This window comes from Kogia breviceps, chromosome 14, assembly GCF_026419965.1.
Source record: "Kogia breviceps isolate mKogBre1 chromosome 14, mKogBre1 haplotype 1, whole genome shotgun sequence".
NCBI lineage: Eukaryota > Metazoa > Chordata > Mammalia > Artiodactyla > Physeteridae > Kogia > Kogia breviceps.
The window spans coordinates 3,248,946-3,378,585 of record NC_081323.1 but is presented as its reverse complement, the minus strand read 5'-3'; the positions used below and the strand labels follow the sequence as shown (position 1 = coordinate 3,378,585).

At 38.8% G+C, this 129,640-nt stretch overlaps 3 protein-coding genes across 3 annotated transcripts; 1 reads left to right on the top strand and 2 right to left on the bottom strand.

The window, feature by feature from the left end:
- Nucleotides 1-9,137: 9,137 nt before the first annotated feature.
- Nucleotides 9,138-75,467, bottom strand: SYCP2 (synaptonemal complex protein 2). The gene is given in 44 exon segments (XM_067011842.1): nucleotides 9,138-9,220; nucleotides 10,168-10,224; nucleotides 10,321-10,399; nucleotides 10,540-10,598; nucleotides 11,231-11,330; nucleotides 11,429-11,523; nucleotides 12,668-12,795; nucleotides 13,356-13,514; nucleotides 13,774-13,864; nucleotides 14,778-14,886; nucleotides 15,047-15,100; nucleotides 17,757-17,970; nucleotides 19,215-19,410; nucleotides 20,637-20,807; nucleotides 21,282-21,319; nucleotides 23,437-23,605; nucleotides 24,125-24,182; nucleotides 24,583-24,638; nucleotides 25,117-25,174; nucleotides 25,271-25,341; nucleotides 27,727-27,763; nucleotides 28,558-28,685; nucleotides 41,616-42,052; nucleotides 42,202-42,335; nucleotides 42,861-42,918; nucleotides 43,251-43,320; nucleotides 45,117-45,274; nucleotides 46,122-46,221; nucleotides 49,532-49,678; nucleotides 50,124-50,198; nucleotides 51,391-51,539; nucleotides 58,743-58,803; nucleotides 63,934-64,029; nucleotides 64,576-64,621; nucleotides 65,742-65,794; nucleotides 65,877-66,019; nucleotides 66,880-66,914; nucleotides 67,186-67,271; nucleotides 69,253-69,338; nucleotides 71,990-72,014; nucleotides 72,264-72,368; nucleotides 73,447-73,575; nucleotides 74,405-74,548; nucleotides 75,444-75,467. Coding segments are annotated over 44 exon segments (4,563 nt in total). The 3' UTR covers nucleotides 9,138-9,145.
- A 16,195-nt stretch (nucleotides 75,468-91,662) lies between these two features.
- PPP1R3D (protein phosphatase 1 regulatory subunit 3D) lies at nucleotides 91,663-95,224 on the bottom strand. Its single transcript, XM_059036859.2, has one exon. The coding sequence runs from the start codon at nucleotides 94,982-94,984 to the stop codon at nucleotides 94,088-94,090; it is 897 nt and encodes a 298-aa protein (XP_058892842.1). The 5' UTR covers nucleotides 94,985-95,224; the 3' UTR covers nucleotides 91,663-94,087.
- Nucleotides 95,225-95,451: 227 nt separating this feature from the next.
- FAM217B (family with sequence similarity 217 member B) lies at nucleotides 95,452-103,191 on the top strand. Its single transcript, XM_059036861.2, has 4 exons — nucleotides 95,452-95,577; nucleotides 97,179-97,290; nucleotides 97,401-97,486; nucleotides 98,882-103,191. The coding sequence occupies exon 4, from the start codon at nucleotides 98,886-98,888 to the stop codon at nucleotides 100,035-100,037; it is 1,152 nt and encodes a 383-aa protein (XP_058892844.1). The 5' UTR covers nucleotides 95,452-95,577; nucleotides 97,179-97,290; nucleotides 97,401-97,486; nucleotides 98,882-98,885; the 3' UTR covers nucleotides 100,038-103,191.
- Nucleotides 103,192-129,640: the final 26,449 nt, after the last annotated feature.

Sequence of the window (129,640 nt, the reverse complement as noted above, 5' to 3'; positions counted from 1 at the left end):
AAACTGACCTAACAGTTTGCTCCAATTTTTACATTGCTCAGACTTCTATTTTAGGTGTTTATTCATAGCACTTATGATTCTTCCATGCTTACATTTTAATTCAATATGTTAATGAACCTAGACATAAATATGAACTCACGTATGATAACTGTGACTGGGTTAATTGTTATTAGGTGGTGCTGATGGAATGGCTGAAGAAATATCTCTAGCAACTTGGAGAGCTTCACCCTAGGCCCTGAGGTCAGAGACGGCAGAATTCGTCACCCTAGACTACCAGTTTAATGAAGAATTAAATGCTAGACGAAAACCACAGTCTACTGCCCACTCAAGGATCTGCTGGGCATCTATGGTATCAGGATTGGGTGGCATTTAAGTCTCTGTAGTGATGTCTGTAGAGTTTAGTATTTAAGTTTCTGCCTGGCTATACTAATGCTGCAAAATTTTTTCTCTCTTCCGTGACCTTTCCCATGTGTTGTTCTTGGAACAGTTACCGTTTGTACAGCTCCATTTAATTGAAGTGTCGTAAACCTGCACCAACATCGTGTTAAACTGTGATCCAGGTAAGACGTATGAGTCATTAGCAACAATGCTTATTTATTTTTTAGTATGTTTGAAATAGGAAAAAATCAAGAAATGTTAGCTATATTAGTTAATTAACATAATCATTAACATCTACTAATGCAAAATTGATTTAAATCACTATAGTAAGATAAATTGAGGAATACGTTTTGTAGTAACAGAGATCTGATCTTCAAAATGTTTCTTCTAAACTAGGGGTCTTGCAGACTACAGCCCACACACCAAATCTGCCTTTTTTTTTTTTTTTAATGGTCTGCAAGTTAAGAATGGTCGTTACATTTTTAAATGGTTACATTTGACATGTTTAAACAAGTACCTACATGATATCCTCAAATTTACCTTTTTGTCCTAAAACGTTTACTGTATAGCCCTTTAAAAAAGAGCTTGCCTACTCCTGCTCTAAAAACTTTTTTTAGAGTTTAAGTAAATATATAACAGAAAATGTTGAATTACACAGAACAAATAGTTAATTTTGTTTCTAAATAAGCTTGAAATTTTAATGTCAAATCTGTTACAAATTTCAAACTCATAAGCTCACATTGACAGTAGTTATTTGATATGCGTAGAATGCACATCAAGTTAGGTAAAAATAACAAAGGCCCTATTGACATTAAAGGCAAATGACTCAGTGTGACAATGAAACACACTGCTCCAACTTCCGTTTATTTAAAATTATTGCTATCACAGCATAAACCAAAATTATATTATCTACAGTTCAAGATAGATAGTACAACATGTAGATCTCATTCAACACATTTGTATTCCTGAAAAAAATATTGAGTTATTTCCCTCTAGATGTTGTTTTAGAATATTTCCATTGGCTCTTTTGACCTAATATGTTTTTAAAAAACAAACTAACCATTACAAATACAACATCTTCTTTGGTAATGCAGCCTGTGTACCTCTGCTTTGCCTACACAATTCTTCAAAGGTGCCAATAAAATAGAAATCCATATGATTCTACATGACTGCTTTATAAACACATAGATACCATTTTTAAGTACAAGGAGAGGGTTCATTTCTTACCTCTGTATATAGAGCTGAGCACAGTACATGTCACATAATAGATGCTCATGTGGCCGGTCGACTAATACTTTATCAACTTTAATAGAAATACCAACATTATACAGGATTTGAGGATCTGAAGAGTTTTAGGAGGCACATTGGCCCTGTCTGTAGTTAGCAAATTCCTCCCTAGAAACACTACATCTGTTCACTCACTCATTCACACCGTACAAGCCTACTTTTCCAGGCGCTCTTTTTAGGTTCTGGAAATAGTGATGAACGAGGCAGACAAGGTTCCTGTCCCCATAGAATTTTTGAAGTATACTGTACAAGAAGAAAGGAGTAGGAAATAAGAGTGAAGAAGGAGGCAGAGGCTAGCTCATGTACGGCCTTTTAGGCCATGATATAAAGGTTGGGTTTTACGGGCACAGAAAACGTCTGGAGAGGTTCTTTGTTGTTTTTTAATTCAGGTGAAAAGGAGATAACATAAAACTAACTGTTAAAGAATACAGTTCAATGGCATTTAATACATTCACAAAGTCATACAGCCACCACTTCTATCTAGTTCCAGAACATTTTCATCACACCCGAAGAAGACCCCATACACTTCAGGTAGCTACTCCTCGTTCTCCCCTTACCAAACACTAATCTGCTTTCTGATTCTATGGATTTTTAATTCCTGAATATTACATGTAAATTGAATCATATGTGACCTTTTGTGTCTATTTTCTTTCACTTAGCCTAATGCTTTTGAGATTCATTCACACTGTAACATTAATCAATACTTCCTTCCTCTTACGGCTGAAAAATATTCCATTGCATAGATATACTACATGTTTGTTTATTTGATGGCCATTTGGGCTGTTTCCACCTTTTAGCTATTGTGAATAGTGCTATTGTGGACATTCTTGTACAAAAGTATTTGTTAAATATCTGTTTTCAGTCCTTTTGGGTATATAACAACTAAGTGGAATTGCTGAGTCATATGATAATTCCTTGTCTAATTTTTTTTTAATTGTACGATTTTTCTTTTTTAAAAAAATTTATTTAATTTATTTTTGGCTGCATTGGCTTCTTCGTTGCCGTGCACCGGCTTTCTCTAGTTGTGGCGAGCAGGGGCTACTCTTCGTTGCGACGCGCGGGCTTCTCATTGCAATAGCTTCTCTTGTTGCAGAGCACGGGCTCTAGGCGCGCGGGCTTCAGTAGTTGTGGCACCCGGGCTCAGTAGTCGCGGCTCGCAGGCTCTAGAGCGCAGGCTCAGTAGTTGTGGTGCATGGGCTTAGTTGCTCCATGGCATCTGGGATATTCCCAGACCAGGGATCGAACCCGTGCCCCCTGAATTGGCAGGTGGATTCTTAACCACTGCACCACCAGGGAAGCCCCCTTGCTTAACTTTTTGAGGAACCACCAAATTGTTTTCCAGAGTGGCTGCATTATTCTACATTCCCCCAGAAATGCACAAGGTTTCCAATTCCTGCGTATCCTTGCCAACACTTACTTTCTGTTTTTTGATTCTAACCATCCTAGTGGGTATAAAGTTGGGATCTCATTATGGTTTTGATTTCCATTTTCCTAATGACTAATGATGCTCAGTATATGTTCATGTGTTTGTTGGACATTGGTATGTCTTCTCTGAAGAACTGTTTATCCAGTCCTTTGCCCATATATTTTAATCAGATTGTCATTTTGTTGTTGAGCTGTATTTTTTGTATATTTTGGATACTAGACCCTAATGAGATATATGATTTGCAAATATTTTCTCCAATTCTGTAGGTTGTTCTTTTTTCCTTTTATGAAAGTATTCTTTGATGCACAAAAGTCCTTTTTAAAAAAAATATTTTGATGCAGTCCAAATTACATTTTTTTTTCTGTTGCTGGTGTTTTTGGTGTCATATCTAAGAATCCATTGCCAAGTCCAAGGTCATGAAGATTTACTATGTTTTTTTCCTAAGGGTTTTATAGTTTTAGCTCTTACTTTTAGGTTTTTGATACATTTAACGTTAATTTTTATATATGGTATAAGGTGAGGAAGTCCAATTTTTATTGTTTGGCATGCTCCAGTTGTCCCATAACCATTGGTTGAAGAGACTATTATTTCTCCACCAAATGGTCTTGGCACCCTTGATGAAACTCAACTGACCATAGATAAATAGATTTATTGCTAGATTCTCAATTCTATTTCATTGCTCTGCTATGTCTATCCTTCTGTAGGTACCGTATTGTTTTAATTTAGCTTTGTAGTAAGTATGAAACTGGGAACTGTGAGTCCTCCAACTTTATTATTCTTTTTTTTTTGTGTGTGTGTGTTACGCGGGCCTCTCACTGTTGTGGCCTCTCCCGTTGCGGGGCACAGGCTCCGGACGCGCAGGCTCAGCGGCCATGGCTCACGGGCCCAGCCGCTCCGCGGCATGTGGGATCCTCCCGTACCGGGGCACGAACCCGTATCCCCTGCATCGGCAGGCGGACTCTCAACCACTGCGCCACCAGGGAAGCCCTATTATTCTTTTATCAACATTGTTTTGCTATGTTGGGTCCCTTCCATTTCTGTGTGATTTTTAGGATGGGCTTTTTCATTTCTGCAGAAAGGGCTTGGAAGTTTTATAGGGATTGCAGTAAATGTGTAGCCGGCTTCAGAGAGCATTGCCATCTAACAGTGTTAAGTCTTGCAATCGGATGGGGTGACCATGGGATGTCTTTTCCACTTACTTAGGTCTTTCTTTCTTTCAACAATGTTTTGTAGTTTTCAGTGTTCAGATCTTTCAACTCCTTCATTAAATATACTCCTTTTAATTTGCTGCTGGATTCAGTTTGCTAGCATTTTGTTGAAGATTTTACATTTATATTCATAAGGGATATTGGTCTGTAATTTTCTTTTCTTGTGACGTCTTTATCTGACTTTAATAGCAAGGTATCGCTGGCCTCATAGAATGAGTTAGGAATGTTCCCTCTTCTGTTTTCTGGAAGCATTTGAGAAGGACTGGTATTAATTCTTCTTCAAATGTTTGGTAGAATTGTTGGGAGGTTTTTGATTACTGATTAAGTCTCTTGTTGTAAGTCTGTTCAGATTTTCTGTTTCTTCTTGAATCAGTTTTGGTAGTTAGTGTTTCTAAGAATTCATCCATTTCATACAAGCTGTCTAATTTGTTGGCATACAGTCATTCATAATTCTCTTGTAATCCTGTTTTTGTAAGGTCAGTAGTAATATTCCCAATTTTCATTTCTGATTTTAGAAAGTTTGGTCTTCTGTTGCTCTTAGGCAATCTAACTAATGGTTTATCAATTTTCTTGACCTTTTCAAAGAATCAACCTTTTTTTCCCCCATTCTAAATTTAGTTTATTTTAAAATTTGCTATTTTGTTCATCTTGGATTTTTTTGCATTGATTTTGATTTTTAAAAATATTTCATTAAGATGTTATTTATCTTGACTGATGAATTTTTTGGCACCCCCTTAAAATTCTGCCCCCAAGGCAAGTGCCTCACTTCTCCTCACCTTAGTCTTGGCCCTGGGGACCAGGGAAGCTATAGTTGGAGGGAGGGAGGGAGGTTAGATCTGGGGGAGGGGTGGATTGGGGGTGGGAGACAGAGGTGGAAGGGGGAGGCAGAGCCACCAAAAGACTTCCTTAGATTGTCTGCTTAGATGACTTCCTCAAGTCAAAGTTGGGATAACTTCCATGAGTTTGCTCATGAAGCCCCATGGCTCAGATTTGCAGTACCCCAGGAGGTGTCTTTCAGATTTTCTCCTTTTAGGGTTCCATTTCCAAGGACCTCAGACCTAGATAGGAGGGGGTTATACGCTGAGTGAACACTGACATCACGTTTCCCAAAGGACACATGGGTTTTGTGCAAACTTGGCCTTGGGCTGCCGACAGTATTGACCCCATGGTTCAGTGCTGTTCAACCAAAGGGAGGTGATGGTGGGGGAAGAGGGCAAAGGTCTAGAGAGGACCCAGTCTCAGAGCAAGTGCCTCCCTCTCCTCACCCCAGGCCTTCCTTTTCTTCTCCCTGTCCCACTCAAGTGGCCCTTGGCCAGTTCCAGCTTCCAGACAGAACTCCTGGTTGGAGCCCTGGGGGTGAGTGAAGGGAAGGCGGCCAACTCGGAGCCATACCTGTGCCTCCCACCACATGTGTGCCCCCCACCACATGTGTGCCCACGGGTTGTCACCTACTTGCTGACTGAGCAGTGGTCTGCGAGGGCAGAGAGAGAAGAGGAACAGGTAAAACCCAGGTCTTTATTAGCCGTAAGTCTGGCAGAGATGGTTCTGGGAGGGAGGAGGAGGCCTGGGCCTGGCGAAGGAAGAGTCATGATGTGTGGGATGGACATACTAGCTCAGTCTCCCTAAGGAGGCTGTGAGGAGAGAAAAGTGGGCAGGGCAGGCAGGCTCTGTGTCATCTGGGGTGTCAGTCAGGGTCCTGGCAGGAGATAAAAGACCCACTCAGCTGTCTGTGGATGCATCACTAAGACTTAATGAAGGACTTTCAAAGAATCAACTTTTGGTTTTATTTATTTTGTTTTCTATTCTTTTTTTAAAAAAATCTCTAAAGTCTAATATTTCCTTCCTTCTGACAGCTTTGGGTGTAGTTTGCTCTTTTTCTAGTTCTTTAAAGTTATAAAGTTAGGTTATTGATTTGAGATTTCTTCATTTTTAATGTATATAAGTGTACAGCTATAAATTTCTCTGAGCACTGCTTTGAATATGTTGCATTTTCATTTGTCCCCAAGTATTTTCTAATTTCCTTTGTGATTTCTTCTTTGACCCATTGGTTAAGATTGTATTTTCACTGGAGAGTTTTACATACGGAGTCAGAAGCATGGTATGATTTATGATTTAGCAAGAACATATTGGCTGCTAAGTATGAACGCTGGAAAGCAATTTAGGAGGCTGTTGAAATCGTCTATGTGAGAAATGATGTTGACACTGTCAAAGGTAGTGACAGTGGAAGTGACAGAAAGTATATGTAGAACATATTTTGGCTGTACAATCTGCAGGACTTGTTGATCGATTAACCGACCAAAAGAAATGGAGCAATCAGGAATTACTTCTAGGTTTTGGCTTGAATAGTTGGGTGGATAAAAGTGACATTTACTGACATGGAAGGACAGGTTTATTTTTTCTTTTCTCTGGTGGTGAGAGAGACTGCTGCTGACAGAGAAATCGAGTTTGGAGAATTGAGATGTTTATTAAAACTATCAATAAAGCAGTGTATATGACATTCTAATGTCCAAGTAAAGGTCAGCATGTTTCTACATTTGGAAGCCATCAATACAAAGATGAAGCTACCTAAGGAGAAGGTATAGATTGAAGCGATAGACCAGGAATGAGCCCCCTATTAAGAGGTAACAGGGAAGCCAGGAATGAGCCAAGAAAGAGTGGAAAATATGTGCCAGCCAAGGGGGTTTTTAACTGTGGAATGGCACTGAGAAGCTGCGTGAGAAGTACACAGAGATAAGATTTGGTAAAATAACTGATTTTGATAAAAGCTGTCTCAGTGAAATTGTAGGGGCAGAAGCTGGACTGAGGGGAGGTAGGTAAGGGGCAAATAAGAAGTGTGTACATGAAGATAGTAACTCGTGAAAATTCTTTTGATACGTTCTGTGTAAGGGTGAGTAGAGAATTACATAGGGAGGGCAGCAGTTAAAGAGGAACTTGTTGTCAAAGTCCTTTTTAAAATAAAAATAAAAATAAAAGTAAGTGTGGGCTATACACACCAGTAGAGAGAAGTCAGACAACAGGATTCAGAGCACTAGCAGGCAGATTAGGCTGTCCTGAAATAATGAGGCTCCTCTGCCATTGGAACATGTGAGAAATCAGAAATGCCAGTATTGATGCAGGGAACATGTTAGACTTTAGGAAGAAGAGATGAGGAAGGTATGAGGTAAGGCCATCCCCTAAAAGGTAAAGAATTAAGGAAAGAGGTACTGATATACAGTAATACTCTGGAAATGCGGTGAAGGCAGTTGAACAGGGCAGAATAAGGATTACTGAGCAATGCTGTGTAGCCACTTGAAATATGTAGTCATAAATTTTAAACCTTGATTATACTTCTCAAGTGTTGTTCAGGTTGTGGAATGAGGGGTATGAACTAGTGAGGAGAGGAGAGAGGGCAAGAGACGGTTATTTTGGACTGGGGACTCTAGAATCGGCAAGGAAAGAAGGAAGGGCAAGACGGGTAACTAACGGGCACAGCAAAAGAGTGGTGGCGTAAACAGCCTGGGGACTACTCTAGAAAGCAGGCTGGGGTGATGATGCTTGACGCTGAGACTCAGGGCACAACTATGGTCATGACAAGGTCACAGCAGAACGGTTTAAAGAGCTGGGAGGAAGTAGGAACCTGGGTAGGATTACACATACAGCACAGGATAGGAATTAGTACAATGTATTATTTAGCAGTCTTGGAAGTCTGGCCAAGGATGAGGCAAACAAGGATGTGTCACAATGGGACTGATTCTAAAGAAGTCTCACAGGGCAACATGGACTTTCAACTCCTGAGTAGTGGTTAATATTACAGCAGACCTGTCGCTGTTTCTTGACATAGAATCCCTGCTACCCTATCGATCAATCAGTAAAGCTTAGCTGATGCTAGCAATGGGATAAAGCTAAGATGTGCAGGGTTTTCCTTTGCTCATCTAGACTAAGAAGCCTTTACCCCTGTATTTAAGTACCAGTAATATCCAAATACTCTGCTACCATGAAGCAGGTAAGTGTGACAGTGAGTGAGGCTGCGTGGTGTTATATTTCAGATGTCTGATTGATTGGAGGATATTTTGCTTGATCCAGTGTTCATAAAACAGGAAAATGATTTATAAAGTAAAATAATTGTATAAAATCCCAGTGACAGCATTCATTTCAACTTTATTATACAATTAAAGCAAATAAATGTATATTCATTTTTATACATTAATCTAGCAAAATATTATTACAGTGAACACTAGGGCTTAAAAAGTACTTGTCAAAACAGCCTGCTGTGAGTTAATACCATTTTAATTCTAGATAGACATGTTAACTATTTTAGGCTAGTTAGTGCCTTCTAATACAATGGAGCCGTAACTGAACAAACATACTCTCCAACAGGGTGCTGAAAGTACTGATTTACGCTCAGGGAAGCATTTTAAATCAGACTCCTCCCCCTTCTACGCATCACTACATTTTTATTACTTGTAGTATATTCTGAACTAGTAAATTTTATTAATACGTTATTTAGTTCAAACTTTAAAAATATATTTTATATGATAAATTTTAGTTTATTAAAGAAATAACTAGTTTATGAGTAGTTAACTTTGCAATATTTGTCTCATGCAAATATTACTATAAAAACAAGCCAATTTCTTTTACTGATTGGTTTCCCAACGCTTTCTAAAAAAAGTAGTTTTGGGTCTCAAGAGTCATGTTATAGTGACTGTAGGTTCTTTCTCATCCACTAGAGGACATTTCTTTGAATTTAGAGGTTCCTACAAAGGTACTCTTGCTCGGGTGACATGTATTTTCTGTGTAGAGCTACTCTGGTATTCCTCAGTTATACACACAAAGGAATAACTGGATAAAACTTGATAACAACTAGACATCACACATCATTTCTTTCATGAGCCATGAATAATGACATCAATCCTCTGCGTACAGTAAGAAGCTGCTCTTCTTGCTATGGCCAAGAAAAAAAAAATCACACTTATAAAAATCTAATAAAATAGAAAAAAAATCACGATATTAGGTATTATGAATAAAGATATTACGTATCAGTGTTCGTTCTATCCAGTTCCCCAGGGTCTGTTCCTAGATAGCTACAGAATTATGTGCTTATTACTGATATTTTAGATATATTTAGATGAATTTAGATAATCAGTTGAGAGAAGACCTCATCTTTTAAACCCCAAATCAATGAAATTTATTTTTTACTTTCTTCCTTTAAATATTAAGTCTATAGTCTGGAGAAGAACTTCAGCAAGCATCAGTCTAGTTAGTTAGCTTATGTGCGTTAAGCTGAACTGGCTTAGCCACACGTCCTGATCGTATTAAAATTTAATAAAAGTGTATTAAAATATCCTGTATCAAAGATTAGTACTAAAATCCACATAGAAATGCCTCCATCTTTGAGAAAACACCAAAGGCGTGTTCACTTGGAGAGAAGTACCTTTAGACACCTTCCCCCCTCCCCAACCCCTGACTGCAGTTGCTGGTCTACTAGACCTTTGGAAAGCCAGCTACTTTTATCCCCAAATCTGAGGAAATGAAGTCTTGTCCAAGTAGACAATAGTTCTTTCTGGGTAGCTCTGCCCGATACAGAAGATACATCAGGACTGTTGCAGTGCATCGTGCTTAGATACATACAAAGAAATCATTCTTCTAGCTTATTTTTAAATTTCTAAATCCATCTTTTCTTCCTTAGGAGAGGGACTCATTATTTAAATCACCCCTATTTTTCTACTATACAAAAACTTAAGGAACTAAAAGAACCCCCGTGGGGCTAAAACTGGCTTCTCTCAATCCAAAAAGAAAGAAGAAAAACCCGTGGAAGAATTTCCCATTTCAATATATAAAAGCACGACTGATCATTCCATTTGAAAAACCCAAACTAGAGAGCTGATTTACCATTTCCTTAAGAAGTCTGTCTTGCAGCATTTTCATGTTTTCTTTCATCAAACATATCTGTGAATAAATAATTTCCCACATTAAATTTACTATTAAATTTTCACAGCAAAATGACAAGTTAGACTAATATTGAGATTATATATAAATTCATACCTCAGATGTAAAAACAGTTTCTTCATAATCAGTGTTGTAGAAGACATTCTTTTCCAATGAAGCTTTTAAAAGGTGAAGTCTAACAAATAATGAGTTACCTTTGTATTTTAATTAACAAATTAAATTGCTATAATATAGTATATATAATTTTAATTTTAAACTATTATAATAAAAAAATCTAATGTTATAGATCCTAATCATTAAGAATGTCATACTAACCTCTGCTGTTCGCTTTTCTGATAGGCACTGAACTTCTGAAATACCTTTTCCCAAAAGCCCTAAATTTCAAAATACAAAACAGGTTATAGTATAATTATGACTAAAAATTAAAACTTAGCAGAATTTACTATATATTATTCCTAATTTTAAAAACAACTTGGCTATATGCTAAGAATATTGCAGATGTCATATACTCTTTCAGATAAAACAAAAATTGAAAGCAAACTCTTTCAGACTTTTTCCTTTACTATCAAAGGTATTCATCAAATTTTATATGCATAGTTTACTGAAGTATAGATTTACAGTGTTTCAGATGTACAGCAAAGTGGTTCAGTTATACATACATATATATATTCTTTTTCAGATTCTTTTCTATTACAGGTTATTACAAGATATTGAATACAGTTCCCTGTGCTCTACAGTAGGTCTTTGTTGCTAATCCATTTTATGTATAGTCGTGTGTATCTGTTAATCCCAAACTCCTAATTTATCCCTCCCCCGCATCATAAACTTAAGTCTGTATTTTTAGTGTATGTATATGAAAACTAAAAATCTAAGATTAAATTATGTTCTAAAGACCAAAAACCTTTATGGTGTGGTCTAAAAGCAGAAGGTTAACAGAAGTTTTCCTGAGTGTAGCTCTTTAAAAATGAGGTTTTAAAATTATTTTTAAACTCCTAAAAGCACAAACCACAAATTCCTTCTCCAAATCTTTTAAAGACTGTGAATCTTTTTCAAAATTCTCCAGCTCCTCTATGATGATGAGTTGGAATTTGTCAAGTTTTTTGATCCTATTAAAGAAACAAAATGAGATTATTATTTTTTTAATGATAGCACTTGCTTATAGCACAGCACTTAGAATATTTCAGAAGGGATTTTTAGCACAGACCTATATTCCTGAATCTGATGGTTCATTGTTTTTATATGTTGTTGAGCCGTTTTCCAAGACTGCTTAGTAAAATAATCCATCATTTTGTGGCGGATCTGAAAAATACTCATTTTTAACTTGAAAAATCTTTACAAAATAATAATCTAACCAAGACTATATTAAGGCCAAAGCCTTTTCCATGAAATATAAATGCCTAAGAAGAACTTAGAAAAGTGAAAAATTAAAAAAAACTCGGTGATCTCAACTGAAGTGTTAATAAATAAGCTCAGCAGATCAGGGCCTAGTTCCACCAGGAAGGCTCTGACTGAGGGTTGGAATTGGTGATTATTTTCATAACTACATGACATTCTACATTTATAAAAATGCTAGTGATTATAATTCTCTTCAGGAACATAGCATAAGAGTCACACAAAGTTATTACCATTTTTCATAAAAACATATTCGCAGCTAGTCACAGATGTGTAACAGAATATATGAATCAGGGCTTCTCTGTTTAGAAGAGATTGACCTTGGATAAATCAAATCAAAACAAAAATATACAGAATCTTAAATAATTTCAGATTTTACCCATGAAGAGATGAAAAAGGCAGAGAAGAGATAGGGCTGACAACCTGTGCAGAAAAACATCTTCTCTTAACAGGAGGGCAGAAAGCACTGTCTACTCTAAATATAGGCATGTGAGAAAAAGAGATAGGTGGAGAAAACAATAATAATTAAAAATGATTTTATAGAGTAATTTTGTAAACATCACCCTCATTGGAACCTCAGTAACTGAGGATACGTAAGTACAGAACTGGTGAAACAAAGTGAAACGGATTTCTCTGACTGCGGTTGCTCACCTTCTATACTTTAATATAGTACCCTCACAAGCAGTCACTGCTATGGAGATTAAAGAATGTATTAAAAAGACTAGGCATGAAAAGAAAATCGTTCAGAAAAAAAAAATCACAGAAGACTCAAAATGTTAAACTGAAAAGGAAAAATAGGACAAAGAGGACCCATAGAAAAAGAAAGAATACAAGTAATGCACAGATTTTAGAAAAGGAACTGGGCTCCTGAGATAATAAGGCTTTTCATCTAGGAATCATCCCAATTTTTCACCAGTACGTGAGGAAAGGTGAGTTCATGAAGAAGTGTTTTGTTGCCAAAGGGTCAAACTGACAGTCTAGTAGAAAGTGTGGCATATTGTTATGCTATTGGGTGTAAATATAAATCATAATTTAAAGAATGACAACTCACATGAACTTTCCTCCTAAATTCTGTATTGAGCGCCTCACACATCGTCCCTACACCTGAAATTTCAGTGTCCCAGTTCTCCCCAGGAATAGAAAAGTCATTTGTTGATAATGGAGATATACTTTCAGACACTAAAAAACAAAGACAATCAGCCAAAATTAAGATATGCATTTTTACAAATTTAGCATTATTTGTCATGAGGCTGAGAACAAATCTATCTTATTTTTAGATTCTATATGTAATCTAAGGATTATAAAATCAAAGACTACTATATTTTTCATTTAAAATACTGACTTATTAAAAAACCTTCTAGCATGGGAATTAAGGCAGAAACAGTAACATTAAAATGGAACATACTTGGACTGATTTTTTTTTAAAGAACTAGTTCTTAACTACTACATTATTAACCCAAGTATTTAGTGACACACTCATCTATCAGTAAATTCATACTCTAGTAAAACTTGTCTGTGGTAATCAGTGACAGAATGATGAGGGAGATATATATGAGTAAAAAGACCCTTACTATAACATTATTCAGGTAAAGTGAACTTTGTGATAAAGCATTATCCTTCTTGGATTTATACAAAGTTATCTTTACAAAGGAATTTGTTTTGTGAATAGAACCACTCAAGATCTAAGAAACCATTTTCAAAAATAAATGCATTTTGACATAGGCATTTGCTCTACCTACCTTTCCAAGTGTGATGATCTGCACCTTCTCCTTTAGACAGTTTCTTGGGAAGCAAGTTTGCTCTTTCTTCTTCTTCTTCTTCTTCCAATTCTGCTTCACCAGGATTACTTAGATTGTCTTCTGTGTACATTCGTTTGCGACTAAGATGTTGTGTAGGGCCTTAGGAACAGTTAAAAAGTAATTAACAGTGCTACAATCTTAATTACAAATACCTAATATATACTTGCTTTTATAAAAAAGGCCTTTGTTTCCATTATCTGTATAGTTTTAGGTAACTGTGCATTTAATTCTATTGTACTTACTTTCATTTTAACATTAACTAAATTGACTTAAAATATATAATTTACTCAGATGAAATTTCACAGTAGTATTTTGGTGATTAACATGTCTTTTAAAAAGCAAGTCTTTGACTACAAACCTGATACATGAGTGGAGTCATAGGACATGCCACACCATATTTTCTCTCTTCCTTCACTAGACATGGACAATGGAGATGCTGAATGACTTTCCTAAAGTATGTATCAGAAATAGGAAAAAAAATTCTGTAATTACTCTTGGATTCACCTTTGACCATCTTTCTCAAACCCTAAAGACAGTAAATTGCAAATGCTATCAATTCTTTTTTTCAGATTGTTTTGTTTCTATACCTTTTTATGTCTCACACCACCATACATTTACCTAAATTCTTATGTTAACCTCAATCTTAAATTACAGCAATAGTTTTGAGCTGGCTTTTTTAAACTACTCCTACTTTTCAGTTCTTCCTTATTAGGATTTTGACTTCTTTGAGTCAGGAAATGGGAAGCCATAGAAAAGAAAAGTCTAAACTAGTTCTTTCAAGCTATATCTTTAAGCCATATCTTTGTCCTCGAACCTTATGTCTTACTGTTTCAATACACAAGTTTGTTACAGTCAAATTAGTCTTCTTCCTGTTTTATGAAAATGCATGTCCACTTCTGGTAGCCTTTCTGTACTTAGGTTACTGCTGCTTCTCCAGTCAGTCGGTATATATCAACCTATCCATTTAGGTCCAGGTCAAAACCCAGCCCACTCCAAGCTATAAAATTCTATCTTAACATTCTGTATTTTATAGGTTATTAAAATATTTTTGTTGATGGACTGGTGGACTTCTGTAGTGGAAAAATAGCTCACCCAAATTCCTGTATGATCATGAAACCAGAAAGTTCTAATTATAAATATGTCAGTGGTTTAGCAGTGATAGCCTATTTAAGACCATCTCATTTTAAAAATTTCAACTATTTTTCTATGATCAAACCATCCTACATATTTTAAACATCACATTTTCAGATAATAACCGTTGAAAAATACTAAATTATAACTATTATTAAAGGCCGGTAATCTGATTCTTATAAGAACCAACTTAGTTTAAGGAAAGCTTGATGGATACACTACCATATATACCCCTCTTTTGCTTCAAATATGATTTTCATATTTGGAGGTTCAATTTACATAAATTTTTTCTGAACTGTAAGTGCTTACATCTGAATAGCTGTCGCAATTTTTGTATTTCCTGTATAAGTACACTCCTCCCTCAGTATCTGCGGGGCGGATTCGGTTCCAGGACCCCTTACAAATATCAAAATCCACCGATGCTACCGTCCCATATATAAAATAGTGATCCACAGTTAGCTGAATCCACAGATGTGGAACCGATGGATATGGAGGCCAACTGTACCACAGAATTTATATTGTTTCTATTCACAATAGTATTATTCTTAACTGGGCTATGAATGAACAAGACACACAGAAACCCAAAGGAAGTTAGAAAACCAAAGTAAGAAAAACACAACAACATTAAACCAAACTCCTTAAATTTTGAGGGAGTAACTCATTCCCTACTAAAACTCAACACCCATTCATAACTGAAAAAATGGCACTTAAACAATTAGAACATTAATCTGATAACAAGTATCTACCAAAAACTATCGATAAGCATGCATGCTAGCATGGTATCTATTTAGCACTGCTCTACAGGTCATAGTAACCTTAAAAATGAAAAGACCATGCAGTATAAGGACTGGAAGAGAAAATGCAAAAATTACCATAAAAAACAGTTTGTGGTTATCTATATTCAAAGTACAAGAGACTCTAGGCAGGCGATTATGAGAGAATTTGCCAAGGGTGTGGGGACATATAAAAATCAACGGTGTTTCTACACAAAAGCAAAAAGTTAAAAATCCAGAAAAAAATTGTTTTAAAGTTTTTTTTTTTTTTTACATACAGTAAAGAAAAAGGCCCGTAAAACACCGCAGAAGTACAACTTTCTTTGTGGAAGATTTGACATAACTTTGTTGAGAATAAGACCAAATAGTAGAGAGAAAAATGAAATATGTCGATGAGAAATCTCAGTAACGATACTGGGAAATGGCAATTCTTCCCTTAGACAAACTAATTCTAAATTTTATCGGACAAGTATAGGGCCAAGAGAATTTAGAAGCAGAATGAGATGAGGGTGAGGATGGGGGTGGTGAAACCCCTGTAAGCATAAAACTACACTAATTGAAGCAATGTTGTATTAGCTCGAAGATAGACAGGCACTGTTCTATATTCTACTGGCCAAACAGCTGACCCATGTGGTTGCCAAGGCTGTGACCAAACTGGCATCACAAATGATGGAGAAAGGTGGGGTATCCAATGCATGATGTTGCACTAATTCACTATCCATATGCAAAGAGGAAGCCTAGGAAGATGGAAAACCTCAAAGTTAAAACTAACATTTGTACAAGAAAGGAAAATATTTTTATGACAATAACTGAGGGAAGGATTTCTTGAAGAACAAAAGATTGGTAAATTTCATTACATTATATTTTGATTTAACTAAGTGAAAAGACAACTACATACTAGAAAAAGAATGTCTGTATTGTATATAACCAATAAAGAATTTCCAGAATATAGTAAGAACTCCTACAAATTTATAGGAAAAATCAAACTATGCAATTTAAAAATTAGAAAAACAGGCAATTTACAAAGTGGCCAAAAAATATGAAAATACTCACAGATGCTGTTAATCTGAAAAATGCAAATTAAAGTCAGACACACTTTACACTCATCAGATGGGCGAAAAATGGGCACTATCACATAGCATCATTGGAGAGTGTAAGCTGGTACAACTAATTTATATAGCAAATTTCCAATACCTAATTAAGAGTCAACAATAAATGGGAAACACAATGTCTCCTGTAAATGTCCAGCCAATAAATATGTAACAATTAAAATTCCATCTAGCACAGACAGTGTCAAAGTAGGTGGGTCGGGATGACCTAGGTGTTGAGATTTGCAAGATGGGATACTAAAGGGAGAAAGGATTCAAGGAAAGGAGGGATGACAGAGCAATACTGAGAAAGGACCATGGGATGATGGTCTAGTGGGAAATGGTTTTAAATTGTGGTCTGTAGAAATTAAGAGTCTTGCAAAGGTGTTTTTTTTTTTTGGGGGGGGGGTTACCAGAGAGGGAGGGAGGTATGTGGGCCATGGTTTAGACCCATCTGCTTTAAAGAGCATAACTGCATTTTTATTTTTATGTTTGGCACACTGAAGTTTTCATATAAGATTCTGTTTGGCAATCAGTTCTGTAGCTTTATCACTACTTCGAAATTCTCCAAATTAAGCCATCTATACAGCCCAAGCCAAGGAGGTGAGGTGGGTTTTGTAAACTGGTACCAAAGTACAAACAACTTAAAAAAAAAAAAAAAAAAAGCAGAATTCAAACTACAAACTACTCCTCACAGACATTATATTTTTAGCTACACTCCCTCACTTTGACCCATAATTGATTCCTTTCTCTAATACCTTTTTAAAAGACTTTTGAGCATATGTACATATTTTATTAATAAGAAATGGTACATATAATACACGAGCAGCGGAATAAAGACTTTTTCAATATACCATTATGTTAATATTCATGCCATTTAACTACTAAAGTTCCTTTACAAATCTCTCAAGCAAATGCTGTAGTCATACTGTTTTCAACTATATTCTTTGTCAGTTTGCTTTGCCAACTTGTGATTTAGTAACTAAAAGGTTACAGACTTTGAGTTATGGTGAAACTGGAAAGAAGTGCCTGTGTCGCAGGAATAAGCCTGTTCCAATCTAGGAAATGTAGTTCTGACATGTAGACAAGTAAGTAGTACCTCTTTGGAAGTGATTGTTCCTATCACAGAATTCTTATCAGTACTCTGTACTCCTCATACCACTACATCTTTCTCCTGTATGTATCAGTCTGTTAGTTCACTGAGGCTGTTTTACTTATTGGTAGGTTCCTTGTCTCCCCCAGACCAAACTCAAAATCTTAAATAGACAAGCACTATATATTTGATTAAGATTAGAGGCAAATGATTTACTCCCTTCAGGTATATCTAATAAAGGAAAAAATATATATACGTTTTTTTCCTTACCAAAAAGAATGATCGTGGAATTGGTGAGCAACTTTCTCTTGTACATAGTAAATTCTTCTCACTTTTCTTGGGTGACTTTATTGGACTTCCAGCTCCACTGTTTAAGGATTCAGGTGATGAAGTTTTTGGATAAGGTGATACTGATTTTGTTATACAGCCATAATCCTCAGTTAAATCCCTTTCTGTTATTTTCTCTATACCTATATTGCCTCACAAAACACAAACAAAAAGAGTTGGCAGGTGTTAATCACTGACATCTTTAGAAATAGTATTATTAATTAAAATTCTAAAAAATATAGTAATTTATCAAATCCTCAAATCTTAGCTGTATTTAGAAAGGATAAATGTTCAATAAATCAAGATAAAATTAAGTGTAAAATATTTTTATAAGACTTTGAAAAATATTAATGGCTCAATTTAAAACAAAATTGTAACTCTAAGAACTTTCAAAACATTTTCAAATACAAATATCTAAAGTATGGGCTGCACTATAATGATCAACCTAATTATTATCTTGAGTATTTCGACACCAGTACTGATATATATTAAAGTCACAGAATTTTATGGTTAGAAATGGCTTGGGAAATCATCTGGTCTACATCCTTTACATATAGATGAGAAAATTAATGGCTGAAATAAGTCTTAGTATAAATGAATTCTCAGACAGACAGTTTTCAGATCAAATCAGGGCATGTGCATCTGTCTTCTGAGTGTGTGCTTATTTGAGATGACAGTGGTCCCAAGCATGATGAAAATATTCTAGAGAAGAACAAAGTAGCTACTTTAGAGGAAATCTACATTAACTGGTGTTGAATGGTCTTGAATTTTAGCTAAAATGACAGACACTTAGAAATGCTTTAAAATATCCATAAAGGGAAATGAAAAAGATATTAAAAGTAGAAACTTATTCCTATAGTTTCTATACTAGAAAAATATATATATATGCCAGAGCTCCAAAGAATAATTTTTTTCTTTCCCAATTATTTTTAAATAAAAGCAAAACTTCAATTGTTTATGAAGATAATCCACTACAGGTCCAAAGATTGACCACGATATTCCTTGGAGAATTTTGTCAATGAAATGTAAAAATGAGAAAATAGAAATCCCCATCATTATTTCCCTCTTATTAAATATATTTTGAGCTAAAAACGTAAGTGTTTAATCAAGCTTTCACATTATAATTTGTAAGTATACATTAAATATTTTCTGTATTAAAGCATTTGGTCTTTAACTTCCTAACATGTAAAACTTCAGTGTCATAGTAATATTGTTCCCAAGTCTACTTAGCAAAGACCATTACTAGCATTAACTAGTTTAAAAATGAAGTTTTGACTGAAAATCTTAAACATATCCCTCAAAATTAGTCTTCAGATTGTATTTTCACATCATTAGTTATAATAGAAAATTACTGAACATTCAACTAAAAGAAAAAAATGATACTGACATCTCATTACTTCTATAGATGATGGACTCCCAGATAAAGTTACAGGAGATAGATCAAGGCTATTATCTCTTATAGTATCTTTCAGTAGAGATGAGTTTTTCCATTCTTTTGATACATTCTCTTGTGTTTTGGCAGTGAAGGAATTCTGCTGTTTCTTTGGCAGTTTCATGGTTTTGCATCTGGAATGGATCTTCTCCTAAATGTATTGATATCTTTCAATTATACTCGAATACAAATAATTTATACTTGGACACATAAAACAATTTAATTAAATTACATTGAATTATTTATTAAATGCCTTGTATCACTACATACAGGCATAACAGGGGCCTCAACATGAGTAGTGAAAGACCTTCTAATATACAAGAAAGCATATGACAAATTCACAGGAAAATATTATAGACTATAATAAATATCCTAATAGATACAAATAAAATGCTATAACGGTTCAAAAAAAGTGATTTCCAGTTTAGGGAAACCAGAAGGAGTTCCCCGATTTCATGGTACTCAACATGCTCAGGAGTTTGCAAAAGAAGATGGCAAGGGAACATACTGAGAGTATGGAGGACGACTGATATGAGCAAAGGTAGCGAGAAGCACAGGTCTTGTTTGGCAGTCACAGGTTATTCTATTTGACTGGTACAGTTCTGTGTATATACTGGGGAAGTGAGAAAATAAGCTTGGAAAGGTATTTCGATGTTTTGAATGTCTATTTGGAGATTTTCAGGGTTTTCCTTTGAAGAAGGTTAAGATGAGAGTTGGCTTGGTAAGATTTACCTAACTATTTGCATAGTAAATTAAAGTAGGAAGCGATAAGAAAATGTAGAGGTAAGTTATGAAGTCCTTAAGTTCTTCCAGGTAAGATAACAGGGGGTGATGGAGGTTTAATGATTTAAAATGAGAACAGTGTAAATGATCAGAGACCTGCCAGACTCTTTTGAGTTCAAATCTTTTTTTTTTTTTTAACCATTTCCTAGCTGTGTGACCTTGGGTAAGAGTTCCTTCATCTCTCTAGAAGTCAGGGGTGAACAGAGGTGGGGCAGGGTATGGAAAGAACCTCAGATCCAATATTTTTGCTTTCATTCAAGAAAAAGATCTACAGCTTCCCAAGAGTCTGTAGTTTCTTGAAGCATAATTTTGGAAAGACCAAGTACTTCTCTAATTCAAAGATATTATCTTAAAGTTATAATTTTACTAGAGTCAAACATCTGTTTTGTAACAATAATGTCAATTTATTATAAATTTTAACATTATATTGCCTAAGGATCAATTTTTAGAATTGTTATATAAGTTTTCTCATATGGAAGGTTAAATCTGAAAAAGAAGTGACAAGATAAATCTGACATTCTTACAAAAATATATTCTATATTTAATATTTTAAAACACTTTTAGAAACTATTAATCTGAATTGTATCTATTTACCTTTACTAACGCTTTCTCTTTAAATGAAGGTGAAAATTCTTGTTCACTCTCTGATTCGGAATTTGAGAGATCTTTATAATTTTTTTTGGTTTCTGTGGCTCGTCGTGGAAGTCTCGTTCTCCCCTCTGGAACTGTCTCATCTACCTTTTTGGTGATGTTTTTGTTGGATGTCTTTAGGAGAAAAATTCCTGAATATATTAGATCAATATTTTGAGATACAAGCTATTTGCTACAAAATTGGCACTGTGACAAGATCTGTATATTTGTAGGAATAAAAAGATTCCTGATTAATACTTTTAAAATGACTGGATTTTATCTTTCCATTTCAAATATATCTTTATCACCTTTTAATCCTTATCATTAAAGCTCTGTGAGGCCTGATATATATTACGTAACTAAAGTAAGAGAGAGAGAAAAGAAAAGATATCAAAAATACCTACAACCACAGAATAAAATAGACTTAAAACAAGTCAACATGATTCAAGAAGACAGAAGGTAGAAGTAAGTGTGCAAAGCTTGGAACAATTATAGAAAACAAGGAACTGATAACAAGGATGAAATTATGAGGGGACAAATGACATTTTTTCATTACAAGGAGAAAAATAATTTTAAAGGGATGTTTGAACACAGACTTCCTGGTTTTACCATTTTAGATCTTGGCTGTCCCCTTTCCAAAGATGGTCCTGCAATTCAAGAAAATAAGGTTAACTTTTTCAAATAGATAAGAATTGACATTAAAAACTGTTAGAATACTTCTGCATGTAAGTTAAAATCATAAAAACAATAAGAATATACTTTTAAACTCATTCAAAAATTTAAGTTTCAAGATAAGACTAAACTGACATTGATAAACTTTTACAGTATAGTTTGGTACAACATGAATTACCAATTTCCCTTCTCCTTTATTTTATAGTATATACTTTTAAACATACAAGAGAATATGTAACATACATTATGTATGTTACCATGTAACCCATGAATCCACCATTCCACTAAGAACCAGATTATGAATGATACGGAATCTACTTTGTGTACTCCTTCTTACACTCCGTATCCCCTCTGCCAAAAGGTCATCACTATCCTGAAATCTGTTTCTTAGTCACTTGCTCTTAAAGTTTTACTTCACAGATATATATCCCTAGACAATATATGAACTTTATAAAACAGTATCACATTATATGAAATATTCTATGCTTTGCTTTATTTTTCACCCATCATTATGTTTCTAAGATTTACCCATATTATTAAGAGTTGCTTCAGTCCCTATTCCCTTTTTTGCATTTGCAGGACAATTTCCACTTTCTAAATACTCACCGAAGCCTAAGAACTGGGCTTATCCCAGCCAAGGAAATAATAATGAATTGGGATTATCCAAGGTCTTCCTGGCAATAAACCAGCTCATACATACTGGCTCACTGTCATTCAACCATAAAAACAAAACAATTCACTCAGAACTGTTCTATTTTAAGAGTATTTACTGACTTCAGTATTCTAACCTTTAATAACTTCCCATGTCATAAATGTCTTTACTTATACATCTTCCTACTAGACTATAAGGTCCCTGAGAGTATGTGAATCTTATCATGTTCCTCCTTGGCTTATAACACACTGCTTCAAAGTCCACACACTGTGACTAGACCCAGCCACATTTTTCAACATTTTCCCACAAGTCTGATCTACATTCCAACTACCCCAATACTGCACTTCCTGAGTACACTATGCTATTTCCTACTGTCTCATATATATGATAATCCTATTACTTCTCTTCCTCATGTATAAGATTGAACTCTCATCTGTTTTCAAGATTCAGCCTCATTTCTAAACACATGCCAAAGTTCATTTCCTATTTCCTCTATTTTTACTTCTTTTTAAGCCATCATTCCCTCCCCCAACTCCCACAGGTCACTAACAATTATTTTTATCCTGAAAGAAAATAAAAACTGATTCCCTTAAAACAAATATAAATTTAAAAGCTCAGAGTTATGTTACCTTCTTTTAAAAATGGAATATATAAAATCTCTGTGGTTTAGTAAACACTGAAGTTCATCTAAGCTATGAAAATGGCCATTATGTCTAGCCAAAAATGCACACCTCAAACTCTTATCCAGTTACTTCAAGAAGCAGAAGACTTATGCTGGGAAAACACTTTGTGAAAGATTTTGGCAAAAATATTTCTGCAAGGAAATTGTTTTCCTTTCAATAAATTTTTATTGCATCTATATGAATTCCTAAAAAGCAGGGAGTGGGGTGCTGTCCAAGCTTTGATTTTGTTTACAGTGTTGGGTTCATAAGTACTTAATTACATTACTCACAGTAATCAGCCAAATAACTGAATATTAGGCCATGAGTAGAGAAATGATGAGAGTGTGTCATGAACCAAAGATTATGATAAACCATATTTTGTGACCCTAAAGATTCCAATAAAAAAGAAATTTAAATATAACCATATTACCAAAAATAACAAAAGAAAAACCGCTGTAGCATTTTGGTGTATTTACTTTCATACTTCTTTTCCTATTCAAAAGAGTATGTAATTATACACACTATCTACATAACAAAAACACATTTATCAACCAACAAAGTATTTCATAGAGTTGAAATGGTAAAATCATTTACAGCATTTCTTTTTTCGGGACGTGCAGGCTCAGCCGCCATGGCTCACAGGCCTAGCCACCCCGCAGCATGTGGGATCTTCCCGGACCAGGGTACAAACCCATGTCCCCTGCATTGGCAGGCAGACTGTCAACCACTGCGCCACCAGGGAAGCTGTACAGCATTTCTCTAAAAAGTGATTTCTTACTTGATTTCCCACTTTTATGTTTCTTCACATTTTTATTTCTGCTGTAGTCTATTAGCTGTGGTTTTGATTTCGGTTTTCTTAGCCAGCTAATATCGGTCTTGCTGTCATCACATCTGTATTCTGTATCAGTATCACTGAAGAGATGTTTCTCTTTATGATTAGTTACAGTCTATAAAAACAAAAAAACAATCCTTGTAATAGATGAAGGAATCTGGCTTATTATATGTCATACAAAGGAAGTTAAACCAAAAAAATAAAAGAAAAAACCCCACCAAAAAACTCAGAAAAAGTAACTTCTCATTTTTTTTTAGCACACTAAATCATCTATCTGGCATTAAGGACCTATCCAACAAAATCACTCAGAAATCCAGATCAGAGATTGAGATTTATATTTTGCTGTCAATGTTGCTGTTAATTAAGTTAAATCAAAACAGCTTACTTCCGTAGAGACAAAACCTAATACCATTGAAGAGAGTAACTAAGGTTGTCATATTTTTTATTACTAGATGATTACAAATAGGTCAGAGACCATAGGAAAAGTCAAAATAGAAACATGGATAATCTCCAGAGTAAAAAAAAAAAGTGATCCAAATATTTTTGTTTTCCAGCTCTGGGATAATCTTTGGCATTGAAAAATTAGTAAAAGAAATACTGATTTTAATAGACACATTAGGATATTATAACTTACTCTTTTATCTTTTGTTTTGAGAGAAGGTTCAAGTTCATCATGATTCCTTAAACCTAACCTTAAACAAAAATATGCATTAATTTAAATCTTAATTACTTGTTTTTTTAAGGTAGCATGCAACTGGACAGTTAGACCTGGATTTTCTGCCTTAACTCTTTTACTAAGTCCCTGTATAAATGTAGCCAAGTCACTTATTCTCTCTGACCTCAGTTAATTATAAAGTAACAAGGTTAGATGAAAAGACTAAGTCCTTTCAGCTTACAACTAATATTAAGTGTACAGAATCTGCAAATTAATTTTAGAATAAATGCTAAAATAATAGAATAATAGTGGTTATGACAGCATTTTTATTCTCTCTTTTGATATGTTAAAATGTCAAACTGGGAGGAAATATTTAAGAAAAAGAACTGAGAAAACTATTTTAAACTGGTCCATCTAATTATAATAAAAATACCTACAATGTTATTGAACTATCCACGCAGGTTTCTCTAGCTGTAGCTTGAAATTCTTGGATCTATATTATGAATAAGCATTAAAAAAATTTCTTAGTGTTAAGGTAAACAACAATTAAAAGAAATTAACATAAAAATCTTATTTCTATAACTTCATGTAAGATGTGACAATAAAATTAATCTTACTAAAATATTTTTATATTTAAGAAGAAAGCTAATAATATAAACTATATTAAAAACAAAGTAAGATTAAATCTGTTGCATCAGTAAAGAAAGTGACTTTCTTGTTGCCCCAGTTACTCATTTTTCTCTACTTCAGTCCAAAAGATTTGAAAGAAAACCAAAAATACCTAGGTTGGTACCAAATAAATTTTGAAGAATTTAATAATATATGTTACAATATTTTAAAGCATATCTATAAGAGGATGGAAATTAGAAAACATGCTCTAATAACTGCATGGTAAATACAAAATAAATACTGAATAACAATACAAAATTTAGTATTTTGTACAAAATACAAAATTATGATTTCTAGCTTACTCCAAGTTTTATAATAGGCTCATCAGCTCCATTCAAATTAAAATTGTAAACATCATTCCTGTAAAAATGAAGAGAAGTATTAACTTCATTATACAATAAATTTATTGTCTTCAAATATGAAGAAAACTTTTAAGATTTATGAAAAAATACTTACAATGGGCATTCAGAAGTAACATTAACAAAAGTAGTCGTCAATTGTCTATAACGTTTTTTCTGAACCTTTTCCTAAATACAGAAGAAATTTACATAAAACCATTCAAACTTGTACATTACTTGTCAAACAAATAACAGATGCAACTAAATTTTCATATATTATCTAGTGTTTCTACTAATATAAATTTTATATTTGTGAGTTTCTTTATAAACGTCCACACTTTAAAAAATATTGAAGACTTAAATGTTAACTGAGAATAGGAAATATTGCAAATCAAATACCAACGATCCTTATATCTTTAATATTTATTGACATTACTGTACATAGGTAAATGACCTCACTGGTATTCTACAAGCTGAATTTAGTGATTCTAGGATCACAAAACAATCATGCTTCTACTTTTTTCCCCCAGTATCTCATTTGCTTTAAACTGTTAAATAGAAAAATTTCAGGAGAGGCTATGGTTTATGTAAAATCTCATGTGAAAGAGACAAAATTGTATCAATCAACTAGTATTATTAGGGAAAGATGTGTGTACATTTATTCCTATAGCCCACTGCTCAAAGTCTATTCAATCTGATCAAAAAGTAGGCAGAAAAGAAGTTAAATAAAATTTTAACATACTTAAGTGTATAATTATGTTATTAAAATAATTTAACTATAATTAAGTACACAAATATCACTGAATGATTGATTACTGATCAGAAATAATTAGAAATCTAATTTAATATCTGGAAGTTGGAAATATTAAAACTAAAATATTCATTTTAGTTGTGATTCATCTTCAATTTTATTATTTCTTTTGGCTGTTTTATAATAAAATAGTTTACATTATTCCAAAAAGTTTTTCCTTCAATATTTTACTCCTCTAATCACTGATCTGACTTGTCCTTTCCAAAATGATTTTTACCATTGTTTAGATACATTTGCTCAATTCATCTTTTGCATGCCAGTGTTTGCTAAGTATTACCGACGATCCCCAAATGAGCAGATATTAAAGAAGATACACACGTGAGCAAAGGTCTTACTTATATAGGATACAAAGATGATTCTAAACAGCTGCATTCTAGTAGAAGACAGAAGAGAGAAAAAAAGAACTGCAATAGTTAATAAAAAGGTACAAAGACATATTGCACAGATTCAAAATTCTTGCCCATTTGGATTTTGAGTTAGGGCACCTTAGAAAGTTTTCATAAAGAAGGTAGACTCTGAAGCAAGGCTTGCAAGGACGAATAAAGTTTAGACAAGGAGAAAAGAGGGTGAAAGAACCTGGCGACTTGCTTGGAAGTTCTTTCCAAAGGGGGAAGAAAAAGAATAAACACTTAGGAAAGACACTTCAGGGAATCTCAATTTATTATGTTTCAGCTAAATAAGACATGTCTAGGGAACTAATTTTAGGAAATAAGACAGACTTTTAAGAGGTCTAGGGTGCCAGCTTAAGTCTCCACTTAATTCAATAAGGAAGAGAGGAGATATGGGGATATATGTATATGTACAGCTGATTCACTCTGTTATAAAGCAGAAACTAACACACCACTGTAAAGCAATTATACTCCAATAAAGATGTTTAAAAAAAAAAAAGCAACAGAGACCAAAGAAGGATTCTCAATAAGAGAATGACATGATTGAAGCTGTGTGCTTTGGAAAGTAATAAAGTTAGCATTTGAATGTAATGAATGGATTGGCACAGAGAAAATACTAGAGACAAAAAGAATTACATAAAGGATATTATAATAACCCAGGGATTAGAAATTAGAACTCAAATAAATAAGAGTTGGCACAGGCAGGAGAGGGAAAACTCAAGAGGAACTTACAGAAGGTAAAGCTCAAAACTTGAAATTAACTGGAGATAATAGTGAGGAATAAATCAAAGATAACTGATATTTTAAACCTGGATGAATAATAAATGTTTTTAACAAAAATATGGACTTCAGGGGCTTCTCTGGTGGCGCAGTGGTCGAGAATCCGCCTGCTGATGCAGGGGACGCGGGTTCGTGCCCCAGTCCGGGAAGGATCCCACATGCCGCGGAGCCGCTGGGCCCGTGAGCCACAACTACTGAGCCTGCGCGTCTGGAGCCTGTGCTCCGCAACGGGAGAGGCCACGACAGTGAGAGGCCCGCGTACCACCAAAAAAAAAAAAAAAAAATGGACTTCAGAATGATCTTATTGTCAAGAGATATGGGATAAGTTAGGAAAAAAATGGTACTGAATCATGTACCAAAAAGTAAAAATATCACATATGTATATAAAAGAAGCATTTTCTTTGAAAAGCAGAACAGAAGTTTAGGGGGCTTTTCTGAGTACTTGCCACTAATCTGGTCAGTTGTTTAATCCATTTTTCAATATGCTGAAAACATTAAATCTACTTCCATCCTACTACTATTCTATTTTACTGTAAAGTCAAATATCATAGAGTTTGACTATGCATTTGGTGTAGTTAAATAGATGAAACTTACCTTACTGAGCTGTAGATCAGATTTGTTTGAAAAACCACTATAAAAAAGGTTTTGTCAAAATTAAAAAGGCAATTAAATGTCAGTAGAATGTTTTTCATAAAATCCATATTATATAAGGTAAAACATTTGGATCACTAAGTCTACATTCAATATGCTACAAATAACTGAAATGTGACAGTCCTATGCTGATATTTTTGCAACTCCACACACAGTAAACAGCAACAATAAAACTTAAGTCTAAGTTGAATCACTCATGCAGCAGGAGGTGCCAGACAATTTAAATGAATGGTTCTGCCATGAGAGTGATTTTTTTCATGCCATATAAAGTCAGAATTAACTTAAACATGAATTAACTACCTGGAAGCCTACAAAGAAACATTTTATAATAAAAGAATACCTTCAGAAAGATTGCAAACAAGGAATACATATATACAATACAAAATAACTCATTTCAGCTCATTTAAATTTCATATTTTATTAAGCAATATATGTAAATATATTTAATCTTACTCATCACTAGGCTCAATAAATAACTTTTCTAAAATGTCTATATCCTAAAGATTTATGTCTGAAATGGTATGCTGTATCAATATGGTGCTCTTGATACTTCATAAAATGTAATCAGATACTAGTATGACTAATTTCAACTGTAGTTCCCTTTCTATATAATTTAAACAGATTCTATTTATAAAAGTAAATAAGTACCTGTGTTTTCTAATGGAAAGTTACATACATTATTTGGACATATGTTTAAAACTAACCTTAAAACTAGGTAAAATAATTTAGTTGTATCTCTCAGAAAAATATTCATTTCTAAATTTAAGAACATACCTGTCAATCAAAGATTCCTTTAATTTTCTTGTAGACTTTATGCCATCCTTTGGTTTGTATCTCTTATTAATTTGGCTTATCAAAGATTCTGCTGCATCAGTAAATCCTTTCCCTTTTGACTTTTCTCTCTGAAACAATTTGTTAGCTACTTAAAAACTCTACCAAGTTAACCTTCAAAGGAAAAAAAGGCTGAAAAGAAAATTTAAGAAAAATTCTGGTTCTATAAATAACTACAAAGAGAAATAAAAGGGGTCAGAAATTATTTTTTTAAAAAAGAAATTATTTAATAAGTTTGGGCCTTGTTAGGCATTACAACTTAGGATAAGTCTTTTAACATATAGAAATGTGCAGAGTGCTTTGCAGAGATTAAAAAAAGTTTCTATCCATGGGGGAAAAACTCATAAAACTGAAGGAAACCAAAAGTTGGTTCTTTGAAAAGATCAGTAAAATTGATAAGCCTCTAGCCAAGTTCATTAAGAAAAAATACAGAAATTCCTAGTATCAGAAATGAGAGGCTATCACTATGGATCACATGGATAAGTCACAAGGATAATAAAAAATATTATGAACAACTCTATACTCATGAATTTGATAACCTAGAGTAAATGGACCAATTCCTTGAAAGATAAATTCTACTAAAACTCACATAGAGAGAAATAAATCATCTGAATAGGCCTCATCTATTAAAGAAATTGAAACAATAACTAATACCTGCCAAAACAGAAAGCAACAGGCCCAGATGGGTTCACTGTTGAGTTTTATCAAACATTTAAGGAAGAATTATACAACTTTTCACAACCTTTCAGAAGACAGAAGCAGACGGAGTACCTCCTAACTCACTGTATGAAACCAATATATCCTAATACCAAAATCAAAGGAATTACAAGAAAGGAAAGCTGTAGACTAATATTTCTTATAAACATAGATGCAAAAATCCTCAACAAAAAATTTAGCAAATTGAATACAATAATGTATAAAAAGAATTATGTACCCACAACCAAGTGGGATTAATTCCAGGTATGCAATGTTGATTCAACATCTGAAAATCAACCAATATAATCCAGGCTAAGGAAGAAAAATCATATGATCATATCAGTAGATGCATAAAATCATTTGACGAAATCCAATACCCATTCACAATAACACTTCTCAGAAAACTAGGAAAGGAGAAGAATATCCTCACCTTGATAAAGAACATCTAAAAAAGAACTACAGCTAACATTATAAATTAGTGGAGAGAAACTAGATACTCTCCCACTAATATCAGAAACAAGGAAAGGATGTCTGCTCTGACCACTCCTATTCAACATCATTCTAGAAGTCTTACTAATGCTGTTAAGACAAGAAAAGGAAATACACTACATACATATTGGGAAGGAAGAAATAAAACTGACTTTGTTTACAGATGACATCACTGTCTATATAGAAAACCTCAAAAAATCAGCAAAAATATCCTTGGAGCTAAAGAACAATTATAGCACAATTGAAGGATACAAGGTTTATATACAAAAGTCAGTTGCTTTCTTATAAACCAGTAATAAACAAGTGGAATGTGAAATTACATTCCACTTATATTAGCACCCCCCAAAATGGGATATTTAGGTATAAATCTAACAAAACATGTACAAGATCTATACGAGGAAAACATGACTGATGAAAAATCAGACTATCTAAAAAAACGGAGAGCACATATATGTATATGTAAAACTGAATCACTTTTCTGTACACCTGAAACTAACACATTGTTAATCAACTATACTCCAATATAAAATACAATTTTTTAAAAATAAATGGAGACATTCCATGTTCGTGTATTTTAAGCAGCTCAATATTGTCAAGATGTCAGTTCTTTCCAACTTGATCTATAAATTCAATGTAATCTCAATCAAAGTCCCAGGAAGATTTTTTTAAAACATCTTTATTGGAGTATAATTGCTTTACAATGGTGTGTTAGTTTCTGCTTTATAACAAAGTGAATCAGTTTTACATATACACATGTTCCCATATCTCTTCCCTCTTGCATCTCCCTCCCTCCCACCCTCCCTATCCCAACCCTCTAGGTGGTCACAAAGCACCGAGCTGATCTCCCTGTGCTATGCGGCTGCTTCCCACTAGCTATCTATCCTACATTTGGTAGTATATATATATCTCCATGCCACTCACTCACTTTGTCACAGCCTACCCTTTCTCCTCCCCACATCCTCAAGTCCATTCTCTGGTAGGTCTGCATCTCCATTCCCGTCTTACCCCTAGGTTCTTCATAACCTTTTTTTTTTTTTTTTTTTTGGTGGATTCCATATATATGTGTTAGCATACAGTATTTGTTTTTCTCTTTCTGACTTACTTCACTCTGTATAACAGACTCTAGGTCCATCCACATCACTACAAATAACTCAATTTCATTTCTTTTTATTGCTGAGTAATATTCCATTGTATATATGTGCCACATTTTCTTTATCCATTCATCTGATGATGGACACTTAGGTTGCTTCCATCTCCTGGCTACTGTAAATACAGCTGCAATGAACATTTTGGTACATGACTCTTTGTGAATTATGGTTTTCTCAGGGTATATGCCCAGTAGTGGGATTGCTGGGTCGTATGGTAGTTCTATTTTTAGGGTTTTTGTTGTTGTTGTTTTTGTGGTACACAGGCCTCTCACTGTTGTGGCCTCTCCCGTTGCAGAGCACAGGCTCCAGATGTGCAGGTTCAGAGGCCATGGTTCACGGGCCCAGCCGCTCCGCAGCATGTGGGACCTTCCCAGACCGGGGCATGAACCCGTATCCCCTGCCTCGGCAGGTGGACTCTTAACTGCTGCGCCACCAGGGAAGCCCTATTTTTAGTTTTATAAGGAGACTCCAAAGTGTCTCCATAGTGGCTGTATCAAATTACATTCCCATCAGCAGTGCAAGAGTGTTCCCTTTTCTCTACACCCTCTCCAGCATTTATTGTTTGTACATTTCTTGATGATGGCCATTCTGACCGTTGTGAGATGATATCTCATTGTAGTTTTGATTTGCATTTCTCTAATGATTAATGATATTGAGCATTCTTTCATGTGTTTATTGGCAATCTGTATATCTTCTTTGGAGAAATGTCTATTTAGGTCTTCTGCCCATTTTTGGATTGGGTTGTTTGTTCTTTTGATTTTGAGCTGCATGAGTTGGTATGTTTGAGAGAATAATCCTTTGTCAGTTACTTCGTTTGCAAATATTTTCTCCCATTCTGAGGGTTGTCTTTTCGTCTTGTTTATGGTTTCCTTTGCTGTGCAAAAGCTTTTAAGTTTCATGAGGTCCCATTTGTTTATTTTTGTTTTTATTTCCATTTCCCTAGAAGGTGGGTCAAAAAGGATATTGCTGTGATGTATGTCATAGAGTGTTCTGCCTGTGTTTTCCTCTAAGAGTTTGATAGTGCCTGGCCTTACATTTAGGTCTTTAATCCATTTTGAGTTTATTTTTGTGTGCGGTGTTAGGGAGTGTTGTAATTTCATTCTTTTACATGTAGCTGTCCAGTTTTCCCAGCACCACTTACTGAAGAGGCTGTCTTCTCTCCACTGTATATTCTTGCCTCCTTTATCAAAGATAAGGTGACCCTATGTGCGTGGGTTTATCTCTGGGCTTTCTATCCTGTTCCACTGATCTGTATTTGTTTTTGTGCCAGTACCATACTGTCTCGATTACTGTAGCTTTGTAGGATAGTCTGAAGTCTGGGAGCCTGATTCCTCCAGCTCCATTTTTCGTTCTCAAGATTGCTTTGGCTATTCGGGGTCTTTTGTGTTTCCATACAAATTGTGAAATTTTCTGTTCTAGTTCTGTGAAACATGCCAGTGGTAGTTTGATAGGGATTGCACTGAATCTGTAGATTGCTCTGGGTAGTAGAGTCATTTTCACAAGGTTGATTCCTCCAATCCAATCCAAGAGATGGTATATCTCTCCATCTATTTGTATCATCTTTAATTTCTTTCATCAGTGTCTTATAATTTTTTGCATACAGGACTTTTGTCTCCTTAGGTAGGTTTATTCCTAGATATTTTATTCTTTTTGTTGCAATGGTAAATGGGAGCATTTTCTTAATTTCACTTTCAGATTTTCATCATTAATGTATCAGAATGCAAGAGATTTCTGTGCATTAATTTTGTATCCTGCTACTTTACCAAATTCATTGATTAGCTTTAGTAGTTTTCTGGTAACATCTTCAGGATTCTCTATGTATAGTATCATGTCATCTGCAAACAGTGACAGCTTTACTACTTCTCTTCCGATTTGGATTCCTTTTATTTCTTTTTCTTCTCTGATTGCTGTGCCTAAAACTTCCAAAACTATGTTGAATAATAGTGGTGAGAGTGGGCAACCTTGTCTTCTTCCTGATCTTAGTGGAAATGGTTTCAGTTTTTCACCATTGAGGACGATGTTGGCTGTGGGTTTGTCATATATGGCCTTTATTATGTTGAGGAAAGTTCCCTCTATGCCTACTTTCTGGAGGGTTTTATTATTATAAATGGGTGTTGAATTTTGTCGGCAGCTTTCTCTGCATCCATTGAGATGATCATATGGTTTTTATTCTTCAGTTTGTTAATACGGTGTATCACGTTGATAGATTTGCCTATATTGAAGAATCCTTGCATTTCTGGGATAAACCTCACTTGATCATGGTGTATGATCCTTTTAATGTGCTGTTGGATTCTGTTTGCTAGTATTTTGTTGAGGATTTTTGCATCTGTGTTCATCAGTGATATGGGCCTATACTTTTCTTTCTTTGTGACATCTTTGTCTGGTTTTGGTATCAGAGTGATGGTGGCCTCGTAGAATGAGTTTGGGGGTGTTCCTCCCTCTGTTATATTTTGGAAGAGTTTGAGAAGGATAGGTGTTAGCTCTTCGCTAAATGTTTGATAGAATTTGCCTGTGAAGCCATCTGGTCCTGAGCTTTTGTTTGTTGGAAGATTTTTAATCACAGTCTCAATTTCAGTGCTTATGATTGATCTGTTCATATTTTCTATTTCTTCCTGGTTTGGTCTCGGAACGTTGTGCATTTCTAAGAATTTGTCCATTTCTTCCAGGTAGTCCATTTTTCTGGCATAGAGTTGCTTGTAGTAATCTCTCGTGATCCTTTGTATTTCTGCAGTGTCAGTTGTTACTTCTCCATTTTCATTTCTGATTCTATTGATTTGAGTCTTCTCCCTTTTTTTCTTGACAAGTCTGGCTAATTGTTTATCAATTTTGTTTATCTTGTCAAAGAACCAACTTTCAGTTTTATTGATCTTTGCTATCATTTCCTTCATTTCTTTTTCATTTATTTCTGATCTGATCTTTATGATTTCTTTCCTTCTGCTAACTTCGGGGTTTTTTTTTTTGTTCTTTCTCTAACTGCTTTAGTTGTAAGGTTAAGTTGTTTATTCGAGATGTTTCTTGTTTCTTAAGGTAGGATTCTATTGCTAGAAACTTCCCTCTTAGAACTGCTTTTGCTGCATCCCATAGGTTTGGGTCATTGTGTTTTCATTGTCATTTGTTTCTAGGTATTTTGTGATTTCCTCTTTTATTTCTTCAGTGATCCCTTGGTTATTAAGTAGTGTGTTGTTTACCCTCCATATGTTTGCATTTCTTACAGATTTTTTTCCTGTAATTGATATCTAGTCTCATAGCGTTGTGGTCGGAAAAGATACTTGATACGATTTCAATTTTCTTAAATTTACCAAGGCTTGATTTGTGACCCAAGATATGATATATCCTGGAGAATGTTCTATGAGCACTTGTTTTTGGATGGAATGTTCTATAAATATCAATTAAATCCATCTTGTTTAATGTATCATTTAAAGCTTGTGTTTCCTTATTTATTCTCACTTTGGATGATCTGTCCATTGGTGAAAGTGGGGTGTTGAAGTCCCCTACTATGATTGTGTTACTGTCGATTTCCCCTTTTATGGCTATTAGTAATTGCCTTATGTATTGAGGTGCTCCTATGTTGGGTGCATAAATAGTTACAACTGTTATATCTTCTTCTTGGATCGACCCCTTGATCATTATGTAGTGTCCTTTTTTGTCTCTTGTAATAGTCTTTATTTTAAAGTCGATTTTGTCTGATATGAGAATTGCTACTCCAGCTTTCTTTTGGCTTCCATTTGCATGGAATATCTTTTTCCATCCCCTCGGTTTCAGTCTGTATGTGTCCCTAGGCCTGAAGTGGGTTTCTTGTAGACAGCATATATATGGGTCTTGTTTTTGTATCCATTCAACCAATCTGTGTCTTTTGGTTGGAGCATTTAATCCATTTACATTTAAGGTATTATCGATATGTATGTTCCTATTCCCATTTTTGTAACTGTTTTGCGTTTGTTATCGTAGGTCTTTTCCTTCTCTTGTGTTTCTTGCCTAGAGAAGTTCCTTTAGCGTTTGTTGTAAAGCTGGTTGGTGGTGCTGAACTCTCTCAGCTTTTGCTTGTCTGTAAAGGTTTTAATTTCTCCATCAAATCTGAATGAGATCCTTGCTGGGTAATCTTGGTTGTAGGTTTTTCTCCTTCATCAACTTTAAATATGTCCTGCCACTCCCTTCTGAGTTGCAGAGTTCCTGCTGAAAGGTCAGCTGTTAACCATACGGGGTTTCCCTTGTGCGTTATTTGTTGTTTTTCCCTTGCTGCTTTTAATATGTTTTTTTTGTATTTAATTTTTGACAGTTTAATTAATATGTGTCTTGGCGTGTTTCTCCTTGTATTTTTCCTGTTTGGGACTCTCTTGTGCTTCCTGGACTTAACTATTTCCTTTCCCATATTTGGGAACTTTTCAACTATAATCTCTTCAAATATTTTTTCAGTCCCTTTCTTTTTCTTTTCTTCTTCTGGGACCCCTATAATTCGAATGTTGGTGCGTTTAATGTTGTCCCAGAGGTCTCCAAGACTGTCCTCAGTTCTTTTCATTCTTTTTACTTTATTCTGCTCTGCAGTAGTTATTGCCACTATTTTATCTTCCAGGTCACTTATCCGTTCTTTTGCCTCAGTTATTCTGCTATTGATCCCTTCTAGATTATTTTAAATTTCATTTATTGTGTTGCTCATCGTTGCTTGTTTCCTCTTTAGTTCTTCTAGGTCCTTGTTAAATGTTTCTTGCATTTTCTCCATTCTATTTCCAAGATTTTGGATCATCTTTACTCTCATTATTCTGAATTCTTTTTCAGGTAGACCACCTATTTCCTCTTCATTTGTTAGGTCTGGTGGGTTTTTATCCTGCTCTTCTCATCTGCTGTGTGTTTCTCTGTCTTCTTAATTTGATTAAGTTACTGTGTTTGGGGTCTCCTTTTCACAGGCTGCAGGTTCGTAGTTTCCATTGTTTTTGGTGTCTGTCCCCAGTGGTTAAGGTTGTTTCAGTGGGTTGTATAGGCTTCCTGGTGGAAGCGACTAGTGCCTGTGTTCTGGTGGATGAGGCTGGATCTTGTCTTTCTGGTGGGCAGGTCCACGTCTGGTGGTGTGTTTTGGGGTGTCTGTGGCCTTATGATTTTAGGCAGCCTCTCTGCTAATGGGTGGGGTTGTGTTTCTGTCTTGCTAGTTGTTTGGCATAGGGTGTCCTGCACTGTAGGTTGCTGGTCGTTGAGTGAAGCTGGGTGTTGGTGTTGAGATGGAGATCTCTGGGAGATTTTCGCTGTTTGATATTACGTGGAGCTGGGAGGTCTCTTGTGGACCAGTGTCCTGAAGTTGGTTCTCCCACCTCAGAGACACAGCCCTGACGCCTGGCTGGAGGACCAAGAGCCTTTCATCCACACGGCTCAGAATAAAAGGGAGAAATAGTAGAAAGAAAGAAAGAGAATAAAATAAAATAAAATAAGGTAAGATAAAGTTATTAAAATAAATTATTAAGAAAAAAATTTTTTCCAGGACAAATGGTGAAAGCAAAGCTATACAGATGAAATCTCACACAGAAGCATACACATACACACAAAAAGAGTAAAAGGGGGAAAAAATATATCTTGCTCTCAAAGTCCACCTCCTCAATTTGAGATGATTCATTGTCTATTCAGGTTTTCCCCCCATGCAGGGTACATCAAGTTGATTGTGGAGATTTAATCCGCTGCTCCTGAGGCTGCTAGGAGAGATTTCCCTTTCTCTTCTTTGTTCGCACAGCTCCTGGGGCTCAGCTTTGGATTGGGCCCCACCTCTGCGTATAGGTTGCCGGAGGGCGTGTGTTCTTCGCTCAGACAGGACGGGGTTAAAGGAGCAGCTGATTCGGGGGGTCTGGCTCACTCAGGCCGGGGGGAGGGAGGGGCACGGAGTGTGGGGCGAGCCTGCAGTGGCAGAGGCCAATGTGACGTTGTACCAGCCTGAGGCGCGCCGTGCGTTCTCCCGGGGAAGTTGTCCCTGGATCACCGGACCCTGGCAGTGGCGGGCTGCACAGGCTCCCGGGAGGGGTGGTGTGGAGAGTGATCTGTGCTCGCACACAGGCTTCTTGGTGGCAGCAGTGGCCTTAGCGTCTCATGCCCGTCTCTGGGGTCCGCGCTGACAGCCGTGGCTTGCGCCCGTCTCTGGAGCTCCTTTAAGCAGCACTCTTAATCCCCTCTCCTCGCGCACCAGGAAACAAAGAGGCCAGAAAAAGTCTCTTGCCTCTTCAGCAGGTCCAGCCTTTTTCCCGGACTCCCTCTCGGGTAGCCGTGGTGCACTAACCCCTTCAGGCTGTGTTCGCGCTGCCAATTCTCTCCCTGCGATCCAACTGAAGCCTGAACCTCAGCTCCCAACCCCCGCCCGCCCCGGCGGGTGAGCAGACAAGCCTCTCAGGCTGGTGAGTGCTGGTTGGCACCGATCCTCCGTGCGGGAATCTCTGCGCTTTGCCCTCCGCACCCCTGTTGCTGCGCTCTCCTCCGTGGCTCCGAAGTTCCCCCTCTGCCACCCGCAGTCTCCGCCCGCGAAGGGGCTTCTTGTGTGTGGAAACCTTTCCTCCTTCACAGCTCCCTCCCACTGGTACAGGTCCCGTCCCTGTTCTTTTGTCGCTGTTTATTCTTTTTTTTTTTTTTTTGCCCTACACAGGTACGTGGGGGAGTTTCTTGCCTTTTGGGAGGTCTGAGGTCTTCTGCCAGCGTTCAGTGGGTGTTTTGTAGGAGTTGTTCCACGTGTAGATGTATTTCTGATGTATCTGTTGGGAGGAAGGTGATCTCCGCGTCTTACTCTTCTGCCATCTTCCCAGCTTTCCCCCCAGCAAGATATTTTGTGGTTATCGACAAAATGATTCTTAAATTTACAAGGAGAAGCAAAAGACCCTGAGTAGCCAACACAATATCAGCGGAGAAGAACAAAGTCTGAGGACTGACCCTACTTTAAGATTTACTAAAAAGATATTGAATACAATAATCAATATAGTGTGGTATTGGTGAAGGAACAAATAGAATAATGGAAAAAACAGAGAGCCCAGAAATAGGCCCACATAAATACAATTAGCTGATCTTTGACAAAGGAATAAAAGGCAGTACAGTGGAGAAAAGTTAGTCTTTTCAACAATGGAGGAAAGTTAGTCTTTTCAACAAATGGTGCTGGAACATCACCATGCCAAAAAAAAAAGGAATCTATACACAGACTTTACACCCTTCATGAAAATTAACTCAAAATGGATAATAGACCTGAATGTAAAGTGCAAGCTATAAAACTCCTAGAAGACGACATAGGAGAAATATGAGAAAATCTAGGTGACCTTGGGTTTGGAATACCTTTTTAGGTACTACACCAAAAGCACAATCCATGAGAGAAAAAACTGATAAGTAGGACTTCATTAAAATTAAAAATTTCTGCTCTGCAAAAAACACTGTTTAGAGAATGAAAAGACAGACCACAGATTGGGAGAAAATATTTGTAAAATACATACCTGATAAAGAACTTGTATCTAAAATACACAAGGAACTGTTAAAATTAGGAAGCAACCCAATTAGGAAGCAACCCAATTAAAATTGGACAAAAGATCTGAAGAGACAAGTCACCAAAGAAGATATACAGATGGTAAATAAAAATATGAAAAGATGCCCAACATCATGTCATTACGGAATTTCAAATTAAAACAATGAGATACCACCAAGCACCTGTAAGAATGGCTAAAATCCAAAACATTGACAATATCGAATACTGGCAAGGATGTAGATCAACAGGAACTCTCTTACTCATTGCTGCTGAAATGCAAAAATGGTACAGCCATTTTTTCCACTTTTGGAAGACAGGCAGTTTCTTACAAAGCTAAACATACTCTTACCATATGACCCAGCAATCATGCTCCTTGGTATTTTCCCAACTAAGTTGAAAGTTTATGTCCACACAAAACCTGCACACGAATGTTTATAGAAGCATTATTCGTAACTGTCAAAACATGGAAGTAACCAAGATGTCCTTCAACAGGTAAATGGATAAACAAATCTTGGTATGTCCATACAATGGATTCAGCATTTAAAAAGAAAAAGAGCTATCAAACCATAAAAACACACGGAGGAACATTCAATGCATATTGCTAAGTGAAAGAAACTAATCTGAAAAGATGACATACTATATGATTCCAACTCTGGCATTCTGGAAAAGGCAAAATTATGGAGACAGTAAAAAGATCAGTGATTGCCTGGAGTTTGGCAGGGGAGGGAGGAAACAAGGGAGGGATGGAGCACAGGGGAATTTTAGGGCAGTGAAACTATTATGCATGATACTCTAAGGGTCAATATCTGTTGTTATACATCTGTCAAAAAAACATGGAATACACAACGCAAAGAGTGAACTATAATGTAAACTATGGACTTGAGTTAATAATGTTTCAATACTGGCTCATCATTTGTAACAAATCTACTAGCGTAAGATGTTAATGATAGGGGAAACTGGGGTGGAGTGAAGGGGTATATGGGACCTCTCTGTATAGCTGTATACCTGAAACTGCTCTAAAAAATTCTATTAATTTTTTAATGGAAAGACTATAAAGTAGGAATATTATCTGCATAATTTTAGATTATCTGGCTAAAAGAAAACTTGAACAACACTCTTAAAGATATGAGTTCTCTTGCTTTTAGTTTTACTGTTTTTCTGGGCATCACGCATATGGGTTTTCTAAATTATGGTAAAATATAAACATAACATGACATAAAATTTATTATTTTAACCATTTTTAAGTTCATATGTTTTTATATATAATAGATAATAAGTTATTACTTACTATTCCTTCTTGAGATTACCAGAAGACAGGGTATACCTTGCCTTGATAAAAATGTAGCAAAAACAAACCTCCCCTAAAACAGTGTATAATAATATAATATTATTAAGAACTCTGACATAATTGGAGCCAATGTGAGAAATCTGTACCACTGAACTACAGAGGTTCTAGTTCTCTGGATTTATCCAGTGAATAGAAAGACATGATCAGACAGATGACTACCTTAGAGGAGAGTCACCCATGAATGAGAGTGGCAGGAAATGCTGCACAGTAATAAAGAGAGAGATGGTATGAAAGAGCAAAGAGAACTTCTGAAAACGGCAAGTTGATTTAAAAAAAAAAAAAAAAGCACAGCTTAGAAAAGATCAAGTTTCTGTGCTCCCAGGAAAAAAATGACTGGATCAGAAAAATTCTGTGGAATGATTCTAAATTCCAAAGAAAACAGTTTAAAATTAAAATTGAAGGACAGATCAGCATTCAGACCAAAAGAAACTTACTTCCACTGGGTCTGAAGGAACTAAATAGCAGCTAAGACTAGAAAGAAGAGAGAATAGTGTACTGAGAATCAAGAAGAAAGTGACCCAAAAGGATTTGGTTAAAAAAGAAAGTAGCCAAATGAAGCAGAAAAAGGGAATTGCAGGTTAAACACAAAATAAAGAGTAGTCAAGACAAATGAAATATCTAATTATATACAACAACTGCAAAATTAGCTATTAAATATTTCACTTGCACACTAAGATGCTCCAATATATGAACATTTTACATTGACTCTAGACATTTGGCCACCCAGGTATTAGTAATACTCTGAAAGATAAATGAAGGCCTGTACAACCTGGATCTCTTAAGGCATAGTGCAAAAGCGATTGCATTACTGGAGGTGGAAATGTATTCTAATTAGAAAATTTTCTTAATCTGCATCTTGGTAGCAATGACCAAAGAAAAGGTTTATAACTTTAACTGCTACAAAAAGTAAACTTTCAGTCTCAAAGTATGGTTGGTGCAAACTAGCTAAAACTCTCCTGGAGATGTTCTACAGATGATTAATTTGAAGAAGTGGCGTCTCCAATGAGGACAAGCAACATTTACAATAGAAGATAAGTCTCCTCCACCCCATTTACATACTTTCTTGAAAAACCTCGTCAAACTTTAAGGCAATAATCCAAGAAATGTTTCAGATGCTACTATGTGCAAAACTGTGCTAGGCCATACAGGAAAACAAACGCTGAATAAAACATAGTCTTTACACTCTAATAGGTTAAAACAGGGGGAAAGACCACACAAAATAACCATTTATTAAAAAAGAAAGGTAAGCACCATAAGAGAGGCAAAGACAGTTCTATATGCATGTTCAGAAGAATCTGAGGGACAGAGTGGGAGAGACCCAACAAGAGGAGACAAGGAACTGCAGGGTTCATTCATGCTATACCTATTTACTTGCCAGCTATGTGCCAGCAGGCACATGGGTTCTATCAGGGCTGGGACTGGGGAGAGGTCAGAAAGGGGTTCAGGAGGCATGCACTCTCAGAGTCTAAGCTTGAATTAAAGAACATGGTATTACTAGTGGTTACCAGTGGGGAGAGGGAAGAGGAAAGGGGCAAGAGAGGGGTATGGGATTAAGAGATGCAAACTACTAAATATAAAATAGATAAGCAACAAGGGTAAATCACAAAGCATAGAGAAATACAGCCATTATTTTGTAATAACTTTAAATGGAGTATAATCTATAAAAATATTGAATCACTATGTTCTACACCTGAAACTAACGTAATATTGTAAATCAATGATACTTCAATTAAAAAAAAGGACAGGGTATTACAAACACTAAATTTGTAGCAATTAATCAAGCTTCTTTCACTTTATGTTATTAAGTAGGCATATTATGGGTGTGCAGAAATAAAACACACTGAAAGCTCACCATTTTTTTTTGTTTCAAATCCCAGGAATTAAATTCAGATGTCAATCTTTTCCCTGATTTTCTATGACTTTTTGCATTTTTTCTAGAAGAGCTTTTATCACAGACAGCAGTATCCACATCTTTTGACAGTATGTATTTATTCCTACAGATCACAGATTCTTCAACTGTCTTATTTAGGAGAACTGATTTAAAAGTAGTTTCAGATTCAATACTCGAATCACTCTGCTTTGTATTTTCAATATTTTTCTCCTCCAAATGTTCAGAATGATTTAGTTGTTGTTGTTTGTTTCTTTTGCACACTTCTACTTCTGCTTTATGTATTTTGTTATGCTGCATTATTTCTTTCCCATACTGCACCTTTCCCATTTCCTGAGAATTATCATCTGATATTGAAGAGGATGATTTTTGTTTAGTAAGTTTTTTGTTGATAACAATATCTAGTGGGAAAATGAGAAATTAATCCTTATTAAATATATAAACTGATCATATACAAAATTTGTTAAAACCAAAACATTTGTGAAGACATTTCAAGAAATGAGTATTTCCTTGAACAACTATTTTATATACAGAGAAAACTGTGTTTCACCTTGATTAAATGTGTCTCCTGATGAAGTACTTGCTCTTTGGTTATTACACAGATTAATATTTGTTACAGGTGTCCAACATGCGCATTTGGAGTGCATTTTATTTCCACATATGTTGTCTAAAACACCAGGTAACCTGCAAATAAATTCATTTGCTTATCACAAAACATTAGCCTATGACTGATATAAGGCCTTGATTTTATTTAGTCAATGTTTATTGACAGAAATTTAACAGTCAAGTATGAAAAGATTTTCGTAAGTCCTGATGAAAGTTTAAATTTACTATATAATTGATCAAGATTAAAGAATATTATTTTAAAAGTTCCATTATTGCTACTATTTTGGTATCTACCTAAATACATCTCACATATCTTACACGTCTTCATGTATATCTAAACTTGGTTAATTTTCTTCACATTCATACTTTGTTTTAAAAATCTCATTCATTTTAAGTCTCTCAATTTGAAAAGAGTTATGTTGGTTGAAGAAACATATAGGCTATTCCCCATTGTGCGATCATAATAATACTTGAAAGATGATAAATTCTATAACCAATACTACATTTTAAGAATATAAAGGCCTTGTCCTTTAAATTCGTTATACTCATCTAAAAGTAACATTATTATAGGCTAAATGATCTGATGGGTTTTCTCATACTTACACAGGTTTATCTATTTTTTCCACTGCCTGTGAATCAGGAACAATTTCCTGGAGTTCACCTAAATAAAACAAAAATTATGGTATTTTCATTTTTTCGTGCAGTTGGCAGGGTAAAATGAAAGCTAAAATTTGATCAAAGTTCACATATTGGGATGGAAAGATTGATTGATCTCATCTTCCCCCTCCCAGACCCAAACTTCTTGGGAACCAAGGCTGTATTATATTTCCTTGTAACCTCTAAGTTCTTTGCATAAAGCTGAATGTATTCATTATAAATCTTTTTTTCAAATAAATGAAAGTATAGAGAGAAGTGAGTATATGTGTGTGTGTGTGTGTGTGTGTGTGTGTGTGTGTATAAAGAATGACTAAAATTAAACCAAAGATTACTTACTAAAATTTTGGTTTGGGAATTCAATGTCCTTATTTTCTGTCTTTTCTATAACTTTAGCAGTTTCGATATGCTATAAACAGGGGAGAAATTTTAATATAAATTTGAATTAAGGCATCATACGAAGTCAGAGTATTAAAGTTTAAAACTTTTTTGCCTTACTATTAAAAGTTGGATAGTATTTCTATTTATTTCATAACAATTATGCCCATTCTAGAATATTGCCTATCCTAAAACACAAGAAAGTAACTTTCATTGCAGATAAGGAGGCAGAAGATCCTACAAATTTTCTGATCTCAGCCACAGCTAGAAAAATAATTCAATTTTCCTCTCTGAGAATTTCTAGCACCTCCATGGTGTATCTTCTCTTGCTATTGATCTCATAGCCTGCACCTTTTCTGTCTTTTCACTAACATACATACGAACCGGAAATTATGAAGTATTAACTTATTTTGTAAAGTTTTGGCCACTGCACAAGTAACTTCTTGACGGTAGCAAGCTTCCCTTTCCACAGCCACAGATACATACCTGCCCAGACCAAATAAAAATTTGCCATCACTATCAGAAAAATATACCCTCTAACTAAGATATTTTGCCTCATCCTGGCTGTCTTCCCTACTGGGAGAGGAGCAGTATGAAAATGTACAGGTGTGTTTTTTGTTGTCACAATGACAGAAGGGCTCTCCTGACAATAAGTAAGCACAGGCCTAGGACACTTCTCATCCTACAACATTCAGAACCACACTGCACAGCTAAACAATAACTGCCCCTATTAAGAAACACTTAGCTAGACAATTTGAACCATTATTTTGACTATTTTTTCCTAATATCTTCAACTCTTGCACCCTTTATCTTTTGGCCACATAACCGTTAAAATTTTTTTTACATCCACCATCTTTCTTTCTTTCTTTTTTTTTTTTTTTACTGTAACACCAAGGCTGCTAAGCTTTATTTGAGGAAATTATACTTACTTCTAAACTAATGCCATGATAAGCTTCATAGTCTTAAATTTGAACTGGGCCCTCAACACTGCCTAACACTTGTACTTATTCTTCCCCCTCTCCATTCTGTCTCAGTAGTTATTCCAAACCTCTGTGTGTTTCTGAGCCCTCTACTTCAAGGCTCTGTCTCCAAGAGAAGCTCACCATGCTCACACTTCAGAGAAAACAAAAGCTTTCAGGTGTTCCTCCTCATCTACAAACTTATCTGTATCTCTGATTACCTATTTCTCCAAGACACAACTTTCTCTCATCCATTCCCTGCTCTGTCCCCCCTTCCACTTCCTGGAAACAATGCCCTCCTCGATGTCCATGTGACTAATAACCTTTATTGACCCTTCAAACTCAACTCCTCTCCATCTCCTAAAAGAGCATCTCCTGATCTTCAGCTTCCCCTCCAGCTCTGGGATCAGGCACCTGCCCCTCTACTAGGTTTCTATTGCATCCTGTATGTACATCTGAGAACACATACAATATTATAATCATCTTATTAATATGTCTAATTCCCATGCTAGATTTTGAGATACTAGAAGATCGATTCCACCTGTGTCTTATATTTCTAAACCAGAACCTTCCCCATAGCAGACATTAATTTGTATAATAACCTAAAGAATGATGGCAAGTCCATTTCTCCTACTGAATGCATAAATCAGTTACACTGAATGAATATTTCTAAATTTTATTGTTAGCACAGTAAATGACTGATAAGACCTTACTTTCAAGGACAATAAATGATATCTAAAAAAATTTAAAAAGCAATACTGTAGGAAAAGTGAGACACTCACTGCTTGCAAAAGTAGTTAGCTCAATTATGTATTTCTACAATAACTTGATAAAAATTTATTTAAAAATGCTTTCAAAGTAAAGTTACTTTGTCTGTATTATCTCCTCTATTTCTTTCTTCAGATGATCTAGATCTAAGTGATACAGCATTATCCACTCCATTTTCCAATGTTTTAGAAGCACCAGGTTTTTCTGTAGAACTCGTCATTTGCAGTGGTGGTTTAATTCTTCTTCTTCGTGGTGTTGCTAAAAAGGAGGACAAAGGACTGCTATATTTGTAGGATTTTCTATGTTGTTCTCACTGAGATACTTTTTGCTGAGGAAGGTTAAAAAGGGGGATTCTAAGATGGGTCCCAGGTTTCTGATTTAGATGAGTAACTGGATATGGACTCCATATTCCAAGGTAAGAAATGGAGAAAAACTGGCAGGGAGGGTGGAAAGATGAATTTATTTTGGACCTGTTAAGTTTGAGAAGTTTGTCAAATATTAGATAATTTCCCAGTAGGCAATCAAATTTGGGGAACAGAAGGTCACTATTAAATTGTCATAAAGATTAAATAATACTGTGTTTATAGCAACTAGTACACAGTATCAGATTATTTTAAAATTTTTATTTAGCTCTTAGTATGTACCAGGCACTGTCTAAATGTTTCACATTTCTTGTTTAATGAATAATTTTTATTTAATCCTTTAAACAATTTGATGAGGTTAGACACTTTAGTCCCATTTCATAGAAAGGAAACTGGTTCTAAACTTAGCTACAAAGTACATACCCAGGAATGGGGAAACAAGCCCAAGCAGCCTGATTAATTTAATGTTTTATCCACTATGTTATGCTGGCTCCCACTTAAAGTTACAACAAATTATTAATGCTGGATATTAATATTCTGAATAATGTTTATATGGATACCCATTAAACTTCTCAGACATTTGTAATTTTTTGACAGAAGATATTTGTGGTTCATATTTTATTAATTTTTGTATCTCCAAATTATCCTCTGGATAAATTAGGTCCAGAATACTCCTGAATTTAAAAAATGCCAGCTTAAAACAATAATACTTGTTAGGAATCTTCAAAGACAATAAAACTTACATTTATTGACTAAAAGTACTGGACTTCTCACAGTGTATCTATCTGCGCCAGGAATAATCATTGATGCTTCAGACATTTTTCTTTTGCTAGGAGTAATTATCTTAAACCATGAGAAAGAAAAACCCACAGTAAATATATATTCTCTTTTGAAATTAAATATCCTATAATTTTATTCACAACATTTCACCTTGACTACACACAAAAGACATATGGTATTTTATCAACAATATGATATCCAGAAATATCTGTAGTTTAGCCTGACTTGAAGGATTTTATCCTAATGTTTGGTATTGAATAAATAGCTGAAACAAGTAAAGGATGTTGTTTTAAAGAATATTTAAAGAATATCCAGACTTAGAAGTATAGTACCTTTATATATTAGCTGAAAATATTTTATTCACTCAGTTTATCTAGTTAACCATTGGCTCACAATTTCCTATTGTATTTCATAAGGATAATGTTTGGAACATATATTTATGCAAACTTGTTTGTGAAAGTTTTCATAACATTAAGCCTTCTTCAAAACTTTCACACATTTAAAAAATTGTATTAATATTCTGTGAAGACTAAACTGTCTTTGGAGTAAAACACAGCTACAGGAGTTCAGAGACTCAGTGGCACAGAAGCTAGTGTTCCAAAAAAGTTGTGCATTTTCTAACTTTAGCCTAGAATGACTGGTAAGAGCAACAGAAGTAGATAAGCAGAGGTGGGACTACAGGGGACAGGAGTTCCAGAGGATACATACAAAGGAGTATATGATGACAAACCATAAAGAGGGAGAAGACAGCTGTTTTGAAAAAGGCACCTGCCCCTAAGACAGAGAAAAAAAATATTGATGGAGTTTTGAGTAGGTATGTATATGGGGCAATGGAGGAAAGGTGGGGGAAGGATAAGAGAAAAGTGAATTCTAAGATTAACCAGAAAATAAGCTACTGAATCAGAAGATTCTTCTTAAAGGAATTACAGTTCTACTGGTATATAATGAATGAGATCCAAAAAGTAACTTATTCATATAAATGCTTCAAACAGTTAGTCCTTATTGAAAACACAGTGGGTATTTAACAACAGTACAATGTTTTTCAAACTTTAGTGTGGTTAAGATCTTTTCCAGAGTTTGTGTTATGATTCAATAGGTTTAAGGTGGGGGGGTTCTAAGAATCTGCATTTTTAGTAAGTACTCAAGTTATGATTCTGATATAAAGACACACAAAAAAGGCTTTTATAATCTAATCATCTGAGGGAACTACAGTTGACAAAAATGATACTTTTAATTTAATGAAGGACACAGACTACAGGGAAAAATAGTAACACAATGTATGGAAGAGCCTGTGAGAGTTATAGTTGCCTAAAGGTGAGAGATTAGTAAAAACAAATAATCGGGGCTTCCGTGGTGGCGCAGTGGTTGAGAGTCCGCCTGCCGATGCAGGGGACACGGCTGGGCCCGTGTGAGCCATGGCCGCTGAGCCTGCGCGTCCGGAGCCTGTGCTCCGCAACGGGAGAGGCCACAAGAGTGAGAGGCCCGCGTACCACAAAAAAACAAACAAACATAAAAAACAAACAAATTATTGGGAAAAGCTCCATAAAGAAAATAAAAATGAACAAAGGTTTACAAATGTAAGTACACTTTAGATAAGTAGAGGTTAAAAACAGCATGAATGAAAGCACAGAGGCAAGAATGAGCATGCCGTAAAAAAAAAAAAGAGACAGTAGGGGCTTCCCTGGTGGCGCAGTGGTTGAGTCCGCCTGCCGATGCAGGGGACATTGGTTAGTGCCCCGGTCCGGGAAGATCCCACATGCCGCGGAGCAGCTGGGCCCGTGAGCCGTGGCCGCTGAGCCTGAGCGTCCGGAGCCTGTGCTTCGCACCGGGAGAGGCCACAACAGTGAGAGGCCCGCGTAACGCAAAAAAAAAAAAAAAAAAAAAAAAAAAAAAGACAGTAAAGCAACTGACCATAGTAAAGTGGAGGGTATTTTGATAAGAGTAATATTAAATTACAGAATGTCTTCAAACTAAGCAAAACTTAGATTTAATGAGATAAACACAGATGACAAGGCTTTTTGAGCAGAAGAATGCTATGAGGACACTGGTATTAAGAAAAATCAGTGGTGTACGACACAGGGTAGCTCACAAAATGGAGCAATAGTGTCAAAGACACTATGAGAAGGTTACTGTTTAACCTAGGTATGCTAAAATGAGTAATGGTGAAGGGAATAATAAGGAGGAAACGATGTGAGAGATACTATGAAAGTATAATCACTAGCACCTTGGTTCTAGGTATGGGGGGAGAAGAGTTTGGAATCAAGGATATCATCAGAAAAATGAATGGTAACATTACTGAAGTATGGAGGCAGATGCAAACTTAAGGCAAAAGATAAAGAGTTTGAGGTAGACTTTAGGAAAGGGCTTGAAGAGACACAACCAAGGGAAATATTAAGAGAGTAAGTGGAGACATAGCTATAGAACTTTGAGCAGAAGCCTGGTACATTTTAAGAGCTTAAATTATGCACAGGAAGGAAGCTCTCTAAGGGAGAAGGCATAGAGATATTCAGAAGGCTGGGTATCAATCTTTTAGAGCAAATCTACATTTAGGAGACAGTGAGAGAAAGTATCTCTGATGTAGTAACAGAAGTAAAAAGAGAATTAAAATGCTAACATAGAAGACAAAGGAGAGGACATTAAGAAAGAGAGGGCTGGGTTTCCCTGGTGGTGCAGTGGTTGAGAGTCTGCCTGCCGATGCAGGGGAAACGGGTTTGTGCCCCTGTCCAGGAAGATCCCATATGCCGCGGAGCGGCTGGGCCCGTGAGCCGTGGCCGCTGAGCCTGCGCGTCCGGAGCCTGTGCTCCGCAACGGGAGAGGCTACAATAGTGAAAGGCCCACGTACGGAAAAAAAAAAAAAAAAAAAAAAAAAAAGAGAGAGGGCTGTTAGCAATGTCAAGTGTCACAGCAAGATGTGGAGAAGGCGGCTGAGAAATGGTTCTATCACATGTGGCCTGGAGGAGATCCTCAATGGAGCAGGAGGAGGAGGAGAAAGAACCTAGTATTTTGCTTTCTTTCCTCATGCAAGTAAACAGAACATTACATTATAAATTTCTATTGGCCAGTGCAGAGACAGAACAGAAAGGATAAATGCAAAAAGTGGTAGTTACTTTCCTAGATATCTCTAATTTGAAACTTACAAGTGTATAGTATACCTTGTCCTAAATCCCTAAACCTTACATATAAACACAATCTGCTGAAACACTATTTTTTTTTTTGAAACACTAACTTTTGTTTGCATTTGTAAAAGGCAGGGGAAATACTCTGAAATGTCACTGATGAACATATGAATTCTAGATGCTTTTTTCTGTAATTATATATAGCAATGATTTGACCTATGCTATTTTATAAATGACTATTTTGATGCCATATATACCTCAGGCTGACTACTTTTTCTGTCCCCTTGATTACTGTTTTTGATATATTTTGGAGGTTTAGCAAATTCCTCTTGGGGGTTAGCTTTTTCTTTCAAACTAACAAACTCTTCTTCGACTGGTGAGATTTGACTTTCTGGGACTAGAATCTGTTGGAGAATAAGGAAAAAGTGTTTAAAACTGCAAACCAAAGGAAGTTCTCAAAAATCACTGGATGTCTTCATAAAGTGCTCATTCATCATCTCACACTCATAAAGGTCAATTCTTTTTGTCTTATATCTAGGTACTGTTATAATTTTTAGTCCTTTTTCAAATGTTAATAGACATAAAACAGGCTTTGGCGTTAGTGGAAGAACATGTACTTCTGATTTTTATTTAAAGTTACCAAAACCGGTATTAATAACAATCTACCTTCTGTACTGAAATAAATGATTATTAATATGTTTAAAAAGTATATACATCTTATTGGGGCACTATGTTGAGACAATCTATTTTTTAGATATTCACCCTCCAAGATGAACTTTATTACTGTGCTATCATTATTTAGGGTTAAACTTAGCCCAGTGGTAAAAATCAAGTAAGTTAGACACATACCTGTGATCCACTTGCATCAAAAAGAATATGCACAGATGTTTTGGCAACGGAAATGCCTTGTTTTCTGGTAAATTCCTAAAGTAAAATTAATTCAAAGGGATGTCATTTTCTCCCAGTTCTTTCTATTTTAATGCAATTATTTCCTATACCTGTTTCCTTCCAAAATTGCCAAATTATCTTAAATCATTATTATTTATACATATAAATACTCTTTTCAGAATAATTCAATGACTCCCCACTAACCACAGTCTTAGACTGCTATTTTGGTAAGGGTTCCTCACAAGCATATTATCTGCTATTCTTCACCATAAATCTTTTGCATGCTATAGACTGAATTTTTTCCCCACAATTCATATGTTGAAATGTAGTCCCCAAGGATGGTATTAGGAGTGGAGGCCTTTGGGGGTTGCTAAGGTCATGAGGGCAGAGCCCTTATGAATGGAATTAGTGCTCTTATAAAACAGAGCCCAGAGAAATCCCTCACCCCTTCCACCATGTAAGGACACCGTGAGAAGATGGCCATCGATGAACCAGGAAACGGGCCCTCACCAGACACTGAGTCTGCTGGTGCTGGCGCCCTGATCTGACTCACAGCCTCTAGAACTATGAGAAAACAATGTTTGTTGTTTAGGACGCTCAGTCTATGGTACTTTTGTCACAGTAGCCTGAACAAACTGAGACATGGACCATCCAAGCTTGTCAACTGAACATCTCCCTAAACATAACATGAATTGCCACCCTGATTCCCAGTTAAAACAATATCCGACTCATATCGTCTTCCACAGTCCTGGAAAGCATCTTATCTAAATTTCATTCATTAACTTCAAAGGCCATTTGAAGGCCCACCTCCATAGTCTTTCCTTCAAATCTGACTCTTAATGTGCATTCTTTCTTCAACATCTATACTTCATTTTCTATATGCCACTTAATTCTTCTGAGGCACATTCTGTAATTCTCACGATGTTTAATATCTTGAAAACAAGTCTTTGTCTCATTTCACTTTTTAAACACCTCGCAGAAATTCATTAAATGTGTTGAGTAGCTGCTGCTAATTCTGTCATCTGAGATTCCTTCTAATCAGTATCTGAAAGGGTATGGCTAACAATCTGATGGCCATTCCACAATACAAATTTAAAGGACTAAAAATCTACATGTTATTTTATAAAGAATTGTAGGAAAAACAAAATCAATGAAACTTATAGTCCCAAGTAACTGAAAGTTTCCAGAATCATGAAAATAAATGTTTATTAAAAAGAGTTTAACTTACCCTATACTTATCTGCACCAAAAATTTTTTGTGTCACATTAGTGATTTCTAACGATGCATCAAAATACAAAAGCAAGTCTTTCCCTTCTCTTTTATTAATTTTTACTTTATTTTTCAGAATTATAGTCAGTAGCTTCTTCGATTCTCTCACTGTACACAAATGAATCACACTGATTAGTTTACATTCATTCCTATGATACCACTCTATAGGTATACTATAAATAAGAAAAGCATGCAGCATACCAATTAAAATGAACTGAAATAAAATTAACTTTTAGGATTTAACAGTATTTAATCAATTCTGGTACTGACTACTTATGTAAACAAATCAACAATTCAGTTTATTTTTCAAAGTCTCAGTTTCCTGATGTATAAATTACAAGGTAATACAATAATTAATGAACTAAAGCCCTGAGTAACATTCTGGACACTAACAGGTTCTTAATGAATATTCTTTGAACACATCTGAGAAAACTATTTTCCTAATTTAAAACAGGCAAAAAAGAAAATAACTTTAATTCCATAACTAACTATTCCTAGGCATAAGCATCTATTCAGAATTCTATTAAATCCACAGTTACAAACGTGTTGACACTGAACGTTTGATAAAAACTTGAGTACCAGGATATTGTGAAGGAAGAAGGATACAGTGCTAATCCTCAATAAATTCACCAACCCAGTGAAAAGAAAATACTGTTAAGTGCCAGTTTATATCAAGTATTCACCTCCCTTCCTCCAAAAAGTTACAGAAAATTACCTGGCACCCAATTAATGTGCCTGTATTATGGACCGAAGGCCACTATGGTCCTGTCCTACCTCTGGTGGTGCTCCTGTTGCTGACTGAGAAGTCTCCACAGCTGCCCCCAGTGTTTGCTTTTGGGCAAGAGGAAAACATCCTGAGGGAGAAGGACCACACCAAGGACAAAACTTTGTGTCTGCATCAGGAAAAGCTCCGCTGGCCACTCCATGCTCTACCCTAAAGGACAAATGTCCCTATCGGCTATAAAACACTCTGATCCTTATGAGGCTTGCCCAAGCAGAAAATGTCTTATTTGCTTTTGCAGCTATATGGTTATGAAACTTCCTCCATGATGTCCTTTGATGGTACTAAGAAGTATTAGTTGCCTGAAGATAGTGGTAATGCAGTTTCTAATCCAAAATGCTGGTAATTTTTTTTTTTTTTGAAAGAAAAAAAGTCACAAGTCTCAACAGTAAAAGTTTTCAGGCTTTAGAGATGAAAGATCAGGTGACGTTGAAAATGATACTGTTTCAGATTTTGATGATGAAGAGTAGAACACTTATAATCTTTATGAATATTTTTGTTTATTGTTACATCCCTCTGATATGGATTTGAATTTTTTTCTGCAGCTTGCTGTGAACTTAGAGTAAATGCAGTATTTGCTTCACTGCTTGCATGAACATGGTATTAGAATTACTTCCAATTTATTATTTTGCTGAATGCTTTGTAACTTTTTCTATAAAGCATTCTCCACATATGTCATGACTATCTACATAAGAATTTGTTGATATTTGTTATATTTTATTGCTGACTTTGTTGAAATTTCTGATATTTGCTTTGACTGCCTAGACTATATCGTGGCTTGCTTTTTAGTTAGCAATATTACTGAGATATCAGAAAACTTCCTATTTTGTTGCTTCCTATAAAATCCAAGTATTTATAGATATCAACATATTTGGATCTTATGTTATCTAGATATTTCTGTAGTATTCCAGTACACTATTCTTAAATGAATATAATAATATGTTTTCTCCTACAAAGCCATTCAAAAAACACTTAAAAATTGTCCATGGAGACTTTATTTTATATACTCCTATAAATTGAACATAAAAGGGTCTAACCTCACCCTATTGTGCTGCTGCTTCCCCATTCCTTCAGTCTGCCTCTGTAGATGCTCTTTTTCACTAGAACTATTGCTTGATCTCCAGAGCCCACACTTTTTTTTTTAACTTCCATGAGTGCTAGTCATGTAAAAAATTCACATCTTGCCTGCTCCACATAGGTAGACTACATCACCACTTTATTACAAAGGATATTAACAGATACAAATGAACAGCCAGATGAAGAGAGATAGTGTGAGGTCTGCAAAAGTCCTGAGCACAGAAGACACTATCCCTGTGGAGTCTGGGGTGTGCCACCAAGGGTCACTATAAGGACTGAAGTGTGTATACTGATATTGATAATGAAAGAGTTAATTATTATCTTGAAATCTGCAATTTCAGTGGAAATTTTGGTGGAGTGGGATGTAAAACAGAATGTAGAAAAGAACAGAAATGAAGAGCAAGAAAGGGAAAGATTTAGTAAAAACTATTCTCTCAAAATTGGCTATGAATGGAAAAAGAATGAGATAGAGGAAGATATAGGATCCAAGTAGACTTTTATAAGATGCAGTGACAAATGTACCATAAAAACGTATGATGTTAAAAACTACAGGAGAGGCCATTACGTTAAGTGAAATAAGCCAGTCACAAAAAGACATATGCTGCATGATTCCACTTAAAATAGTCAATTTCATAGAAACAAAAAGTAGAATGGTGGTTACCAGGGGCTGGGTGGAGGGGGAAAAGGGGAACTGTTCAAAGAGTATAGAGTTTCAATTTCCCAAGATGATGAAAGTTCTGAAGATCTGTTTCACAATAATGTGAATGTACTTAACATTACTGAACTATATACATTAAAAAATGGTTAGGATGGTAAATTTTATGTTATGTGATTTTTACTACAATAAAAAAATAAGAGAAACTACGTGAGGGTGTATATGGAAACTTTCTACACTATTCTGGCAAGTTTTCTGTAATCTAAAACTATTCTAACATTTAAAATTTATCTTTAAAAAAGACCCAAATGAAGGGCTTTCCTGGTGGCACAGTGGTTGGGAATCTGCCTGCCAATGCAGGGGACATGGGTTCGAGCCTGGTCTGGGAAGATCCCACATGCCATGGAGCAACTAAGCCCATGAGCCACAACTACTGAGCCTGCGCACTGCAATGGGAGAGGCCGCGACAGTGAGAGAGAGGCCCACGCACCGCAAATGAAGAGTGGCCCCCACTCGCCACAACTGGAGAAAGCCCTCACACAGAAACGAAGACCCAACACAGCCAAAAATAAATAAATAAAATAATTTTTTTTAAAAACAAGACCCAAATCAAACTTCCAGAGATGAAAAATATAATGCCTGATAAACATTACACAGGATAGAACAGAAGCAGGTTAACACACTGCAGAAGAAAATATTAACTAGCAACAAAACACAGCAATATAAAACTACCAAAGTGAAAAAAGAGAGTGGAAATAAAAGCCTATAGTTTGGGTGGAGAACCCAGAGAATCAGTGAGCTATGGGAGAACTTCATATAGCTTAGTATATATGTAATCAGAGCCTCCAGAGAGGAGGAGAAAAGAGAAGCAGAAAAAAATATTTGAAGAACAATGGATAAAAACTTTAGAAGCAAGGAAGCTCAATGAACCTCAAGAACGAATGATATGAAGAAAATTACACTAAAGCACTATAATCAAATGTTTAAAACTACTAATAAAGAGAAAAATCTTAAAATCAGCCAGGGGAAAAAAAGACTTTAAACAAAAAGGAGCAAACATGAGAGTGACAGACTTCTCATCAGAAACAATGCAAGCCAAGAGAGAGTAGAGTAACCTCTTTCAAGTACACTGAAAGGAAGACAACACGCAATCTGGAATTCTATATGTATCAAAAATACTTTGCAAAATAAAGACTTTCTGACATAAAAAAGCTGAAAGAAGTCATCACCAGCATATTTGCAGGACAAGAAATATTAGAGAAGTCACCTAGGCAGGAGGAAAATAATACCAGATGGAAATCTGGGTCTATACAAATGAAAGCTGAATACTGGAAATGGTAAATATGTGGGTAAATATAAAATACTTTTTAATCCACTTTTTAAATCTCTTTAAAAACTAATTGGCTGCATAAAGAAAAATATCATTATATATAATATGAGGTCTTTGACACATTCAGAAGCAAAAAAAATTTTAGCATTATTGGCAGCAATGGCACAAAGGCCAGGAAAGCAAAAATGGAACTTTACTACTACAAGGTTCTTATACTATTCATAAAGGGGTACAATATTATTTGAAATACACACTATTAAGTTAAATATGTATAAAATAAACCGTAAATCAGCCACTAAAAAGGTGGATATAAAGCCAACAAAAGAAATACAATGAAACCACTGAAAATGAAATAACACCAAAGAAGAAAAAGAGAAAAAGAAAAGAAACATGGCAGATGGGATGGCATGTAGAAAAAACAAAAGCTAGATGATGAATTTAAAGCAAATCAACAGTAACATTAAAAACCACAAAAGGCAGAGACTGTCAAATTACACCGACAGTCTCTGATATGATGCCCAGTATCAGTATATGACGCCTATAAGAAACACACTTTAAATACACAGACACAAATGACTTAAAAATAAAAAAAGCTATGCCATGCTATAATTAACCAACAGAAACTTGGAGAGAGTATACTAATATTATATAAAGTAGACTGCAGAGCAAAGAATATTACCACAGGAAAAAGAGTCATTTCATAATGATAAATTTATGAAGAAAAGATAATACCACTAAATGGTTATAAAACTAATAACAGAAATTCAAAATATCTGAAGCAAAAAATAACAGAACTGAATAGAAAAAAACCCACAGCTCTAGTGGTGACTTCAATACCCCTCCCTCAATAAGTGATAGAACAAGGAGGCAGACAATGAGGGAGGATATATGATAACACTATCAACCCAACCCTCCACCCAACAACAGCAGAATACACATTCCTTCAAGCGCACTCACACCATTCACCAAGACAGACCATATTCTGGGTCATAAAATAAGTGTCAATATACTGAAAAGGATTCTCAAAAATCATACAAAGTATACTCTCTCATAACAATGAAATTAAGTTAGAAATCAGTAGCAGGAAAATATCCCTGAAATCTCAAGTATATAGAAACTAAATAAAACACTTTTAAATAAACCTATGGGTCAAGGAAGAAACCAAAAGAGACATTTAAAAAGAATAAATTAATGAAAATGGAAACACAGCACACAGCAATTTGTAGGATGTTGCTAATGAAGTACTTAGGGGAAGAATTTAAAGCACAAAATGGCTAATATTAGAAGAGAAAAGATGGTCTCAGCTCAATGACTTCAGCTTCACCGAGACGCTAGAAACAGGAAAGCAAATTACAACTAAAGTAAGCTGAAGAAAAGAACAGATATAAGAGCACAGATCAATTAAACTAAAAATCAAAACACAAAAATGAGAAAAATCGATGAAACTAAAGGCTAGCTCTTAGAGAATATCAATAAAATTGATATAACTCTCATCAGACTGATTAGGAAAAAAAGATACTACTTAGCAGTATCAGCAGCAACAGGGGGACCATCACTACAGAATCCACAGACAGTAAAAAGATAAAATGGGACCATTATAAACCACTTTATGCCAATAAATTTGACAACATGATTACTTGAAAGACACAAATTACCAAAGTTCACTTAAGGAAAAAAAAAGATAACCTGAAAAACCCTCTATTAAATTAATTGAATTTGTAGTTAAGAGCCTTCAGCAAAGAAAAGTAAAAGTGCAAGCCCAGATTGCTTCACTGGTAAATAGTCCAAGTACTTAAGGAAGAAACAATACCAATTCTACACATACTCTTAGAGAAAACTGAAGACTAAAGAATGCTTGCCAATTCAGCCTATGAAGTTAACAACGCCCTGATTCTGAAACTTAAAAAAAAATAAAAAACAAAAAACAGACATTACAGGAAAAGAAAACTACGGACCTTCTGGAACATGAAATACCAAATTCCTAACTAAATTTTGCAAATCAATTCCAATAACACATAAAAGAATAATACAGGGCTTTGCTGGTGGCACAGTGGTTGAGAGTCCGCCTGCCAATGCAGGGGACGCGGGTTTGTGCCCTGGTCCGGGAAGATCCCACATGTCGCGGAGCAGCTAGGTCCGTGAGCCACGACCGCTGAGCCCGCACGTCCAGAGCCTGTGCTCTGCAATGGGAGAGGCCACAACAGTGAGAGGCCCGCGTACCACAAAAAAAAAAAAAAAAAAAAAAAAAAAAGAATACCTCACAATGAAGTGTAACTATTGTTACAATGTTATTTCTCCAGATATCAAACTACAATCCCAGTCATAATTCTAGCAGGTATTTTGTAGCAATTTTAAAATTTACATGGAAATTCAAAAGGTCTAGAATTTCCAAAACAGTCTTGAAAAAAAAAAAAAAAAACCCACAGTGTTAGAAGACTTACACTATCTCACTTTAAGACTCACTATAAATCTACAGTAATTAAAACAATGTGGTACTAGCATAGGGAACAGATCAATGAAATGTACTACAGCATCAAGACCTGCACTTCTACCAGTCATTTGATTTTCAACAAGGGAACCAAGTAAGTCCAGTTGGGAAAGGAAAACCTTTTCATCAAATAGTCCTGAAATAACTGTATACCCATATGAAAAAATGAACCTAACTCCTATATTACACCATAATCAAATATTAATTTGAGATGTATCATAATCCTCAACGTAAAAGCTAAAACCATAAAGTTTTTATAGAAAAATAGGAGAACATCTTTGTGACTTGGTAGTAGGGAAAATTTCTTAGGTCACACAAAGCAATAACCATGAAAAAAAAAACTGATCATGTGGACTTCAAATTTTAACACTTCTGCTCATTAAAGACACCACTGAGAAAATGAATAAGCAAGATACAGACAGGGAGAAAATACAGAACATATATTTGTTGAAGGATTTGTATCCAGGATACATAAGAACTCAAAAACTGAACAATAAAAAAGACAGCCAGTAAGAAAAAACAATGGACAAAATACTTAAACCGATCCTTCACGAAGAAGATATATATGAGTAGCCATTAAGCACATGAAAAAGTGCTCAACGTCACTTGTTATTAGGAAAACGCCAATAAAAGCTATCATGAGATACCACTACATGCCCACTGAGAGAACTAAAATATGTCTTGATATCTGAATTTGGAGTGGTGCCAGTTTGCCAAGGTGTGTGATTTTTGTCCAGCACGTATATTGACAAGAAAGTGACTGATCATGGGTTTCAGACTAGAGAGAGAAGGAAATAAATACAAGACATTGGGGGAAATGTGGGGTCAGGGAATTTGATGATACTGAACTATCAAATTTATGAATGTGAACATATGGAAATGTTGATCTGCTTTCATCAGTCTATTGTGTTTTTCCATAGAGTGTACAACTTCTACTCCAACAGAATCAAGAAGATAGTTATAGAAAACAAGTTTAATACCTTCAATGCTGTATATTTGTACTTCTTCGTCAGGTACAGTGACTGCTTCCCACTGATGATTCTTAAATTTAAAAACAGGTTTTGATCATAAATAATAATTCATTCTTGCTTTAAAGCTCCTTTAAACACCATGTAAAGTTATACAAACAATAAAGGTTATTATTATTATTATTTTTTTTACTAAGTATCACTAAGTAACTAGTTGATATAACACATTTCTGGCTCCATCAATTGACTAGATAATATATTATACTTGCCATATTTAATCTATTTGTTCATTCTTAAAAGTAAATGACAGTATTGACTACTTTTATGGTTTCCTATTCTTAAGCAAAAGCAAAGAATGACTAGCCATTCATACTTATTAGAGTATACCCTTTTAAAAAATATTACCAAATCCTGTCATTTCTTCCTTTGAAATGTTGTGTGATCATATTCATCCCCCAATTCCCACTCATTAATTGATTGTCCTTAGATTCAAACACTGAATCCATGTGAATAATAACCTAAAATGTTTTCCCCTTCCAAGTATTTTCATTGAAAATTTGTATAAGTGAATAAAATAGTATGAATTCACACAAAAAAGTCATGGTAAAAATTAGAACCATTCCTAAAAGATGGGATCCTAAAACCTTTAGTAATCTTATGATGAAAATAAATCCAATTCTTTTGCTATTTAAGGACCACTCATTGTATAGAAATTCTGCGAAATCCTCAAATCTCTTCACTAACTCCCTCACTTATTTGCCTTAATTGAAACCAGTCTATACTCTGAGGGCACCACTAGTATTATAATTATAGCCTTCTCCAGTTAAGGTGCTAATTCTCCCAGACCTCAAAACCTCAGGGTTGGCAGGAAAGGGCTGGTCTCCTCTCTCCCCAACACTTTGAGCGGCTTCACATTTCTCTGTGTGTAAAAACCTTGCTCCTTTGCGGCACACGCCAGCTGGCACACATACCTATCAGTTATCATCTACTAACTTTAAAGTGACTCTCCCTCATACATGGAGGCACCTGGTTCAAAGCTTTCCTTCTGAAAAAAATGTCTACATTATAAAAATTTTCAAACAGATTATAAAAAATAGAAATCATAGTATAATGAATCCAAAATATGCCTGTACCCAGCTTCAACAGTTACCGATATATTATGCCCACTTGTTTCATCTTCACCTCCTACTCACCCTCTATTACACTCTCCTCCTCTTGACCTCCATTTTTTATTTAATCTCTGTCACCCCAGCCATCAACTTTAAAACTCTTATCCTTAAAGTACCTAACAAAAACCCCTCCCTTGAATCCACATCTCACTTTAGCTTCTACTGTTCTCTTTCCCTTGTCTTTACTTCCTCTACAAATATTTCAACTTTCCAGGAATGCCTAAATCCTCATCACTTAAGTGAAACTGCTCTTTCATGGGTCACCAGTTTTTATTTATTTAACGTGTTTTGACAGTGTTCATCATTTCCGCTCATAAAACACCCTTCCTTTGTCTTCTATAACATGATACCCTTGTAATTTGTGGTTTTTTGGCTGATTCGTCAAGTATCCTTCAGGCTAGAGTCTCTTTGACCTATCCTGTATAAATTTGTGTTTTTCACAGTTCTGTCATGTAGACACTCATTAAATCCCATGGTTTTATTTATCATCTATATACAGAGAGCTGCTAAATCTCCACTTACAGCTCAGTTCTCTCACCTCAACTTCAGACCAATATATCCAACTGCCCACAAGGTATCTTCAGCTGAATACCCCACCAACACCACCAAATCAAAACATCCAAAGTTGAGCTCATCATCTTCCCCTACAAAACTGATCCACCTGTGACAGCATCTTCATCCATCCAGTTACCCAAGTTTTATTAATCCTTCCTCTTTTTACTACAAACGAACTACCAAGTCTGCTCAATTCTACCTCCTCAAGTTTTTCTAGAAACCACCCACTTCCATCCATCCCCACTGTCACTTTCCAAAACTCTGCCACCATGATTTCTCTCACCTGGATTACTACAAGTCTCCTAACTGCCTCTGGTCTTGTCCCTTTTTAATCTGTTCTCCTTGAGCCAGGAGATAGGTGGGCCCCAAGCTAGACATTTACAACTGGCCTCCTGTTCCAACTTCCCGGGGTAAGAAGAAGACGGGCTCCAGGTGGGACATTCAATACAACCCCCAACCCCCATGTTTACATTTCCTGAGGCAAGAGACAAACCAGCTCCAGACTACATACTTATGACCGGACTCCAGTCTATATTTTGAGATCTGCACTTCCATATAAGAAACAACAACAGGAACAGGGTAGATAACTGGACATTGGACACTTTTATGGCAGGGACAGAGAGTGGCTAAACCCTGTTAAAAGATCAAGACATCATGCATTTCCCATCCTTGGTGCAAGGGAAACATTGCACATGCACAGAAAGGCTCCTTGGGGTTCAAAAAGGAGGGGGTACCACCCCATAATATGTGATGCTAAGGCCATCCCCTAGGCCTCTGGGCTGAAATCCACCTTGGAAAAAAGTTGCACACACACATTGGGGAGGGTCCTAGGGCAGGTCAGGTGTTGAGAAACCAGATAATTGGCCAAAGGTAAACAAAGACCAGGAAGAACTGCCCTATATAAATGACTTAACCACCTCTTTACTGCACTCCTCCTCATTAGGGAGGAGGTCCACACCCTTGCTCTCTGGGTGTGCATCTCTGCCTTGCTTCCATCTTAACTAAACAAAGTGTTTCTCTGTGTGCTCTCCCACTAGTTGTGTGGTATGTCTCTAAATAATGAACTTTGTACCTGTTTTTTGTTTTGTTTTGTTTGTTTGTTTTTTACAGTTTTTGCCTCCGTAAGAAATGCATTTTTCACTGGGGGCAAGAGCCAGGGGGTCTGGTGGCTAGGATTCCTGGTTTTCATCCAGGCTGCCCAGGTTCAATTCCTGGGCAGGGAATTAAGATCTCGCTTCATGCCACCACTCACTGCTGCCTCTCCAAGATCATCCCCACCAGGAGAATCTTTTACATGAATGTGATGCTCAGTGTCTAGCATATATCTGGCACACAGTAAGTTCTTATTAAATATTCACTGAACTGATGTTGCCTCCTACTTATAATCCTTCTTTGGCTCTATACTGCCTGCCTTATTTCTTTCCAATATCCTTTGAACTCTACGCACTAACCATACTATGTATCTTTCAGTTCTTTGAGTATTCTATATATTCATTCTTAAAATAAATATGAGCCTTTGAATAGCCATAAATGAAAAAAGACATGTCCCTGGTTTAATAAATCTTATATTTTACGGGGGGAAAAACAGAAAAAACAACAGATAAACAAAAGGATTTTAAGTAGCAATAACTACTATAAAAGAACAAAAGAGGCCAGTGTGATATAATGTGGCTGGGTGGCTACTTCAGACTGAGTTACCAGAGAATACTTCTTTAAGGAGGTGACATTTGTGCTGAAATCTAACTGGGAAGGAACTAAGACGCAAAGATCTGGAGGTTCCTAAGCAGAAGAACCAGCAAGTAGAAAGACTTGAAAAGAGCATGATCTAGAGGAAAAGAAAAAAAGAAGGTGTCTAGAATACAGTAAGCACAGAGAACAGTCTGATTATCAGAGAAATAGTCAGGGGCCAGGTCATAAAGGCCCTCAAACACCATGTTAAAGAGACAAAGGGAGGGTTTTAAGCAGCCACAATATGGAAGAATGGCTTTGAGGAGAGTAACCCTGAAGACAGGGAGAATGCCCTACTGCTATAGAAATCCAGAGGGGAGAGGAGTCTAAATATCTCTTTGGGAAGAATTCTCTCCCAGCATCTCTAGATCAGTGACAGGAAAATAGGAGGCATTTAATACTTATAAATGCATTTTATACTATCCCTATCAAGTATAATACTAAAATTACTTATTTTCTTGTCTGAATCATCCATTAGACCAAGTGAAGTCAGGAACCACATCAGTCCTATTCTATCCTCTTTTCCCAAAATGAAAGTCCACTTCCTGAAGAAAATCCAGTTAAAAATACACCTAAAAACGCTACAAGAATAAATACACTAATGAAAACCATCAGTACCCCTGAGAAGTAGTGCTAGTTTTTGGAAGTCAATTTTAATTAAGCATTCTAAAAAGAAATAAAGGTACATGGAAATCCTAAGAGGCATTTGGTTAATGTTCCTCTATAAAGAGTTTACCTGGAACAAAAGGAAGGATTTTACAAGAGAGAGACTAAAAAGACTAAAGCCTCATTGTATTATCAGCAGCTGCAATCAGATTAGTAAATGCAAATCAACTCTTACTCAGATCTTGGCCATACAGTTTGAGCTAGAAGTAGGCAAATGTAGCAAATATTAAGTGGTGGCTATTTGGAAACAAGGCCTCAAGAATTTTCCTCAGGTTAAAAAGAGGTCAGTAGAAAACATACCACCTGGTTGGAAAGTTTAAACATAGTTACAATATAGCACAGAAAGAAAAGAACCAAAATTCACTTCTAAGTACCACCATAAGAATCAATCCCTCACAACCAAATGTAAAATAGCTAGCTAGTGAGGGAAGCAGCTGCAAAGCACAGGGAGATCAGCTCCGTGCTTTGTGTCCAACTAGAGGGGTGGGAGATGCAAGAGGGAGGGGATATGGGGATATATGTATACGTAAAGCTGATTCACTTTGTTATATAGCAGAAACTAACACACCGTTGTAAAGCAATTATACTCCAATAAAGATGTAAACAAACAAAAAGAGAATTAACCCATCACTATTTTCAAACAGAAGATTCTATGAAAGAATAAGGTAAGAACATATGTCATCATCTGATAATGTTATTTTTAACTGAGTGATTCTGTACTGGAGTAACTGCTGTCTTTTCTAGATTCAATTCACTTTGTTCATGTGAATGTTAAATTTTAATCATTAACATGTAATTAATTTCTGAAAAGCCCATATTTAAACACTAGTATTAAATTTTAGCATTTTTCTCTTGCAATAAGACATCAGAAATAATTTTCATTTCTAATTAACTTGATAGGTTACCATGCTCATCAAAATTACTAGAGCTAACATTGAAATCTATTAAAATAGCGAGAAAATAAATAATCAAAGAAATCCATATTCTTAAGTTGAATTACAACATTATACACACACACACACACACACACACACACACACACACACACACACACATAAAATGGTACAGAGGTATCTAAAGCTTACATCATTGTCTCCAGCAACGTAGAATGATACAGTCTGGCTCCCAAGATTAAAATCTATCCAAAATCCCTCAAGTTTTTCATCTGATGGTATTTGCAACTAATAAAATAAACATATAAAGCTAGAATATACTTTGCTTTTAAAAGTGACAACAGAAAATTATGATGTTATATTCATGATTGAGTTTTTTTTTTAAAAGAAAAGAGTAGAGCTGGAAGGTACGGGAAGATAAAGAGCATGCAAGTACAGCATTTAAATCAATTTAGAAACAATCAAAAGAAATGCTGCTTAATATTTTACATAGAAATTAGCTAGCTCCAAAAAAATCACAAATATTTCAAGTACAAATAAAAGGTGAAAATATTTTCATGTTTGAATATATTCACGAATGATAAACAATAATGGGCTTGATTAAGGAAACGTAAGAAAATTTGAAGTACAACCTTTATATTTCATTTATCCTTGGCTACAAATGTGCCATCTCATAAAATGTCACTTAGATCCAGAATACCAGACCAGCTGTATTTGTGATCTAATTATGACTAACATTAATGTTCTTGTTAATTTGTAACCTACAATTCACTTGACCTTTGCATCAAAATTCATCTAATAACTAAAACAACACACACTAAATTTAAAATTTACCTCATATTTATCAAGAAATGCTGATAAACAAGGAAATGTAAAGACCCTGAAATAAAAAGTAGTCTGAATTAAAGAAAAAATTAATAAGCCTTAACAGCATAATTTTGACTTGCCATACAAATCACACCTAGGATCAAAAGGAAATCAGGCAGTTGTGACAAGAATTTAAATAAAATCATATTTCCTTCTTTATTACTCTTTAAAGTGAGAGTTCATGGGAAATCTGTTTCCGAAAGACAGCATATTACTTTGAGGATACTACTCAACCTACCATTTTGACTAAAGTGACTGCACCAAATTACTTTTTCATGTTATCGACTATGAACAGAGATTCCTAATTTAGCTTATACTAGTGATATTGATATAGTGGAAGTTCCCATAAGATTGTATGGGAAAAGAAGAGTAGAAGTGAATAATACTGCTAATAAAAATGGCTGAATTCATTGAATACTTTCTTGGTCAGATACTACTATAAGTACTAAGTGTATAGCCATCTCATTTAATCTTCACAACAAACATATGAGGTAGATACTATTAGTGTTCTTATTTTACAGCTAAGGAAACTGAGGCAAGTAAGGTTAAATAACTTGTCCAACATTAGAACAGGAAGAGGGGGACCTGTTATTCAAATCCAAATAGTGTGACTCCCTGTGCACAACCCTCACCCTATCTTTCATTTCCTTAGCAGGTAAACTAAATGTGAACTCATTCAATCCAATGTGTCCTAAGCATCCAGGCACTGCACTACAAAAATACCTCTTCTGTCATTGTCAAAAGTGATAAAAATTTGTATTACCTAGCCTTCTATGACCATTCTTGAGACTAAATAACTGCAGAAAGAACATCCTTACAATATGTTAATTATAAAAGAAGATGATTTATGTTTGCTATATATTTTTATTCCAGTATGTGTACAAAGGAGGTAGCTCAATATTTATATCTAGATTTTTATTGTTCCTTAAACACCAAATTTATAACATATGCAATTCTGAAATACAGTAAACCAATTTTAGACAAAGTTATTAATATTAATTAAATAAAAATGTATTCTCTAAAAGGTACAAAGCAAAATAAGACCAGTGGAGGATTATTTCAGCCTACCATTGTGTGCTCTTTCTTGAGCTCTATTTCTTTATCATTAAATGGTTGTATTTTGCATTGTTTACCTTCTTTTGTCTCCAAGCATGCCATTTACAAGGTTGAGAAACATCCTGCAATCCTAATTTTTAAAAAAGAGAGAGCTTTTAAAAAACATAGTAATTTAAAAAAACTTGTTAATTTGTTATTTTTATACTACTTACTGTTTCAAATTCAGACTCTTTAATTCCTTTAAATGCATTAGCAATAAAATCCATTGAAAACCACTGACATGCCAGTTTTTGTCTTTGTTTTTCTGTGGTCATTCTACATAAAGCTTCTATGATAGCCACTTGCAAGTCATAATCTTTTAAAAAAAAATTAATGTATTATTTGAAGTTATGAAAATTAAAGTTTATAAAAGTCAATACATTTCATAAGTTGTTAGAACAAGCAAGAGTAATAAGGAACGTAGTGTAATTTACTCATCTTTTGACATTTTCTTCATATAGATTAGAAACATCTCATCATTACAGGCATGAATATAGCCCAAATAACAAAATAAGTTTACTAATAGAAGAAAGGAGTAAAAAAAAAATTTTTTAAGGATATTTAAAAGAGACTACTAAATGTTCAAAGATTCTTCCATTCCATTATTAGAGTTGTGAATTGCAAAATAACTCATACAAAAGTCTATAAATCACAGGTAATCCATTTTCCTTTTGCATATCATGATAGTTACAGTTATTTTAAAGTACTTTAAACCAGAGGTTTGTTCTATATGTAAATCCCTACGTCAAAATTTTCTCATATGAAACTTAGGAAAGAAAATTTGAGCTCTTTTAATAAAAACATTGTTTACAAACAAATCTATCAATCCCAAGAATATTAAACCTCTAATTTCATAAAATACATTTAAGAAATTTCTTCACAAAAGGAATCCAAATCTACTTGAAAAATAAGTTATTATTCAAAAACCTACCATTAGGCACAAATTATATTTGACAACTCCTGTTATCATACTTATTTTTTTAGTCCCACAGATATTTATCCTTTAATTACTTATTAAGGTAATTAAAAATTGCTTGATTATACACAGTTTATAATTCCCTCACATAATTTCACTACATTATAATGTTAATATTATTTTGACTAATTAGATATTATAATCTATTAATAAATTTGGAGTAATTTCAAATATGAACATTTTGAAAAAAACAGACTTACCTCCAGCATCTAAAATCCTTTCTCCCATACTACTCCTGTGAATCAAAACAACAGGTTATATACTAGACAAGTATCAATTAACTAGAAAGCTCATATGTTTGGGGGACAAAAACTTCACCAAAATTTACAATTGATTAGTATCACAGACTTTGGCAGAAAATGTATATATAAATTATATTAGAAACCTACAAGAGTTTATCAGTTTTAATTATTAATCAACTCATGGTTGCCTTATTTGCCTTATAAAACATCCTTTAAATTCTTGACTTGAACCACTAATTAAAGTAATATAGTACAAATTATTACATGAGAATTAACGTTTCTTGGTTAGAGAGTATTTTCCTGGCATCTTGAGGCATTTTGTCCAGCATAGCATTCATTTTTTTTAGAGTCTAGAAAAGAAAAATACATAATCCATTAACTTTATATATTCAGTGAAACATTAAGTACTTAGAGATATATTATAGATACACAAACTTAGAAGCCTATTTTTTCTTAATCACAGCATCTTATGCAGGGAAAGAAGGGTGGAGGAAAGACTATAAAGTATAAAATAGTGAATATAAAAAAACATAAAACACAGGATATCAAAAATAGAATATACCATGATTCCTGTACTTAAAGCAGTTATACTCTTTGCAGTATGCCATGTTTATTATTATTCTAAGAACTAAATAAGCAAAAAATATTACTCTATTAATATTTGTTCTTATGACTATACACATGTACACACGTATACATATATACTAATACAGGTTATTTTTAGCATTTATATACTTAGGAACTACTAATATCTAGATGGTATAGTTTATTTCCATATGAGCTATATATATATATATATATATATATATATATATATATATATACATAAACCCACATGCTTATGAATTTTCAATACATATTTAGGTAATATTGGGTTGGCCAAAAGGTGTGTTTGGCGTTTTTTTTTTTCCATAAGATGGCCTAGTAGCGCTTAGTTGTCTTTAACTTCATTCTAAGCAATTTTGTTAGATTGTATTGTGACAGCTGTCATATCAGCGTGCATTTAAAAAGAACTTAAAAAAAAATAAAAAGACCTTACCAAAATCGGTGAATTTTTTGTGTAGCCATTTTAATATTGAAGATGGAAGAAAAAAAGCAACATTTTTGGTATATTATGCTTTATTATTTCAAGAAAGGTAAACATGCAACTGAAACGCAAAAAAAGATTTGTGCAGTGAATGGAGAAGGTGTTGTGACTGATGAAACATGTCAAAAGTGGTTTGCGAAGTTTCGTGCTGGAAACTTCTCCCTGGATGATGATCCACGGTCGGGTAGACCAGTTGAAGTTGACAGCGATCAAATCAAGACATTAACTGAGAATAATCAACGTTGTACCACGCGGGAGATAGATGACATACTCATAATATACAAATCAAGCGCTGAAAATCATTTGTACCAGCTTGGTTAGGTTAATTGCTTTGACGTTTGTGTTCCACATAAGTCAAGCAAAGAAAACCTTCTTGACCGTATTTCCACATTCAATTCTCTACTGAAACGTAACGAAAACATTCCGTTTAAAACAAATTGTGATGGGTGATTGAAAGTGGATACTGTACAATAATGTGGAACGGAAAAGACACTGGGGCAAGAGAAATGAACCACCAACAACCACACGAAAGGCCGGTCTTCATCCAAAGAAGGTGCTGTTGCATATATGGTGGGATTGGAAGGGAGTCCTCTATTATGAGCTTCTTCCGAAAACCAAAGGATTAATGCCAACAAGTACTGCTCCCAATTAGACCAACTGAAAGCGGTACTCGACCAAAAGCGTCCAGAATTAGTCAACAGAAAACGCATAATCTTCCATCAGGATAACACAAGACCGCATGTTTCTTTGATGACCAGGCAAAAACTCTTACAGCTTGGCTGGGAAGTTCTGATTCATCCGCCATATTCATCAGACGTAGCATCTTCGGATTTCCATTTATTTTAGTCTTTACAAAATTCTCTTAAAGGAAAAAATGTCAATTCCCTGGAAGACTGTAAAAGGTACCTAGAAGAGTTCTTTGCTCAAAAAGGTAAAAAGTTTTGGGAAGATGGAATTATCAAGTTGCCTGAAAAATGGCAGAAGGTAGTGGAACAAAACGGTGAATATGTTGTTCAATAAAGTCCTTGGTGAAAATGCATCTCTTTTTTTAACTTAAAAACCAAAGGAACTTTTTGGCCAACCCAATATATTTCATCATGTCAGACAATGAATTAAGACAACAAAGATACACTACATGATAATTTAGTGCCAAGATAAAATAATTATTCAGTTTGATAAATTGCTACCAAATTGTCTTCACCTTCTCTTTAAGTTTTCAAAGAAAATCTAAAAAATGACTTTACCTCCTGCTGAATACAAATATTCACTCTTGAGTCAATAACCAGGGCACAAATTCGAGGTATGAAACTTTCCACTACTTGCCTTTTACCTGAATAAAAGTAAATTATTGACAAATGTATATTTTAAACTCTTTTAAATGACAATCTTATATGTGTTAATGGAAAGAGGACATACTAATTCAGTTCAGAAGAAGGACCATGGGCTGGCCTGGGCACCAGGAAGCATGAAATTCAGTCCTGGTTCTGCCATTAACTAGATATGTAACTTCAAAAAAAACCATTCAAACAGATGTGACTGATTTGAACTCTGGCAAAGGAATAACCCCAGATCCAGCTTCTCCTTTGAGGCACTTAAAGCAGTATTACTTTTTTGGATAAATAAATACAGTCCAAAACTGGAAACGTCTAATTTGAGGTTTTTATGAAAACTGGCCTCAGTAATTTATAGTCATACCTCCAAAATTCCATAACGGCCATTAACATCTCCGGACTTCATGAAGATCTAAATATCTTGACCTATTTCTAAAATTTGACACTATTCTCTCAAAAAATAAAGCTTTATTAATACTAAGTATATTAAGAGGAATTTGCTACATGCTAATTCATGATGCAGATTTCTAAAATAATTTTAAATAATGGCAACTCTGCAACAGAAAATGCACTTTAGGGGCTTTCCCTGGTGGCACAGTGGTTGAGAGTCCACCTGCCGATGCGGGTGACACGGGTTCGTGCCCCAGTCCGGGAAGATCCCACGTGCTGCGGAGAGGCTGGGCCTGTGGGCCATGGCCACTGAGCCTGCGCGTCCGGAGCCTGTGCTCCACAACGGGAGAGGCCGCAACAGTGAGAGACCCGCGTACCACAAAAAAATAAATAAATAAATAAATAAAATAAAAAGAAAATGCACTTTACAAAGTGACTACGTTAAAAGAAAGAAAATCACTCAATTACTTGAAAAGATAAAGTGATTTACTTTAAAAACAGTTGGATCACTACATAATCACTGGTGCTTTAAGACTATTTTCTCCCTTTAAAACTTAAGAATTCAGACTAGATTGTTATGTTAATTGCAAAGAAACCAATGAAAAGGTAGCATTAACTACTACTGAAATAAATAGCAATTGACATTTTTAAACGTTTTGGAAGCAATTAGCTGTTCCTTTATTTATAAACAATTCACCAGCCCCAATTACCAATCCTAGGTAATTCTTTCTCAACTAACACAGAGATAAAATAACTTGAGTTTATTGTTTGACATAAGGCACTGCCAAGCACAAGTGAAATGATGAGTTGTAACATGTTCTATACTCTCCGAGTACTACTGAAAATTTGGTTTCATGAGATCAAGGAAAAACTATGGCCCACAAACCAAATCCAACTCACTGTCCCTTTTTGTATGGCTGTATTCATCAGCAGGTACTCTGTGGAAATATGTGAATCTATCATGATTTACTGAACCAGTAGTCTCAGGTGAATTTCATTCATTCTTATGAACTTAGCCATCATTAGCCACCACTAAATGAATGGCTTTGGTAATTAGCTTGGCCTGCAGAGTTGATAGTGTTTCTTAATGAATTCAACACCAAAGTCCAAGGCAAAATTAGTGCGTATATGGGAAACTTATACTTCAGTAAAGTTATTTCAATGAAACAAAGGTCATTTGAATCACAAGTAATGTCCAGCTGCTTTATACATCTCCTAGGCTGTCAAAAGCTGAGACAAGAAATGACATCTCCATTTCCAACAACAAATTTATAGGGGATATATTTTTTCCAAGCTCTGACTACAGATCCAGCAGTGTTTCTGGACGCTGATGTAGGTGCAAAGGAAATCTCCCTATTTCAAAATTCATTTTAACTCTGCAACTGAGGAGCTTCCCCCAACCTTCAACTGAAAGTGATTAATCTGCAATGCAATGGCATTCTAAAAAGCAAATATTAAGAAAAAAGTCGGGCTTCCCTGGTGGCGCAGTGGTTGAGAGTCTGCCTGCCGATGCAGGAGACGCGGGTTCGTGCCCTGGTCCGGGAGGATCCCACGTGCCGCGGAGCAGCTGGGCCCGTGAGCCACGGCCGCTGAGCCTGCGCGTCCGGAGCCTGTGCTCCGCAACGGGAGGGGCCACAGCAGTGAGAGGCCCGCATACCGCAAAAAGAAAAAAAAAAAAAAAAAAAGAAAAAAAAAAAAAAAAGAAAAAAGTCTAATATAATTCTATAAATGCTTTCCAAGTGATGAATATGCTCAATTAAAAATCATGCTCATGAACTGATATCAGTATTTGGCATTAACTGCATGAAAAGACGTTTTCTAATGTAATATACACAAAATTTCACTACAGATAAGCATGAACAAATGAATATTTGCAATTAATTTTTATAACAGCAAACACTAACTCTGAACCTTAAGAGAAATGTCATCTTCTTAATAAAGAGTGCTATTCTCATTAGCAGACCTGTATTACAAAAACACTGTACTCAATTATTGTTATATTTTGAGTTGCATCAATAAAACATTTACGGAAATTTGTTTTCTTTCTTGTTAAATAAGTACCTACATAATACCATCAATTTTTTTCTTGGCCCACAAAGCCTAAAATATTTACTATCTGACCCTTTACAGAAAAAATTTGTCGATCCCTGAATTAGGTAATGAATTCCTAATATTAGGACAATACTACAAGAATTGCAAGATTATACCAAAACTCTAACAGCAAATTATTATTCCAGTAGAAATAAAATGTTTATTATACCTTCATCATCGATGTCATGTATGACCTGAAAGTGAATAATATTTAATTTAAAACTTACTATCTTATATCATAAACCATTACAAATAGTATTAAAATAACAGGTTACATATGAACTCACCACATAATTATTTAACTTTTATGTATTAACTTAATTAATCAGGATAAATGCACTAACCAATCTGTTAGTGACTTTTAGTCTCAGGGCATATAGAACACATATTGTTTTTAAATAAACACATGCTTTATAACATCAGTGAATCAATATGATTGTTACCATCAAAAGATCAAATAAATCTTCTATCATATTTATAACAGCTTCATCTTTTGAATTTCCTTGACTCAGAATAATCTCCTTGGATTTTTCAAACCAGGCAACCATGTAGAAAAAGAAATGTATATACATTAGTTACTATGAATTCGATTTTAATAATTTTAAGAATGTACTCATACAAACAGTAAACCTAAGAATAAGAAACATTAAAATAATAATAAGAAACACTAAAATATTAAAATAATAATAAGAAACATTAAAAATTAAAATTCCAGTATTGTATCAAAATAAGTTTATGCTCTTAAACACCATCATTGTTTTTGCTTTTTACTTACTCACTATATGTTCCCATTTTTTAGATGGGAATGGATGAAGTTAATCCAATTCCAAGTAGAAAACCTTTACTTCCCCCCTTCAAATTCTTAGTTCATGTACATTCATATTCATAGATAAAGAATAAATTATCATTACACATTAGATTATTGTGGCATTTTTACTATTTTTTTTTTTTTTTTTTTTTTTTTGCGATACGCGGGCTTCTCACTGTTGTGGCCTCTCCCGTTGGGGAGCGCAGGCTCCGGATGCGCTGGCTCAGCGGCCCTGGCTCACAAGCCCAGCCGCTCCCCCGCATGTGGGATCTTCCCGGACCAGGGCACGAACCCGTGTCCCCTGCATCGGCAGGCGGGTTCTCAACCACTGCGCCACCAGGGAAGCCCCATTTTTACTATTTGAAATGTTTTGGTATTATTTTATTTTTATTAACTCAGGCATTTGAGTACACACTATGTTTTAGGCACTGTTCTTGGTGCTGGGTATACAACAATGAACAAAACAGAAAAAAATCAATATCCTACATTCTAAAATGGGAAATAGATAATAATAAACGATATAAAAAGAAAAGTAAATTAAGTTAGATAGTGATTAAGATGAGCTAAAGAGAAAATAAAGCAAGTAAAGGCCTTAGGGAGTCTTGTGACCTTAAATTCACACAATTATCAAGGACCCTATATATAGTTCCCTTGTGATCTTTATTTTTCTAACATATACCACAGGTTATAAAAATATTTTATCTCAAAGTTTTATACTGTTCCCAAATTTATTTTCCAACAATTTGAACCATTTAATTAGAAAACACACCTTTAATCATATTTCCCTCAAAGAAATATGTTACATATTTTATACTCATCTTTTGGACTAGTCCTTGTTTTATCATAGTTAGAAGTCCAGCTTGCCCCAATATACTGATATTTTTGCCACATCTTCCAAAAGAAACCAAAATGGTTGAAACAGTTTGGATATTCTTTTTATTCAGCTCCTGAAATGCAAATTATACATTTAAACATCTGTAAATACAAAATAGAATGGAATTGGCATTGTGCTAGGAGCGTTATAATCCTCACAAATCCTGAGTGTTAGTCATTATCATAATCAGAATCTCCATATTGCAAAGGACAAAAGTGTGGTTTAAAAAAGGCAACCTGCTTACAGGCACTCAGTCAGTGAATGACAAACTCAGTACAAAATTGCAGACATGTATAAACTCAAGAAACTTTAGACTTATGATGCAATGAATCAGTTACCTTCCATTCTAAAAAGCTCTATGTGTTTAACTAAGGGATACAAGAAATTTTTACTCACTCTTCCAGATTCGTAACAAACGTCAAATTCTGGTGGAGATTGTCAATAATCACTTTTTTCTCACGTATAAAAATACTTTATACATGACAAATCAAGTACAAGGTTTACAATGATTTTTATTTGTTTGTTTTATTTTTTGCAAGCACCAAGCACTGTCCACACAACATGAAGAATATGCTGATAGGCTTTTAAAAAATAGTTCAAGTTGTTTAAACTTTAAACAGGTAAGCTATTTTTCCCATTTAGATAACAGTTAATAATGGTAACACTATGTAAACACAGATTTTTGTATATATTATTTAGAAAACAACAGTCCAACATGTTATTTGGGACTCCTCAAACAAACACACACAAAAAGCAAGTGGTGAAACAAGGATTTATTTAGATAGTTATAAGTGAGCTTGCCAAAGCCTTTTTATTCATTCCTTCCAATGGAGTATCTCTTCCTAAAAAGTAGAGTGGTAACTAATAACTGTAACACTCATTCAACAAAAATGAATATTTACCCTGCACATAAGGTCATCCAACTTGTGGAAAAACTGTTTGCTGCATTTAATCTTCATATCTTCACAAATATCAATTTGTAAAAGTGTTTTCAAAGGTTTGAAATCATTTTTTCTTAAAGCATCATCAATGCATTTTTCCAACTGCTGAAATATAGAAAATGGCAAATATATTGAATCAAAACCCAAATTAGTCACCTTATGAAATCAAGTAATTTAAGAATTGTTTTCACATTTGAAAATTCTCAAAATAGCTTATATAATATCAATTCATTTATTTTAAAAAACTGTCCACTATTAAATTCAGAGTAACAGAATTAGAGATTAAGTTTTTTGATGATAAAAAGCTCTATACAGGAAAAATATATTTTACTAATTTTCCACTTAATATTTCTTATTGGAAAGTCATTATTATGCTAAACTCAACAAAAACCTGTTAATGAAGGAAATAAAAATCAACTTTATAGTAACTAATACTTAATACCATGGATAAAACCCTAACATATCTATCAACTTCTTCATGAAGTTTAAATAGTTAAAAAAAAAAATTGCATACACAGGTAAAAGCACTTTTTTAGAAACTATACCAACCAATCTAACTTAAGCCTTACATACACATATAATTTATTATTTATTATATTCTATATTTATAAACTTTAAAAAATCTGCCATCCCTGCTATTAAAGTACACCACCATTAATAAGGAATTTTCATACATTAATATGATTCTCCTAAATGCAAGTATCTCACAATTTTAAGTCTTGATATAAAAGTATCCTAGATCAATGTATGATTCACTTCTATGTAAGGGGTATATACAAATCATCTTTAGTACTTTATATTCTTAATAAAGCTTTTGGAAACAAATCTATTGAAAAAATAAAAGGATAACATTTTTATTTCAATTATTTGACTCGACCATTTCATAAAAACAAGTAAGCTTTGTCTTTCCTAAAACAATGGCATTTAATACCTATAAATAAACAAAAAGTGATTTTAGGAATTAAAATAAAAGGCTTCCTTTTGGTCTAGGATTACATACCTGGAGATCTGGTCTTATTGGCATTTTGACTTAATTTTAAAACAGGTGGACAAAACAAACACCTACAAAAGAAAGCATATACTTTCTGAATCTTACAATCTATTTTATATGTTCACAGTTTAAAAATCTTAACACACATAAATAAGCATTGCTGCTTATACCAAAGGCAATAAATGTTGTTTCTTCAAGTTCCTCACTGCTTATGAAATTACTCATTTGAATCTGTCCAAAGAAGTTTCTGGAGGAGAGCCTGAAGATCATTTATTCAAGCCTTCCCTTTTTATAAATGACTTAAATAAATGTCAAAGTCCTGCCAAAAGGTCACAAAACTAGTCACTGAAAGAATATAAATGTGAACCTCCCTCATCAGAGATTCCAACTTTGTTCCAACTTTGGGAACAAGAAGAAAAATAATCTTGAATTAATGCCTAAATGAAATTTAAGCTACTAATACAATATTTAAGAAGGGAAGTATATGCAAGTATACTGCCAAAGAACAGGATATGTAAGAATATACAAATATGCGATGCAAGGAGGAAAAGATAACCTAAACACATTTTTCCCTTCAAAAGAGAATGGAAACAGGAAACAGCAGGGTTACATTAAGCACCATCTTAACAAAACCATCTAACATTTGCAAATTCAATTTGGAGGTTTGGAGGTTAGTCCTATAAAGGAAAAGAAATAAAACAATCTTTTCTAGACATCATAACTAGAACAATTTAAAAATAATCTGTACTATGAAGAGCTTTGTAATAGAACCTCAGGAAATCCAACATAGCGGGGAAATTAATGACTTAATCCAGGAGGAATACAGGATTGTGTATCTTGAAGGCAACAAGAGGCACCAGTCAGTCTACTTTCTTGCAGACATGCCAGTAGAGATATTTAAGTACCAATGAGGACATACATAAGAGGCATACAAAAGGGAGGAGCCAAAAAATATCCTGCATTTCCAAAGATTAACTCCAGGGGGAAAAAATATGATCCAGAGAAACACTGATTCCACATACATAGGGAGCCAAGTATAAAGATACTTCTGCAGCATCGTTCTGAGTGAGAAAATTCAAAAGTACCTAGATGGGAGCTAGGAATGGGAGGGAGGGCAAGGAATGAATAAATAAAATGTGGCATATGCTAATCAATTTTGTGAACATAACAATTAGATAAAATGAACCAGAATTTTAGATATTTGCAGCCAAACAGTTTTAGTGATTAAAAAACATGTTGCCAGATGATAAATACAGCATAATGCCACTTACATGCAAAAAGAAACTTTGTATTATTTATGATTATACCTCTAGGTGCACATAAGTATACACATATTTGTGTGCATGCATGTACCTCTGTGTGTGTGTGTGTGTGTGTGTGTGTAGAGTGACATTCACCTACACCACTCAGGACACTATCTGTCAGCTTATTGGGGAGAAAGAGTAGAGAGCTGCACAGAACCATAATCAGCTATTTGGCAACGGGAAACTTCAGTTTTATTTGTAATTTATACTTATTTAACCTTTTTAAAAGTAAATTCATACTAAAATGCAGATAGGTGGGGTCCAAAACTTGGGATCAGTAAAATGTGGGTTTGGGTTATTGTGAGGGACATGAAATCACCAAGGCCAGCCTCTTCAATTAAGCAGCTAGAGTCCAGCTGCTCCATCCAAATCTATCCACGACTTAGCTGTGGTTTTACCCCATCTGGTCATGTTTGTCTGCTCTAGCTTAACTATTAAATGGGTGACTCTAGGTCTGTGGCTAGCTGGGTATTCCAGTATACCAGCAATGATTCCAAGATCTCTAAACAGTTGGTAGTTGTTTTATCATTTTGCCTGGGAAATACTGGGAATGCATGGACCCACCGGTTTGCTTTCCCAATTCCCAACAAGGAGTGTACCTATTTTCTGCTTGGCTTCAATCTTTCTCTCTTTCTTCCAGGCCATTACAGAAGATAGAAATTTAGCCTGTATTAACTCAATTATGGAGGTAAGAAATAAGTACTGAAGGTCAGCAACCAACAGGGGGATTAATGAGGAACCATAAGAGGAACAAGGCAGGCTAGAGAACCCTGAGCATCCACCACTGCCACTACACCATAGGCCTGAAAGCTTCAGGTGGGAACATTCCTTGGAATAAAAAGACAAAGTTGAGGATATCACAGGATCACAAAGGAACAAAATGTATAGAATAAAAAGCTGAGATATGAAGAAGAGATGCACACATTTCCACTATTTATTCAATGAGAAAGTCAGAAAAAAATTTTAAATAAAAAAGAGCAGTGGGATGGCAACAGCTGAATAATAGCCAAGAACTTTCCCAAATAAATATAAACATACACAAGCTGAAAAAGTCCATGGAATTCCAGGATAAATAAGAAAAAGTACATCTAGACATACTGTGAGGACATTTCTGAGTAAGAATAAAAGAGAAAATCTTAAGTCACCACAGCAAAAACAAAACACAAATGCATGCAAAAGAATAAACATAATAGATTCTCTGTTCTCACAATGAAATAAATTTAGAAATCAGCTACAAGATAGCTTCAAACTTCCTATATATTTGGAAATTTAAACACATACATGTGAATAGGCCATGGGATACAGAAAGATAGAAATGACAAAATATTTAAGTGACTAAGAAAATGTGAACATATAAAGTCCTATACGATACAACCAAATCAGCACTTAAAGTACAATTCATAGACTTGGATGAATTAATTAAAAGGTGAGAAACAGAACTAGCCAAAAGAAAGAGACCCACAGGACCCCCAAATGGTATTTATTAGACAAATACTTCAAAATAACTGAGTATTGTATACATAATGATTATAATACAAGACTGAGAATTGTTGCAGAGAACTGGAAACTGGGGTGGGCAGTAAGGAAGGCCACAGAAAATCTGAAAGACCACCAAATAATCCTAAAAACAAAAATAGTCAATAACAAGATTATTAAGAAAGAATAAAATGGATGGTTTTAATAGCAGATTAGACACAAATGAAGTAAAAGAGAAATGGAAGTGGTATCAGAAGATAGTATCTGGAATGAAGCAGAGACAAAAATATGGGGGAGTATCAGAAGTCAGATCAAGAACACAGAAGATGGGGCTTCCCTGGTGGCGCAGTGGTTGAGAGTCTGCCTGCCGATGCAGGGGGCGCGGGTTCGTGCCCCGGTCCGGGAGGATCCCACATGCCGCGGAGCGGCTGGGCCCGTGAGCCTGCGCTCCGCAATGGGAGAGGCCACAGCAGTGAGAGGCCCGCGTACCACCAAAAAAAAAAAAAAAGAACACAGAAGATGGAGAGGCTTCAAGATGGCGGAAGAGTAAGATGCAGAGATCACCTTCCTCCCCACAAATACATCAGAAATACATCTACATGTGGAACAACTCCTATAGAACACCTACTGAACACTGGCAGAAGACCTCAGACCTCCCAAAAGGCAAGAAACTCCCCACGTACCTGGGTAGGGGGAAAAAAAAAAACAAAAAAAAACAGAGACAAAAGAATAGGGAAGGGACCTGCACCAATGAGAGGGAGCTGTGAAGGAGGAAAGGTTTCCACACACTAGGAAGCCCCTTCGTGGGCGGAGACTGGTGGGTGGCGGAGGTGGTGGTGGGGTTGATTCCGAGCAGGCTGCAGAGGGCAAAGCGGAGAGATTCCCGCACAGAGGAACGGTGCCGACAAGCACTTGCCAGACCAAAAAGCTTGTCTGCTCACCCACCAGGGCAGGCGGGGACTGGGAGCTAAGGCTCGGGCTTTGGTCTGATTCCAGGGAGACGACTGGGGTTGGCAGCCTGAACACAGAAGAACAGATGCCCTCAGGCGACATACATGCAGAGGCGGGGCTGAATCCAAAGCTGAACCCCGGGAGCTGTGCAAAGAAGAGAAAGGGAAATGTCTCCCAGCAGCCTCAGGAGCAGCAGATTAAATCTCCACAATCAACTTGATGTACTCTGCAGCTATGGAATAACTCAACAGACAACGAATCATCCCAAATTGAGGAGGGGGACTTTGGGAGCAACGATATATATATATTTTTCTCTTTTTGTGAGTGTGTATGTGTATGCTTCTGTGTGTGATTTTGTCCGTATAGCTTTGCTTAAACCATTTGTCCTAGGGTTCTGTCTGTTTTGTTTATTTTAATTACTTAAAAAATTTTCTTAATAATTATTTTTTAGTTTAATAACTTTATTTTATTTTATTTTATTTCTCTCTTTTTTTTTTCTCCCTTTTATTCTGAGCCGTGTGAATGAAAGGCTCTTGATGCTCCAGCCAGGCGTCAGGGCTGTGCCTCTGAGGTGGGAGAGCCAAGTTCAGGACACTGGTCCATAAGAGACTTCCCAGCTCCACGTAATATCAAACAGCGAAAATCTCCCAGAGATCTCCATCTCAACACCAACACCCAGCTTCACTCAACGACCAGCAAGCTACAGTGCAGGACACCCTATGCCAAACAACTAGCAAGACAGGAACACAACCCCACCCATTAGCAGAGAGGCTGCCTAAAATCATAATAAGGCCACAGACACCCCAAAACACACCACCAGATGTGGACCTGCCCACTAGAAAGACAAGATCCAGCCTCATCCACCAGAACACAGGCACTAGTCGCTTCCACCAGGAAGCCTATACAATCCACTGAAACAACCTTAACCACTGGGGACAGACACCAAAAACAATGGAAACTACGAACCTGCAGCCTGTGAAAAGGAGACCCCAAACACAGTAACTTAATCAAATTAAGAAGACAGAGAAACACACAGCAGATGAGAAGAGCAGGATAAAAACCCACCAGACCTAACAAATGAAGAGGAAATAGGTGGTCTACCTGAAAAAGAATTCAGAATAATGAGAGTAAAGATGATCCAAAATCTTGGAAATAGAATGGAGAAAATACAAGAAACGTTTAACAAGAACCTAGAAGAACTAAAGGGCAAACAAATAGTTATGAACAACACAATAAATGAAACTAAAACTTCTCTAGAAGGGATCAATAGCAGAATAACTTAGGCAGAAGGATTAAGTGACCTGGAAGATAAAATAGTGGAAATAACTACTGCAGAGCAGAAGAAAGAAAAAAGAATGAAAAGAATTGAGGACACTCTCAGAGACCTCTCGGACAACATTAAACTCACCAACATTTGAATTATAGGGGTCCCATGAGAGGCAGAGAAAAAGAAAGGGACTGAGAAAATATTTGAAGAGATTATAGTTGAAAACTTCCCGAATACGGGAAAGGAAATAGTTAATTGAGTCCAGGAAGTGCAGAGAGTCCCATACAGGATAAATCCAAGGAGAAACATGCCATGACACATATTAATCAAACTATCAAAAATTAAATACAAAGACAAATATTAAAAGCAGCAAGGGGAAAACAAATAACACAAAAGGGAATCCTCATAAGGTTAACAGCTGATCTTTCAGCAGAAACTCTGCAAGCCAGAAGGGAGTGGCAGGACATATTTAAAAGTGATGAAGGAGAAAAACCTACCACCAAGATTACTCTACCCAGCAAGGATCTCATTCAGATTTGACGGAGAAATTAAAACCGTTAAAGACAAGCAAAAGCTAAGAGAATTCAACACCACCAAACCAGCTTTACAACAAATGCTAAAGGAACTTCTCTACGCAGGAAACACAAGAGAAGGAAAAGACCTACAAAAATAAACCCAAAACAATTAAGAAAATGGTAACAGGAACATACATATCAATAATTACCTTAATTGTAAATGGATTAAATACTCCAACCAAAAGACATAGATTGGCTGAAAGGATACAAAAACAAGACCCATATATATGCTGTCTACAAGAAACCCACTTCAGGCCTAGGGACACATACAGACTGAAACCGAGGGGATGGAAAAAGATATTCCATGCAAATGGAAGCCAAAAGAAAGCTGGAGTAGCAATTCTCATATCAGACAAAATCGACTTTAAAATAAAGACTATTACAAGAGACAAAAAAGGACACTACATAATGATCAAGGGGTCGATCCAAGAAGAAGATATAACAGTTGTAACTATTTATGCACCCAACATAGGAGCACCTCAATACATAAGGCAATTACTAATAGCCATAAAAGGGGAAATCGACAGTAACACAATCATAGTAGGGGACTTCAACACCCCACTTTCACCAATGGACAGATCATCCAAAGTGAGAATAAATAAGGAAACACAAGCTTTAAATGATACATTAAACAAGATGGATTTAATTGATATTTATAGAACATTCCATCCAAAAACAAGTGCTCATAGAACATTCTCCAGGATATATCATATCTTGGGTCACAAATCAAGCCTTGGTAAATTTAAGAAAATTGAAATCGTATCAAGTATCTTTTCCGACCACAACGCTATGAGACTAGATATCAATTACAGGAAAAAAATCTGTAAGAAATGCAAACATATGGAGGGTAAACAACACACTACTTAATAACCAAGGGATCACTGAAGAAATAAAAGAGGAAATCACAAAATACCTAGAAACAAATGACAATGAAAACACAATGACCCAAAACCTATGGGATGCAGCAAAAGCAGTTCTAAGAGGGAAGTTTCTAGCAATAGAATCCTACCTTAAGAAACAAGAAACATCTCGAATAAACAACTTAACCTTACAACTAAAGCAGTTAGAGAAAGAAGAACAAAAAAAACCCCCCGAAGTTAGCAGAAGGAAAGAAATCATAAAGATCAGATCAGAAATAAATGAAAAAGAAATGAAGGAAATGATAGCAAAGATCAATAAAACTGAAAGTTGGATAAACAAAATTGATAAACAATTAGCCAGACTTGTCAAGAAAAAAAGGGAGAAGACTCAAATCAATAGAATCAGAAATGAAAACGGAGAAGTAACAACTGACACTGCAGAAATACAAAGGATCACGAGAGATTACTACAAGCAACTCTATGCCAGAAAAATGGACTACCTGGAAGAAATGGACAAATACTTAGAAATGCACAACGTTCTGAGACCAAACCAGGAAGAAATAGAAAATATGAACAGATCAATCATAAGCACTGAAATTGAGACTGTGATTAAAAATCTTCCAACAAACAAAAGCTCAGGACCAGATGGCTTCACAGGCAAATTCTATCAAACATTTAGCGAAGAGCTAACACCTATCCTTCTCAAACTCTTCCAAAATATAACAGAGGGAGGAACACCCCCAAACTCATTCTACGAGGCCACCATCACTCTGATACCAAAACCAGACAAAGATGTCACAAAGAAAGAAAATTATAGGCCCATATCACTGATGAACACAGATGCAAAAATCCTCAACAAAATACTAGCAAACAGAATCCAACAGCACATTAAAAGGATCATACACCATGATCAAGTGAGGTTTATCCCAGAAATGCAAGGATTCTTCAATATAGGCAAATCTATCAACGTGATACACCGTATTAACAAACTGAAGAATAAAAACCATATGATCATCTCAATGGATGCAGAGAAAGCTGCCGACAAAATTCAACACCCATTTATAATAATAAAACCCTCCAGAAAGTAGGCATAGAGGGAACTTTCCTCAACATAATAAAGGCCATATATGACAAACCCACAGCCAACATCGTCCTCAATGGTGAAAAACTGAAACCATTTCCACTAAGATCAGGAAGAAGACAAGGTTGCCCACTCTCACCACTATTATTCAACGTAGTTTTGGAAGTTTTAGGCACAGCAATCAGAGAAGAAAAAGAAATAAAAGGAATCCAAATCGGAAGAGAAGTAGTAAAGCTGCCACTGTTTGCAGATGACATGATACTATACATAGAGAATCCTGAAGATGTTACCAGAAAACTACTAAAGCTAATCAATGAATTTGGTAAAGTAGCAGGATACAAAATTAATGCACAGAAATCTCTTGCATTCTGATACACTAATGATGAAAATCTGAAAGTGAAATTAAGAGAACGCTCCCATTTACCATTGCAACAAAAAGAATAAAATATCTAGGAATAAACCTACCTAAGGAGACAAAAGTCCTGTATGCAAAAAATTATAAGACACTGATGAAAGAAATTAAAGATGATACAAATAGATGGAGAGATATACCATCTCTTGGATTGGATTGGATTGGATTGGAGGTATCAACCTTGTGAAAATGACTCTACTACCCAGAGCAATCTACAGATTCAGTGCAATCCCTATCAAACTACCACTGGCATGTTTCACAGAACTAGAACAGAAAATTTCACAATTTGTATGGAAACACAAAAGACCCCGAATAGCCAAAGCAATCTTGAGAACGAAAAATGGAGCTGGAGGAATCAGGCTCCCAGACTTCAGACTATCCTACAAAGCTACAGTAATCGAGACAGTATGGTACTGGCACAAAAACAAATACAGATCAGTGGGACAGGATAGAAAGCCCAGAGATAAACCCACGCACATAGGGTCACCTTATCTTTGATAAAGGAGGCAAGAATATACAGTGGAGAGAAGACAGCCTCTTCAGTAAGTGGTGCTGGGAAAACTGGACAGCTCCATGTAAAAGAATGAAATTAGAACACTCCCTAACACCGCACACAAAAATAAACTCAAAATGGATTAAAGACCTAAATGTAAGGCCAGGCACTATCAAACTCTTAGAGGAAAACACAGGCAGAACGCTCTATGACATACATCACAGCAATATCCTTTTTGACCCACCTTCTAGGGAAATGGAAATAAAAACAAAAATAAACAAATGGGACCTCATGAAACTTAAAAGCTTTTGCACAGCAAAGGAAACCATAAACAAGACGAAAAGACAACCCTCAGAATGGGAGAAAATATTTGCAAACGAAGTAACTGACAAAGGATTATTCTCTCAAACATACCAACTCATGCAGCTCAAAATCAAAAGAACAACCCAATCCAAAAATGGGCAGAAGACCTAAATAGACATTTCTCCAAAGAAGATATACAGATTGCCAATAAACACATGAAAGAATGCTCAATATCATTAATCATTAGAGAAATGCAAATCAAAACTACAATGAGATATCATCTCACAACGGTCAGAATGGTCATCATCAAGAAATGTACAAACAATAAATGCTGGAATATGGGACTGAGTGAACTGATGAGGATGATTATAATTTTTGTGACTTTGTTTGAATAAAAAAAAAAACAATAAATGCTGGAGAGGGTGTGGAGAAAAGGGAACCCTCTTGCACTGTTGGTGTGAATGTAAATGGATACAGCCACTATGGAGAACACTATGAAGGTTCTTTAAAAAACTAAAAACAGAACTACCATACAACCCAGCAATCCCACTACTGGACATATACCCTGAGAAAACCATAATTCAAAAAGAGTCGTGTACCAAAATGTTCATTGCAGCTCTATTTGCAATAACCAGGACATGGAAGCAACCTAAGTGTCCATCAGCAGATGAATGGATAAAGAAGATGTGGCACATATACACAATAGAATATTACTCATCCATCAAAAGGAATGAAACTGAGTTATTTGTAGTGAGGTGGATGGACCTACAGACTGTCATACAGAGTGAAGTAAGTCAGAAAGAGAAAAACAAATACCGTATGAGAACACATATGTATGGAATTTTTTAAAAAAAGGTCAGAGGAGCCTGGGGGCAAGACAGGAATAAAGATGCAGCCCTACTAGAGGGTGGATGGGGATATGGTGAGGGGGAGGGGTAAGCTGGGACCGGGTAAGAGAGTGGCATGGACATATATACACTACCAAATGAAAATGGATAGCTAGTGGGAAGCAGCTGTGTAGCACAGGGAGATCAGCTCGGTGCTTTGTGGCCACCTGGAGAGGTAGGATGGGGAGGCTGGGAGGGAGGGAGATGCAGGAGGGAAGACATATCAGGACATATGTATATGTATAAGTGATTCACTTTGTTATGAAGCAGAAACTAACACACCATAATACAGCAATTATACTCCAATAAAGATGTTAAAAAAAAAAGAACACAGAGGATAAGTTATAAAGCCCTATGTATGTGTAACTATAATCCCAGGAGAGGAGATAGTGAATGTGACAGAAGCATTATCTAAGAAATGATGACTGAGAAGTTCCCAAAACCAATAAAATACATCAAACAATAGACTCAAAAAACCCCATGAACCCCAGCAGGGGGAAAAAAACACCCAAACCCTGATGCACCAAAGAAAACTGCTGAAAATCAAGATCAAAATCAAAATCAAAACTCAAACTGCTGTCAGAGAGTAAAAAAGACAGGTTACTTTTAAGTAGCATCAATAAGACTAGTAGATGACCAATAGAAACTATGAAAGCCAAAAGACTTAGAATAATAACTTTTTGAAAGTGCTCTAAAATTGGACTTAAACTACACATTGGACAGATGGACCTAACAGACTTATAGAGAACTTTTCATAGAACAGCTGAACACACATGCTTGTCAAGCACGCATATAATATTCTCCAGGATAGATGATATGTTAGGCCACAAAACAAGTCTTAATAAATTTAAGAAGACTGAAATCATATCAAGCATCTTTTCTGACCACAAATTGGGCAACCTAGAAGAAATGGAACCTAGGAGAAGCATACAACCTATCAAGACTGAATCATGAAGAAACAAAATCTGAACAGACCAATTATTAGTAAGGAGATTGAAACAGTAATCAAAAACTTCCCAACAAGACAGGTCCGGGACCAGATGGTTTCGCCAGTGAATTCTACCAAACATTTAAAGAACTACTAACACCAATCCTCAAACTCTTCCAAAAAATAGAAGAGAAAGGAACACTTCCAAACTCATTTTATTAGCCAGGCTTATGCTGATACCAAAGCCAGACAAGAACACTATGAGAAAAGAAGCTAGAAAGTTCTGAAAGAAAAAACTGCAAGCTAGAGTTCTATAACCAACAAAACTACTATTTAAAAATAAATGGAATCATCCTATTTGTTATTAAAATGTATTACAAAGTTGCAATTACTAAAAACAGTATTTAAAAAAAGGAAATAGACAAATGGATCAATAACCAAAAGAGAATCCAAATGCATACCCAAGTATATATTGGAACTTCATATATGAGTAAGAAGGTTTTGCAAATAGTAAATGTAAATTAGTCAGTAAATGCTCCCAAATGCGCAAACTGGCACTGGGAAAACTGACTCACCATATAAAAATATAACATCAAGCCCCTTATTTTCCCCATTCACAAAGCAAACTAGATGAATTAACTACCTAATGTAAAATGAAAATGTTTAAAAACCATTAGAAGGAAACACAGGAGGATATCTCTATGACTCTGCAATGTGAAAAACTTTAAAACATAAAAAGTACAAAGCATAAAAAGTAATAGATATGAACTTTTTGTACATCATTGTCACCTTCTCTCTCTCACACACACATACATAATTTCATTAAGGACTCTATATTCACTCTGAATCCAGTACTCAGTATTGCCCCAGCAGGTCCTATAACCGTGAACACGTTCACTGGCATAACTCACACCCTTCAAGCCCTAGAGAAACATTTCCTTTGCCTATGCCTTTAAAAGAAGGGGACTGCAGTTAATTACACTATTCTGTTTATTTTGTATGTTAGAAATCTTCCATAATAATAATGTTTAAGGGACTCAGGGCGGGGTGGGTGGGGGGGAGGGTAGGCTGAAACAATGCAGAGAAGATTGCAGGTTGTGCTGATACTGACGTTGTAGTCTCTGCTTCAGAAAGGAGGTAAAATTTGAGCAACCTAAGTGTTCAGGTAAGAGAAAAGACATTAGTTAACTGTCAAATCCTTCCTCTGGCAGAGCAAAACTACAGTTGATTCTTGCATAATGAAAAACTGCTTCCTAATAGTGCCAAACGTCCATTTTCTTGCTTCTCTTTGTATTCCAACTTGTGGCTCTGGAAGTACTAGCAACCAAGTGCACAGCATTTGCAACAATTGCACATGGTGACTGAGAAACATTCTGTAGTTCTAAGCAATTGCTATTATTCTTTAATTTGTATATATGTAAATCTAGACAACCGCATGAACATGACATATTTACAGTTAGATGGCAAGCAAACACTAGAATAGTGACTAAGTTTATTTTATAAAAATATTTAATAAGATTTATTGAAAAATAATTTCAGTGTTATCAGAAGAATTTTATTTAATGTTCGTTAGTAATTTGTATCTACCTTAATTTTAAGAAAAATTTAGTATTTCAGAAAATATGAAAGCAACTACCTTTTTATTTTTTACACTTATTTCATGTTTCTGGTGAAAGTATACTCAAATTAGTATATTTTGAACAAAATTACATGTTGTTTTAATCCTTAAATCATACTGTCAATACAACACAAAATAAGTAAAAATTTTGACTATATTTACTGATTTTGCTAAAATGAAAAGAAGTTTATGAAATGTGTACTAATTTATGACTTATATAGGTCATTATTACTTATCCAAAATTCGGCAGTCCATCATCAAATATCCATAATAAATGTGTTCATTTATCTTTGATATTTTGCCAACACTCAGTCATAAAAATAATAGCTTCACACAAACTTTTCTATTTCGTTACGATGAAGGTATCTGTGTGAAACTGAAGACTTTATTGCACCACTTGAAAACTCGACTGAAAAGTTTAAGCACTTGGGGCTTTCCTGGTGGCGCAGTGGTTGAGAATCCGCCTGCCGATGCAGGAGACACGGGTTCGTGCCCTGGTCCGGGAAGATCCCACATGCCGCGGGGCGGCTGGGCCCGTGAGCCGTGACCGCTGGGCCTGCGCGTCCGGAGCCTGTGCTCCGCAACGGGAGAGGCCACAACAGTGAGAGGCCCGCATACCAAAAAAAAAAAAAAAAAAGTTTAAGCACTTAAAATATTTCAGGGGCCTCTGTCTGTACTCTTTCCCTAGGGTCAGCAACTGTTGGGGCGGGCCTGCCTATGGCGGAATGCTTTCCTGCATCACAGCTACAGCAACCTGAGTGTGAATTTGCCATGTCATTTACAAGGTTACTCTGAGACATGACACACAGCCCAGAGGAATTACTTATGGCCAAGAGACACACAAGGCTCACAAGACGGCTTAGTTCCTAGTCTACTTTTGTGCAAGAAGTCCGTCAAGGGGAAGGAAAATTAATTAATGTCTACCCAGGCAGAGTTTGTTTTAAGTAAGAAAAACTGAGCTAAACGATCCAGCGACTCCTCCCTTCCTTCCAAGGCTGAATGCATACTGGCTCTAACAGAGCCCCAAACTGGGTACCATCCATGATACATGACAAACATCTGCACCTGAGAGGTGAGGCTAAGGCCTGAGGGATGAGGGAAACGTAAACGACACACTCATCTTTCCACCGCCCTGAGTAAACAATTAAAAATACCTTTATGAAGCGCTATGCACGAGCGAGCACAAGCAACAACAGAGCGACCTGCGAGACCCAGCACAGAATTATACTTTTTCAAGACCAGTCTGAGGCGGGGGTGGGGTCAACTAAGCGGGCTTGGCGCTCTGGTTTCCTTACAGGCAACACAGACCTTGGGACAAGATGAATGTGCACGCGCCGGCGGATGGAAGGAGGAAGGTTTAAAAAACACCCAACAACTTGACACAGGCATGCATTCTTTCCCCAAAGCTGAACGAATGAATGCAGCAAAGCCCTCTGCGCCACCGGAGCAGACGTCCAACAGTTCGGACTGCGACGCCGGAGGCTGCCCGCGAGCCGGGGAGGAACCACCACCTTCTCCCGTCACCACTAAACGGTAACCACAAGCTACTTCACCACACCTGTAGTGGCATCACCCACGACACCCAGCGCACAGACCCATTTCATCCTCCTTCTGCGACCCGGGACATCAGGACATGTGGCTCCCCCCGGAAAGGAGGACCAGGGAGAACGCGCTCGCGGCAAAAGGCTGCGGGGCAGGGGCCCGGGAGGAGGGGCGGCGGCGAGAGGGGAAACACGTGTGCGCACTTGGCTCTCCCGAAAGCGGAGAGCACAGGCCACCGCGAGGCCAGCTGCTAACCCCTCCCCGCCCCCCCCCCCCCCACACACACACCTGGGCTCTGTTACATCGTTTCCGACGCTAAGCTGTGGGTTCTGCGCCCGCTCCGGAAGCCCCGGCCCGCCGCGTCTCCACCCGCGTCGCCCTCAATTTCATGATTCCGGCCACTGCTCGCGTCCTCGGTCATCCCCCGACCAGCGGATCCGCGCTCCCCCCGACCCCCCCAACCCCACCCCGGCCCTGGACACCCGCCGTCGGCCCCTCACGACCACACGCCCCGAGATCCGTCGGCGCGAGGCCCGCACCGCCCATCGGACGCCTCGCCGGAGTCGGCCCCCCTCAGCCCCGGCGGCGCCGCCGCCCCGGCCGTTTCCTCAACGGCTCGCCTCAACTGTCCGGAGACCGCTCGCTCGCTCGCTCGCTCGCCCGCCCCCTGAGGCCCAGCCGACGCCGCAGCTCCCCTCGCGCACCCCGCCGTCAGGGAAGTCCTCCCTGGCTCCCAGCTCAACCTGCCGGCCGGAGTAGGCCTCCGCGTGGAGTCCCGCTGCGTGGAGTCCCGCTGCCGCTGCCGCCCAGCGCCGCGTCTCCACGCCTAAGCGATCGCCACGGCGCCTCACGCAGCCGAGGGAAGGCGGGAAGTGCCCGTCCAATCGGTGTCGCGTGCGGTTGGCACCGCGTCCAATCAGCGCCGCCGGCCTGCCAGGACCCGCCCCTCACACCAGCGCAAGCGCCGCCCGAGGCCGGAACCAGGGGCACTGAGATGGGCAAGGCTCAGGGCCTCAGGTAAGTGGGCCGGCCGCGCCCTGACACTGACCCCTGACCCCCCTCGGCCGGCGGCCGCGCCGCAAAGCCCTCCCTGTACGGACGCGCCGCGAGAGAAGGCGACAGTGTCCCTCCTCTGCTCGCAGGACTTGAACCTGGAGGGCTGGAAGTGCCGGCGGCTCAAGAAGACTCCAGGGCTCCCGACAGCCACCTGCGAAGGCTGGAAGGGGCCGCAGTGACACCAGGCGAACCCGCGGGGACACGATGGTCAGACTGCCCTGATACAGGCCCACGCTGCGGGCCAGCAGAGGGCAGCGGAACCACTCCGGGCCTGTTCCCGCTGACGGCCGCGCTCCACCCCCCCTGCCTTACGTTCCGGCCCCGCCCCACCCCAGTCAGGGTTTCCTAGAAGCGGGGGCTGCGAGTGACTGCCCTCTCGTTAGCCTGAACCCCAGACCCCTGGGGCACAGAGCGCTGAGGCCATCTAGGCTCGGCACTGAGGGGACTCATCAACAGTGTATTCCCAGGCTTTTTAGAATGTTTCAATTTAAAGTATCAGTTTAAATGATAAAAGCAATGGATGCTGTGGTGTAAACTGTGCAAGCAACTCAGAAATGGTTACAGCAGACAAGCACAAAAACTTAAGTTAGTGATTTCTCACCTTGCCACTTTTTAGTAGAGAGAAGAAACATGTCAGAGCCCTTTTGTTTCATGTGTTCAGAAAGCCCAAGGATTGTTTCAGAAACATCAGTAGACTAGCGCATGGAAGAAAAAAATCATTTTACTTAACCTCATTTGAATTTTTTAAATAGGTTTTTAGATTATGATGTCAGATGGAAAATCTTATCACTCATAATCTGAATAGGCTTTCAATTAAATTTAACAAGCTCTTACTGGGTACATCTTATCACAGGGCAGAGAGAGGTTGGGCTTTGGCGTGGGTTTGAATGCTAGCTTTGCTAGTTACCAGCTGTGGGGCTCTAGGTGAGTGCCTTAAACCTCCCTGAGCTTCATTCATTTCAGCTGAGAAAATGGGGAAATGATCTACCAGGTAGTGCAATTTTCAGAATTAAATGAAATCAAATACATACAGCACCTAACATTTTAGGCAAGCAAATAAGAGAGGACACAATAAGTGTTAGTTTCCTTGTCCTGTGATCAAAGCTTTGTAATTGAGTGAGAGTCACGATCGGGGTGCTGGGGAGGAAGGCAGGTACACACTAATTATTCCATACACAGGCTTCAGTAAGCACTAAGGAAGTACAGTAACTGTCCCATCCCTTATGTCCCACTAGAGCTCTCTTCACATGTAATACTGACCTGGCATAAAAGGGTGTATTTCGGTTTCTCAACCAGCTGTGCTACTGAAGTTGAGGTGCCATCATACAATGCATTTATTTACTTATCTAGCCAAGATCCTAAATGTGACAGCATTTTAGGAAGGATAAGACATGTGTGAAATGACAATCAGCATGCTTCTAAAGCCTTGTTTCACAGTAATTAGACCACAAGAAAAACACACTTCAACTAACAACTTGTGCACATATACTTTAATATTTAGGCTTAGGTGAAGACACCTTAAATGGCAGGTATTAAAATATGTTTGGGAAGACAACCCAAGAATTGCACAATCCACAACAAAATTTGAACATCTGGGCCACATGACTGTGTTTTCAGGCCTGAAAGTCTCCTTAAGCTGTTCCAAAACTTCTTTATTAACTAGACAGGTATATTTAAGCCTTAAAATCTTTTAAACGTTGATCTTTCTTCAAAGCCACATGGAGATTCTCTTAATATTAAAGATATAACATTTGCTTCATATTCCGTGACCAGAACCTTTTTGGTAAGTGACCTTCATATGGATTATAAGATTCTCTACATGCCTTTACATAGCAATACATTTGCCAGCTCTAGCTCATGCCTGAGTGCTGTGGACAACTGCCTTGCACGCTGGGCTGGGCATAGCAGCTGAGGCCCTCACAGGCTTGCTGAATTAACTGGACAGTTTGTCAAATAGCAGGAAATGCAACCAGGCTTCTCTCCCTCTGTGTGTCAATGGTGTACACAGTGCTAACAGCCAACGATTGTTCAATTTAGTCACTATATATATATATATATTTTTTTGTGGTACGCGGGCCTCTCACTGTTGCGGCCTCTCCCGTTGCGGAGCACAGGCTCCGGATGCGCAGGCTCAGCGGCCACGGCTCACGGGCCCAGCCGCTCCGCGGCATGTGGGATCTTCCGGGACCGGGGCACGAACCCGTGTCCCCTGTATCGGCAGGTGGATTCTCAATCACTGCGCCACCAGGGAAGCCCAAGTCACAATATTTTAAATCAAAGTTCCATATTCTTAGGTCAGAAGGAACCAAAGAAAGCCATCCCTGTTGATGGAATTTTAAAAACAACAGTTGCAATTATAAAAAAGAAATTGGTTAAAAGGTAAAACGCGTCCTTTACATACTTATTTGACAAATGGCAACAAGCATTCAAAAATTTAGAGTCAGTGCATTGGTGACAGCTATCACAAAATTGATTACACTGGTTCCAGCTGTCTCAGAAACCAGCTTCCCAAGTTGGAGACCGGTTTTCACACCTCAGTGCTAGCACCTGCTGTCAGACCACCACTCAGCACCAAAAACAATCGCCAGCCCCTCACTGAGGTTTTAAGTTCTTGTGGCACTCTGCAGGGGACAATGGCCTTGACTTCTTGGAGATTAAAAAAAAAAAAAAAAACAGCATTTAACATTTTAAAGTTGGGAAACAAGTCCAGACGAGGTTAAACTGTTCTATCTGAAGGCACAAAGAACAAAGTTGGCAGGGAGCTGATAAAACCAGGCATATATAAATACAGTTTAAAACACTTAAATAGTATAAATATTTGTGTATTGTTTTTCCTTCCGTCTGGCTGTTGCTGAAAATACCTGCTAGTTCCACTTGGTAACGTGATTTCTGAAAGATGACTGCTGAAACCTTTGACGCTTAAGACATAAAGAGAGTCACCTTCATTCATCAAAAAGGTAATCGCAAAGGGCATCGTTGCCCGAAATTCCATAGTTGCCTGAAAACTGAAATAACTTAAGGCAAACTTTCTTTAAATATTTAGGTAGTTCAAATCTAAACAGAATGGCCTGATAAAGTGCAGATACATAATTATCAAACATGTACAAGAATAATACATGACGTGTGAAAAGAGACTGCAGAAAGGGCTCTTTCGCTAGTTAAAAGTTTTAAGCATTTTCTTCCTTCGCAATTGCTGATGCAGGAGACACACAGCCTAACCGGGCAGCCTGAACTCCCAGGAATGGTTGTAAGATGACCGGATGAGGCATAAATTTCTTGCCTATTAATAGTTTCCCGGCTGTTAGAAGCCTACAGACATTGGCAAGCAAATGTGATCTCAGGTTTTTCTTGTCCCAGGGCAGGAATGCCACAGGGGACCATAATGGGGGTCACACTGTACATTCTGTTTACAATGGGCACAAACACACAAAATGACTTTTTTCTTTTTTAGCTTATTAAATCCAGAATGTTCCGAAGAAGGCATCCACTAAGGGTAAAAAGTCCCAACATCACAATGATGATAAATAACAGCTATATTCACAGAGACCCAGTCAGGACACACGCAAAAGTCACAGGGTTTCCCAGAGGGAGGATGCAGGCCTTTCCAAAACCACCTGCCTGGGCCTTCTTCAGAGGGGCCAACGCACCCATGCGTCTACCCACCCAGCACCCCACCCCAGCATAGGACACAGCTCGGCCTTCTGGCACCTGAGGTTACTTTTTAGACCAAGTGACACAGACAATGCAAGTAGAAGACAGGACGGGCCATGCCAGCACACCTTACAGGGGGAAGTGAGGTCAGACGACCTCGTTTAGGGGATGGGGTGTGAGGAAGGGCCACTGCCCAGATGCGAGAGCCCAGCCAGGAAGTGAGCGGGGGTGCGGCCTGAGCGCGGAGGCTCAGATGAAGTGAATCCAGCTCTCCTCGCACTCCCCGCGCGGCATGTGCAGCGCATGGTTGCGGCACGTGAGGCTGTAGTCGCGGCCGTCGTTGTTGTCCCAGTACTCGGCGCCGGCCACGCGGTAGCGCAGCGCAAAGTGCACGCGGGAGCCGAGCGCCAGCAGGAAGGGCGGCACCGGGAAGCCGAAGGTGAAGACATCCTCGGCGCCCTCGGTGCCCGCCGGCCCGCGCCACCGCGCCACCGCCTCGTGCGCGCTGCGCCAGTCCGAGAACGTGTAGCGCACCGCCACCTGTTTCTCGAAGGCCAGGTTGCGCACGCGCGCCGTACCGCTGATGCCCAGGTCTGAGCAGGTGACGCGCTCCAGACACACGAGCTGCCGCCCCAGGCGCTCGCCGAAGTCAGGGGCCTCGACGGGCGGCGGGAAGTCGGGCACCAGGCACTGCAGGGTGAACTCCAGGTCCTGGCTGCTGCAGCACAGGTCCGAGTTGATGGAGAGCCGCGACAGCACGTGCAGCGGCACGGACGGGTCGTCGCCCGCGTTGAACACCTTGACCTGCGCCAGCTCCAGGCCCAGAGCGTCGGCGAAGCGCACGCGGTGCTGCCGGCTGCAGCCCGGCCGGCACGCAGCGCCCGGCGCGCCCGCGCCCTTATGGCGGCGCTCGGGCGAGCTGGGCAGCGAGCGCGCCCGCCGCAGGATGATGGGCCGCAGGCAGGGGTCGCAGCCGGACGGCGCGGGCGGCGGCGGCGGCGCGCTGCCCGGGCTCCCAGGGGGCCTGCAGGGCCACGACTCCCGGGCCGCGCCGCCGTCCAGGTCCGAGAGGCAGCTGAGGCTCCGCGGGGCGGGCTTCCGGAAACCGGCGGCGGGGAGGACCGCGGAGCCCGGGCCTCTGGACATGGCCTGGCCGGCTGTCGGGCGATGGGGAAGTGGAAACGAGGGGCGGCCTTCCGATCCCGCGTCCGCTCCCTCGGTGTCCCCGGCCGTGCTCAGCAGCCCCTGGGGAGGGTCCGTCGGAACCTCTGCCTGCAGGGGATCCAGTGGGCCGGCTGCGCCCTCCCCTCGACAGCCACTTCGCCCTTCGAGTTCTCGCCCCGCGAGTCCTCGCCCGGGTTTTTCGCTTTGGGCAGCAAAAAAAAGCTGATTTCAAGAGATGAGTGCTTGCTCCCGTGGAAGCTTTTCGGGGCCACCGCGGAGCGTGGGGGTGGCGCCGGCCTTCTGCTTCCTCCCGGGTGCCTGGGGGAAGGCGGTGTCCGCCCAGCGGCCGCTCCCACCCCCGGGCCCTGGCGTTACTTACACAGCTGCAACTTGTCGGTGCAACTTCCCAGCGAGCCTCCGCCCCGCCCCTCGTGACGCGGCCCGCGCGCGGGCTCCTGCCGCCCGAGCGCCGCCGCCGCCGCGCCTACAGCAGCGCGCCGCAGTCCGGCCTCCCGCCCCGGCCCGGGAAGGAAGGCTGGCGGCCGCGTCACGTGTCCTCGGCGATCGCGAAACAGGTCTGATCAATCTCTGTCCGCGTCTGCCTGGCCAGCCCGCCGATCGATCATAGATCCGCGTCTGCACAAACGGAGGACCAGGAACGTGCATGCTGCTGGTCCTCGGATTTCTGGGTTAATGGGGGCGGGGGAGGCGTGCAAAGCCCGGCCTTTCCAGGAGCTCGTCCCCAGGCTGATTTTAAGCCTCGAGGATAGCCTGCTCTTTGGACGTTTGCACTGCAGCCTGCACCCTAGGCCAGACCGAGGGAGCCTCGCTGCGTAGAGGAGAAGCGTCCTGTCCCCACGGCACCCACAATGCTTTGCCGCCCGGGACCGTTCCCGGGGGTGGGGAGCGGGCGGCGTGGCTGCGGCTGCGGCTGTCTGGTGGCGCTGCGCCGGAGAGGAAGATGTGGGAGTAACAGTTCATACCCTGGGGTGACGTATGCTGTTGCCCTTAAGCAAGCAGCCTCTGGTGCTTGGGACGCATTTCTGGAGGCAGAATCTCAGACTTCTAGCTTTGCCCCGATGGGAGCTGGAACCGTCAGGGAAACCGGAGCTTGTTTTCTGCGTCCTTGGGGACCCTGCAGGCTGTCATCTCTCTCTAACTTGGTGCAGAAAACGGCACAGCCTAGGGTGTAAAGCTTGCCAGGTGAAGGGGAGAAGATGGGAGTGCACTTTCTAGAGAGCGTTCTAGAGGGTTCCTTACTGTCCAGAGGGACAAAGCAGCAATAAAACCAGGCTAATTGGAGGAGGGTTGGTAAAGAACGTTTTCTACGCCCAAAACGAATCAAACCGTTGATTATGGTATAATTCATTCATTGTGAGAGCCCACATGTGTTTTTTATTCCCATCGTATGTACACTGACCAAAATGGCACACGTGCTTCTTTTGAAAAATAACACAGCAAAGTTTTAGGAAGGAAATAAAAATCTTCTATAATCCCACCTCTTCCATTTTTCAGAGGCAGGGGATATTATGGAAGAAATACATATTCACGTTCAAATGGGGCACTTTTAGTAGGCCACTCAAAATAAGAGGGGGAAAAGCAACCTTGGGTGGTACAAATCAACAAAATGTCACAGAGATAACATCGTGTGATGTGTATGAAGATACTGATAACCTTTTCGTGGATTGATGTGATAGTGAAGGCAGGAGACTTGAAAGGGAGCCTCCACAGTAGAGTTTAAGCTCCACAAGAGCAGGGCATGTGTGTAATCCTGCCGTTTTCTAGGCACTCCTGTTAAGTATTTGTTGAAAGAACGAACGAACGAATGAATGAATGGACATGGGAACTTTGGAGCAACACCCGACCTTAATTAGCCCCACAAATTTCCACAGCATGTTATTTCCAAGGAGATTTTGTGTGTGTGTATGTGTGGGTATGGGGAGAGAGAGAGAGAGAGAGAGAGGGAATCCATTTATAGTAGTGTGATCTTGTATCTAATATCCGCTGGAAAAACAAGCAAGTAAAAAAGATTAAACCGTAAATAGAAGGCAATATCCTTCCACCAGTTTTTCTATACAATTTGAATATTTAAGAACAAACAAGTGAAAACCAACACAATACTGGTGAGAAGACCGTTTGCAGTCAGCACTTACCGACACTGTTCTGTTGCTTCTAGTTCCAGTGGTAAGGAGTCCTTTCCAAATAGAAGAGGAATAAAGAAGTTACTTCCCCTGCTGCCATCATCTCCCAACAGACTGAGCAAGAATATTTCGAGCGCTACAGCAAAGGTGATGTTAACTTTGAAGTAAAATCTTATATAGGTTTGTTCTGGGTTTTTTTTCCTGTTGCGTGTGTGTGTGTGTTCAGGGTATTTATTAACTACGTGTCTGTTTTTTAGACAGTCCATCAAACCCTAGATGATGATCAGCCGTGTGACTTTTTCAAGAAAGGGAATAGGGTGAATAAATCTTATCAGAAAAGCAGGTAAATAGTTTTTCATGTAATTGCTTTATCTTGCAAAAGGCACGTTATCTCAGTTCTCCAGATTGATATGTGTGGTTGGGAAAAAATATGTCTGTTGATAGGAAATATATACTTATATTTCTTGTCTGGCAGAAATGATTTTAAACATTACTAGTTTGTAAAAACTCCAGAGGTCATAATTCTTGCCCTGTTAGCAGAATCCACAAGTTTGGGTAAACCCCTTAATCATCTGTCTATGTTAGTTCCTTTTATAGAAAAAGGATACTGATCACTTTTATGGATGCACACAGACAGCTACAGGTAAAAGAAAGTTTTAACAATATGGGCTATGAGTTCTAAATAATGGCAATTCCTTTATGCATTTTGTCAACATTTATTGAGCACGTGTTATGCTACTGGCAATGATTTAATCTCCAACGTGTTTATTTGTTAAGAAGTGGCACATTTTCAAGTAATTGCTTAGTGTGGTGGAAACACAGACGAATGTAAACCAGACAAATGAACCTCTGAGGTTTCCACAAAGCATGTTTACCACCCAATTTTTTTAACCCCACCAGACTGATGTTGCTGAGAATTATTATTCATCTTGGCAAAATGCTACGTTCTTGGTAAATAAGTCAAAAAGAAAATATTTTCACCTCTGATATGAGATCCTGCCTCAGAATAAATTAGAGGAAGAATCAGTTGCCATGCTAGTAATGCACACGGTATTCACAATGTCTATCTACTTCCCCACCATCCAAAGGATTGCATTAAACCTATTTTTTAAATTCATATTGTGTTAAAAGGTATGAGTTTATTCCTATTCCTCTAAACAGTTTTTCTGAGTGTGTTTTCTATTTGAAAACACTTTGATAAGCTTTTGGTTTGAGGTGTAGGTTGTATATGCTACACTTTTCCTTAAGATTTTTGTCGGCTCAGAATTACAACCTATCAGTGATTAAGTGCTGTAAAACTTGTATTTTACATCCTGTTTACATTTAATTGAAAATAGGTATATAAAAGAAAGCTGTGGATTTTACTTCATGTTATTAAACACTGCTCATTATTAACAGAACAGATTGAGCGTCCTATGAGAAATGTTTTCCAAACTAATGTTTAAAATGATAATATAAGCACTTTATGATATGTTAGTGTTTTTCTTAAAAGCTAATGTTTGATGTAAAATAGAATCCATGCATTTACTCTGGTACCTGCACTATGATGTTTCCTAAGTAGCGTATCAAGTGGAAAATTGTCCTGTAACTTGTTCTGTGAGTTTAGAGGCCTCACATCTTCTAATGCCTTGCGATAGCTGAAATATACCACTAGGGGATTCTTTTGGTTCCCTTGTTCAATCATTGGCTGGCCAGTCTTTGTCAGATGGACTAAGAATTGCAGCTTTATTTCTCGCAGCAATATGAATGCAGGCCCCTCTTGGAATAAAGTACAGCGTCCAAAGAATTCAAGAAAAAGGCAGAGTAAATCCCAAGTCCCCCACATCTCGTCCCAGCTGAAAAGCAGTCTTGGAGGATGTGTCCCCCAATCAACTGAGGATAAACTGAAGGAAAGCATTTCACCGGAAGGAAACCCCCAAAGGAGTCCCCTTGGCTACAGGTGTCGGGGGTCCTCAGGGAACAAGTTGTTTCTGGACTTTCAGACGATGAAAATTATCCAAGAAGATGCTGAGGAGGACAGTGCCAGTGATCTCTCTGATTCAGAAAGAATCCCCATCCCGCCTTCTCCCCTCACACCTCCAGATCTTCACCTTCGAGCCGAAGAGATCGACGCGGTTCACTTCGATCTGCACCCGGGGCAGGGTCCCACCCGGCCCGAATACTGCTACCCTGACTTCCTCCCGGCCCCGTGTAACTCCTGGGACCTGCGGGACATGGCCGTGCTCCTGCACTCTGAGCGCAGGACAGAGGCCGTGCCCAGAACCGGTGGGCTGCTGGGGAAGTACATCGACAGGCTTGTCCAGCTTGAGTGGCTGCAGATCCAGACTGTCCAGTGCGAGAAAGGAAAGGGGGCCAAGGCGAGGCCTCCCACTGCCCCTGGGACCTCGGGGGCTCTGAAAAGCCCTGGGAGAAGCAAGCTGATTGCCAACGCTCTGTCCAGGCCTCAGCAGGAAGGGCCTCCGAAGTCAGGCCCTTCGCGAAAGAAAGACGTGCACCGCGAAGAAGTCCATCCGTCCTGTTACACGTGTGAGGCTTCCACCAAGCCCCTCGATGTGCTGAGTAGCGGCAGACTGTGTTCTCAGAAGCAAACCCTGGACGTGCAGACAGAGGAGAAAAAAAAGAAATCCAACAAGAGCTCCAAGCTGCAGCACTGGGATCTGTCCCGCGGGGACGGCGACGACCCTAAGATCGAGAGCAGCGTGAACCTTCGCTTTCCCAGGCAGCCAGCGGTGATCGGGGACCCCACAGACACCTACCAGGCCTCCGGGGCGCCAGCACATGCAAGTCTTAAGAAAAAGGGAAACGCAAATAATTGTGCTCGAGCCACTATATCCAGCGAGAAAAAGCTCAAAACAAATGGAGTAAAACAAAACACATACAAATTCAAATCATAACTGAGATGATGAATTGCGAGGACCTGCAGGTGCCTCCATATTAGAGCTCTTCCAGAAGTTACAATACTGTGAATTTTAAGAGACTTTGGGATGACTGACACTGAAGAGGCTGAGCGGTTCTTGAGTCCACGCCACGCCCACCCAAGCCACGCCCACCCAAGCCACGCCCACCCAAAGCCACAAAGAAGGGTGTCTTTCAGGAACCATATTTTGCACTGACAGTCTTAGGCAAATGAGAGTCCTTCAGATAAAAATTGACCAAGGTCTGTGCCGTATAAAGAAATAAAACGACAGCTCTCCAAGGGAAGAGTGGACGAAACTTCTGAAACCTCAGCGTATGTAAACTAGTGCGTACCGCTTCAAACGGTGTAGAATCCTGAATGTCTGAAACAGGGCTGTCTGCATCCTCATCCTAAACTATTCAAGCAGAAGGTCCGGGCATCTCACTCCTGGGGAAGCTTCGGCTCTTCCTCGAGTCACGGAGCAGCCATTATGAGCAAAGTCATTTATCACTAAGCTGCCTGCTCCTTCCAGACAGTGGAATCTAGTGCTTTCAAACACTTTCCCTGACATGGGTTTAAAAAAAAAACAAGGCCTTTTCAATTTAGAGGTGGTGGCGAAGTCCGTTTCTGTATTCTCTAAGCTGAAGTGAAAACAGCGTGCAGGCTTCGTCCCAGGGGACGTCGGCGGGGCTAAGCACGGCTGTTAGCACGTGATGGAAGAATGAAACAGTTGGCACCAGAATCCCCCGGCGTGTGTGGCTTCTCTGAAGAGGTGCCGTGGGAAAAATCATCAGAATGACGATCTGTCTTCATCTGCAAGAGCAGGACTTTATAATCTTGCTGGGAGCAGGGGGTGGGAGGGCGGACCATGGATAAAGTTACTGAATGTGTTAACCTCCTCACCTGGCCCTGCGGCTTCCTGACTCCCCTAAATGCTTCTTATTTAACTGCTGTTAAGTCACATCTACTTGTCCCTATGGTTGTGCTGACAGATTTCTCTTGATATTATGGTGAATAGCTGTAGAACCTTTGCTCGACTACTTCTTCATATACAGTATGTTTTAATGACTGTAGCTGATTTTATCCCTTCAAACGATTATTCTATTTGTTTTTCTACGTATATGTTTTTCTCACCTCTGGGACAAATGAAAAACTTGGCACTTTTCATCCGAAAATATTTACTAACTCGCAGACTTTTCACCCAGTAACTCAGTGTCATCCAAGGCACTGTTTAAGTTAACGTAAAGACAAGATGCATTTATAAATAATTAAAATAATAGGCCAAAGTTGAATATTAAGACGCCATTTTAAAATCTGATTTTAATCGTATTGAACAACAAAAATTTTTATGGTAAATTTTTTTCTTCTAAGACTTTATTTACAGAGTCCCTCTTATATTCTGTCTCACACCACCCTACTGGAGAAAGCACTGCTTACAATAAAATCTTATGCATTTTTATAAATGAACAAACGATGTACATCTGGCAGGCATTACTTCCATGGTTCGCAATTATACTATAACTTTTGTACTCAGTATAAGTATAGTGTTTTGGAAACATAGTGCTAGTCTTACTTTTCCTTTCTGTGGTCCCTGAGTAGCACCCCACCTGTCCCTCGACGGCCCTGCTCCTGTGAGTACAGATGGGTTAGTCCTATATACACTGCCGGCACCCAATGCATGAGTCTTTCTCTGCTAGATTTTTATGCAGCTCTTTATGAAGTATTCAGGGTCGATAAATCTCTGTAAGCACATTACATATATTTACACACATATATATATACACATATATACTCCTGATATTAATCCTACAGGGTTTATGCTGAGCTGCTGCCTCTACCAGTAATGCACCTGTGCAGGTACCCTCAGAGATCTGGAGGGTGAGGGTGACGTAGTTTACCTTTCCTGGCCTTGTGTATGTCTGAGCTGATTAAGAAATGTTGAGGTAACGCCTCGGATGTTACACTTGTTCCTAGCTCTTTGACTTGAAGTTGGTTGCTTAATTTGGGGGGATAGCTATAATGTCACATGTTAAGACAGTTTTAAAAGCGTGAAAAAGTGGCTTGGCTTGTTTACCTTTTTGCCTCGGGTTGGTAGTTTACTTTAGCCAACATTATTGTGACTGGATCAGAGCTCCTAATGAATATAGGTTCATTATGGACCATAAGCACAATTTTATGATTTCTGATGCACATATCTTAATGCACTAAATGCTGCAGATAAGGATCCTGCCATTCAAGCAGACCACATCGGAGAGCTGAGTCAGGAGCTCATTCAGTTCATCAAATCGAAGCCATTGAATCTTGTGACATGAGTCATTGAATTTCTAAGAAGTGCCTCTCATTTCTGTGGAGTTGTTTACATACATGTTGCATTTAAACCAATTAAAATGATCCAATAAAATAAGATAAATGGTAGCAAAAAAAAAAAAACCCCAAAGTTTAGAGAATGTAAGAAGAACTGCTTCAAGCTTAGATTCAGGGGAATAAGTTGTAAAAAAGAACAAAAATGAATTACAAAAATATATCAGTATTAGCTACAGTTGTTTAGGTTGGGACTATTTCTCAAATCTTTAATGACTAGTTTGTAACTTAACTGGAATAGAGTAGGATTGGTGGCTATGACAGAAAAGATGGGGGAGAGGATATCATTGATTAGTAGTGGTTCTTAGGTCTATTTGGTTAGTTTCCAGAAAGAAGAATTTCTACCTTACATGTTTAAATATTATCTATTTCCTCTTTCAAAAATATAAAACTCTTGGGCTTCCCTGATGGCGCAGCGGTTGAGAGTCCGCCTGCCGATGCAGGGGACATGGGTTCGTGCCCCGGTCCGGGAGGATCCCACGTGCCGCGGAGCGGCTGGGCCCGTGAGCCGTGGCCGCTGGGCCTGTGCGTCCGGAGCCTGTGCTCCGCAACGGGAGAGGCCGCAACAGTGAGAGGCCCTCGTACTGAAAAAAAATAAATAAATAAAATAAAATAAAACTCTTGGTGGTACTGTATTTCAAGGTAATAGAGAAGCAGTATTTATTACTTATTCATGTACATGTACAGAGCACCATTCAAAATGGCCTGAAAATATTCAGCATGTTATTTGCTGTGTAATTATTGTATGCTTGGTTTTGTATATAATAAAACAATACACATAGGTTTTTGTGAATCTGGACTTTTTCCTTCCTTGAGATCAATTAAACACTAGAAAAATATTGCCTGGATTTTTCTGGTACGGTTTTCATTTGCCTTTTATTCAGTTTTATTTCAGAGTCTGTCTTATTTCTCTCTCTGATTAGTTCAAAACACTGCTTGAGGGGGAAATTCTGTTCCAGTTCCTTTCTTAATACTGAGCAGTGCGCCTGGCAGCAGTGCCAGGTGCGTCGGAGGAGCATCCCTGGCTGTGCCTCTCTTGGGCCCCTCTTCCTTTTCTTACCCCCAAAGGTGGTTAGGGAAGCAGGTGGAAATTCAATAAGATTGACACAACATGTGATCGAAATCTATCGCACGTTAACGTGCACGTCCAGAAATGAGCCCGTGCTTTTTGGAGGAAGCCCTGGTTGGGAGCTGGCCGTTGTGAGCAGCCACTGGCGTAAGCATTCTGAAAGGTTTTCTGCTCCCCTTTCTAAGCTCACTCTCATAGCGAGTTGCCCTCTTTTGAGTCTACCAAATAGTGGCAGGTAAAAAACATAATTTGGGGGTGTAAAAAAGCAAGTCGACTGAGTAAATGTAACTCTTACGGACTTCATTCTGTGATTCATGAATCAGCAGCGTCCAGTCCAACAGCTAGAAAAGAGCTCTGAGGGGCTGTATAAATCGGAACTACAGGCAGAAGGGAGCCGGACAAGAAAGTTATACCAGCAGGAAGCAGATTGGTTGTGTCAAGGTCGCCTTCCTTTAGGGGCCAGGATGGCAGGGGCCGACCAGGCAGGAGACAGGACGAGCCCCAACTAGGCTATTCCAACAGACCGGCTGAAGATTCCGTTTGGGGAGAGCTGAAACCCTTACTAAGTCTCGGTGTGGTGAAGTGGGGCTTTAGCATAAGCGACTCATTTGGGGCCTGCTGTCTTGTTTTTAACGGGGTTTACAAATACTTTTGTGATAATGTGAAAGTTAACCATGCTGGAGGTTTTAAATCATTTGTTTGTACAGAAAATGGTAGATTATCTTTGGATGCCATCGGCTCTTTTCTTACCCACGAGGTGGCAACTAAGCGTTTTCGGGCAGCACCGAATCGGTTCTGTGAATGCCTTCTGACCAAATGGAGACATTTTTCTTGTCATCCAAAAGACGTGGGGAGTGGAGAGCGCTGTTTGATTTCAGACACAAGAAGATTAAGACTTTGCTCTTTGAAAGATTTAAGGGTGGATTTGAGGAAAAATCAATTCGAACTGAGCAGCACCAAAGCCTTAGAGGTTAGGAGCACTACTTCCCAGCCAGGAGCTGAGGGCGGAAAGCTTCATAGAGAGGATGCAGAAGCAAGGAGATCATTTGATTGGCTGTGGCTTAAGTGGTCGTGCCATTTGGGAAAGCCTGATTGGCTGCTGGTGATTGGGTTGTTTTTCCTGCTCTTGAGGCATTTGCAGGAAATATTCCGCGTAGGGTTTGGTCTGCTTAGGTTGGCGAAGAAGGGGTTAAAACCACCTCAGTCCAAAAGCCTCCTTGCATCACGACTTTGATATCATAAAACACTATTTATAGCATAGAAACAATGCTCCATGAAGGAACACAAATCGTTCGTTTATAAAAATCTTCAGAGAGACCCTGTTTCAAAAAATACCAATCGTATATCTCTGTCCTCAGCAATTTGCTATTTAAGGAATTAACTGTGATAACACTGGAAAATATATATATATGGAATTTTTTAAATGGGATAGTCGTACACATAACTGTCCCAGCTTGCATGATATTTTAGAGAAAGCTAAGGATGCATATTTAACTCTCGATCCCGTTCAGCCAGCACAATTTTATGCCTTGCTCCTCGTACTGTGAGCCCCACTTCAGACCCACTAATGGTGAAGGAGTTCAGAACACACCACCCCAAAACATGTCGCTCTGGCATTTGGATGATTCCGAGTTAAAGGCACTTGAGAAACAGCAGGTACAAGAAAAACACTCCTACCTTTCTGCATTCTCTTAAAAGCAGGAAATTAAATTCCTCTATGAAAGATGTGCTCCTTATACCAGGAGGAAAGTAACGTTTTTCATCGTCAGGGATGTGAAGTTGAGACCGAGAGAACTCTACACAAACTTCATTTGTTCCAATGATTCTTAACTTCCTCTGGTCTTCCACGTCGTGTAAATCACTTTTCGACAATCGCCCACTTTGTTCAACCTCATATAAAAGCAAGTTAGGGGCTTCCCTGGTGGCGCAGTGGTTGAGAATCCGCCTGCCGATGCAGGAGACACGGGTTCGTGCCCTGGTCCGCGAGGATCCCACATGCCGCGGAGCAACTAAGCCCGTGAGCCATGGCCGCCAGGCCTGTGCGTCCGGAGCCTGTGCTCCGCAACGGGAGAGGCCACAACAGTGAGAGGCCCGCGTACCACAAAAAAAAAAAAAAAAAAGCAAGTTAGTGTCACCATTTCTCTGAGTCTTCATTCTTTATGAAGGCTCCTGGGTCCTGTAAGACTCGTGTTAAAGAAATTGGTGTGCTTTTCTCCTGTTGATGTGTCTCACGTCAGTGTAGCCGCCAGGCCCAGCCAAAAAGAACCCTAAGAGGGTGAAGTGGGACAGAACTTGCCGCCACAGAATATGCCTCTTTGGCATGAGGATATTTTTAGGCTGATCAGTTTTGAGAAACAGCAGACACTGGAGAGGCTTTGAAAACCGAGACGTTACCCTTTTGTAAAAAGACATTTACATTGTTAAGGGAACTCTCCATCTGTAAGGGTGTCTTCCTCTCTGTACCTGGAAGAGAAGGATGAACTAAATCTAGAAATTCTTATCAGTCTTATCAACTCTTATATTAAGGCAGGAGTTAAACCTGCATAACAACTATACTCTCGTTTCCTGTGCTTTTCCCGACAACTTCCTTTCACTCGCTCTCCCAAATCCAACATCTTTTGTCTTCAGCTGGAGATGGTATTTATGGCGGCTGGGCCATTTGGGGGAGTTCCTCACTTTTCCTGGGTGTCTCCCATGTATACACAGGGAGCATACGGGTTATTCAACCTCTGTTGGTTTTCCTCGTGTTAATCTGTCTTTTATTACAGGGGATCTCAGCCAAGAGGCTAGAGGGTAGGGGGAACGTTATTCTTCCTTCCCCATGTCAACTACAAATTGGCACTTGCCATCCACCTCTACAAGGATTCAATCATGTGCTGCTGCAGCTGCTGACCTTTGACACCCCCTGAAAGGAGCTCAGGGTGGAGAGCAGAGACGAGGGACTCTCTGCTCTGGGAAAAACTGGCAGAACAGGTCTTCAGATAGTTAGATATTTTCAGGAGCCGATTTTATGAGCCCACTTCTTGTATCTCCTCTTATCTAGAAAAGCACTAAAATCCTTCACGGTGACGCCTGCTCCTTGCGACTAGCAGAAACTTTCTGCAGAAGATATGTGTTTGACTGCACGCACTCCCCCTTCACCAGAATCACATCTGTACTGACCTTCCCCCCCACCTCTCTGAGATGCTGTCTCCCGGGCTGCAGTCCTCATTTTGCCCCCAGTAAAACTTAACTCACGGACTCTCACATTGCGCTTTTTTTTTTTTTTTTAAGTTGGCACTCACAAGGGTAAAGGTAAACATTGGCTTCCAGAATCAGAGTCTGTGTTTTAACAACATCTTTGGAGGTTAAAGTTTGAGAAACCTGCCTTTATGGCACTTAAAGTCTGCAAGGTTGAAGTGGCTGCTTTGACAGCATTTCACCTGCTGGACCAGTCCCCTCTCATGCTTTGGCCACTAACAAAGTCTTTTGCTTGCCTCTGTCTACTTTCTCCAGGGCTTAAAGGCACTTAGCTGGCTCTTCACCTCAAGAATAGTCAGCCATCAAAAAGAAGGAAATTTTGCCCTTTGCAACAACATGGATGGACCTGAAGGGCATTATGCTGAGTGAAATAAGTCAGACAGAGAAAGACAAATACTGAATGATATCACTTACATGTGGAATCTAAGACATGTAACAAACTAGTGACTATAACAAAAAAGAAGCCGACTCACAGATATAGAGAACAATCAAGTGGTTAGCAGTGGGGAGAGGGGTAATGTAGGGTAGGGAATTAAGAGGTACAAGCTGTTATGTATAAAATAAGCTAAAAGGATACATGTAGGGAATATAGCCAATATTTTATAATAACTATAAATGGCATATAATCTTTAAAAATTGTGAATCACCTGTAACTTATTAATATTGTACATCAACTATACCTCAATAAAAAAAGAGAACAGGACACTAACCTGCATGCTTCATGGCTCTGATGACCTGTGCCACCGGTGGGTGTGAAGGAGTGGAGGTTTCTCAGAACACATCCACCTTGAGTATGTTTTTCTTACATCCACACTCTTCTGTTTTTAAACTCCAGGTATAGAGAACTCACCCTGCCTCCAGCTGACATTTTCACGTTCTTCATTCAACGTTTAGGCCAGGTTTGGTAGGGTCACCACTTCCTGTCACCAAGGTTTTCCTCTGAACTCATCTCTCTGGGGATGTCCACCTTAATAAAGGAAACAGAAAGAAAAGGAAGGCTTGGCCCTTTTCCTATGTTGTTCAATTTTCTAAATACTGAAATGAAATGCTTTTTGCTAACAGGTCTTCTGCAATAATGAAATAAATGATCTACCAAGTTTAACTGAAAATATTCTAATTTTAAAAAGAAGCATATATATTTTTACCTCAACAGGATAGTTTATGTGGGAAGACAAAGTAAATAGCCTCAAATCTTTATCTCCCTTCTTCTTCCCTAAAAAAGCATAAAAACATTTACATACATAAACAACTGAAGAAAGAGCTTGGTGATTCTACTATGAGAATACTTGCAAAAAGCGAAGAATGCTCCAATCTGCTGTATTTGGCAGCATTTCCCCCCAACTGTTCATCTACAATGATTAGTTGAACAAACAGGGGCAAGAGATTAAAATCTCTCAAAGGAAATTTTCTGGCCAGCTCTTGGTGGCGGACTCAAAATACTAAAACATGAGGGACCACTTCTGATCAACCTATGTGACTACAAAGCACCCATATAGGAGACAAACTTTTGTGAGTCACTGAAAATAAATCAGGAAATACAGGTGATGAATTATTCTATTCTGGCATGAAATCTAACACATTAGATGTGTTCCCCTGTACATGTATTAGATATTGGGCTACAACTAGATACATGATATTGACATTGGAGTAAAAGTACACTTAATAATAACTTGGATTTTTTTTCTTTTTTTTTTTTTTTAACCGCTGGAGTCAAATTCACTCTGATGATTTTTTTTCACCAATATTGTAAAAAATTTTGAACATACAGAAAATTTGAAAGAACTGTGCAGGGAACACCCACATGCTCAGTCCCCAGATCCTGCATGAGCACCTGGCTCTCGGCCCATCTGTCCATCCTTTTCCGGGTGCCTGGCTCCCTTTAGTTTCTGTGCCTTTGGCCACTCTCCAGAGGCTCCAGGCTGTTGTTGTTTTATGTTTTGTTGAAAGGTGATCATTCTATAAGGCAGGGCTGGGCTTGTGGGAACCACTTCCCCATTTCTGGAAGCACAGCCCTTCCTTGGGTTGTTCTTTGTTTTGTCCCTTGGAGACTGTTCTCAGAAGTTAAGCTTTTCCCCTGACTATGAAGAAACAGACTCTCCCCTCTTCTCTCTAGCTCCCACCAGCACAGGAGGGCATGGCTGTGGGTCCCACTGGGACACCTTCCTTCCCTCCTTCTCTGTTTCCAGGTGGTCGCTTAGGTTGTCTCACCTCCGTGGAGAAGGCGTCCAAATGTCCGACTCTGGACTCCTCTACGCATATGAGGTGTCCTCCCCCTCCCGACCAGCAGCATCCCACTGCGGGGGCAGGAAGAAGGCTCACACATGACCATTTCCCTTCTTCGATGTTGACTTGACCCACGGGGGAAATTCGGTTTCCTCACCACACTCAACGGACGAAGTGATAGGCACTTTTCCATTATCCTTCTCTGAGACCTGTTGGCCACCACAAGGCCCTTCATCTCAGCTGGGCACAGGGCTCGGCCAGCCAGCCACTGTCCAAGCAGAAGTCTAAGCCAGGATGGGACACCAGGGCCTCGTCTTGCAGTGACCCTCGTGCTTGACCTGTGATTCTCAGGAAGCTCCTGTCCCATTCACAGGAAAAATCCAACTCACTGATTTCCTGAAGTGGAAAGAAAGCATCCCATCCATCTGCAGCAGGGAAGGTGGGATCAGCTCTCACTGCAGATGAGGCCCAAGGAAGCCAGCGGACAGCCGCCCCCCTGGACTCCTCACCAGTGGGTGGGCTGGGACCAGGAGACTGGGCTGTGGTGCAGGTTGCGGGCCACAGGGTCAGTCCTGCCATTTGGGGGAATGCTGAGGTGTCTGGTCCTAACTGTTGGTGTCTCTTTTTAGAACGTCATGAACTACTGCTTCTTTATTCTCAGTTAAGGACTCTACTCACCACTTCCTGGGCCAGTAGAAACCTCCCACGCAACATGCTTTTCCCTGAAAAGATGGAAGATGAACGTGTTTCAGTTGTCTTGACTAACAACCCTGAAAATGAAACTCAGTGAGTGCCTGGCAATTGCAGGAACCCTGATTGGCAGGGATAATTCAAGACAAAATCCTTGCTTAGATGCACTCAGGATGCGTTTATCATTATAAAAAACACTGAGAACTTGAGGTGGGTTGGGCACCCCTCAACACCCAAGGTGTGAATGTAGAGTCTAGATAATTAATTCTCACCCTTACCTTCCTTTTAATCAAGAAACTTTTATCTCACCATCACTTTCTTCATTTCGGCTTACATTGAGCTGGGAGCTGCCACCTCGTGGCCATAAGGTATTACTGCACTTCTAAGGACACAGGAACACTGACGGCCTTCCCCGGAATTGTGTGTGGATACACAGAACAGAGAAACTTGACCTCTTCCAGCTATGACTCACCTAAGACATGAGGCAGGTGAAGCCCAGAGTCACCAGCCGAGTGAGTCACAGTCTAACTGAGAAGGACTGTCACATGGGAAACTGGCTTCTTGCTCAAGTAGTTTTAAATGTTTGAGGATGTTGAAAATTTGGTTGTTTTTTAATATATTAAAATACTAATTTTCTTCAACTTAAAGCAAATATAAAAGTGGAACCCTTCACCCGCATTCCCCAGCCCCTCTCCGGATCTCTGGAGGCCAACACATTTTCTTTCTTGGTCAACATTTCCAGCGCCAGCATTAGGGGTGTACAACCTGCATCTCTCACGAACATTCCACATGGTTTAGTTTACCTCACCTATAAATTCTGAATTAGTGACTCTAACTTAATCAAGTTTTTGAATAGACTTACATGGAATCAAAATATCCACTTTGAGGGGCTTCCCTGGTGGCACAGTGGTTGAGAGTCTGCCTGCCAATGCAGGGGACACGGGTTTAAGCCCTGGTCTGGGAGGATCCCACATGCCGTGGAGCAACTGGGCCCGTGAGCCACAACTACTGAGCCTGCGCGTCTGGAGCCTGTGCTCCGCAACGAGAGGCCGCGACAGTGAGAGGCCCGCACACCGTGATGAAGAGTGGCCCCTGCTCACCGCAACTGGAGAAAGCCCTCGCGCAGAAACGAAGACCCAACACAGCCAAAAATTTAAAAAAAAATTCCACTTTGAAAATAAATGCAAGGTTGTAAATTTGATAATTAGTGTTATGCTTCTCTTTATGCACAGGAAATACAGAGAGATCTTAAAATTACATTAGTTACTCTTTTCACTATCAAACTATTAATTTGGATTCAGATTATAAACTATTCAAATTAAAATGTGCAGCAGCCTCTTGTGGAGCTATGACTGTACGGTAAGACAAGAAAGCCTATCTTCTGGGCTTCCCTGGTGGTGCAGTGGTTGAGAGTCCGCCTGCCGATGCAGGGGACTTGGGTTTGTGCCCCAGTCCGGGAAGTTCCCACATGCCGCGGAGCAGCTAGGTCCGTGAGCTGTGGCCGCTGAGCCTGCACGTCCAGAGCCTGTGCTCCGCAATGGGAGAGGCCACAACAGTGAGAGGTCCGTGTACCGCAAAAAAAAACCAACAAAAAAAAACCTATCTTCTATTTCATCTGCTGAAAAACTGTTTACTATTTTAAACAAGGTGATGTGATAACAAGGTAATAGGTTAAGGTAATGAGGGCTAATGGATGTCAGATTTTATTTTAAACTTGGTCATTGCAGCCTTAAGTATTGGTATGGTAGAACCTCAACTTGTCTTTTTTTCAGAATTCTAATGTAAAGACCCCAGGTTGGTACAGAGACCCCACCTGTAGGAAGTCTCCTTCCCATCCCTCCTCCCTCTTTAATCCCAAACTCAAAAAGCCAGATTCATCTAAGCATAAAAGAGATTTTGGTAGAAAAAGTCTATAAACCCCAGAGCCTCAAGACATGGTTGGGATAAAGATTGTTAGTGCTTTGGAAAGTAAAAAGTATACTTTTTCTTTTTTCCTTGATAAAGTTATCCTTTCCTTTTCCAGTTCTTTGGTTTCAAATGATAGAGACCATAAGGAAATAAACATTAAAATACCCTGCTACAGAAAGAGATCACTGGGCATTCCATTGATTTTTGGAAACTAAAAATAAAGAAATTAAACCCTACTTCCCCAGAGCCACTGGTTTCACTTTCCTCTGACTGAGCCCTAATCTCCTGGGGTCAGATTCCCAGCCTCATGTCTGCTGTATGCATGGCAGGGGCAGTTTTATTTCCGTCCACTCCCTTCCTAAGAATTCTGCTTGTAGCTAATGAGGTTAAAGGCTAAGGCTCAGCCCACCCCACTCTGATAAACCAAGGAAGTCCAAGGGTTAGTTTGCCTAATCCACCAGAGGGAAGACAGCAGAAGCAAGAAGAACTACAATCCTGCAGCCTTGGAACAAAAACCACACTCACAGGAAGACAGACAAGATGAAAAGGCAGAGGGCTATGTACCAGATGAAGGAACAAGATAAAACCCCAGGAAAACAACTAAATGAAGTGGAGATAGGCAACCTTCCAGAAAAAGAATTCAGAATAATGATAGTGAAGATGATCCAGGACCTCAGAAAATGAATGGAGGCAAAGATTGAGAAGATGCAAGAAATGTTTAATGAAGACCTAGAAGAACTGAAGAACAAACAAACAGAGATGAACAGTACAATAACTGAAATGAAAAATACACTAGAAGGAATCAATAGGAGAATAACTGAGGCAGAAGAATGGATAAGTGACCTGGAAGACAGAATGGTGGAATTCACTGCTGTGGAACAGAATAAAGAAAAAAGAATGAAAAAGAACACAGCCTAAGAGACCTCTGGGACAACATTAAACACAACAACATTCGCATTATAGGGGTACCAGAAGGAGAAGAGAGAAAGGACCTGAGAAAATATTTGAAGAGATTAAAGTCGAAAACTTCCCTAACATGGGAAAGGAAATAGCCACCCAAGTCCAGGAAGTGCAGAGAGTCCCAGGTAGGATAAACCCAAGGAGAAACACACGGAGACACACAGCAATCAAATTGGCAAAAATTAAAGACAAAGGAAAATTACTGAAAGCAGCAAGGGAAAAACAACAAATAACATACAAGGGAACTCCCATAAGGTTAACCGCTGATTTCTCAGCAGAAACTCTACAAGACAGAAGGGAGTGGCATGATATACTTAAAGTGATGAAAGGGAAGAACCTACAACCAAGATTACTCTATCCAGCAAGGATCTCATTCAGATTCGATGGAGAAATCAAAAGCTTTACAGACAAGCAAAAGCTAAGAGAATTCAGCACCACCAAACCAGCTCTACAACAAATGCTGAAGGAACTTCTCTAAGTGGGAAACAGAAGAGAAGAAAAGGACCTACAAAAACAAACCCAAAACAATTAAGAAAGTGGTAATAGGAATATACATATCGATAATTACCTTAAACATGAATGGATTAAATGCTCCAACCAAAAGACACAGGCTAGCTGAATGGATACAAAAACAAGATGCATATATATACTGTCTACAAGAGACCCACTTCAGACCTAGGGACACATACAGACTGAAAGTGAGGGGATGGAAAAGGATATTCCATGCAGATGGAAATCAAAAGAAAGCTGGAGTAGCAATACTCATATCAGATAAAATAGACTTCAAAATAAAGAATGTTACAAGAGACAAGGAAGGATACTACATAATGATCAAGGGATCAATCCAAGAAGAAGATATAACAATTATAAATATATATGCACCCAACATAGGGGCACCTCAATACATAAGGCAACTGCTAACAGCTATAGAAGAGGAAATCAACAGTAACACAATAATAGTGGGCGACTTTAACACCTCACACCAATGGAAGATCATCCAAAGAGAAAATTAATAAGGAAACACAAGCTTTAAATGACACAACAGACCAGATAGATTTAATTGATATTTATAGGACATTCCATCCAAAAGCAGCAGATTACACTTTCTTCTCAAGTGCACACAGAACATTCTCCAGGAAAGATCACATCTTGGGTCACAAATCAAGCCTCAGTAAATTTAAGAAAACCGAAATCATATCAAGCATCTTTTCTGACCACAATGCTATGAGAATAGAAATCAGTTACAGGGAAAAAAACATAAAAAACACAAACACATGGAGGCTAAACAATCCATTACTAAATAACCAAGAGTTCACTGCAGAAATCAAAAAATACTTAGAGACAAATGACAATGAAAAGACGACGATCGAAAACCTATGGGATGCAGCAAAAGCAGTTCTAAGAGAGAAGTTTATAGCAATGCAAGCCTACCTCAAGAAACATGAAAAATCTCAAATAAACAATCTAACCTTACACCTAAAGGAAATAGAGAAAGAAGAACAAACACAACCGAAAGTTAGCAAAAGGAAAGAAATCATAAAGATCAGAGCAGAAATAAATGAAATAGAAACAAAACAATAGCAAAGATCAATAAAACTAAAAGCTGGTTCTTTGAGAAGATAAACAAAATTGATAAACCATTAGCCAGACTCATCAAGAAAAAGAGGGAGAGGACTCAAATCAATAAAATTAGAAATGAAAAAGGAGAAGTTACAACAGACACTGCAGAAATACAAAGCATCCTAAGAGACTACTACAAGCAACTCTATGCCAATAAACTGGACAACCTGGAAGAAATGGATAAATTCTTAGAAAGGTATAACCTTCCAAGATGGAAGCAGGAAGAAATAGAAAATATGAACAGACCAATCACAAGTAATGAAATTGAAACTGTGATTAAAAATCTTCCAACAAACAAAAGTCCAGGACCAGATGGCTTCACAGGTGAATTCTATCAAACATTTAGAGAAGAGCTAACACCATCCTTCTCAAACTCTTCCAATAAATTGCAGAGGAAGGAACACTCCCAAACTCATTCTGTGAGGCCACCGTCACCCTGATACCAAAACCAGACAAAGATACTACAAAAAAAGAAAATTACAGACCAATGTCACTGATGAATATAGGTGAAAAATCCTCAACAAAATACTAGCAAACAGAATCCAACAACACATTAAAGCGATCATACACCATGATCAAGTGGGACTTATCCCAGGGATGTAAGGATTCTTCAATATACACAAATCAATCAATGTGATGCATCATATTAACAAATTGAAGAATAAAAACCATAAGCTCATCTCAAGAGATGCAGAAAAAGCTTTTGACAAAATTCAACACCCATTTATGATAAAAACTCTCCAGAAAGTGGGCATAGAGGGAAACTACCTGAACATAATAAAGGCCATATACGACAAACCCACAGCAAACATCATTCTCAATAGTGAAACACTGAAAGCATTTCCTCTAAGATCAGGAACAAGACAAGATGTCCACTCTCACCACCATTATTCAATATAGTTCTGAAAGTCCTAGCCATAGCAGTCAGAGACAAAAAAGAAATAAAAGGAATCCAAATCAGAAAAGAAGTAAAACTGTCACTGTCTGCAGATGACATGATACTATACATAGAGAATTCCTAAAGATGCCACCAGAAAACTACTAGAGCTAATCAGTGAATTTGGTAAAGTTGCAGGATACAAAATTAATGCACAGAAATCTCTTGCATTCCTATATGCTAACAACAAAAGATCAGAAAGAGAAATTAAGGAAACAATCCCATTCACCATTGCAACAAAAGAATAAAATACCTAGGAATAAACCTACCTGAGGAGATGCAACACCTGTACTCAGAAAACTATAAGACACTGATGAAAGAAATCAAAGATGACACAAACAGATGGAGAGATATACCATGTTCTTGGATTGGAAGAATCAATATTGTGAAAATGACTATACTATCCAAAGCAATCTACAGATTCAGTGCAATCCCTATCAAATTACCAATGGCATTTTTTACAGAACTAGAACAAAAAATCTTAAAATTTGTATGGAGACACAAAAGACCCCAAATAGCCAAAGCAGTCTTGAGGGAAAAAAATGGAGCTGGAGGAATCACACTCCCTGACTTCAGACTACACTAAAAAGGTACATGAATCAAGACAGTATGGTACTGGCACAAAAACAGAAATATAGATCAATGGAACAGGATAGAAAGCCCAGAGATAAACCTATGGTCAACTAATCTATGACAAAGGAGACAAGGATATACAATGGAGAAAGGACAGTCTCTTCAATAAGTGGTGCTGGGACAACTGGACAGCTACATGTAAAATAATGAAATTAGAACACACCCTAACACCATATACAAAAATAAACTCAAAATGGATAAGAGACCTAAATGTGAGACTGGACAATATAAAACTCTCAGAGGAAAACATAGGAAGAACACTCTTTGACATAAATCACAGCAAGATCTTTTTTGATCCACATCCTACAGTAATGGAAATAAAAACAAAAAAATAAACAAATGGGACCTAATGAAACTTAAAATCTTTTGCACAACAAAGGAAACCATAAACAGGATGAAAAGACAACCCTCAGAATGGGAGAAAATATTTGCAAATGAATCAATGGACAAAGGATTAATCTCCAAAATATATAAACAGCTCATGCAGCTCAGTATTAAAAAAAAAACAACCCAATCCCAAAATGGGCAGAAGACCTCAATAGACATTTCTCCAAAGAAGACATACAGATGGCCAAGATGCACATGAAAAGCTGCTCAACATCACTAATTACTAGAGAAATGCAAATCAAAACTACTATGAGGTATCACCTCACACCAGTTAGAATGGGCATCATCAGAAAATCTACAAACAACAAATGTTGGAGAGGGTGTGGAGAACAGGGAACCCCCCTGCACTGTTGGTGGGAATGTAAATTGATACAGCCACTATGGAGAACAGTATGGAGGTTCCTTAAAAAACTAAAAATACAATTACCATATGACCCAGCAATCCCACTACAGGCATGTACCCAGAGAAAACCATAATTCAAAAAGACGCATGCACCCCAATGTTCACTGCAGCACTATTTACAATAGTCAGGTCACGGAAGCAACCTAAATGCCCATCGACAGAAGAATGGATAAAGAAGATGTGGTACACATATACAGTGGAATATTACTCAGGCATAAAAAGGAATGAAATTGGGTCATCTGCAGAGACGTGGATGAATCTAGAGACTGTCATACAGAGTGAAGTAAGTCAGAAAGAGAAAAACAAATGATCATATATTAACACATATATGTGGAACCTAGAAAAATGGTACAGATGAGCCGGTTTGCAGGGCAGAAATAGAGACACAGATGCAGAGAACAAACGTCATGGACACCAAGGGGGGAAAGCAGTGGGGGGTGGGGGTGGTGGGATGAACTGGGAGACTGGGGTTGACATGTACACACTAATATGTATAAAATGGACAACTAATAAGAACCTGCTGTATGAAAAAATAAAAAATTAAATTAAAAAAAAAAAAAGAAAGGCCAGGGAGCAGGGAGGGGAGAGTTGAGATGAGAATGCCTGGGACAGAGTGACCGAAGAGTGACTGGAGGAGAGGGCCTGCTGGAAAGGCCGGGCTGCAGGTGCACCCACGGCCCGGAGGACGGGCCATCGCCCGCAGGCTCTGGGTGTATCCCAGGCGTCCCCACATCGGCATGAGCTCCGGGGCCCAGCCCGCGTTGCTGCTTCTCGCACGGCTGCTGCTGCAGGTGAGCAGGGACGGGTACCCACAACCTGGCGTGTGGGATCTATCTGCCAGGTGCCAGGAACTGAGAGCACAGCTCCAGCTGGCTCTGCCCCTTCGAGGATAAGGGGTCGGGGGTGGACTGCGTATGATCGGCTGCAGCTGAGAGCGAGGGAGCTGGGAACGTTAGTACAGGGGAGGGAAAGGATTTTCCAGAATTTATACAAAGAAGGGGTTTAGGGCCATGATCTGTTTGGGAGAGTGGTGGGAACTGGCTAAGGGGACTCGCCTTAAAACCGGTGTATATAGTACACACACTTTTAGATTTACATCCACACATCTCCTAAGGCTACGTCTATTCACCTTACATAAGGCTGAGAAAATCTCAATTGAGTTTGTCAAAGACGGCTTGAGCAAACCGATGGGGGTGGGAAAGCTAAACCTCCCTGTCCCCCACCATTTGCCTCGGCTCAACTGGGAAACAAACAGTAGAATCGAGGTGAGAAAAGTACGGGCCTGTTCTGTTTGTACTTACAGCGGACGGAGTTAACGCTGCTGCATGTGCTTGTGGGTCACGACCCGCTTAGTCACTTTCCTCAGAGGGGGGGGGAGAGCCGTGGGACTCTCGCGTTGCTGCTGAGTTCCTCCTTATAAACCCGGCCGAGGGCAGAGGCCCTGCAGTGGGCCGGGGTCAAGATGCTGGGCCTGCGCTGCGTCACTGGGGTGTGGCCTGGGCATCTGGGTTTTAAAGGTTTTAACTTCCCCTTGTTAAGCCTCATTTCCTCCACCTGAAAATGGAGCTAATGCTTGTACTTATCTGTGGGAGTCAATGAGGTAATACAGAGAATCTGCATCTTTCAGTTTTCGCAGCCCTGGGGAAATGGTTGCTCTGTTTACTCAGGGCGGGGGCTGCTACCACTGACTGGCTACTCGTTCTGGGCCAGGTGCTTTCATAGCCACTGGGGTGTAACAGTAAACAAAAGGGCAAACAAAACGTCCCCAGTCCTCTAGCCAGCTCTGCTTCTGAAATTCGATGCCTTATTTGGCACCCTTTGCTTGGCGTTCAGAGGACTTTCTTGGTTACTTTTTAACATGGAAGAACCTTTTTTATAAATTTATTTTATTTACTTTTGGGCTGTGTTGGGTCTCATTGCTGCGCGTGGGCTTTCTCTAGTTGCGGTGAGCCGGGGCTACTCTTTGTTGCAGTGAGCAAGCTTCTCATTGTGGTGGCTTCTCTTGTTGCGGAGCACGGGCTCTAGGCGCGTAGGCTCAGTAGTTGTGGCTCACAGGCTCTAGAGTGCAGGCTCAGTAGTTGTGGCGCAGGGGCTTAGTTGCTCCACGGCACGTGGGATCTTCCCGGACCCGGGCTTGAACCTTGGTTCCCTGCATTGGCAAGCGGATTCTTAACCACTGCGCCACCAGGGAAGGCCTCTTGGTTACTTTCTGCCATGACGAGTTGTGTGTTCTGGTAGAATCCTGTTTTAGTAGCCCATGTTCGCCTGGATTTGAATACATCACAAATCAAACCCTGTCCCCATCTTTGTCTTGCTCCTGCCCTCACCCCTAACTGGACTCATTAGAAAACAGAGGTGTATTTTTCTCCTTTCTGTTGTGTTAGCACAGAGCCCAGGCAGGTCGATTCACGTCGGAGGGTGTGGTGGGTTGGCTGGGCAGTAGGACTGGACTGTGGGTAGCAATTCCGTGTTTGTTGAAAGCAGCTTTATATGGATCCCAGGGGATCGAGGCCAAGGGAGAGAACGGGATGCAGCAGGATTCAGAGGGTTTGAGCAATCCGCACTCTGGACTCTTAATTGGCGAAGACCTTTGCGCCTGGGAGGTGCCCAGTTATTCGCTGAGCGGGCTGTAAGTAACCTATTCCTTTCCACCCCTACCTTTTCCTCCCACCTTGGCTTCTGACCAGCTCTGACATGCAAACCAGGCACCCCCTCCCCCTCCTCTGATCCAGATTTAAAACTGGTACCCGTTCTGCTGAAGAGCTGCCATGTCCACGACAGTTTTCTCCCCAAATCCCCCACCTTTGCTTTGCCATCCTGACATGAAGCAAAGGACAAAGCTGTGACTCTGCTGCAGGTCTTTGTCCCAGATTCCACGACAAGCCACAGAAGCAGGGTCCTGCTCCCCTATTTGTCATTTCCAGTCCTGAGAGCCTGCACATCCTCAGCTTTGGGCTGTGACAGCTTCCAGGACCCAAGAGGAGGGACGGTTTGAGAAAGAAGTTAGTGCACAAAGTCTGTTATGGTTGGTTGGTTTTTTTTTTTTTTTTTTTTTTTTTGCGGTACGCGGGCCTCTCACCGCTGTGGCCCCTCCCGTTGCGGAGCACAGGCTCCGGACGCGCAGGCGCAGCGGCCGTGGCTCACGGGCCCAGCTGCTCCGCGGCACGTGGGATCCTCCCAGACCGGGGCACGAACCCGCGTCCCCTGCAGCGGCCGGCGGATTCTCAACCACTGCGCCGCCAGGGAAGCCCGGTTGGTTTTTTTAATCTGGGAAATTCTGAGTCGAGTTATCTTTGAAAAGTTTGTTAGCATTTATGCTCTGCCTGATTGACTCACTCAACCCCTTCATTCGAGAGCAGCAGAGCTGGCGGACCGCAGGAGGCGAGGGATCGTTCGGTCAGAGGTGATGCTGAGCTCTCAGCAGGGGCCAGAGGGGCTGGCCTCTGTCCTAAGAGCCCCGAGAACCCCATTTTCCGTTGCTCCGTGCCAGACCCGCACCTGTAAAGGATCAGCCAAGCTTCCATACGCAGAGAATGTGTTTGGAGCCGTGCGCTAGTCTCCAAGGGCTGCTATTACAAAGGACAAACTAGGTGGCTTAAAGCAACTGAAATGTACAGCGTGGGGACTCTAGTTAATAATTCCAAATAGCATATTTGAAACTTGCCAAGAGAGTAGATCTTAAAAGTTCTCATCACAAGAAAAGAAATCTGTTACTATAAATGGTGACAGATATTAAGTAGACTTACTGTGGTGATCATTTCGAAATACATACAACTATTGATTGAATTATTGTGTTGTGCTCATGAAACTAACATAATGGTGCCTGTCAATGATACCTCAATAAATAAAATTGTTCTTGAATTCAAGTTTGCTGTAAAACATATTTTCAGGAAAGAATTATTTCCATATAGGTCTCTTAGTTCTTTAGGACCTTCTATAGACACAAAGCCTTCATTTACTGAGATAACTTCTCCCCAGAGGTGCCACAGCTACTCAGCCTGGCCTGCACAATGCCGGTGACATGCCCTCAAGTCAGCAGCAGCTATCGTGTGATGGGAGGCTGGGCTTTACAGCGACCCTCCACCTGCCACACTCCCAAGAAATAGGTGGACAGTGCAGCTGGAGACGTGCTTTGAGCAAGTTTTCTCCCCAGTCGCGTTATAGAAAGCATTATGTAAATCTTTTGAATGGTATCCTCTTTGGACAAACAGCCTAAAATTGGCAGGGATGGGAAATATAATAAGCGTACTTACAAGATCATTTCGACAAATATAACTGTTTCCACCCTTCCTGCCTCACCAGTGGAGACAGTGCAAAATGAATTCCAGGCGGTGCACAAAGAGAGGAGAAACAACATACGTGCACACGAGGATGTGAGATTTCAGGTGTCTCTGGGCGAAGAAATACACTGTTTCAGACCTCTTTTCCAGCGCTCCAGCCGGCTCCTATTGACTGTTGGCTGTGCTGTTTATGTGCCATCATAGGAAAATGAAACTAGAGCTTTCCTGTTGAAAGGGTCCTTAAAGACACCTCGCTTCACACCCTTGCTCACAGAAGGGGAAACTGAGGCCAGAGGAGACAAAACCTTAATGTATTCCTTGTTCATGACCTGGGCCACCCGGAAATACACCTGTCTTAGAAATGGAATTAATTTCTTCATTCTGTTGCAAGACCTGCAATTTTCTCCATTTTAAAATTCCACATGCGGTTAGGCCCTTAATTTAAAATTAACATTAATCAAGAAGCATTTGTTGTCTGAATAAGTCCACGTTTGAGATTTTGGAAAGTGTTTAAAAAAATTCTTTGCCTTTAGGGAAAAAGATAGAAATAGAGTCTGTGGCAGGAAACAAATACGTTTATATTTGACATTAACAAAACCAGATGATGCAATAATGTACTCCACTCACCAGAAGGGTGGCCGACCACAAGAAATGAAGATATGGAGAATGTTTCTTTATTTTCTATGACGCTGTTATTTACTACACAGTCCTTTATGCTGCGACAAGCTTTTGGGTGAGGATAGATCCTTATAGTGGGGGGGTGACCACAACAAGGGGTGTTTGGCAGGCTCTAGGTGGGCTGGTGATCACTTACCCTGTCCAGGGAGATCTTAGGTATAAATCCTAGAGGAGCAGCTATCAAACCTCTTGCTCTCAGGATGCCTTTCCACACGCAAACTTTATGCAGAACCCAAAGAACTGTTGCTTATGTGGTTATACTTACTGATGCTTACCATGTCAGAAATTAAGACTGGGAATTATTTTTTCTGGCCATGCCATGTGGCTTGTGGGATCCTAGTTCCCTGACCAGGGATTGAACCTGGGCCCCCTGCAGTGGAAGCACGGAGTCCTAACCACTGGACCGCCAGGGAATTCCCAAGACTGGGAAATTTAATACTCTGGTTTCTCTTCAAAACCCAAGACTGGGAAATTTAAATGTATTTCTCAATTCATTAAAGTTAATCATAAATCCATTACATGTTAATATAAATCACACATGTCCTTGAAAAACAAACATTTTTCAAAATTCCATTCAGTTTGAAGAATTGGCACTATTTTATGTTTTTTGCAAATCTCTTGGCTGTCTGGCTTAAAAGCAGACACCTGAATTCTCCTCTCTGATTCCGAATTCAGTCTGTTGTAAATGTTGTTTGGTTAAAGTATGTGAAACAATTCTGGCCTCACATAGGTATATATGGAAAGGGAGGAATATTTTAATAGCCTGGAACAGATAATTGTGGGTATTCTTTTTGACATCACACCAAAATTTGACAAGTGGTCCTTTTTTTAACAGTTACTTGCAATGTGGAATCTGAAAGCATATTAAAGAACTCTCCTTACTCTGTTCCATTAAAACAATTTGTGTCTCTTGCACTGCAAATGACTCTCACCTGTGCATGATTTTGGACCGTGATGTCTTAGTCAGTAGGAAACTCAGCTCTCCGAGCAACGAAGATCTTCCAAACGTTGACATATTTCATTCTACAAAATCAAAAAATCACATCCGTCAATCTGTCCACCGGTATCAGCAGAAAAATCTTTACCTGTTGGGAAGCTGTCAGGCTCGGAGTAGCAGAAACAAATTTTCCAAGAGTCTAATTTTTGCTTGAGAGCTTAAATTTTATTGTCGGCAACATGACTGTCCATTGTTTTTCTCGAAGTGACGGGCTGACTCTGTTCATTACCAAAGACCCGTCTGTCAAGTACCTGATCCCGAACAGCCACGGTCCGTCAGTCATTCTTTTGAGGAAAATGCTGCTTCATAAAAAGGTAGCCTGTTCAGCTGTCAACTCTGATCATCACAAACATGCTCTTCTTTGAGACGAACCTTCTACACTGATGGGCAGCATTGAGGTTCATGCATACTTCCCACGTAGACACAGAGTGCTTAAAAGAAAGACATGCAGGTGTGGCAACGGGATACATTAATAACATTTCCTGCCCCGCCCATCCTCAAGTGATTTCAATAACTAGGTGAATGCACCAGTTACATCATTCTTAAACGAGACTGGCTTTTCTTCTTTGCCTTCCTCCCTCCCTTCCTTCTTCTTTCCTGCTCGTGCGTGGTGATGAAGAATGCAGGACTACCAGAGGAATTTGTGCCCCGGCCTCCACTGGTGCTGAGGGATCAGCAGTTTTGTCACCAATCTTTGATACCATCAGTGCAAATGTCACACGGCAAAACAGACAAATAGTGTCTTAGATTATTATGAACGTGTTTGGCCTTGTGGAGTCTCTGATAGGGTCAGGGACCACAGTGAACCAAAGTGAAAAGCAGGGGCCAGAAAAATTTTCTATGTGCATATGGATGTTTATAACCACAGCATCTTTTGTGTGTGTGTGTAAAAACAAACAACTGGAAATAACCTAAAAGGCCACCATTAGGAGAATGATAAAGAAATTGTCCTCTACTCATATCGTGAAATGCTATACGGCAGTGAAAATGAATGCAGTAGAACTATGGGTGTCACACACATGCACATACATGCACACACATACACATATACATACAGACACACATGTTTTGTGTTGGTTTGACATCCATTGCAGGGCTTGTCTCTTTCTCTTGGTACTTCAACACTCTTACTGTACATGTTTGGGGTTTTATTTTTGAGGGGGAAATTCGTTGACATAAAAATGATAGGGCTTCCCTGGTGGCGCAGTGGTTGAGAGTCCGCCTGCCGATGCAGGGGACGCGGGTTCGTGCCCCGGTCCGGGAAGATCCCACGTGCCGCGGAGCGGCTGGGCCCGTGAGCCATGGCCGCTGGGCCTGCGCGTCCGGAGCCTGTGCTCTGCAACGGGAGAGGCCACAACAGTGAGAGGCCCGCGTACCACAAAAAAAAAAAAAAAAAACAAAAAAAAAACGATAAACAACTCTCAATGTAAATAATTAGGTAAATGTAAAGTACCAAATTCCTTAATTTTACTGATTATTGTATGATAAAGTCTAAAAATAAGGTAAACATAAAAGAAAAAAACCAAAAAAAAGCCCACTTGAATCCTAGCACCAATGAACGTTTGGTGCTATTTTACATGTGCCCATATGTAAATACATTTGTGCTCACCCTGAATAGACAGTTTGATCACCCATTTATTATGTTATGCTAACATAACAGTAACATTTAGGGTTTTAAATATCCCTACCGTTGGTAATACTTATCAGAATTCTCCTACAGTTACAGAAGGGAAGTGGTAATTATGAATTGAGATGTCAAGAACAAGAAATTATAGTTATCAAAACTGAATGCAGTTCCTTTTTTCTCCTTTCTAATTCCAGAAGATTTGTGTGGCTTCAGGCAACTTCTGCCTGATTCTGCTAAGTGCATTCCCTATTAATTAACGTCATTTTTATTTTTAAGGTCAACATCGCCAACAGTGTCCCACAAGAAAATGATGGTCTTACTAATCAAACAAAGGTGGGGTTTGGAATTCCGTTTCTTGATAAACCAAGTGAGACTGTACTTTACTTAGAAGCTGGATTGCAATTCTGAGGTTTTCAGTGCCCTGTCAATATATGGTTGGCACAAAATAAATTAGTAACTAGATATGGCCTTTTAGAATCTCAAAGGACCGAAGAGAACTGCAGACGATGCTTTTATGTCTAATTAGAACACAAGCAATCTGTGAACATCAGGAATCAAGCATACAGTGCTGGCCCAGAGGTTTGCCCACACTCTTTTCTTCTTTAGGGAATTAGAAAGAGCAGACTTGCTATTTTCCAGAGTGTGAGTGCAGAGCAGTGCAGGGGCGCAGGCACCCCCACCATCGTGAGGTTTTGTTGTAGCCTCATCCACCTTACGATGATTTCCTTCCTGTAGTTCTTGCGATCTACTCACTTTCTAATTACATACTTTTTTTTAAAGTACATTCTTGTGAATAACAATGAATGTGACTAGAGACCGGCTATACTGTAAAAAATATATAAAACAAATGAAACCACATAGTTAAATTCTGTCTATATTCCCTTGCCTGACAAATCTCTGACCCTAACGTCTGAGTCTAAGTCTCTGTTACAAGGGACTTGAGTAAACAGAGAGGAATCCAAGACCCAACTGCACTGAATGGAGACTTTCTCACCAAGGATTTCAGAAAGCTGGAGAGAGAAATAGCGGGGCAGTAAATCTCCCATTAATTCAACAACTCTGTGCATGTCTACTTTAGAGCAGGTGCTAGCACACACTAGGCAATGATCTTTAGTGCTGTGTCTTCACAGCCCCTGAAACTATCTCATGAGCCACATAAAAATGTAAAATCCTTGGGTGTCACATGCCCCCAGTTTAGAACTGACTGTGATTGTAGAGAGAATGGACACTTGGAATTGCTGAGCATCGGAGACTGCTGTGAGGATGGGAGAGAAAAGGCACGTCGGTCACTGCACCCCGAGCACCGCCAACACCCTCCTCGGCACGGCCGATGACGTCACTGTGATTTCCAGGGAGACAGCCGGCCTCTACGGCGATCCAAGAGAAGATGGATTATCACGACCTTGGAGCTGGAGGGGGAGGACTCGGGACCCTTTCCCATCCTTGCGGGTGAGGTAAGGCAGCTGCTCTAAGGGCGGGGCCCATCATCCACCATCCTCCCCGATTAAGCACGCCCCTGTCGGCAGGAGGCTACGGAGGCCAGGTAGTGGAGTGGTAGGGGCAGCACTGGCCGGGGTCAGGAGTCAGGAGGCCTGGGTCCTAGAGCCCACCCTGCCTCTACCTGAGTGTATGACTTTGCATAAGTCGCTGCTCCATGTAGGAGTGAGCTGAGAAAGTCAGAATCACATATGTACACGCAGGGCTGATTCACTTTGCTGCACAGCAGAAACTAACACAACTTGTAAAGCAACTATACTCCAATAAAAATTAATTTAAAAAAAAATCACATATGGCAACAGGGTGGTTAGTTCCAGCCTGCAGGCCTGTTTTATTTGGGCCAGTAAAGTCTGTTTTTTAAAAAATTATTATTTAAAAATAATAAGGAGGACTTCCCTGGTGGTGCAGTGGTTAAGAATCCGCCTGCCAATGCAGGGAACACGGGTTCGAGCCCTGGTCCCGGAAGGTCCCACACGCCGCGGAGAAATGAAGCCCGTGCGCCACAACTGCTGAGACTGCGTTCTAGAGCCCGCAAGCCACAACTACTGAGCCCATGTGCCACAACTACTGAAGCCTGAGTGCCTAGAGCCCACGCTCCACAACAAGAGAAGCCACCGCCATGAGAAGCCCGCGCACTGCAACGAAGAGTAGCCGCCACGCGTTGTAAGTAGAGAAAGCCCGCACGCGGCAAGAAACCAAGCAGCCAAAAATAAATAAATAAATAAATTAAAAAATACTTTATAAAAAATATAATAAGGAGATTGTGGCTACCAGAGGCTGGGGGGTGGGAGCAAAAGGGAGAGTAAAAAAAAAAAACAACATAAAGTGAAACAGTCATTGCCAGAGGCTGGTGGGGAGGGGTCATAGGGAATTATTGTTTAATGGGTACAGAGGTTCAGTTTTGCCAAATGACAAGCATTTTGGAGATGGATGGTGGTGACGGCCGCACAACAATATAAATGTACTTAACGTCACTGAATTGTGCACTTAAAAATGGTCACGATAGTAAATTTTATGTTACATGTATTGTACCATGATTTTAAAAATTGGAAAAAATAGGGTGATTGTATTAAAAATTCTGCACTTCTAGAGGCTTTTTAAAAGTGGGATTCCTTGGAGAGTGTACATCCCCACATGGTAGGAATTTGCTGGGGCTTGAGTTACCCAGGGCGTCACAGTCCCCACCACTCCCTATTGTCTCCCTCACTTGGAGGTTTGAGTGTCAACTGAGGCACCAAAGAAGCCCCATGGGGATGTTGGATGCCAGGAGTTTTATACTCGGCCCCTGCTGTTCATTTCCACCACCTTCCTGACCTCCATGGGTCTTTGACTTACTTACTAAGTCCCCTACAGCTCTGACGTTCTATGATTCCTAGAAAAAAAATTAAATGATTAATATTTGTTCAATATTTATAAAAATAATATATACCTACTGAAAAAAAACCATCTATAGACAGTTTGGAAGGCCCGGCGGTTAACAGTGAATATACTCCCAAGAGTCAGGGACCCAGTGGGCTCATATTCCAGATGTACCACATCCTCACTATACAAATTAGATAGGCTTTTTGTCTCCTCATCTGTACAACGTGGTCAATGATAGTACCTTCACTATAGGGTTGTTAAAGCATTAAGCAGGTCAGTGCAAGCAAGGCCTATGTCAGCTGGCTCCTTCTAAGCAACCTGTAAAGTTAGCTGTGTGCTTATTACTCTTCTTCAGAGGGACAGTCAGCACGGACAACTTGGTATGTATCCTCTCAGGTATTTCTTTGCACATTCACTACTACGAATCTGTATTAACAAAATGGGTTCACACTGAGCATACTGTCCCTCTGGCTGCCTTTCTTGTTTCACCACGTGGCACACCCCTCCTTCTGGGGCAGGGCATATAAATCCTGAGAAGCAGCAGAGCCCCGTGCCACGTGAGGGGAGAACCATCACACGATTATTTCCATAGGGATGGACATTTATGTTGTCTCCAGTTTTTCCCTATTACGAACCAAGCTGCTGCTATATCCCTTGTTCCTTCAGCTTTACCTATCTGTTTATTTCTTTAGGGTAAATTCTCAGATCTGTAATTGCTGTGTATGGTTCTTTAAAAATGCCTTTGAATCTGAGCCTAGATATTTGATAGGCATAGTGGCTTATTCTCACCCTCATTTTCCCCTTATTTTTTCTCCTTCCAGCTGTTCAATAATTTGTCTGCCGACATGGAATTAGTATATTTAATCATTGGACCTGGTGTACATAAATATCCAGAGGTTGGTTTGTTATCTATAGAAGATAACGTGAATGGAAAAATATATGTTCACTGCCCTGTTGATTGACAGAAAACACCATCCTTTACGGTACTTAAAATTTGATACGTTCTAAGCTTGGATTTATTGTAAAAGTCTTGCAGGAATATTGCATTCGGTAAGCATTCTGTAAGCTGGCTATGTGCCAGGTTCTGGGAGACTGACATCTTATAAAATGTGGCACGCTTTAGAAGTGAGCCTGGGACACAGAGGTTAATTTTGTAATCTTTTCCAGTTCTGGAGTTTGGCTTTGTAATCATATCTGTAATCTATGAACTGCTACAGGTCTCCCTTCTAATGACCAGTATGCTGACATGATTCAGGATATCTGAAAGCATTTGGCTATAGCGAGACAGAATATTTATAAAATGGGCTGATTTAGTCTTTGATGAGTCATAGTTGAAATCTATGGAGAGAAGCTGCAAACAGACTCCACGGATTGCATAATAAATGATGAATGAGGAATTGCAGCCCTTGGTGATGGTTTCTTACTGTGAGTCTAGGTGTCCTTTATGATTTCATCACCCTAATACCATGGTGTACCGTGAAGCTGAAATTAAAGTTCTAAACCACAAAGGAAACTCAAAATAAAAATGCCCCAAACCACATGGTGGTATCTCGTGCTACCAGCCTAAGCTTAACGGGCTTCTTAGGAAGTCTGCAGACTTTGTTCTGGTTTGATGTCTGCTGGAACCTGGGCTTGGGTCTCAGGCCTACTTGGCTACACATTGCCTCCTTCGGGGGGAAGAAGTAATTTGTGAAGGTTTTCCTCCAGTGACTCAAAATTTTGATATACGAAGTAAACTATATACCCTTAACTCACTGATGGGCTTGGACTCTCTAATTCTTAAACAGGCAGAAATTCTCCCAGACTCCAAAAGACATGCAAAGATGACTGTCTAGGTCTTCTCTCTCCATATAATCCCTCACCCCCCTCTACAAAATGTGCAGTGTTTGTTAAAAAGAAGGCATATACAGTGGTCATAACGGAGACCCTGGGACAGCACTTCTCAATCTCTACTGAGCGAACAGGTCACCTAGGAATCTGGTTAAAATGTGGGTTCTGTTTCAGTAGGTGGGGCAGGGCCTGAGGTCCTGCATCTCTCACAAGCTCCCAGGACAGGCTGCTACTACTACTGGTCCAAGGGCCTCTGCAGGTTGACTGTGGAGGACCCAGGACACAATAGTTAACAGGCATGAGCTGTGAAAGGACGGAACAAAACATGTAGTGCTGGAGGGGTTTTTTGGTTGACGTTGTTTGATTGCTTTTAACATCTTTAATAATGTACTAAGGTTGATATTCACAATGTTTAATATGGGACTTTGTGCCCGGAAGCCCATGATACTGAAACCACATCCCGAAGAGTGTTTTCTGAGGTTGAGATGGAACAGGTTGGCTGGTCACAGAAAGGTCCCAGGGACCATTTAGAGCCAAAGGGAAAGCATGTGGGGGAAATAAACTGCGTGCCCACGGGTTGTGCTGCATCAAGATCCAAGGCCCTGTGCTTGGAACTCCCTGGCTAGACCAAATCCATGTTTCCATCCCCCGAAGCATCCTACATCATACTTGTCCTTTTACATCGCTTTCTGCAATTATTTACTAGCTGGTCCCCTCTGACTGTAAACTTTCATGAGGGAAGGTACAGGATGGGGTCTCCAAGGCCTGCCTCCGCTGCCCCGAGGCTCTCGGTCCTATTACCTGCTTTACTTTCTCCTCAACACCTTCCATTACCTGAAATGTGTACCTGGATGGAGGCCCTCACAGCCCTGCCGGTCCCGCTTCACCCACCACAGCGC

What these genes read in the sequence shown, in the direction of transcription:
- PPP1R3D (XM_059036859.2), bottom strand. Translation starts at nt 94,984, where the DNA reads ATGTCCAGAGGCCCGGGCTCCGCGGTCCTCCCCGCCGCCGGTTTCCGG.
- FAM217B (XM_059036861.2), top strand. Translation starts at nt 98,886, where the DNA reads ATGAATGCAGGCCCCTCTTGGAATAAAGTACAGCGTCCAAAGAATTCA.